The 144,179-nt window shown below is 37.9% G+C and overlaps 2 protein-coding genes across 3 annotated transcripts in view; one reads left to right on the forward strand and one right to left on the reverse strand.

Moving 5' to 3' along the window:
• Positions 1-477: 477 nt before the first annotated feature.
• On the forward strand, positions 478-88,448 carry LOC118597767 (probable ATP-dependent RNA helicase DDX60). Its single transcript, XM_036209438.1, has 37 exons — positions 478-515; positions 856-1,045; positions 2,518-2,859; positions 4,801-4,917; positions 7,685-7,790; positions 8,428-8,435; positions 9,337-9,495; positions 12,759-12,900; positions 13,807-13,962; positions 19,387-19,492; positions 19,920-20,035; positions 21,360-21,520; positions 24,948-25,200; positions 27,580-27,763; positions 28,272-28,404; positions 30,439-30,588; positions 33,386-33,505; positions 34,783-34,878; positions 41,536-41,651; positions 43,432-43,574; positions 43,694-43,803; positions 46,377-46,481; positions 46,989-47,117; positions 48,422-48,546; positions 53,272-53,430; positions 57,347-57,515; positions 58,723-58,875; positions 61,516-61,620; positions 63,126-63,326; positions 72,368-72,472; positions 73,015-73,156; positions 75,304-75,425; positions 77,233-77,380; positions 79,805-79,947; positions 82,593-82,744; positions 84,275-84,337; positions 87,916-88,448. Exons 1-37 carry the CDS (start codon positions 478-480, stop codon positions 88,013-88,015), a joined length of 5,067 nt encoding a protein of 1,688 aa, XP_036065331.1. The 3' UTR covers positions 88,016-88,448.
• Positions 88,449-91,902: 3,454 nt separating this feature from the next.
• Anxa10 (annexin A10) overlaps positions 91,903-144,179 on the reverse strand; it is a 70,013-nt gene continuing 17,736 nt past the window's right edge. The window contains exons 2-12 of one of the 2 annotated variants that reach the window (XM_036166927.1): positions 130,910-130,991; positions 126,628-126,722; positions 113,976-114,089; positions 112,598-112,688; positions 110,881-110,960; positions 99,129-99,182; positions 98,940-99,033; positions 97,609-97,704; positions 95,326-95,384; positions 93,150-93,272; positions 91,903-92,305 (exon numbers count right to left, since the gene is read on the reverse strand). In XM_036166927.1, the coding sequence (XP_036022820.1) occupies positions 92,237-92,305; positions 93,150-93,272; positions 95,326-95,384; positions 97,609-97,704; positions 98,940-99,033; positions 99,129-99,182; positions 110,881-110,960; positions 112,598-112,688; positions 113,976-114,089; positions 126,628-126,722; positions 130,910-130,991 (957 nt within the window). In that variant the 3' untranslated portion in view covers positions 91,903-92,236. Of the gene's footprint in view, positions 92,306-93,149; positions 93,273-95,325; positions 95,385-97,608; positions 97,705-98,939; positions 99,034-99,128; positions 99,183-110,880; positions 110,961-112,577; positions 112,689-113,975; positions 114,090-126,627; positions 126,723-130,909; positions 130,992-144,179 lie in introns of both variants that reach the window. The other variant, XM_036166928.1, reaches the window with a different exon arrangement.

A 144,179-nucleotide genomic window follows, 5' to 3' on the forward strand; every position in this document is an offset into this window, starting at 1 on the left:
TTGTGATTTTTTTGTTGTATGTGCGATCATATAGTTCTTTTCTTGACTTTTGTTCTTTGAAAACAGACCACACACTGATTGTGTTCATTCATGTATGCCCGCCACCAAGCTTCTGTTGAAAAGATAGTCATTGAGGGCATTTCTGCTGAGAGGAAAGTTGATCAGTTTTTCTCTTTCTTTGCAGATTTGACATCTCACGAATTATGACCGTTTAGAGGAAACAGAGTAAAGGATATTTACATTTTTAATATTTCCCAATTCAGGTTGGAGGCACAGATAGCAGTGACAATGGGTAATTTTCAATAAAAATAATATTTATAGCATTACAATATATATGCTTCACAGATTGAACAGTAAAAGTAACTGCATTACTGTTGCTTGTTTCTCAAATAATAACCCTGAGCTCCCTAAAAGACAAGTAAAAAATTCCTCTTCTTTCTTTTTTTAGAAGAACATTGCACAGTGATTTTAGAGACAATGTCACAATTAATCCTAGAAAATATGCCAAAGGCTGAGTAAGTACTTTTGTGGCAATCAAGATTTCTAAAACCATGTGTAATATTCTCCTCTCTGCTAGAGCTGTTTGACCTTATATGGTAATATTGATCTGTACCTGCATCTGTTTCTGTGTGTGTGTGTGTGTGTGTGTGTGTGTGTGTGTGTGTGTGTGTGAATGTACAATACATACATGATATAAGTATATGTAATTATTTTCAACTGTGTGTTCATCAATTTATTAATTACAGTGAAATAATAACAACACTACTGTTTTGGGGTATTATGCCATCCACATGAATTTTGTTTTAATACTTCGCTCTTTTTGTTTGTTTGTTTGTTTTTTTTTTTTTTTTTTAGCTATTCCAGCTTATTCAATGATTTTGTTGAATCTGAGTTTTTCCTGATTGATGGAGACTCCCTACTTGTCACATGTGTGTGTGAGAAGTCACTTAAGCCAGGACAGAGTCTCCATTTCTTCTACCTGGTTGAGCGCTACCTGCTGGATGTTATTAGCAAAGGAGGACAATTTGCCATAGTTTTCTTCAAGGTAACACAGACCAGCTGAGTTTTCTCGTCTCTGAAGAGACTAGAATTCAAAAAATAATTGATTAGAGACAAGGACTCTCATAGCAGAAGAGGCCTCGGACTCATGACCCTCTTGCCTCTGCCTCCCAAGTAAAAGGATTTCAGGTGTGCACTACCACACCTGGCTGTGAATAAGATGGTTTTTATAAACAGTTCATCCCTGACTGCAAAGTAAAATGCATTTTGAAAAGTTTAGAAGAGGAGATGGAGGATAAGGCATGGAGGATTGAGGTTTGAAGCCCATTGGGGCTGCCACAGTGAGTTGATGAGTAGTCTAGCCAACCTGGAAAGAACTTCTTAAAGAAATAAAGATCTAGAAATTCAACTTAGTGGTGGAAGACTTGCCTAGTGCATGCAAGGCTGTGAGTTCTATCTCCAGGACAAACAAAACAAAACAAAACAAAAACGCACAAAATAAATAAAATTTCAAGGGAAGAAGAGAAGAAAACATTTACCCAGCATTGCAGTGTTCAGGAATAAACACAGTTAAATTATTTTGAAATGTGTAATGTTGGAATTCTACTAGACAGTAAGAGTCACAAGAGTTGGTGAAATTCTCAACAGTGACCAGCCCTCTGACCTCACTTCTAGTCCTGTAACCCTGAGAACTTCTCTGCCTTTAAAACTCAGCAGGCAATTTATTTGAGTACATTGTTAGGCATATCTGAGCCCACATGAACTGACTGACCCCATTTTGTGTGCTCTGTTATAAATATCAATGAGAGAATACCATATTTGGTGCAATTAATAAATTTTGACAATTTCAAATACAGGTATATGTACCTGCTACCATATCTTCCTGTTCCTATACTCAGGGCAGCTAACGCTCTACTCAGGGATTCTGGTGTGGATTTTTGTTCAATCAGTTTGCAACTCATGTTACTGTATATTTCTGAGCATTGATAGCCCCCAGAATTTTGTGCAAGGAGCCAGGGTTCTGCCCTATGTTTGCAATTTGTTATACCAATTTTGGTGTACTGAGAAAAACATATGCCATTTAAGAAATGTCAGTGCACTCTAGAATAATTCTCTAGAATGACATGTTCCCCTTCAGTTCCCAATTCCAGAAAGTTTATAATTACTAATTACAATTTTCATAGTTTTTTCTATTCTTTGTCTTTTTGAGGTGAGGTTGGACAGGAGAATGACTAGAAAATAGAAAGGCAAAGTATGATGAACTCTTAAGTCCAAAGTGTAATTAACTCTGGGTACTATGGACTTGCTTACTCTTAGATCCAAAGTATGATTTATAGCATATATTTGTGATACAACACAATTGCAGGGTCAATTTACTGACTAAAAGGGCAGACAAAGCAAAACAAAACCCTGCTATATTATATTTCAAATGACCTTAATGATAGATATTAACTGCCTGAACTAATAAAATACTAAATGAATATTTTCAAATAATGTCCTTTACCTCCTTCTGCATAGGATGCTGAATATGCGTACTTCAATGTCCCTGAACTTCTTACACTTAGAACTGCCTTAATTCTGCACCTTCAGAAGAATACCACCATTGATGTTTGGACTAAATTTTCTGGATGCTTGTCAGAAGAGTGGAATAATTCCTTGGGTCAGAGTTGCCCATATTTCTTGATTATTGCTGATGAAGGCCTGAACAACCAGCAGACACACCTTTTCAACTTCGTAGTCATTCAGTCTTGGGCAGTGAAGGTCAACATTGTGCTCTTTTCAGGGCAAACATCTGACATCCTCCGTCTTTATGCATATTTTATGCAAAGCTCACATTTAAAGCAGAAGTTTTTCAAGAAGGTAATGTATATCTAAAAGATGTTGTTCTGAAATGTTATAAGCATTTCTAAATTAATTCAGGAGATAAGGCTCAGTGGTTAATTAAGAGTGCAGACTATTCTTGCACCCATGTCTTGGGTACTTCATAACTGCCCATAACTCCAGCTCCAAAGGGATTTGACACCTCTGGCCCCTGTGTATACTGCACTTACATGTACATACCTACCTACTTACCTACCTACCTACATACATATATACATACAAAACTTAAAATGAAATAAATCTTTAAAAAATAACTATCTTGATGCAATATTGACTCTACCCACAATATAGAAACTATGATAGATTTAGTAGGATGATATATAGGTTAAGAATAATGAAATAATGATAGTGAATTAATAGGAATGACATATAGTAATTTCCTAAGGACTTCTTGTCATACAATACTTCTTAATGCTTATGAATTATTTATAATTATGATTCACTAAAGTCCCATGAGTCAGGCATAAGAATCAACGTATTTGAAAATGATGAAATAGATACTTGAATAGTAGCCTGTTAAAAACACTACCAAATGAGTAATATAAAAGGATGCAGAATTTATGAGATGCAGTCCTCTATGTTATCAAACACTGTGTGGTGTGTGAAATCCAAGTTAATGAAGGCCATGAAATCAGAGGCAAAGGTATGTTTCCGTTGCTAAGATCTACTAGTCAAATGATAGATTATGTGTTTGCGTTTAGTCAGAACATCCCAGAGCAGGTTAAAGAAAGAAAAGAAAGTGATTTACTTCTTCATGAATAGCTTCAGTGAATAATTCATTGGCTTTTCCAACAATCAGAATTCAAATTCAAATTTTATATATATATATATATATATATATATATATATATATATATATATATATATTTGAAAACAAGTTTGTTGAAATTTTCAGCATAAAGCATGTGTACTAACTTTATAAATAAATATAGTTTGCTTATTTTTCACAAGTTAAGGTGAGTTCTGCATATGAATATCATTCCATAGCTCATCAAAGTAGGTTTAAAACCAGTTATCTTGTGTCCCTCTTTGAGAATTACATCATGCCCATCATTGCACATAGAATATGTGCAAATAGTTGTTATGACATGACAGGGTAGTTTATTCTGCTTTTATTAGGATTCCTATCATTAAAGTATTCCTAACTCTGACTGCCATTTGTGAGCAGAAATAGGCCTAGGCTTTATTTTATACCTGGAGCAAATATTAAATACTGAGTTTATGTAGTGGTTATTTTTTCTTTTCATAGACTATGTCTCACTGTGTCCATAGGCAGGCATGGAACTCACAAAGCTACACTTTCCTCTGCATCTCTGGATGCTGGGATTAAAGGCATGTGCCATCATACCTAGCCTGAGTTTGTAGTATTCCGTTGATAGGAGACTCTGAATCTGAGTTCTGAGAAATCTTGCAATATTTTAATGGATAATTTTATTTATAAATTAATTTATGCATAATTCATTAAAATCACCTTAAAGAGGTTTTTTTTTATTTACATTGATCAATTTGAGGGCTACTTGGAATTTAAAGCACAATGAATACATCTTACAACTCCATGTGTATACTAGTCAATGCCCTTGAGACTGCTGGCAATGACTGTTCCCAGCACCATATGCCCATGGGGAGGTGAGTCTGGTCTCTTCTTAGGTGCTTGGTTGAAATGTGTCATAGTGAAACACACTGAACTTATATTATTTGTAACTGTGTGAAAGTGCTAGGATAAGGTGCTAAATTGCCAGATGAGATAAACAAGTATTACCTTGGAAGGATTTCTAAACATTGCTGACCATCCTCAATTACATTAGTGTAGATTTTAAACTGAGGACTCTATTGCAATATGACTGTTTCTTAAATTTCTGAGTTTTATAGCTGGGAAATAATAATTGTATTAATGGCAGTTTATCATACTTTGTTTTGCAGTTTCAGACAGAGATTATGATTGCTTACAAAACCCTGATTCAACAGTTGGAAAAATATAGAGACCTGGGTTTAACAACTCTGTTTGGAGATTTAAAGTTCAATAATATGGTGGGAAAGGTAAAAGAACATGAAAAACTGCTTTTCAGTTGAGCTATCTTTTTAAAAGTGTGTGTGTGTGTGTGTGTGTGTGTGTGTGTGTGTGTGTGTGTGTGTGTAGGTGAGAGTATAACATTGTGTTTCACTCCCAGTGTTTTACCTTGAGACCAGCAAGATTCCAGGATTTCTCTGGTCTGATGGATTAACAACAGGCTTATTGTAGCAGTGGAGAGTGGGGGAGATACTAGCCTTCTTCCCCCGTTCCTGGTCTGAGTAGAAATGTCTCTATGTCCCCTTGTAATAGGACTAAGATATAGATGTGTCTAGACGCTGATGTAAAGATGAGCCCGAGCTTCTCCTACTGTGTATACCATGAACGTGGTCGTGTAAGAGACCTCAGTACTGTTGGTTTCCCCTAGTTTCATTGATGTCGTGTTGCAGTCACACGTTTTCTAAGGCTGCAGGCCTGGTGTACATCTGCTCCCTCATGGTGTACTGTTCCCTTAATACGGTCTTGGTTCTGTTTGCTGTCTTTCCTGTTGAATTTCTGCCTTGGTTGGAATCCATGATACTGTAATATAATTTTCAGTTTTTGTCTTCTCTTAAATGTATGTGTAAGGTCTTATGTGTTTCATAGAAAAGATCAGAATAGTCACACTTTCTTTTTATTATTCTGAAATACTGTCTAGATCAGTGGGACCATGCAGTCTTTGAAAATTTGGTAGAATTCTCTTGTTGAAGATGAGGCCTATTTGTTGGCAAGATTCCTTAGTCATTTTACCTACATCATGGATCTTGGTGTACTTAGGGCTACTAACACCAAGAGAATCAATTCTGTAATTTGTTCTAGGAAATTAGGAGTTTCAGTCTTTCAAGTTCATTTCCATAGAAGTTTCTAAAGTAGACCTTTGAAATGGTTTTCTCTCTCGGTGTCATTCTCTCTTATTTTTATTTCATACACTTGTGGTTTCTCTTTTTTGTTTAATGAGGTTTATTGAATTCCAGCTTGAGTTTGCAACTTTTAACGAGATATACGGACTTCTATTGTCTTAGTTTATGATTTCATCTTATATTTTCTTTGCACTTTCTTGTTTTTTTCTATTTTTTTTTTTTTGAGCAGAACATTTAATTGATCTATTTTCTCACTTTTGGTGTTAAACGTTGTTTAGGGCGATGCATTTTTCCCTGAACACTGCTTTCATTACATGACATAGATTTTGGTATAGAGACAACAATCTTCATTATATTCCATAGATTATCATATTTAATGTTTTTTTATAATTTTAAAGAAATTATATAGCTTCAGTCTGTATTTCTTTTTTCATATGAATGGCTTAGTAGAAAATTTAAAAGTTTGGACAGGAATGATGGGATGGTGAGTTAGGTGCTCTTGCAAAGGACTTGGATTTTAATCCCAGCACTCACATGGTGTTTTACAACCATCCATAACTACGTATAGGGCATTTGATGCCTGACATCTCTGAGCACCAAACATATATTAGGTATGATTGTATGTGCAGGCAATACACTCATACCTAAAGTAATATGAACAAATCTAAAAAATAAAGAAAATTAAAAATTTCAGATTAAAAGATTACTTTTAAAAATGGTATTTGCATATCTAGGGCCATTCAGTATTTCTTATGATTGTTCTAATTCACTCTTTAATGATTTCAATGCTTTGTGTTTCTCATAAGGTTGTAGGATCTCTTTAGTCCCTACAAAGTCTTGAGGTGTTGCAAGTATGATTGGGAACTGGATATGTTCTCCAGATGGAATATATTATTTCTCCTTTATTTATTTCATCATTGTTGTTTTCTGAGACTACTATTTTCTTTTTTAACTGATGCAAAAGAGGAGATTTGGTGCAAAGTATCTATAAAAGTACCCAATACATTCAGAAAGTTGATTGCAATGATATGTGTTGCTTCTAGTCATGTGGATTACCCACAAAATTATATATGCATATATTTTAAGAAAATACAGGGTGGGTGCTGGAGAGTTGGCTCAGTGATTAAGAGATCTTCCTCTTGCATATATACATACAGGCAAAACTATTCATACTCATAAAATAATAAATAATAAACCCTTTCATTACTTTTCAAAATTGTCGCATACATATTTTATGATTTCATTAATATTCTTACAAGTAATATTTTTATGGACACATGGTATTTCTTGAATGCTGAACACTTAAAATATTTGAAGATTCACTTATACAAATCATTCTGTGATGAACACCTTGGTGTACATACATGTCTTTAAGCAGTTTGGATTGTTCCTCTAGGTTAGGTCTCTAGAACTTGAATGAAATGTATCAATATATTGAATGGCAATTAAATGTGTTGTCATATGCCTTTGCTTGTTCATAACTTCATTATCAGAGTGTAAGGAGTGACAAACCATGATTTCTGGTGCTGTCTGTTATTAAAGTAGTAAAAGATGCAAAAGTACTTTGATAGCATGAAAGTTAAACATGCAATTTTTATATTACTCAAGAATATAAGCTGTTTTATTATTTTTCTTATTATTTGAGATTCATTAGAGAATTAGCATTTAAAGAGTCATGCATTTCCTTGATGATTTACAGGTGTTATGTTTCATGCATGTATTTGTTAACAGTTATTTGAAATAGTTTTACCAATCAAAATTTTTGTTCATATTTTTTTAGTGAAAATATCTATATCCTATCTATATGGTCATAGCCACCCATTTCTTACTATATGATCACTTAAGAATAAATACAGTTTTCTAATTATCCTAATGTTATAATTTTCTGCTGTGACAGGCTTGCGAGACTCTATCTCTGCTGAAGCAGCTCTGGCCAGAAGGATCAGACATCCGACGAGTCCTCTCTGTCACTTCGTGCTCCCTCTCCTTGGAAATGTACCACTGTTTTTTAGAAAACAGAGAGAAGAAAGCATCCAAGCAGACATGCCAAGTCAAAAAGGTGCAGTTGTCACACTGGGATACATTACTGTTTCTCTGTTTTGTTATTTTTCACCTACCATTTCCCCAAAGTGGCACTGGTATTTTCTCTTGTTTATATGAACTGTAGAAATAGGAAAATCCCTACAATTCATGTTATAAAGAAGTATGTTGCTCCATGATTTAGTGTGATACCTACAGGTGTTTCATGTCAGATATATTCAGCCTCTGTAACCCACAGGCAGGCAAAAGGAGAAACCACCTACCATGCTACTGTGCTTTGGGCTTTTCTGTGTGCAGTGCATGGAATGCTAAGGAAGCTTTGCAAGACTAGCTGGGAAGAGACTGCTATTCTTAGGCTTCTTTATTGCAGAAAAGGTCAAGAATCTCTTTTGCTTTGCAGTATCTCCTTAAATATAATTTTCAATGAAACATTTCTACATGATTAGACATCCAATTTTAAATCATCCCTAAATCATGATAGTAAGTCAAACTTTTTCTCTCTGGAACTTCTAACCATTAGACCCTTCCTGGGATCTTAGAAGTGTCCCAGTGAAGTCTTCTTGCTCCCCCAACAAGTCAAAATGTTTGACAATAGCAAAGATGTCCTTGTATCACAATGCTAATATAGTGATATTTTATTTGTATTGAAATGTGATTTTATTTGTATGTTAATAAAGAGCAGAAGCTGGGTGGTGGTGGTACACGACTTTAATCCCAGCACTTGGGAGGCAGAGCTAGGTAGATCTCTGTGTGTTCAAGGACACAGCCAGCATGGCAGACACACACCTTTAATCTCAATACCAACCAGAGAAGACCTAGAGGACTGTACAGACAGGCAGTTGCAAGGAGGTCATGTGGCTGGGTTTACAACCAATGAGAAATCAGAACAGAAAGTCTATAAAAAAGACAGGACACACAGAAGTAGCTCTCTTGCAGAGAGGAAAGACAGCAGAAGCAGTGAAGGGTAAGGCTCTCAGCTATTGCTCTGATCTCTTGGTTTTTAACTCTGCAACTGGCTCTGTGTTTCTTATTTAACAAGACAGTTACATCTACATGCTAAATATATCTAGCAACTTATTCCTCTTGTCATTGTGAACTCACATCTTTTAGCTACATTGCTACCCTGTTGTCCTCATGCAGGCTGTTCACAATATTGCCTTCAGAGTAGGTTTCTTAGACAGAAGAGGTATTTAGCAGGTAGCTCCACCCACCCAAGGTCCTGTGAAACCTCCCCTTTATCACCTGGTTTATTAGCTTAAACCTGGAGTCTCTGAAAATACTGAATCATGCCATATACCAACATCTGCAAAGCTAGAAGCTTCCTTTCCCTGCTATCTCAAACATGTTTAAACACAGCCTAGTTTTTGGGTAAGTGCTGCCTCCGAAATGGAGAATGTATAAATGTGGAATTCCCAAATAGAGAGCTTGGCTACAGAGTTGCACTTCCTCAAATTAAGTGTGTAGTCTCCAAGTCTGCTCTTCTCTACTCACTTTCTTTATTTTGCTCAGGAAAATGGTAATTTTTTAACCCTGAAGGACATGGAAGACTTCTGTAAGCTACATTGCCTCAGTGTGGCTATTCAACTCCGTCTACCTCTTTCCCAGAGAGCTCGCTCAAGATTCATCACTTCTGGTTGGATTCAGGACCTCAAGATTGTCTTTAAAATGGTAAATATACTCTCCTTTCACTTATACTTTTGTTTTAACTATTGGGAGAAGAAACATTATGAGTGATTGTCCTAAAGGTAGCATGACCAAGGAACTGGGGTCCATCCAGTGTATCAAGGACAGAGAGTCTATGGGGTGAGTGATGAAGCTGATGTAGTGGGTGAGAGACAAATCAGGTAGACAAGGGTAGATCAGGGTAGAGAAGTTCATTCTAAATTCATTGGGTGCCTACTAAATGGTTTTAAGCAGGCTAATGGAACTTCTATTTTTTAAAAAGTGTTTTTGACTTGCAATGTAGACCACACAGTGTAGGCATAGGGTAGGGGAAATTAGGGGGTTATTTAGCCACATACTTACCGATGGTATAGAGACCAAGGAAGTGACTTTTGAGCACTCTAGACTTAAGGCTCTGAGTATGTGTCTTCTGTAGCATTCTGAAGAGTGACTTAAGTATAACTCGAGGCATCTGAACTGCATGGAGAGTGTCCCTTTCTTACTCAAGGAGGAACATTTGTATAAATGCCCCTGTCAAAGTACAGCATGGGAGATGTGGGGGAAATTCATGAAGGGTATTGAGTTGAATGTGACTAAAGAGGCAATTAAGTTACATTAATTTTACTTGATAGTGCTTGTGTTACATTTACTACTGCTATATACACACTAGTATATTAGCATAGTGTGACCTGGGGTTGGAAATTGAAGGTCAGGTATAGGGCACAAGATTGATGGTTCAGTTGATAAAGCTCATGCCTCACCTGAGAACCTAACTTTAACTCCAATGTAGAACCATATATGAAATCAAATAAGCTGCAGCAATATACACTTGTAATCCCAAGGATAAGCAGATGGAAAGATCACTTGTTGCCCATCTAGCCCACTTGGTCAGGTCCAGGCCAATGAGAGACCATTGTCACATACATCAATTCCTGATGTGATCCCACATGCACACTCCTCCTTCACACGTTGGCAAGTCACTTACACTACACCCATATCCATACAAAAGACTGGCAGGATATATTGCATATCTGCATTGGTGAACATTCATAGCTGTTATAATGGCATTTTTTTTTTTTTGAGCTGAGGATCAAACCCAGGGCCTTGTGCTTGCTATGCAAGTGCTCTACCACTGAGCTAAATCCCCAACCCTTATAATGGCATTTAAAAAAAAGATTTAGTTAATTATTATGTATGCAGCATGTATCCCTACAGGCCAGAAGAGGGCACTAGATCTCATTACAGATGGTTGTGAGCTACCATGTGAGTGCTGGGAATTGATCTCAGGACTTCTGAAAGAGCAGTCAGTGCTCTTAACCACTGAGCCATCTCTCCAGCCTTATAATGGCATTTTGAAAGAGGTCTGTGGTGTTGTAAATACTAACGAACTAAATAATGACGAAGATGGCTCTATGTAGGTTCTACTGATTCATGAGAGAAAATTCTGTATCCTAAATCCCATAGAAGGACATTCTTCTAGGTGCTTAGTTAGTCCCTCGAGGGCAGCAGACTATGTGTTATTAATGAAATGGATATTAACAGATCCACTTCTGGATCCTATTTTCATTTAAACATTTAAATATAGGTCACTTCAGGTTAATATAATAAATCTACTGATGTCTGAAATTTAATTAAGCATTGTGTCACCAGAAATGTGCTGTGGATTTTGTTATAAAATTTATTCCTTAGTTCTATTAAATTTTTTGTCACCTTCATGTACTTGAAGCCTGGAACTCAAATGGGCGCTGGTGTGAATTCAATATGTATGATACAGACTTGAATGGCTTCAATGTACAACAGTTAATTGTGAATAACTTTGGACTTTTTTTAAAAAATACACAAGGAAGTGCTTTAGGTTAAAAGACATTACAAAAAGTCATTCAATGTTTGATGACATTCTAAGATGGCCTGGCAGGATGTACCTGGAAATTTTAGCTGATTGTGAACAGCAGCGTCATTCTCCTCCTTTTGTTGGGAAGCATTAAGTTTTAACACCAAGGGAGAGTGTATCACAAATTGTTAGAAGGTCTTATTAATAAAATCAAACCTGAGGCCAGGTATTGGGGTGAAAGCTGGATGATCAGAGAAACATAACAAGCCACAGCTTCCTCACCTTGCCAGTTCCTCAGCTGATTCTGTTTTCTCAGACTGGAAGCCTCTGATTCCTCATTGGAATGGGTCTCAGCCGAACTGCTGCTAGAAGCCTATAGCTTAACCACCCAAAAGCTTCTAGTTTCTGGTCCTCACACCTCATATACCTTTCTGTTTTCTACCAACACTTCCTGGAATTAAAGGCTTGCTTTCTAGGATTAAAGGCATGAGTTACCATGCTTGGCTGTATCCTTGAGCAGATGGATTTCTGCCTCTGGAATGCTGGGATTAAAGGCGTGTGCTACCACTGCCTATCCTCTATGTTTAATATTGTGGCTGTTCTGTCTCTGACCCCAAATAAGTTTATTAGGGTACACAATATTTTGGGGAAAACAGTACCACCACAGGAGAGTGGGTGAAGAAACCTCACTCAGGAGGTTCTCACTTTAGCACTGTAAACCAAACCATTGAAGAAGACTCATGGCTACTGTGGCCAGAAGTAAGTGCTGCTAGTACAGACACTCTGCTGGTGTTAAGATGGAGATACCTGCACAGCCTAAAGTTGGTGGAGACCTAACAGCTCAGGTGGATGGGAAACATTTTGCTGTTTCTAGAACCCTTAGCAGCCCAACACTTGGCAATCCAAAAGTAAACAAGGAAACTCAAAGAACAGAGGTGTATTCAAAAGCTGAGGAAATGTGTAAAACAAGGAAACCTAAGTAAGAAACAGAGGCATATTCAAAAGCTGAAGAAATAAATAGTTTTTGGGATTTTGGATAACAATGAGAGGAAACTATCAATAGTAGTTATAGATATTTCTTTAACTCATGTAAAAAGATATTTTTTGAGACAAGGTCTCACTGTGTAGCCAGGTTTGTCTGAGACTGACTGTGTAATGGAGACAGGTCTCAGACTCTCAGCATCTCCTGCTATAGCCTCCCAGTGCTAGGATGACATTCAGTTTAAGTGCAGTTTTGAGCCAGATTTTCATTTTATGTAATGCTTCAGTTTTTGAGGGACAACATAATCTGTATTCAGCATAAATGGGTTTACATGCTACTGAGAATTGGGACAGTCCTGCTATTTGCCTTTCACTTGGATTGTAGATGTATTTCTATGTATTACTGTGGACATGAAAACTGTCAATAACATTGTTTTTTAAACTTTTTTATTTTCAGAAAAAATGGTGCGAGTATTTCATCCTAAGCAATGTACATATGTTTGAATTTGAGAGTCTGAATTTGCTTCACCTCTCTGATTTAAGTGATATGCCTTTGTTGAAGAATGTTGCTTTTTACTATGAAAATGAAAATGCAGAAGGTATCAGATTACTGTATACTGCACTTCACCTTCCTTTAGAGAGCAAGCTCATGAAGAATTTTAAACTTCAGAACCATTTCTTAAATGTCTATTGTTCAAATAAGAATTATTTTCCAGTTTCCCAGTCTTTGTTTTTCTGATTTTTATTTGTGGCAACCAGGATTAATACAGCAATTCAAAATATTTTTCAACTTAATATTACTCCATGAGTATTTTTTCTTAAAAGCACGAGTCTAGGACATTTCAGAACAGTTAGTTTTCATGCATGGTATGTAATTATAAAATTGTTCTCATGAATAAAAACATTTCACTGTTAATAGATATTTAGGGATTTTAAGTTTTTCCAAGAGTTAATCTCTATACTTCTTTGTTTAATTTGTTTTTTTGTTGTTGTTATAATAACTTTTTTTGTGTTTTTATAGTCAAAGGAACAGAAAACACATTTTGAGAAACTTTGATTGAGAGCTTAATTGAGTAGTATTGAAATGTCTTTGACATCAAGATTTTGTCTCTTTATATTGTAGGCATTGGGATAAATTAGTTACTTATAAAGTAATAATTCTTCCTTAATTTTTATTTTAGTTTTATTCAGTGTTAGTGGTTACAAAGTTGTATGTGGTATAATATTTTTATTACCTTAGGAATAATTAAATCTCCACTGTTGGTTATCATTAGTTCAGACATTAATTTTTAATATTATGTTGTCAAACAGAAAAGCATGATCAGTTTTAAGATGTGTCATGGCATTTTCCACAGCCATGATCATTTTCATTTACCTTCAGTGGGAAGCTCACTGAAAATCCCACTGCTTGCCTCATATTTCAGAACCTGGTGATTATAGTGGAGATGGGTGTTTTATGCATTTTTGGTGCTTCTTAATACAGAGTATTTTTAATTATGATCCAGGCCTGGATTTGGATGTAGGAGATGTCATCATGAAGGAATATGTACATCTCTGGGACACAGTGTCGAAGTTGGTCAGAAACTTTGATGTGGGAAAACCATTTCCTTTGAGAACAACAAAATGTCATTTTCTTAAAAAGACCCCATTGCCAATCAAAGGTAATTTATTCCTAACTTAAATTAAGGGGAAAAAAAGTTTGAAAACTCCAAGCAGAAATCATTTTCTAGCACTTGTGTGTTTAAATAATTGTCATGTTCATGTGGTGGTATGCTTTGTCCAATATTAAAAATGTTTATGTAGTTTGTAATTAATGTTACCAATTTAAAAAATCAAAAACAATTGTGTGTGAATTCTATTTCTAACAATGTGACCTCTATCAACTGAAAATTTTGATATTGTATTACATAATGATAGTTCATCTCCAAACAGTAGAATGGGAGAAGCCTGTAAGGTAATTGGGGTAGCCAAGAACCATCTAAGCCAGCATAGAGACTAGCAGGGGACCATAATCAGCATCTGTCTTATATAGTAACAAAACTATCAGTAGGCACATGTTGGGCAGACTAGGAGATGTCAAAGAATAAAAAGGAGCCAGCAGCCCCTTTAGAAAGCCTTCTCTGTGCTGCAGATGTGCAGAGGGTCTCTGGTGACAGGCACAGGAGGTGAGGCCAGAACCAGGAAGTGGTGGAACAGTCTTCACAAAGACCAGGTCCATAGGAGCAAACTTCAAAGGTTAGCTCCTCCCAGACCTGCCTTTCAATGAACAGAAGTAACAAAGAGTCACACTGGTTCTGGAACTTGATAGCTGGCTCTTGAGAATTTGGAATTTAAGCTGAGGCCACAAGGCCACTCTAATCCAGTAAATGAAAATGATCAGTGAAAACTGGCAAATTATTATGCGGAACAAATCACAAACACTTGTTTTATAGGATTATGTATCAAAGATGGGTGCTGAATTTATGAAAGAGTTGAGGAGTAATTAAGAACACAGTTAGCTGTGGACTTAAAACTGATAACTTCTGTTTTTAAATGATCACAATTATTATATACCTTCTGAATCTAATTTGAAAACATTTAAGAGAGATTAAATATAAAATTAGAAATGAGAAAATAATAGAAACTCTAAAACAATATTCATTCTCATAAGCAAACTTGTAGAAATCAAAATACTGAGTGGGTTTAAAAGCTGATTGGATATTAATAACGGGGGAGTTTGAGCACCGTAAACCAATAGAAAAAAGAGTCACACTTAGGGTTGGAGACATCCCTCACTGGTAGTGTGTCATAGCATGCATGAGGCTATGGGCTCAGCTTCCAACACAAGAAAATGAAACACGTTAATAATAGCATTATGAGAAATGACTCAAGCTAGTTACAGGTCAAAGCTAGAATGGCTACTCACTACATCTCCCCCTTTTGTGTAAATAAGAAGGTTCTAACCTAATACAAGACTATATACAAAGGGATGGTTATCAAATATTGTCCAGGAGTATGAGGGATAATGACCTAGATAAGATGGAACTAGAATCAATGTGAACAATATCAAGCTAGAAACACATACTAAAATCCAGAGAAGTCTAGAGCATGGGTAAATGGCATGTTACAAAGATTATTCCAAAAGGTGTCCTATCCTAAAGAACCAGAATCTAATACTTAATATGGTTTCTCTAAGATATTATATACATATACTAAGTTGTAACTATAACTTCTGGTCTTCATTCTAAGCAAAGACCTGAGAAGGAATATAATAATACCTGAGAAATGGGAGAAGGATGCAAGCAACTTTCAGGAGTCTTGCAAGAGTAGACAGAGACAGCTGGCAGCCTAGACAGTCACCTAATGTTTCTCAGCATTGTTGGTGCGTTCAAATCTAGAGTATCTGACAGACCACTTTCAGAGGTAGGAATTCTGTAAGACCATCTTACCCTGTCTTGGCAGAGTACAGTGGTCACTTTCCTTGTGTCCTGCTTGTCTAGAAAGGACAGCATTTGTATTGTCAGCAGTTGAGGCAAGGGCAGTTCTTTGCTCAGTAGGCCATTTTGTGCCAATAAGACAAACTTCCAAATGGACATGTCTTAGAAGCCCAACATTCTCTTGGGATCAAATTGGTGCTGCCAGGAGCCATTGTGTCCTACTTCAACAGAATATCCAGGCTAGCTCAGTCGGTAGAGCATGGGACTCTTAATCCCAGGGTCGTGGATTCAAGTCCCACATTGGGCGCTAGATATTGGTGAAATTATTAAGGTCACTCCACATAGTTAAAAGGGAGGTTTATATAGTGGCATAACTTACAAATGAAGGGATAGGTAGGTTTCAGGGTCTGGGAAAGGTATGGCACAGTCTGGCCAGAACTCTGCTCAGTCTACCTCCAGCGTCCACGTTCCTGGAATCAAGAGAGCCCCGGCATCTGGAACTCAGGTCTTCAATGTCCTCTCTCAGCCCCACCTTGTAGGCATGACCATTACAAAAGCCTCAATGGGGGTTGGAACTTCCAGGTCAAAGCTAGAATAGCTACCCACTACAGCTACCCAGCCACCTACTTATTTAATCTATATATCTATTTGCTTGGTTATTATTTGTCTATTTATTTTCTATTATGTTCCTAAAGACTCATCTGGGGAAATAACTTTATCAGTAGGGTTGGTATTAAAATATAATTGAAGTGAATACAAAATACTTTTAAATGTGAAATTTTGGAAAACAATGTATTGTCTTCCTATCTGTAATTAGAGTTTTCCTGCCTAGCCCACAGTCAGGAAAAATCTCTCTCACCCGCCAAGCCCATAGACACTCAGAACCAACCAAGTAAACACACAGAAACTTACATTGTTTACAAACTGTATGGCCATAGCAGGCTTCTTGTTATCTACTTCTTCCATCTTAAATTAACCCATTTCTATTAATCTATACTTTGCCACATGGCTTGTGGCTTACTGGTGTCTTTACATGTTTCTTGTCATGGAGCCGGCTGGCAGTGTCTCTCCCCCCAGCCTTCCACTTCCCAGAATTCTCTTCTCTCTTGTCCCACCTATACTTCCTGCCTGGTCTCTGGCCAAACAGCATTTTATTTATACAGAACGATATCCACAGAACTTCCCCTTTTCTTTTTTTTTTTTAAGGAAGATTTTAACTTTTTTTATAGTAAAATTACATATAACAAAACAATTAGCAAGCAAGAATTATAGCTACAATATCTAGTCTATTTGTTTTGGCAAAATTAAACAAAATATTCTATCTATCCTATATTTGTGAGTCTAAGGTTTTTATATCTAACTTATCTTTTATCATAACTGAGGAAATTATAACTATCCAGTCTTCAACCTCATCAAAGACCTCAGAAGGATATATTATTACCTGAGAAATGGGAGAAGGATGCAAGTAACTTTCGGGAGTCTTGCAGGGTAGACAGAGACAGCTGGCAGTCTGGACAGTCACCTAATGTTCCTTTGTAAATTTGGGGCAATTGTCTTCAGCCCATAGGGCTAGAATCTCTTGGTCACTTTTCTTAGTGTTCTATAGAATGTCTGGCAGTTTTCTCTGTGAAGCAGGAACCTGAAGAACCATTTTGTCAAGCAATGTTCAGTGGTCACCTTTCTATGGGTCCTGCATGTTCAGTTGATCAAGCAGTCCAGGCAAGAACAGTTTCTTGCCCAAATGGCTATTTTTGCCAAGGAAAGAAAAACTCCATATGAGGTGTTTTTGATGCCCATCCTCCTCTCTGAAGTAAATCAGTGCTGCCAGGAGCAGACATGTCTCACTGTCCAGAAAGTTGAAATTTTAAAAATGTTTTAAATGCCATATTCTGTAGGTCTTTGAAGTATTTGAAGGTTGCCTATCTATCTGAAATATCTCTATACCTAGAAGACTTACCTAACATGGCTACAAGTATGATTATCATAGATGACTAATTATTAACCTATTTTTAATTATCCATTACAATTTTAAAGGAGCTGTGCAAACATAATACCTTAAACAGCAGTAGAAATATGCACCCAGTATAACAAAATTAACTTTATGTTTGTATCAATAGACTAAAATCTATACCAATGTAAAACATTTTAAACAAGTTGTTGCTCTTTAAAAGTAAGTTCATCAATCTACCCTTTCATCCTATTATATGTATATCATATCCCTTTTTCTTCTTTAGAAAGAGATCACATTTATAATCAACCTGATTTAAATGAAAATATTGATTTTTCTCTGTCCCATACCAGAGGTCTCTTCTGATTTGGCACACAAGAATCTCTTAACCTTTTCTTTTAGCAATATGTCTGGGTTTAGAGAAGGAGTGAACCAATTCCATCTCCAAAGCCAGCTTGATTATTTTGGGAATGTAGGCATAGTTTCTCTTACTACTTCCTGCTGGAGGGGGGCGCTGGATCTTATGGGGACACAAAGAAAATTTTAGGATTATGGAGTAGTCTGTGAGGGTAAACCTCTGAGCCAGTTGCCTTGAAACCATTCTGGATGTTGGATCATCTGGGCCATGGTGTCATCGGAGACCTTTCAGGTGGTCTTGGCTGATCAAACCTGATGTATCTTCATCTGGAACAAATCCACAGCCTCTGGCTTTCTGTGGAAACAAAAGCAGAGACTCTTTTCCAAAGCAACATATCCTTATATCCAAATTTTGAAGTCAAGATACCTTTAAAATTTACATATTTGTTTAACTCAACAGCTTTTACCATCAAATGTTTTTCTGCAGTTAAAAATCCCAAAGACAACATAAACCAGATTCTCCGTGTAATATCCATGGTTGTAAGACTGAAATACCTCTGTGTCTGCTGGCTCCACTCACCTCAGCTTCCCAACATGGCGGTGGTACAGTTTACCACCAGCTCTGGGTCTGGAGCCATGTGTACCATCAACTATCAGAAGCAGTTCTATCAAAGCAGTGCATAGCCCAGAAACTTTTTTTTTAATTTTTTTAACTAGCAAAAGCTAAATCCACCATGCAGCAGAGTAAAGTGCCACTTGTAGATTCCTCATTCCTGCCACACTGCAGGTCAGAGGAACACCCCAGGAACCTGCCATAGTAGCTCAAACTGGCAGGCTGCTACTAACTTGAGAGAGACAACTAGGAAGCTGTTTTTAGCTCCGTTTTAGAATCTTTTTTGTCAGGTTTTATGTGGAAACTCTTGCCAACACATTGGGCACCATTTGTAGTTGGAGATATTCTCTCCAGGTGCCAATAAGGCACCCCACAACCCTTGTATAAAATAATCACTCAGACGCTTATATTACTTGTAAACTGTATGGCCGTGGCAGGCTTATTGTTATCTAGTTCTTTTATCTTAAATGAATCTGTTTCTATTAGTCTATACTTTGCCACTTGGCTCATAGCTTACCTGTATAAATAAAGTGCTAATTGGCCAGTAGCCAGGCAGGAAGGATAGGGTAGGTGGGACAAGGAGGAGGAGAATGGTAGGAAATGGAAGGCTAAGAAAGAGAAGCTGCCAGCCACCACCATGACAAGAAAGATTTAAGATACAGGTGGCACCTGGAGAGAAGATCTCCAACTACACCTAACTGAAAGTTTCACATTTAACTTGATCATTTTTTGTTTGTTTGTTTGTTTATAGAAAGTTCCCAAGAGAAGATGCCAAATCTGGGTTTTATTCCAATGTCATGTAATTTGGTTGATGAATTTACTGGAGACATTTTGAAAGACTTGCCTTTCCTAAAGTGGTAAGGCCTCCATATTTTTTAATAAATACTTGTTTGGAATGGATAATAGTTAATTATTAAATATTCTTTGAGAAAGCCTTTTCTGAATAAACTCCAGAATCAAGACACTTTTAAGACAGTAAATTACTCATAATATATATTTGCAAGATTTTGCCCATTGACCATCTTTATCATATCTGTATGATTTTAATTGGAGAACAAAGCACTCTCCCACTACTATTAAATAAAAAGAACAAGGAATGTTTGAGAGTGTTGGAGACATGAATGGTCTTGGCTTCTGAAGCTTTTAATAGAATGTCTTTGCATTGTACCAAACATGCTGTGTCCCAGGAAGAGGAGAAGGAACTATGATTATCAAAGTTACAAAATGTGTTGGAGTTGGAGGCATGAAATTTGAAATATTCTTGTATTTCTTTTTGTCTCACAGTGATGACCCCATTGTCACCTCACTGGTTAAGCATAAGGAGTTTGATGAACTTGTGCACTGGCATTCCCACCGACCCCTTAGTGATGATTATGACAGGACAAAGGCCAATTTTAATGGTGAGCTTGTTGGTTCTGCTAAACCAATTTAAATCAACTATACTCTGCCCTTTATTTCAAAGTAAAAAACACATTATGAATACCAATCAGAAGTTTGAGGGAAGAACAGTCAACAAGACATTCAGATGGACACCAAGAAGGATATTAACAGAGTCCTCCCTTTGTTTCCTGGTGGTTATCCATATGGAGGTTGTAGGTGTCTTAGGAAGAGGAGTGCATATTTGAACTTTGTCTCATGAGCTTGACACTGTGTTAAGGAAAGATGGTTTGTAGTTTAATATATGTATATATATATATAATATTAATAATATATATAATAGTTAAGCAGTCTGCTCTATGGCTGTGGCCCAGGATGAGGGCTTTGTTTTTTCCTATCCAATAATTCAAGGAACCAGAATGTCTCAGATACTTTTCTTCTTGATTTTGCCTACTGAGCTCATTCACAGGACACATGACAGGTAAAGCTTAGAGTCTGTCTCTAAAACAAAACACCCCACCCCCAAACACCCTGGAAGGGTACTCATGGGTCCCAACTCCTTACTGCTAATACAGATGGATTCTGGAAGAGAGATTGCCATTATCTTTAGTTGTGTACTCAATGATGTGCTCACAGGGCTCCATTGACAGTAGTTCAAACCTGTGGCCAAACCCACAGTCCTGTTTAAAATTAGTGGGTCAGGAATCAAAGCAAAAATAGATGAGTTTGGGGAAAAGACTTGTAGGGAAATGACAGGTTCAAAATGATATAAAGGAGAATGGGTGTAATTAATTAGAATGCATTATATTCATTGTCAAAGAACATATTTAATCAATAAGATTAAATAACATTATTAGTATTCACTTTTAGAAGTAGACTGTGAAAAACTGTTGTTTTTTTTTTTTGTTTGTTTGTTTTTTTTTTTTTTAGTCGAGAATTGAACCCAGGGCCTTGCTCTTGAAAGGCAAGTGCTCTACCACTGAGCTCAATCCTCAACCCGGAAAAACTGTCTTTGAGCTGCTGGCAGTTGTTGGCCAGTGGTAGAACCTTTGACCTGCATGAATGAAATCCTAGGCTTATAGCTATATAGCCTATGAAATTAAATGTATTTATATTCAAATATACATATTTGAAAAGTTGCCACCTTTGTAGATATGTTGAAAGTTATTCTATGGATGAGATAACCTTATTTAAGGCACTTTAAGATACCTTCTTTGGCCAACCTGATCAGAAATATTGCTATTTTATAACAGAGAGAAGAGTACCTGTATATGGAATACTGGGAAGAGTTAGGTGCATCTAAGATATCATAATCATTTTACATTTTAAGTTTTTCTCTTTTTTCAGAGCATTCAAAAGACCCCCGTCAGCTTAGAAATTTGCAGAAGTATCATGTTTTTCAACGATTTTATGGGAACTCATTAGAATCAGTCTCTTCCAAGATCATCACTACTCAAAGTGTTAAGCCAAAGAAGGATTGTAATAAGTCCAGGAGCTCAAAGACACATGTAAGTTTCTGTAAATTCTATAATAATAAAAAGGTCTTCTTGCTGCTGTTCTTTATTAAAGTGGTGTTTGCTCATCCCATTGATGGCTTCTTTCCATGAGATAACTTCCTTTTTTTATATGGGTCTAGTAGTTTGAATGAGATGTCTCCCATAGTCTCAGGTGTTTGAATGCATGACTCCCAGTTAGCAGCACTGTTTGGGGAGGCTCAGGAGGTTAGTCTTGCTGGAGGAAGTGTGTCACAAGAGGCTGGCTTTGAGAGTTTAAAGCCTTGCCATTCCTGCTTGCAGTTTAAGATGCAAACTTTCAGTTTCTAACACCGGGTGCCATGCTTCTGCACTGCCATCATGGATTCCTATCCCTCTGGAATCATAAGACCAAATAAAGACTTTCTTCTATAAATCGTCTTGATCATGGTGTTTTACTACACAGAAAAGTAACATACACAAAGAGTAATCACATTTATTATGATAATCACTAAGACAGTCTAACATATATAAATTATTGCATATGATTCTCTCTATGCAGTAACATATACTTATTTAGAGAAACAAATAGAGCATTAAGTAACTAAAGGCATGGCTTCAAATTTTGCAGTAATATTAAAATGTAGGTTATTAGCTAATAAAAAACAAAATGTTTTTCACAAATGGAGCATAAATAAATATGAAACACATGGGGTTTCTTTGCTTGACTTGTATAGATTTTCTGCACTTTCCTCAAAGTATTTAAATAATTAATGTAGCCACCATTTTTTCAAGTACAATTCTAAAGCTGTTCATTTCCTCTTTCTGTACAGATTACTTGCCCTTAATTTTACTATTTATCCTACTGGTATTGTTATTTTCTATCAATTCCTATCCAAAGGCCATAACTGAGGATAAAACACAGGTGATCAAAACTCAATTTATTTCTAGAGTAAAATACTAAGATGTGAGAATTAAATGTTAGCATTTCTGATAATATTACCATGCAAGTAGAGATTACATTTGAAAACTGGACTTACTCATTTGATGAAGGTGAAGGCCATAGTTTAAAGGTTTGGCAATTCGGTAGCATTCAGTGCACTCCAGAGCTGAGGATCTGAAGAAGGCACTTATTTCATGGAAACTCTCTGAATGGCAACTGTTTTAATATCTGTAGAGAGAAGAACTTAGCACATCCAGCTGACAGGAATTGTGACAGGTCAGCTTTGTCAAAGGCAGTCACTGTGACAAAGTTATCAGAAGTGAAGTCTATGAAGATCCCCCACAAAACACAAAAACATCTTTAAACTATCATTTCTGGATACTTATGGTTGGGAAAAGTTTAGCAAAAACAAAAAACAAAAACAAAAACAAAAAAAAGCAAAAAACAAAAAACAAGTGCTATTTCTTTGCCAGGTAGCTAGTTAACAAGCAGGGAGTTCAAGTTCTACAGCTCTTAGGGACACTTACCAGTTGGGTGATTAACAAAGAGCTCTCTAGTATAATGGCTAAAATAACTCAAACCATCACTGAGTACTTGATGCTCATGCTGTGGGTTCTCTCTCCTTGACCAGCTTCACAGGTTCGCTAAGCAGTGGTGACTGGCTCAGGTGTTTTTTTTTTTTTGTTTGTTTGTTTGTTTTTGTTTTTGTTTTTGTTTTTTTTGTTTTTTGAGACAGGGTTTCTCTGTGTAGCTTTGTGCATTTCCTGGAACTCACTTGGTAGTCCAGGCTGGCCTTTAACTCACAGAGATCCACCTGGCTCTGCCTCCAGAGTGCAGGGATTAAAGGTGTGTGCCACCACCACAGCCCGGTTGGTCAGCTTTTGCCTGACTCATCAAATAAAACCTCATAAGCTTCCATTTGCCATCACTGCCTCTTTATTAGGAGGTCAGGACCTGTTCAGTTTTATACCCAAATTGGTCAAACCTTTGCCTCTTCATTTAGGAACATAAACAGGAGGAGGGAGAGGAGGAACAGTCTTCCTTTCTTCCTCTTCCACTTCCCTTCTTCCTCTTCCTCCTCCTCCTCTCTCTGGCAATCTCCTTCCCTGTTACAAAATAACAAACTGGCAAAAATTCTCACCATACAACACAAGTAGACTGAAAAGAAGTATGAGCTTCACCATTCCCAATCTCAAAAATGAAATGAGTCATCAAGGAAATGCAACATCATGAGTACTTTATAAATGTACTCTGTGACCAACAGTGTAATAAATCTTCACATTTGAGATAAAGGGAGCATCGTACTTGACCAAAGTCTGAGACTTCTCCTGCTCTGTGTACAAACAATGGCAAAGGGTCAATAGGGGACACTTATTGAAAGTTTAAATGTTCAGAAACCTCAAATGTTATTGATTGGAATTAAGTAGTTTGAGAATGTGACAGCTAAATGTGCCCTTAGTATAGGTTAATGTTTAGATACTGATCCCATGACTAACCTAAATAATGGAAATTTTTTGTCAGAATTCTTTGGCTGACATAATTCTACGATTTGTCTGTTAAAAGTTATTTATTTTTCTCTGTGTGTTTGTATGATGAGTTTATGTGGCGGGTGCCATGGTGTATATTGGCGGTCAGTGGGGGTTGCCATGCTATGTATATTGAAGGCCGAAAAAGCTCTGTGGTGTCCTCTCCTTGTGCCTTTCCATGGATTCTGGGGACTGGACTCGAGCTTCAGGCTTGCAAGACTAGCACCTTTACCTGAGGAACCATTCATTGGTCCTCTAATTTGACCATGTAAAATCAAATAAATAGAGTTGGTAAAACCACAGTAAAAGAGGGTCCATATGATATTAAAATCATTTGAAAACACTTATTAAGGCCAGGAAAATCATTTGTGTATATGATGATCCCTCTCCACTCCTTGCTTTCAGCTCCTGTTTCTTATTCATTCCATCAATATTAGGGACCAAATGTTTTGGCTTGGGGATTCCAGGCAACTTCAGTGCACTTTGTCTCCAAGATCTCAGTTCAGGGAGGAAGAATGGTGCATGTAGTACAGATAGAGTAAACCTGGTGAGTAATTTGCCAGAAGAGTGATACAGTATCATCAAGCATGAGATTCAGAGAGATTCATGATAGGAACACCATGATCATGCAGGGAGTAGGAAGGTGACTTGGAAGAGAAGGCAGCAGAAATGTGGTCCCAGAGAGGATAGCAGATATCACTGCATGGAGACATGAAGGAAACTTTGCAAGGCCTCTTGGACATTAATTACATTTACCCTTTTATATTTGACACTACATAGACATTTAGGAGATTCTACAGCAAGTCTTTATATTCACCGAGTTGAATTATTATGTTTTCCATCAATAGAGTCTTAATTAAATATTTTTATGACTACTCAAGTAGGCAATGATGGTCAAAATCATCAGTGCAGACTTCAAATACCATTTCAGCCATGAAATGTCAATCTGGAATAGTTCTATCTTGTCACAAAATGTTTCTTTCCATTTTGGCAGGAGACCAAGGCTGACATAATTGCTAGAGAGAATAAGAAGAGGTTAATTGCCAAGGAAGAACAAAAAGAAGAGGAAAAGTGGAGCACCCTGTCGTTTTCCATTGAGAAGGAGATGAAAAGGAATTTAAACTCTGGGATGAAGAAGCTGGAGGAGTTTTTGAAATCGTGTAAAAGTAATTCAGTGAAAGCTCAGGCTGAAAAAGTTGGGTTAATGGCTGGCTTGAAGGCATGGAAGGAGCACTGCAGAGCTGAAGGTGAGTGGCGATTAGTTCTGCTGGCTTACCTCGATGAACTAGAGAGATCACAGGGATGTGATGATGGTGGTTCATCACCTGCTAACCAGAAATTTGGACAGTAGGACCCATACAGGATTTTTGCCTGTTTCCATCAATTAGCAATGACATATCAGAGAGGTGGCCAACAGCAAAGACATAGCACGTTCATCAGCCCAATTAATGATAGGTTTAAACTAACTGCTGACCAGGAAGAGAGAGCACTGTTAGCAGAACCAATAACAATGCAGCACAGAGCAAGAACCCGTCATCCACCTTTGAGTTCCTGAGGTATTAATATTTTCTTTCTGGAGATGTTGGTGCTTTAGTTTGTCTCTTAAGTTAGTTTCCTGTTGGTTGTTGTGATAAAATACTTTGACAAAAGCAACTTAATGGAGAAAAGGTTTATTCTATCTAACAGCTCAAGGGTACAGTTGATTGTTGGGGAGGGCATATCAAAGGAGCAGGAGTTTGAAGCAGCTGGTTACATCACATTCCACTAACAGTTAAGATGGGTTTTCTTGCATCAATTATCCTAATAAAGATAATCCCTTACAAACATGTTTAGAGGCCTGCCCTCCAGGTGATTGTAAAATGTACAATCAACACCAACCATACAGACTTCCACATTGATCACCCCTACCACACAGACTACTTCTTACAAAGTGACCGAGGTAATTCCATGTACTCTCCTTTACATATCCATGGAGGGGAATAAGATAAAATATAGAAAGAGGATGATAAGGATAAAGTAGGGCTGCCTAGGTAGAGATGTGTAAACTGGTTAGAGGTATATGATTTACCTTAGCATATATTTATCTTTTTTTCCAACCAAGACACTGAATCAGGAGTTCAGAGATCAGCATTTAGAGTGGCTTAAAGAATATAGTGCTTTATTTCATTTGAGTGCTTTTAGGTACTGTAGACTGATAGCAGAGTCCCAGCTGGGATTTCCAGGTTCTTCTGTCCAGCAAAATGGGCAGGACCCATGGTTAGTGGTAGAAGCAGAGACAGTCTTTTAAGGAACTAAGTACATCTAGGAAAGGTAAGAAGTTCAATATCCTAGTGACTATGCCCAGATATGTGACCTTTTATAAGTCATTTACTCTCCATCTGCACACTGAAGTATCTTCAGATTTATTTTTTATTTCTGTGTGTGTATGTGTGTGTGTGTGTGTGTGTGTGTGTGTGTGTGTGTGTGTGTGTAAGGTGTCCACAGTTGCAGGAGAAGACATCAGATTCTCTGAAGCTGGAGTTTCCAGGTGGTTGTGAGGCTTCTGACATCATTGTTGGGAACCCAACTCCATAAGAGTGGCAACTACCCTCACCACTGACCCATCTCTCCAACACCCTCTTTCTCTTTTAATGAACTTTTCTGGCCACCAAAATCCTATACTCAGATATCCTTATTCAGAATTTAGTCATAGGGCACTTTAACCACAAGGAGGACCAGGAAACACATACTTTTACCTAGGTATGTAGAATTCCCAGTACCACAGAGACATAAATAAGGAATCTTTGGAACTACATGGTAGATAGAGAAATTAAGATTAGTAACTGCCAGAGATGCTCTTGTTTTTGCTTTTCATACAACCATGTTTTACCTATCCTCCACATACAGTTCATGAACTGTCTTTCCATAAAGATTTCCTTGGGAATCAGCCCCATGTAACATCTGTAGTTTCTAATGCTTGGTGTGAACCAATCTCATATCATATACTGTACTGTGTAAGTGAACTGAATGCTCCTGGAGTGTAAGGCCTCCATTTCCTTCACTTGGCTTCCTCTTGTATAATAGCTTTCAATATGGCATTGGTAGTGCTTGATTAATAGGTGAGAGTGGGCACCAACTCAAGGAAAGGTGGAACCAAAACAGGTGTGCGAATAAAGAGTTTAGCAGAGGGGAGAAATAAACAGTGTGTGTGATGCCAGAGAAGTGGACAGGTTGTCAGAGTCTGGTTGTGGTAGCTGGAAGAGATGCATTGCACTGAGCAGATGGATTTAGGGCTCACAGCCAGTATTTCTCTGTGGAAAATGGGGCTAAATTAATGTTGCCAAGATTATAATCATATTTAAAATCATGCAATTTTTTTAACAGAGGAAACATGGTAAAAAGAGACAGAAAATCTTTATAATTCACCATAAAATCCTACAAACTTCAATTTTAACAATATTTAATTGCAAACAGTAAGATTTTTATCTAGTCCTTTCCATTCTCAAGCATCCATTGATGGTGAGTAAGACAGTGAGTTTCAATAAGTGTAGTGAAGATTGATAGGCTAGGTAATTGATCTTTATTAATAAACATTTGTTATTCTGAGGGCTTTTACAACAATTTTATTATTTATATTTTGTGCCAAGGTGAAACCACAAAAGACTTAAGCATAGCTGTCCACATGATGAAGAGAATCCATTCCTTGTTGGACAAATACTCTGAACTTCTGCAAGAACCAGATCGGAAGTTCATAGCCAGGTGTCTTATGTACTTAGGTTTTGAGGAACTAGCAAATTCTTTGTATCCAACCCAGGTAACATATTATGATAGATTTATTTTAACTCAGCCATTATTTGCTATACATAAAGCTCATATCGAATAGAGTCACCTCTTTTATGTTTATTTTTAATAGAAAATATCATCTTAGTTAATTCAACTGCCAAAAGTTAAATGAATCAAGAATTAGAATTTTTTTTTTATACAACTTGGCTATCACACTAAATGTCAGATGATTTCTGCAGACTTTTAAAACTAACCTGATACTTAATTCTAACAAAATAGCTGAAATCTATAATGGTGTTGACTTATTTTAAATATGTCAGGTTGTAGCTACAAATTATTAGAGTAAACATTTGAAAATGTTGACATCTACTGATTAATTTGTATTTCAGAAAAGTCATAATGTCTTCATGATGTTTGAAGAATGATTAAAATTGTTTTCATATAGAAGAAGCTCAGTCATAAACATTTCAAATATTTTAATGATGCTGTAACTTAAATTGCTTTCAAAATAATCTTTAAAAATAAAACAGGATGAAGCAGATGACTTAAAAATGACAAAAAAGAATAAATATTCCATTGGAATTGGACCAGCTCGGTTCCAACTACAACATATGGGTCACTATTTGATCAGAGAAGAAAGAAAAGATCCAGACCCAAGGGTCCAAGATTTTATTCCTGATACATGGCAGGTAAAAATATGAATAAAATAATTCTTATTTTTTTAATCTTGTATGCATCATGGAATTTCTTATTGGTACAGCTCTCTCTCTCTCTCTCTCTCTCTCTCTCTCTCTCTCTCTCTCTCTTTCTCTCTCTGTCTATTTATCTCTTTCTGTATGTGTGTGTATGTTAATATATGTATTTTCATGTATTTCATAATATCGAATTATTTCATTTAAAAGTTATTTCACTTAAAATTTATTTTTATTTAAAATGTCTCATTTGGACTAATTCTTCCATTTAAGGAAATTAAAATTTTCATTTACTATGCAGACCAATTCCTTGGTGAGGTATTGGATGAATTCACACACATAGATTCAAAGGTTAAAGATGTCGGTGCTCTCCAGTTTTTCTCACTCTGTACCAGGCTCCGGGTTTTCTCTCTGTCCATAGGATTTCATATGTAAACAATATAAATACTCTTGAAGAAATTCAGGTAATTTAGACAGTGGAAAATTTGTTTATGGATTTACAGACTGCATACACTACTATTCTAGCTATATTTCTGTAAACACATATAAGATAAATATTGATAGCTACACAATTTGGAAGTAACTACTTCTGCACACAATTAAATATATACATTTATGTATGATAAATTGAACATTATTTACTTATACAGATGCAATTTTTTATGTTTAGTCTGACTAGTTGTCCCATTCAGTTCAGGTTTTGTAAGCCATTTTTCACTTATGTAATGAAAAACCTGAGGCAGCCTAGCTTTAATGTAAAGGTGCTCATTTACCTTCCATTTCTGGAGTTTCCACACCAGAGATTGGATGGCTCCATTGGTCTGGCTTCCCGTGCTAGCTTGACAACAGAATGGCATCATATTATGGTGGGGCAGCTTGTGTGAGAAAGCATAACACTGTAAAAGCAAGAATCAGAGAGAGCTAGTTGAGCTGAGGCTTTCTAGAACAAACTTTTTAGAAAGGATTTTCATCACAATTATTTCCCATGGCTGGAAAAAAATCTATGGACCTCTAGGATTACTCCACTTCTTAAACTTTCCAATGCCTCCAAATAGCTTCACCTTGGGGGACAAGATTCCAGGATTCCTGGGGAACATGAAGCCCCATGCAAACCGGAGCATGGGCCTTTTCTTAGGCTGTTAATGTTGGGGTTCCTTTACAAAATGCTGATTTCCATGAATAGGGGATCAAGTACTTATTTCAGGGTAGGCTACAGAGCAGTCACATTTACTCCTACTTTTCATGCACCTTCTAATTCTTTCACGACCCTTTCATTCTGAAGTGTGGCATGTGGGGAGGAGTGGATTCACGGGGTGGACAGGCTGGGATTTTAGCATACTTCCTGTCTTCTGTACTTCACGTAGGTTTTCCAGTCTTTTGATCACTCATCTTCTTAATGAACAAATTCATAGGATGCGAAGAGAATGCTCCCATATACTTGCCCCTCGAGGGTAAGCAGGAAAATGATGAATTTGTTATTGCTGCACTTCAACCATTTGCTGACTACCATAAAAAATATGGGTTGGCTGGTGCCAACAATTGTATGTCCCAAAGACACTGTGTACTCCTAACTATTAAAAACAGCCTTCCTAATAATAAGTCCTTCTTCTGACTTTGCTTTTGAATGATTTTTCTTTGTCATTATTATAAACTATACAAAAGAACATGTTTTATTATGGTCGTTTCATCCATGCATGTTGTGTACTTTGATCACATATCCATCCATCCACACACTTGCTTCACTGCCCTCCTCATGGGCTCCTTCTTTTTCATCTCCCTTTTCTGTGCAGCGCCTTTTAGAATTGTTGACTCCATTGCTGCACATGAGACTCATCTCTCGGCTGCTCAAAAGCAAGCCAATTGCATCATTTGAGAGAATGAGTACTATGTTGGAGCATCCTTTTAATTTTTTCTGTGTGTCTGCAGCACTCCATCCCTGAGGTTCAGGAAAATCATGATGGAAAAAGACTTATCTCTGTGGGTAGCTTAGGGCTGGTTTGATTGACACACATCATGATCTGACCCCTGCAGCGAGAGCTCCTGGATGTGGTGGATAACTATGAGTCTGCAGTGATTGTTGCCCCAACGTCCTCTGGGAAGACCTATGCTTCCTACTACTGCATGGAGAAGGTGCTGAAGGAGAGTGATGAAGGCATGGTTGTGTATGTTGCACCAACAAAGGTGGGGATCCAGGGCATGTAATACTTTTCTTCATTCCAGAACTTACCCAGACATATTAGACATTGGTTATGTGGTAGATCTAGTTCCCTTTATTTGTTTTCTCCAGTTAAAAATTAGCATGCAGGGTTGGTGATTTAGCTCAATGGTAGAGCGCTTGCCTAGCAAGTGCAAGGCCCTGGGTTTGATCCTTAGTTCAAAAAAAAATATTAGCATGCAAATTAATGGGCTTCATAATAGAATGTTTGTATATAGTTTTTTTTTTAACTTTTTTTAACCCTCTTTCACCACTGCCCTCTCCTATGATGTAATCCCCCTCCACTGTTCCCCTTCATTCTCATGTAGCCCCCATTCCACTTTCAAGTCACACATATTCTTGTAGATGAATATTAAATGGTCTTAATAATAAACATAAACCCAGGAGCCAGGTATTAGGGTGAACAGTGGAAGATCAGAGAGACAGAACAAGCCACAGGCAACCTCACTTTGCTAACTTCTCAGCTGATCCTATTTCCTCAGACTGGAAGCCTTGTGTTCTCATCCAAATGGATCTCAGCTGAACTGCTGCTAAAAGCCTAAAAGCTTAACAAGCCTCTAGTTCCTGGTCCTCATGCCTTATATACCTGTCTGGTTCCTGCCATCACTTCGTGGGATTAAAGTCGTGTGTCCCCATGCTTGGCTGTTTCCAGTGTGGCTTTGAACTCACAGAGATCCATCTGGAATGCTAGGATTAAAGGCATGTGCTACCACTGCCTATGTTTAATATAGTGGCTGTTCTATTCTCTTCCCCCCAAATAAGTTTATTGGGGTGCACAATATATCTACTACATATTCTATTATTTTATTTCCATCTCCCCTTATGACCTATTTTGCCATCTCATAATTCCCTTTCTAGTTTCATGACCTATACCCACTCTCACCCACATTATACATATACTAAAAACTAAATTTTATTATCCAAATATAAGAGAAAACATGTAGTATTTGTCTTCTGAGTCTTTGTTATTTTGCTTAATATAATATTTCCCATTTTTCTGTGAACAACACTGTCTCACTTTTGTTTATATTTGAATAGAATTGTGTTTTTGTACATATCCTTTTTCTGTTAATTTGTTCATGGACATCAAGGCTGCTTCCATTTCCTAGCTATTGGAGTAGTAGAAATAGGAACATGGATGTGCACGTATCTCTGTAGTAAGACTTGAAGATCTTTGGGTATATTCACAGGAAGGAATGTTGTAGCTAGTCCATGAAGTAGTTTTATATTTTATGCTTTGTGACACCTCAACACTGATTTCTATAAAGGGTATAGCAGTTGATACTTTTCCCATGGTGATTAAGGGTCCCCCTTCTCATATATTTTCCCCCAACTGTTAACACTTGTTTTCTAGATTTAACCATTCTACTTGGAGTAAGATGGAATCTCAACTCTTTCTCAAGGTTCCTGTTATTATTCAATGAGCTTCTGCTACACTCAGAGGCAATAGAACTTTTAGATGTGCATTTAGTTGAACATTTTTTATATTTGCATATTTAGATGTGTATTTTTTTCTGACTAGTGATTTGGGTGATTTATTATGCATAACTTTTGGTACTTCTTTATTCATGATGTTCTTGAGGATACATTTTCCTACTTTTCATAATGGAAGAGTTTGCCTCTTTACTAATTCATCAAATTTTTCTGAACCACAATGAAATGCACATTCATGGATCAACCTTTTATCTTATATTGTGAATAACCAGAGTTATCCATTCCAGTGATAATATTAAAATTATTGTATAATTGGCACTATTGACATTTTCATTTGGAGGCTGGTCTTCTTTCTTGTTCTTATTGCTGTGATAAAACCAGAAGAAGCTTGCAGAGGAAAGACTTAATTTCAGCTTACACTTCCACAGCACAGTCCATCACTGAGAGAATCAAGGTAGGAAGTCAAACTGGGTTGGAACCTGGATGCAGGGATTGATGGAGGCCATGGAGGAGTGCTTGGTATTGGCTCCCTCCCTCATGGCTTGCTCATTGGTTTTGTTTATAGCAGCCAGGATGACGAACCCAGGAGTGACACTGTTCACAGTGAACTGGGCCCTCCCACATCAATCATTAATCAAGAGAGTTAGTCACAGGGCAATCTGGGGGAGCATTTTCTCAGCTGAGCTTTCCTACGCCCAAATGATGACACAAGCTTGGGTCAAATTGACATAAAACTAGCTGGCACCAGGGGATTGTGTGTTCAGATACATTAAAATAACTGGCATGTCACTTTTAAATATATTTGTGGATATATTATACATTTTACACTTTCATCTATATGGTGTGTACATTTGGGAGTATAAAGCATGTAACAGATATTTTAAGGTTTATGGATTCCACTGGCCATGCTGTCTGCTTCATCCTAAGGAGAATATACAGATTTGTGCATGTAGTCAAGCTTCTGACATCTGGGGAGGTTCTGAAATATGAGATACTAATCTATTTGTGCTCTTCCTGCGATTGACTCAGATTGTAAGTGGTTATCATTCAATTGTTGTGCTATGCGTGTTAATTCTTCTGCTATAAATGATACATTTGCCATTTTACTTTCAAATACTTTCTGAAATCAGTAATCAAAGAAGTTCAGATATTTAGTCCAACAGCTCAAAAGGAGAGCTTTTTAGTATAGTGTAGGGAGAGGAAAGGGTTTATCAAGTTTCCTGCATTCATAGCAGAACATAGTTTTGGACATCTCCATTACTCCATTATTAAATCTTGCTGATCTACACTTTATTATGTAGCTAATACATCTGTTTTCCTGTCAACCAGGCTCTTGTTAATCAAGTGGCAGCAACTGTTGAAAACCGTTACACCAAAATTCTGCCAGCAGGTGAAGCTATGTGTGGTGTTTTTACTAGGGATTATCGTCATGATGCCCTCAACTGTCAGGTTGGACATACTATTTAATAAACTTGATATCAAGTTATATAACAATGTTATATCCTTTTGACTAGAAATCTAACATCTTCACAAGGCCTTTGGAAATAATTTCCTTGAATTTGTGAAGGACAAAACTGCTTCAGAGAAAATAGAAATTTGTTACAGTCTAAAGAATGTGAAAAATAGAACTCATTTTCTCTAAAGATGTTTTCGTTTTGATTTAAACTTTTAGTTTATAGCTCATTCATCCTGTTGCTTTACAATGGGATTCAAAATGATCCAAAAATCTTTACAAGCTACCAAAACTTGGTGGACAGCAACGTAATATCATAATTACTTTCTCTTGTTAAAGATATTCATTTTAGTTTAAAAAATGTTGTGTTGTGTTTTAGTTAATGAATGTGTTGTAGTGTTAATGAATTTATGGTTTTCTTTCTTATTGAATTTTCAGCTAAATAATTACGATAAAATGAAAAACAAAACATGCTTGTAGAGCATTATAGTGTAGAATTGGCAATATGCTGGCTTGATTGCCTTTCATAGTAACATTTTATAACACAAATTCTCTGTTACTGATAGATTTGAAAGAATCAAAATAGTTAAAAATAATGACTTTATGTTTATATATTTTCTTTCTAAAATATTTAGTTATAATATTTTTATTTATTCTTTGAGAATTTATACCTGTTTAAGGTGCATTATGATCATATCCACCCACCCTCATTTTCTCCCTCCAACCCACACCTCTCCCAGTATCATGTCTCTTTCCCAGCAGCCACTAAGTGGCAATAACTCCTCTGTGGGGGTGTGGCCTTGTGAGCTGCTTCCTCATTCATGCTGGAAATCAACTGGTTTGATTTTCTGCAGGTCTTGTACAGATAACCCCTGTTGCTGTGAGGTCATGACTGCCATCACTTGTGCAGAAGATCGCTGTCCACAATACTCTACCCCTTCCCCTGGTGCTCTTGTTCTTTCCACCTCCTTCCTGATCATTTCTGGGCTTGGGGAAGAGGTCAATATTGGTGTCCCATTTAAGGCTAGACACAGTTGGAAGGCTCAGAAACAAGAATCTGCCTTCAAATTTGATATTTTACTATTTTGTTTAATAAACTGAAGTTTCATGTGGTTTAAACTAATACATCACAAGTGTAATGAATCTAATTCCTAGAAGCACTATCAGATTTCTACTCTTAGAAGATAGATTCAGGACTCATAAGCTTTACCTCATGTAGTTTTATAACTATGCACATTCTAAGTGTTACTTCACATGATACTGTTGTTTTTAGGTGCTTATCACCGTGCCTGCCTGCTTTGAAATTCTGCTACTTGCTCCTCATCGCCAAAACTGGGTGAAGAGGATCAGATACGTTATATTTGATGAGGTAGGTTTGATTTCGCTTCTCATGCTAACTTCCCAGTGTTGTTAAATACTGCATGTCTTTGCTGCTTTGGGTCATCGGCCCCTTGGATGGAGTTCAGTTTTGGAGTCAATTTCCTTCTGAACATTTCCCCAGTTGAATTACCCTTTTAGCTCACCTCTTCTGCTGTGACTCAATAGTGTATATTGGTGAGAGTTCTACATGTGTGAGAAACCAGTCTTCGTTGGGGATGCTGTTGTGGAAGAAACAGAATTAAACTCATGACATAAGTTTCCCTTGATAGAAATCCAAAATCAAGTCTGGCTTTCAAAGGAAAAGTTTTTCATGTTCCAGCAAGTGATGCGGATGATACGAACAATTCTGTATATTATGACTGTTGTATTTTAAAAACAGTGAGAAGATCATGTGGTTTTTTCTTTTCTTTGAGTTTGTTTATGTGGTGTATTACATTGACGGACTTTCATATGTTGAAGCACCCTTGCATCCCTGGGATGAAGCCTACTTGATCATGGTGGATAATTGTTTTGATGTGTTCTTGGAGTCTGTTTGCCAGTATTTTATTGAGTATTTTTGCATCGATGTTCATGATGGAGATTGTCTGTAGTTCTCTTTCTTTGTTGCATCTTTGTTTGGTTTAGGAATCATGGTAATTGTAGCCTCATAGAAGGAGTTTGGTAATATACCTTCTGCTTCTATTGTGTGGAACAATTTTTAGAGTATTGGTATTTAAGTCTTCTTTGAAGATCTGGTAGAATTCTGCAGTGAAACCATCTGGTCCTGTGCTTTTTTTGGTTGGGAGGCTTTTAATGATTGATTCTATTTCCTTAGGGGTTATTGGACTGTTTAAATGGTTTATCTGGTCTTGATTTAACTTAGGTATGTGGTACCTATCCAGAAAATTATCCATTTCTTTTAGATTTTCCAGTTTTGTGGAGCAGATGTTTTTGAAGTATGACCTGATGATTCTCTGCATTTCCTCATTGTCTGTTGTTATGTCCCTCTTTTCATTTCTGATTTTGTTAATTTGGATGCTCTCTCTCTGTCTTTTGGTTAGTTTGGATAAGGGCTTGCCTATCTTGTTGCTCTTCTCAAAGAATCAACTCTTTGTTTCATTAATCCTTTGTATTGTTCTCTTTATTTCTATTTTATTGATTTCAGCCCTCAATTGATAATTTCCTGGCATCTGTTCCTCCTGAGGGACTTTGCTTCTTCCTGTTCAAGGGCTTTCAGGTGTGCTGTCAAGTCACTAGCATGAGATTTCTCCAGCTTCTTTATGTGGGCATTTAGTGCTATGAATTTTCCTCTTATCACTGCTTTCATAGTGTCCCATAAGTTTGGGTATGTGGTGTATTCATTTTCATTGATCTCTAGGAAGTCTTTAATTTCTTTCTTCATTTCTTTCTTAACCCATTGGTGATTCAGTTGAGCATTATTCAGTTCCCATGAGATTGTAGGATTTCTGTAGTTTTTTCTGTTGTTGAAATCTAACTTTAAACCATGGTGGTCCGATAGAACACAGGAGGTTATTCCAATTGTTTTGTATCTATTGAGATTTGCTTTGTGGCCAAGTATGTGGTCGATTTCAGAGAAGGTCCATGGGGTGTTGGGAAGAAGGTATATTCTTTTTTGTTTGGGTGGAATGTTCTGTAGATATTGATTAAGTCCATTTGAGCCATAACATCAGTTAAGACCATTATGTCTCTGTAAAGTTTCAATTTGGCCGATCTGTCCAGAGGTGAAAGTGGGGTGTTGAAGTATTCCAGTATTAATGTGTGGGGTTTTATATGTGATTTAAGCTTTAGTAATGTTTCTTTTACATATGTGGGTGCCCTTGTGTTTGGGGCATAAATGTTCAGAATTGAAACTTCATCTTGGTGGATCTTTCCTGGGATGAGTATGTAATGTCCTTCATCATCTCTTTTGATTGATTTTTGTTTGAAGTCTATTTTGCTGGATATTAAGATGGCTACACCAGCTTGCTTCTTAAAACCATTTGATTGGAAAGTCTTTTCCCAGCCTTTTATTCTTAGGAGGTGTCTGTCTTTGAATTTGAGGTGTGTTTCTTGTATGCAGCAGAAAGATGGGTCCTGTTTTCATATCCATTCTGTTAGTCTGTGTCTTTTTATAGGTGAATTAAGTCCATTTATATTAAAGGATATTAATGACCAGTGATTGTTTGTTCCTGTTATTATTTTTATTTTTTGCTGGTAGTGTGTGTGTACTTCTCTTCTTTGGGGTTTACTGCTGTGGTGTTATCTATTGCCTGTGTTTTCATGGGTGTATCTGCCTTCCTTAGGTTGGAATTTTTCTTCTATGGCTTTCTGTAGGGCTGGGTTTGTGGATAAGTATTGTTTAAACCTGATTTTGTCTTGGAAGGTCTTGTTCACTCCATCTATGATGATTGAAAGTTTTGCTGGTTATATTAGTCTAGGCTAGCATCAAAAATAATCCTTTGAGACTACACCACAGGACTGTGGAAAGCCACAGCAGACACAATAGAGGAAGTTCAAATGGCTGAAAGGCATTTAAGAGATTGCTTAACATCCCTAATTATCTGGGAAATACAAATCAAAACGACTCTGAGATACCACCTTACAACTGTCAGAGTGGCCAAGATCAAAAACACAGAAAACAGCTTATGCTGGAGGGGATGTGGAGCAAGGGGAACTCTCCTCCACTGCTCGTGGGAATGCAAGCTTATACAGCCACTTTGGAAATCAATATGGCGCTTTCTTAGAAAATTGGGAATCTATCTCCCCCAAGACCCAGCTGTAGCACTCTTGGGCATATACCCAAGGAATGCTCAATCATACCACAAGGGCATTTGCTCAGCTATGTTCATATCAGAATTGTTTGTAACAGCCAGAACCTGGAAACAACCTAGATGCCCTTCAACTGAAGAATGGATAAAGAAAATATGGTACATATACACAGAGAAAAACAATGACATCATGAGGTTTGCAGGCAAATGGATGGATCTAGAAAAAATCATCCTGAGTGAGGTAACTCAGACTCAGAAGGACAAGCATGGTATGTACTCACTCATAGGAGTGATACTAGATGTAAAACAAAGATGACTAGACTGCTACACAACTCCAGGGTGGCTACCTAGAAAACGGGACCCTAGGAAAGACACAGGGATCACCCAATGACAGAGAAATGGATGTGATCTACATGAACAACCTGGATGACAATGGGAGTAATGAAGGGCAAGGGTTAAGGGAAAGAAAACTTAGGGGAGCAGGAGATCCCAGCTGGATCAAGAACAGAAAGGGAGAATGAGGAATAACAGACCATGATAAATGAAGACCACATGAGAACAGGAATAGGCAGAGTGCTGGAGAGGTCCCCAGAAATCCACAATGATACATCCTCTGTAGACTGCTGGCAATGGTCGAGAGAAGCCTGATCTCACCTAGTCTGGTGATTAGATGGCCAAACACCCAACAGTCGAGCTGGAACTCTCATCCAATAACTGATGGAAGTGGATGCAAAGATCCTCAGCCAAGCCCCAGGTGGAGCTCCAGATGTCCAATTGTCGAGAAAGAGGAGGGACTGTAAGAGCGTGAATTGTTGAGACCAAGATTGGAAAAAGTACAGAGACAAATAGCCAAACGAATGGAAGCGCATGAATTATGATCCAAAGGCTGTGGAGCCCCCAGCTGGATCAGGCCCTCTGGATAAGTGAGACATTTGAATAGCTTGAACTGTTTTGGAGGCATCCAGGCTGTGGGACCGGGACCTATCCTTAGTGCATGAGCTGGCTGTTTGGAACCTTGGGCTTACACAGGAACACTTTGCTTAGCCTGGAAGGAGGGGACTGGACCTCCCTGTACTGTATCCACAAGGTTTAAATGAATCCCCAGGGGAGCCTTGGCCCTGGAGGAGATGGGAATGGAGGGGAGGGGATGGGGTGAAGGTGGTGGCGGGGGCGGGAGGTGGGAGGACAGGAGAACTCATGGCTGATGTGTAAAATGAAAACACATATATAATAATAATAATAATAATAATAATAATAATAATAAATAAAAAAGAAAAAAAAACAGTGAGAAGGAGTCACACCATGCAACAGGGCTCACATGGGAGGTTTATTGAGGGTAAGGGAGAAAAGGGACAGAGATCTGGGGAACAGAGCAAAAAAAAGAAAGAGAAAGAGATGGGAGGTGAGCAAGGCCTGTCTTTTTTAAGGAAGGGTAGAGAATACACACTGTGTGTGCTCTTATTGGCTGCAGCTGAGGATTTATCCTGTCAACACTATAATTTTTTTTCAAGACTGTTTTGTGTGTGTGTGTGTGTGTGTGTGTGTTTGTGTTTGTTTGTGTGTGTGTGTGTGTGTGTGTGTGTGTGTGTGTGTGTGTGTGTTAAACAGTCCTGGATAGCCTGGAATTTAGTCTATGGTTCAGGCTGGCCTTGAACTCAAGAGATCTGCCTGCCTCTATCTCCCCAGTGCTGGGATTAAAGACTTGTGCCACCACTGCCCACCTAACAATGACCCTTTAGGAAAACATATAGCCTATTCAAAATATGGTTTTAAAAGAATGTTTTTAAAAAGACCTTTTTGAGGAAATCCAGAGTGATGAACTTATTGCTAGACCTAAAGGGACAAGGGAAGGAAGTATTTGCTTCAGGTTCCAAGAGATTCTGAGCGAATGGGCTACGTTTCAAGGCTTGTTCCCTTGCTGAGATACACAGCTGGATCAGGCAACCTGGGAAGTGGCCACTGGCAAACAATTCTCTGCTCACTCCCTCAGTAACCACAGCTCAGAAGTTGGTCAAAGCGAGAGATTCAGAGAACACGGGAATCCCATTGAAGTAGTATTTCTAATCAGTTTCCCAGGGCAGAGAGCATGGGGTGAAAACCAGTGTAGAAGTAGAAGTTCTGATGGAAGCTACAGAGTGAAGTTACTTATTCACAGAGACCTAGAGCGTCCTAGGAAAATACATTCTTTTATTCCTGGATTTTAAACTGAGAAGAGAAAAAGAAGCAGATATTTAGTTAATCTTTACTTTGTTTCAGTTTTAACAACAACAACAACAACAATAAATACCTTGCAGTCCTGGAGACTAAATGCAGGTCTCTGAATTAGTCCACCACTGACCCAAATTCCCAGCCCCCTCCTTTATGTTGTAAACTTGAAATTACCAAACAAACTGTGCTTTCATTTTTTTTTTTTGATACTGACTTGTTATGTTTATTTTTAGTTAACCTACATATTTCTTGTCCTGGGGACTTTGGATAGTTTTATTTACATAATAGAAGGCCATACATGCATGTAGATCAAGCACACATATGTACAAAATTTTAAAATATTAAAATTACAAGAGGGTTTAGAACACCTAGTTGTATCTTGGGTTCCAAACTCTGAAATGATGTAACATTGGACACTTCAGATCTTCCAGTTTTATATGTAGGCAACCCTTAAAGGCTTTGAAGGCTACTGTCTATTCTGTCAGAGTCAGGGAAAATTGGTAAATATTGCAAAGCTTAAAGTTAATATTTAGCAGAATGGTATGTCATCTGACCAAGACAAAGTCAAGCAGGTGGTAGAAAATATGAATATATGTAGAAAATATGTATATATGCATTACTACATCTATATGTAAAACTGCTTGACTGAGAGTAAGCATTTTAAAGTTTGTTTCCAAGTGTAAAATGTAACTTGTTTATTTAAGACCATGTTCAAAAAAATCTCTTGTCTGTCTAATTGAGTTTGGTCATGCATTCATTTACTCAGCTTCATTTGAGAAATGCCTCCCTAGAGGCAGGCACTGTGTCAATGCTAGAATTATCCAGATTTGAAGATAAAGATTAAGTGAGAAAGATAAGTTAAACCAGGGAATGCAAATATTTGCAAGCTGCCAGTAGTGCTACTGTGAAGATCAGGAGTGTCAATCACAATAGCAACAATGACAGAAGGCAGGCTGGAGGACCACTCTGGAATGGATGGATGGTTAGCAAAATCTTTTTAAGCTAGTGACACCAAGATGAACTTCACAGATTAAGAGGCTGTGGTTATATTTGTTGGCTTCTTACTTTATTGATAAGACTATTTTATACATGGAGATAGCAATGTGAAAGTTCTGGGTGTCAAATGTATGCTGAGAAACAAAGAAATGGCTGATGTGTCTGGGTCACAGGAAGACTGGGCATGAGTGACTTCAGATGATGCTGGAACAGCAGCAGTGGGCCAAATATGCCAATCACTATGTATCTGTTAAATGCTTAAATTTGTTCCATAACAAGTGGAAAAACATTAACTAGTGACATGACTAGATACGGCTTCTCTTTGAAGCATATCATTTTGTCTGTGATGCCAAGAATGTAGGTATCCTATTAGGGCAATAGTCACAAAGGTACTATATCATGACTGAGATATGGTGGTGCTTTGATTGTCAATAGATGTGGCAAGAAATACATAGGCCCGAAAGAAAGTTTTGGAAGCAAAATAAAAAGGAATCACAGATGGATTGGATAAAAATATTAAGGAAAATTCAAGTGCCAAGATGTCCCACATCTGGGTTTTTCTACCACTTTTTTAAACTTCACATGGCTCAATAAAGGTGATAGGAAACACTTATGACCAACTTAAAATTCCACATATTATTTTAATTTGCCACGCTTGAAGCTAACCTGCCAACTGAAAACCTTTTCTTTTATAGGTACATTGTCTTGGTGGAGAAATTGGAGCAGAAATCTGGGAGCATCTCCTTGTCATGATCCGATGCCCTTTTTTGGCCCTTTCAGCTACCATAAGCAACCCTCAGCATCTTACTGAGTAAGGATTAGGTTCTATTTTGGACAGAATGTTTATTTGTTTCTGTTAAGAATTACTTATTTATTATGTGTACAGTGTGATACTCAGTCAGTAGAGCATGAGACTCTTAATCTCAGGGTTGTGGGTACGAGCACCATGTTGGGCACCATTTGTAGCTGAAAGTTTTCCTGTATCCAGACCAGTCAGCAGCTACTCAGACCCAAGTAAACACATAGAGCCTTATAGTAAATTAAAATTGCTTGGCCATTAGGTCAGGCTTACTACTGGCTAGCTCTTGCACTTAAATCTAGCCCATTTCTGTTAATCTATATGTCATCACGTTTTCCGTGGCTTTACCTGTATGTCATTACATGCTGCTCCCTGGATGGCGGGCTGGTGTCTTCTGCCTCAGCCTTCCTCTTCCCAGAATTTTCTTTGTCTGTTTGTCCCGCCTATACTTCCTGCCTGGCTAGTGGATAATCAGTATTTTATTAAACCAGTGTACAAAAGCATTATCCAACAGCATCAGTATTCTGCCTGCACACCAGAAGAGGGCACCAGATCTCATTATAGATGGTTGTGAGCCAACATGTAGTTGCTGGGAATTGAACTCAGGACTTCCAGAAGAGCAGCCAGTGTTCTTAACCTCTGAGCCATTTCTCCAGCCCCTGTTTATCTGTTTTGAGAGTTTAAATTTTATATATCTTTTATATAGTAAAAGTATATAGTAATACTCATAGTAATCATAAATTTTCAAGCTACTCTCTGTTTAGTTCTTTCTGATAAGTCTTGGCTACTCTCTACAAAGAAGTACCCAGCACCCCTTGGGTCAGATCTGCAGTTGAATTGAAAGTATCATATCATAGCTCAAAAATAAAATGATAGCTACATTTTCTTTTTCTTTTTCCCCACCCCCTTTACTAGGAAACAAAAATCAGGTGATAGACTGATACATTCAGCCATTGACTCCAAGATCATCTCATTTTGTAGATATATTTGTTTAGAAAGGGAGCAAACCTGTATTAGTTGAAAGCCACACATCTTGTCATTGGACTTGAAAGGTTGACTACTGATAACAATGTATCCCATAGCATCTCCCATGTGTCACATTCCTTGCTAAATATTAATGTTTGATGTACTACTATTTCCATTGTTATTATTAGATAACAGTACTTTTACTATTCTATTGGTTTTTAAACATGAAAGACTGTCACAGAAGTACTAAATGATTCATGCAGGATTCAGAATTAATAGTAAGGAAACTATAATTTTACTTCAGGTTATATGGCTCTAGAACTAATTCCCTTTTGTGAAAATTTTAAGACACATGAACTTTTTGTAATTAATTATTTCATTTCATGTAAGTTGTTTCTATTTTCTGCTTAAATAATGTATGAGTTGCATTTGTGTTGATGTGATCAAAAATACCTTAAAAGAGGTAAGCCTTTATTTAGACTCATGGTTTTAGAAAGATTTCAGCCCATCACAGTGGGAAAGGCAGGGAGAAGAGGCTTCAAAGATCCATGGAAATGGAAGCCTGAGGTGGCTGCTTATTCACATGGCAACAGCCAGGAAGCAGAGACAGCTAGATAAGAACCAGTGGCTAGTCTAACCTTTGTGACGGCTAATATTGGTTGTCAATTAGTCTTCAAAGTCTCACTGCTAGTGACTGGGTTCTGTTATGCAGCTCCCACCTTCTAATGACTCCACAGCTTTCAAAATAATACCAAAGACATTCGAAACATGAACCATTGGGCACATTACTGATTACAATCTTAAGTAATATGTCTATGTTTCAAAGGTGGCTCCAGTCAGTAAAGAGGTACTGGAAACAAGTAGACAGTGCAATGGGAAAAGGAACTTTTTCCAAAAGAAATGCTGGCTCCCACGGCAGTCATCACAAAGACCACGGGCGGGTCAGACAGTCATACAAAGTTAGACTTGGTACGTATGCTCTGTGTATGTGTATGATCTTGTTTTTGTTTGGTTTGGCTGATGATTTAAAATTCTTCCACTCATTACATTTCTGAGCATTTGGAAAAATCTCCCTCTTCCCCTTTCAGTTCTCTATGGAGAGAGATACAATGATCTAGAGAAGTATCTGTGTTCTGTGAGACAAGACGAGGTTTGCTTTGATCATTTTCATCCTTGTGCTTCACTAACCACTGATCATGTAAGTAACAGCCTTTGTTTGCCACAGTGTTCCCACAGAACATCACTGTCTGGCTAATAACTGAAGATACAATACTGTGCAGATGGTAACGGAAGCGCAGCCTGATGCTAGCATACAGAGGAAACACTATGACTTTGATTTAAAAAAGAACAGCAGTGTTCCAGTCTCCCCAGTTTCTCAATGTTATGATGCTATCAGGATCCTTGATGTTCAAAAACTACTAAATCCATTAACTTGATGATTTTTTGAGTTTGGGCGCACTATTTCTCCCCACTTTCCTCTTTGTTAGGCACCCATGTATGCCTGTCTCTCTTCACAAGCTCACGACTGCACCTCTAATGAAATGTTGAAGATTTAACCTCTCCTTTCAGTGCAGCTATGGCTACACTAAGCGACAGTAGCGGCCCAGTTCAAACTCCAATTTCAACTGAAATATGGAAGAAATCCTGTGTCTTCACTTATACTAAGAATACAGATGTTAAGCCAGCCATCAATAATAAAGAAATCCTTTTGTTCCCTCCCTCTCTTCCTTTTCCCCTTTTCCTTTCTTGTCCCCCCACTCCCTTTCTGATATCTACAGATTTTCAGACATTTGCAACATTATCCAGTGTCTTTAAAAGTAGCATAGTGCTTTAAAAATTGTTTGTTTTGTGTAAAGTGGTTAAGACATGTTATTTTTAAGCAGCCTCAAGTATACTGGTTCAATGCTTGCTCCAAGTGCCTTCCCCCTCCACTTGGTAGCTATTAATGGAGTAGCTGGAAAGCAGTAGAGTAGATGCAATGTGGTCTGACCCTATGTGACTTCTGCAAAGGACATGCTGTTGTATGAGCCTTAAGAGTTTTAAAACTTGGTAGCAAGAATACAGAGTAAATGCTAGGCTTAGGCATTGTTAAATAAATTTTAACAACCACTTGCATCATATGTACTTACATAGGCCATTTCCTATTGAAGAAAAATAGAAATGAGTATAAATTCCAAATGTGTAAATAATTCTGAACATTTTTATTACACTTAGATTAAATGAATGAACTGAGTGGGTTAAAAATACCCCAAATGTGATAAATTGCAACAACATAAAGAGAAGAATCATCTACCTCTCTGCTTCCTTTATGGCTATGCCAGAAAAATGATTTCCAAAAGCTAGAGATAGGAGCGTACAAATGAGCTGGACTTAACCCAACAGAAGCAAGGGATCGCCAGTGAGGGATTGCCCCTGGCCATGTATGTCTTGTTTCTGGGGAACTGTAGCCTTGTTTGACCTTTGCCCTCAATTATCATGCCATCCAGGTGCAGCTGCTGCTCTATGGAGAGCTGTTGGCCCGGGAAACACTTGAAAGCACTATCATCTCTTGCTCAATATGGAGTGATCATTAAGATCACTTGTGGTACTAGGGACACTTGCATTTACAAAATAATGGAAGGACAGAGTCTCACTGCATGGTGATTCACTGTTACTTCTCTTTGCTCTCTGCTTAAATTGGTTCAGTTTTGCCTCTTTGCTGGTTTGTAGTGGGAAACAACTAGATTGAAGACCAGCTTTAAAAATTATGAAATACGAACTTATTAAGTGATAAAACATTTCAATGGATGGTGAGCCAATCATGTGCCAGAACCATATCTATTGTCAAGTTTATTTCCCACAATTTAGTGACACAGACAAAAGTAATGTTTTATTTTAGAAATGAGGAAACCATAGTGTAGCTGGGATTTTCTCTGGTCCTTCCCGGCCCTATGGTTCTTTAGCCACTTATAAAATAATCTCTCAGAGGCTTACTATTATTTTCAAACTGTATGGCCTATGGCACACTTCTCGCTAGCTAGCTCTTATATCTTAAATTAACCCATTTCTATTAATCTGTGTTTTGCCACCTCTTTTGTGGCTTTACAGGTCTGCTGGTTCTGCTGCTTCTTGGGTGGCAGGCTGGCTTCTTTCCAGACTCCACCTTTCTCTTTCCTGCCTCTCTCCTTGGATTCCTGCCTGCCTTTAAGCTGCTTTGCCACAGACCAAAACAGCTTATTTATTAACCAGTGGGAACAACATACATTCACAGCCTACAGAAAGACATCCCCCAGGACTGAAGCCCATGTGAAAGTATGAGAAAATTGAGAAATCTCAAGCCCGTGACCCAACAGAAGATTTGTATTTTAAAATTTACAAGGATTCTTAGACTAATTTTCGTTTCATTTTGGTCTGGCTAAAGAAGTCACCACTCTCAAGTGACAATTGAAAAGAGAACACAAGGCTAACAGTGGCTGTGGGGTGGATGGATGTCTCTGCAGTTAAGAGAACCCTGCAGAAGACCTGAGTTTGTGTTCTAGTACCCACACTGGGTGATTTACCACAGCCTATAAATCTAGCTCCAGGGGATCTGTCGCCCTCTTTTGGCCTGGAGGGAGGGGACAGAACCCCTCCCACACATAATTTATAAAAATTATTTTTTAAAGGCAATATGCTCAATGCAGTCTTCACCATTTTTCCAGCTCTTAATGCTCAAATAAGTATTCCTTGTAAATGTTTGCATCTTGTAGGTAAAATAAATTATTAATGAATTTGATTTAATTTTAATCATAGATTGAGAAGTATGGATTCCCTTCTGACCTTGCCTTTTCACCTCGAGAAAGCATCCAGCTCTATGACACTATGCTTCAGGTCTGGAAGAGTTGGCCTCAGGCCCAGGTAAACAATCTTCATGGAATCCATGCTGTTATGGTAGAACTCACCATTACTGTTCAGAAACACATGGTCACCATTTCTACCACTTACATTTGGTGATTTAAAACCATTGGCAGACCTTTTCCTAGAGGAAATGGCCTCCTTATGCCTTCCCAGCTAAATGGGCTAGAAATGGTATTTTATGTCAACTCCTGAAAATGTCTCTTCTTTTCCTTCCCAGACACTGGTGCTGGGTCTCCTTTCCCACTCTGGGTTTCTAGTCTTCAGATTCTTTTCGCCTCATTTTGTTCTGTGTCCTAAGTTGCTTTCCCCAGAGACCTGTTTGCTCTGTCTTCTTGCCTTCGAAGAGTTCATACATAGTTCTATATATTAGAAGGAATGGGGAGGTAAGAGAAGCCCACTGCCTCTAACCTAAGAGATCATACAACTGTCAATGAAAAACATCATTGAGAAATATCTTGAAGTTTTCTCGCATTATTTTTATAGAATTTTATGTTCTTCCTTTCCCAGAACCTGTGTCCAGAGAACTTCACTCATTTTAAGAACAAAATAGTCATTAAAAAGTTGGACGCTAGAAAATATGAGGAGAGCTTAAAGGAAGAATTCACGAATTGGATTAAAAATGGGAACGAGGAGCAGGTAATTTCACACATTTTGGGCAAAGCATTCTGTTTTGTTTTTCAATGTTTATTTAGAATTTTAAGTTTGATTTGATGTGTGGTGATTCTGAGCTGGAACAAAAAAAAGAGAAAGGAATTAAAAAAAAAAATCCATTGTCTCCTAAACTTGGCAAGACACCATGGGTTCCTCATGGATTTGATGGCAGACAAGAGAGAATACAGGGCTCATGGTTGGGATAATTGATGTTTTTGCAGCATAGAGATGGGACTCAAGGAACTGAAACACATTTTCACCTTTCTTCCTTTCTTAGTTTTGGAGTTGTATTCTCTTTAAGAATTTATCATTTGAGAATTTCATGTGCATATGTTTTCAGATCCACTCCCCAATCCTCCTCCACTAAGTCCTCCTGTATGCCTCCTGCCATTCCCTTCCAACTTCACGTGCTCCTTTCAAACTCACTGAGTCCACTCAGTGTTGCCTGTGTGTGCGTGGCTGTGGGGCCATCTGCTGGGATATGGGCAGCCTATCAGCATATGAGAAGAACACTGGCAGTCTCCCTCCCATGGATGACATCATTTGTCAGTTGTTCCTCAGCGAGGGTTTGGGAGCCCCTACCCACTCATGCTGAAATCATTTCGTATATGTTCCATGTCCCTGTCGTGTCCAGAGACACAAGTTTGCAGCTGTTTTGGGGGTTTTATTCCTCATGATCTTTATTTTAAATTGTAAGAACTCTTTAAGTAATGAAGCCTTACTCTGGAACTAGATGCTTACTCACTTACTGTGTTTAAACTTATCAGTAAAAATTGAGATTTCTGATTTTTTTTTTTTTTTTTTAGGAATAGTGTACATGATATCTTTTTCATGTAATCCTGTCCCCACTCCTGTGTCTTGATTTGTTTTTTCTTTCATTTGGAAACATAATCTAGTTAAGTTACATTTTCCTTTGGTTATCTTGTCATTCAAAACCTCTCAGTCAGGTTCAGGTATGTTTACCTATGCAGCATGGAGAGTGCTCCTTTCTTCTGCTACAGTGGAAACATGCTGACTGAGCAGAGGTTTTCTGCCTGCTGGATTTGTGTTGTCTCAAACAACTGCAGGTGTGTGCGTACAGTACAGCGGAAGTTTGTTATCAAGTCTGCGGTTTGCATGTGTCTGCTATGGCTTTCCACAGTCCTGTGGTGTCGTCTCATAGGATCATTTTGGAGAATGACAGAAACAAAGATTAAACAACTATGAAAATAGTTTAGTCAGAGAGGCCATTCCTTTCTTTGCTGTGCACAGTTTTAATAAAAATACTTTCCATTCACTCACCATTACAGGCCAGGATGGTGCTGCAGGAACTGAGTCCCGATTTCCATGACTACTCAGGGGAGATGCTGGACTTCTTTCCACATCTTGTTGAGAAGCTCAGGGAAATGGAGAAGTTGCCTGCACTGTTCTTTTTGTAAGTTATTTAACATTGTGACATAATTTGTGTTAAAGGCTCCTTTCTTTAAGGTACAGGAAATCATATACATATTACCACTGTTGTCTAGTACTTATTATTACTTGGGGTGTTTGTTCACTTATTAAAATCATGACTTATTTAAAGTCATAAAATTGTCCAGATCCACTTTTTGTTGTTTTGGTTCTGTTTGTTTGTTTGTTTTTGTATGTTTATTTGATATCTTGATATGTGCCCAGGCTGGCCTTCCTGCCTTAGCCTCCAGATCTCTGCTGGGATTAAAGACATGCATGCAGCATTATGCCCAGTTTTAGTTATGTTCCTAAAAATATTTTTAGTTAGCCAGGCTGTGGTGGTGCATGCCTTTAATCCCAGCACTTTTGAGGCAGAGTCAGGCAGATCTCTGTGAGTTTGAGGCCAGCCTTGTCTACAGAGCAAGATCTAGGACAGGCACCAAAACTACCCAGAAAAACTCTATCTTGAAAAAACAAATATATATATATATGTGTGTGTGTGTGTGTGTGTGTGTGTGTGTGTGTGTGTATGGTGTTCTATTATTTTTTATATTAAGTTTGATACCTCATTTTTGCTTTACTATAAAGTATTGTTTTTGTTTGTCTTAGGTATTACTAATAATTTTCAGTACAGATCTTGGTTCTTTGCAAAGCGCATTGAACATAGCCATCATTGTTACTATCCTACACAAAATGTAAGTTTTTATAATATGGTACAATATATATTGGTAAACTATTAAGCAATTTCAAACTAATTGTAATGAGAATTATAACCTAGAGCCAGTGATATCTTGTTAAATTTCATGTTACAGAATGTAGTAGCTTAAAATTGAGTATACTAGTTTAATGGATCTAGTTCTGATAAAATGGCACCAAGGACAATTGTTTATAGATTAACCTTGTTAGCCTTGTTACCTATGTGACAAGAAGAGAATATGTAGACATTTTCAAACTACTCTCAAGCCACAGGATCATCAAATAAATAAAACCATTGTATTATAAAGTTTAGTACTTATGCACATGCACAGAAACATATAGTAATGAATCATAACTAGTGATAGAAACTCAAAACAATGGTAGTAGGTGAGGCATGGTCCTACTTGATTATTTTTTGAGATTCTAGTAAAGTTGTTCCTTTTGCCTGTGTATGTAGAACAGGAGAAAAACTCTTTCCTGTGCCATGAAAAATGCATAGTTATCTGCTTCCCTTCCAAGTACAGCCATGGGTATTAGAAGCAAGAGCCATTCTCTGTGTCTGAGATACGTATGCAAGCTTAACCACAGTGTTGAAATCACAGAACAACTCTTTATTATTTATATATTCATATGCATAGGGATTTGAGCATATGCAATTTTTCTTCTATCCCATTGAAAGAATTAAATTGGAAAATAGGGGAAAAGCATTCTCACTGGTGTAGAATAAATAGTACGTGGCATGGGAGCTTCATAATGACATTGGGAATGGACACTTCAGCCTGAACTGAACAGAGCTGCACGTTGTACAAGTGTGACACAGGAAATGGATAAGTGCCATTGTAGTTAATGGAGGGGAGAAAGAGATGCCCAGGGAGAAAATCCTTGGACATACTTCTCTCACTCTGAACTTCTCACTCTTACTAAATGAAGGGCCATTCTCCTTCTGGTTGGTATAAGGGTGGCATGTTCTGAACTGTGCATTCATAAGGTATCTGAAAAGGCTAATAGTCACAAAATATGACAGGTAAAATTCTGTGTGTGGAGTTCCAGCTGGGACCTTTTAAAGACAACCCGTGAAAATCCTTTCTTACATGCAGTGTGAGTGTTAGTCTTCAGTGTCTTATCACATAGTGACAGCCCCAACTTTCTGTACCCTGATGTTTGGGAAAAATGTGTGGAACATGTTTAGCGGTTTGGGGGTTGGAAATGTTGATCAGTGCTTAAGGGCATACATTTCAAGGCCAGGGCTAAGTTTAAATTCCACTTCTCTTCCCTTTAGCTGTGTCACTGATTGCCAGGCACTCAGTGATGGTAATCACACAGAGAATTTTGGTGAGACCAAAATCCAACGGTCATGGATGTGTATTCCAGTGGTATAAAATATTAATTGCTGATGTGCCATTTCTAGGTCATTTTTATTCTGTGTAATTCTGTGCCAGAGAGACTTGGGAGGCACAGTTATTTTCAAGTGATGTAGTAGATTTTTGTTTGTTTGTTTTTGTTTTTGTTTTTGTTTTTTGTTATTTAAAGACAGGGTTTCTCTGTATAGCTTTGTGTCTTTCCTGGATCTCACTCTGTAGCCCAGGCTGGCCTCAAACTCACAGAGATCTGCCTACCTCTGCCTTCTGAGTGCTGGGGTTAAAGGTGAGTGCCACCACCACCTGGCAATGATGTAGTAGATTTTTGAAAAGAGGTACACTATGGTGAAAATGACTGGAACTTTAGGGACAAAAGTATCACAGCTGTACATTCAGAAACGTGGATTAGAAGACCCACTCTGTTATATACAAGCTGTGTATACTCATGGGTAGGCCCTTTAATCTATTTATGTCTTCATTTTCTCATCTGTAGTATGGGAATGATAGAGTTGGCATAATACTTGGTATAATGGTTGTTGTATCAAATGAGCTATTACATTCAAAGCACTTGGAATTGCTCCCGACAACAGTAACTATAATACATATTCCTCTCTTAGTGTGTTACCTGATTTGGTCAAGTAGCATTGACTGCCATTTCTTAGTTCCCACTTCACCAGGGTAACTCCCGCCATCTCTGTGGATTGTTTTTTCCTAATTCATTTTTGTGACACTGACTGGGAATCGATCCCAGGGCCTCACACACTAGAAAATCATTCTACCACTGAGCAATAGCCTCAGGCAGTTTTCCCCTTTTTTTTCTGATAAGATCTCACCAAGTTACCCAGGCTGGTTTTGAACCCATTCATATCTTAGGCTAACCTTCAACTTGTGATCCTCTTGCCTCAGCCTTCCTACTAGCTGGGATTGTAGACAGGCCTGTGACAAAAGGCTCAGTCTCACAATTTTTAAAATACTGGGCTTGCAAAGTTTTGCTTTTTTTTAAAAAAGAAAATCTTTTGTCCCACACTTTAAGCTTAACTTTATTATAAAATTCCAACCTGTCATGTGCTATAATATAATACAGTGATGTTGCCCAGTGGCTACTTCAGACACACTATTTGGCTCCTAGCCACAGTGTTGAAATGAAATGATTTTTCTCATAGCCTGCTTTTCATCAGAATCTCTACATTCTAAATATTGTGAAATTCAAGTGATGCAAAGGAGGCGTGTTTGCTTTTACTTTTCTGGAGAGATAATTCAACCAGCAATGTTTGTTGCTCAGATCTGAGAAGTCTAAATGGTTAAGATGCAGACAAGGTCCACAGGGTGAGCCCCAATGTGCCAAGAATTCTGCCCCTTTAGAGTCCTAGGTATTTATATTTTCGAGGTATTAAAGCCATGTCTAGGAGACCTTCTGGCTTGTAAAAGCTATGACCTTCAGGGCTTCCCCTCTTCTAGAAAAAGGTGATGATGTGATAGTGAGAAACTATGTCTTTCGGGGTTGACTAAAAACCCTTCTCATCTTTCAGGAAGGTGTGAAAAGTGGGGGTGATTTTCTCTTTTTTCTGTTTACAAATCACTGCTTCCCTTGTTCCCTGGCATGTCTGTCCTGTGGAGAGTTTCCATGAGCTCACATTGTGGTGGAACAGGAATATGGTATTGGGGAAACTTAAGTTTCACCTCACGGTCGCTAACTTGGAGTATGTTGACCCAGAATACCCAGAATTCAGAATAAAATTCACAAAGGTGGGCTTCAAAAACCCACAGGTATATGTCACTGTTGTGGTTTTCATGTGCCGTGCTTTCCATTGGCATGTTTTTGGACAGTTGGTACTAGCTGGTGGTGCTGTTTTGGAAGGTTTTGTAAAGTTATGAGGTGCTACCTTACTCATGGACCTGGTCTGGGTTGTCATCATTTATACTTATCAGAACAGAGCTACAAATTAAACAACAGACTGCAGATTATCTTTGTGCAGGTATGTAAGCCTTTCTAGGTACCTTAATGCTTTTCTATTGCCATGAAGAAACATCATGGTCAAGACAACTTGTAGAGAAAACAATTTACTGGGGTTCACAGTTCTAGAGAGTTATAGTCCTTGACCATTATGGCAGGTGGATGTGACAGCAGGCACGGTGCTGGAGCAGTAACTGAGAGAGTATATCATTATGAGAAAGTAGGGTTCAGGGAGAGATAGCTAACTGGGAATGGCATGGGCATTTGATACCTCAAAAGCTGATCCCAGTTGCACACCTCCACCAGCAGGGCTACACCTCCTAATCCTTCACGAACAGTTCTACCAACTATAGACTGTATTCAAATACATGAGCCTATTGGGGACCATTCTTAGTCAAACTACCATCCTGGGCCACTGGGGTCAAGTCTTGAAGTCTTATAGCCAGCCCCACTTTCTGTTTGTGTTCTGCTTCCTGATGATAGACACAAAGTGACTGGCCACATTTTGTTGCTATGCTTACCCTTATCCCAGCATAAGTAACTGTGTCCTTTCAAACTGTAAACCAGTTTAAACCCTTTCGTAATTGCTTCTTGTCAGCCATTTACTCATAGCCATGAGAAATATAACACACAACCAGAAAAGATAGAGAGACCTAATCTTATGACAATATGATATTTTAAATAAACATTTGTTTGCTTCCAGATTTAGATTAGGTTCTGTAGAAGGATGTGCTGGGGCTACCCGTGAATTCCTGGAGAAGAAACAGGAGGAGAAAAGGCCTCCCAAAGCTGATAAAGAAGCTCATGACATGGCTATCAAACTTCGAAAAGTTAAAAAATCTTTGGAGAAACAAAAGATAATGTAAGTATTTCACTAAACAAATTGGCCACATAAAGGTTTGTAGAACCCTAATGTCCTATTAGGAAATGCTTATTGAAATGCTTTATAATGAAATTCTAATTATGGCGTGGATTGTTTTTGTTTTTAAATTTCAGAGGGAGAATTGGGTGAAGATAAGTGACCAGCAGCACATATTCCTTAGTTGCATAAATCAATTTAATTTACATTTGTTTGAAACAGGTCTAGATTCTCTCAGTCTATGTGTTTTACAGAACTTGACAACATCATCCCACATTGCCCATGTGACTCTGTCTTGACTCATGATACATTACCACTGTGTGAGCCATAGAGTGAGTTTTGGGCTGGACTACAATGCCAATTTTATACTTGGAAGGCCATTGCTCTCAGGGTATATCTACAATGTGTCCTCCTCATGGTCCTCTCCACCTTTAGTGACTGTGTGGATTGGAAACTTCATATTTCTGTTCTCTGAATCCTATGCTCATTCCGCGACTTAGATCTATGCTTCCTTGTATGTTCTGCTTTGTTTAGTTAGGAGATAAATTATTGTGTATTTTTAAAATATACACCTTGACCATCCTTAAAATGAAAAATATAAAACCCCAATTCCTTCAAAATCTGAAACTCTAACTGCTCAGGTAATACTGTATGTGGGAACTTTTACATGATAAAACTTTGCTTTATGTACACATTTATTTAAAATATGTATAAAATTGCCTCCAGGCTATATGTAGGAGTAGTATAGATGAAATCTAAATAAATTTTCTTGTTTAGACTTGGGTGCCATCCCAAGATATGCTTTTATTTATTGGCCAATATTTCAAAATCTAAAAACCTAAAATTCAGTTCCCAAGCTCTTTGTATATGGGATATTAAATCTTTATTTTTTTTCCCTAAATCCTAAGCTTCTTTTCAACAGGAGGCATACATTTCCCTCTTCGCATCTCCATAGCCTGGCAGATAATAGTTGTTCCAAGGATTTTTAATTTAGAATTATTAAAGAACATATTATTACTACTGAGAATTTTAGCATGAGTATTGTATTTATATCATCCCTTCCCACACTCTCCCCGCTCCAGCTCCTCTCCTGTCCCTTCCCTTTCAAATTCATAATCTCTTCTTTTGTAATTTGTACACACACACACACACACACACACACACACACACACACACACACAAATAGAGCCTATTGATTCCATTTAGTGTGCATATATGATTACATGTTTAGTGATGACTACTTGGGATTGGATAAGTTATCAGGAGGCTAATAACTAGAGAGGACTGATTCTCCCTCTTTTGCTAGACAATTAATTGCCTATAGCTTTTCATCCAGGGGTGGGTCCTCCAGCGATTTCCCACATTTGTGTATGTCATTGACTAGTATTGTCACTGTTCAGGTCTAGTTTGGGTGACCATATGTGGTGGTATTTTGTTCCCCAAAATATTGTGCACCCTAATAAATTTATCTGGCGTTAGAGAACAGACAGCCACTAGATACAGAGGCTAGAAAATGATGGCATTCATGCCTTTAATCCTAGCATTTTAGAGGCAGAAATCCATCTGTTCAAGGATACAGACAAGCATGGTGACTCATGCCTCAGTCCCAGGGAGTGATGGCAGAAAAAGAAAGATATATAAGGTGTGAAGACCAGAAACTAGAAGCACTTGGCTGGTTAAGCTTTTAGGCTTTGGCACAGCACAGTTCAGCTTAGATTCATTCTGGATGAGGACTCAGAAGCTTCCAGTCAGAGGAAACAGGATCAGCTGAGGAATTGGTAAGGTGTGATAGCTGTGGCTTGTTCTGTTTCTCTGATCTTCCAGCATTCACCCCAATAACTGGCCTCAGGTTTGATTTTATTAATAAGAACTTTTAAGATTCCTGCTACAACCATATAGTTCAGATTTTGTGGACACAGCTTCTCTGTCACTGACAGAGGCATTATCTGATAGCAGATGTCATGATCCTCTGATGCTTACAGCCTTTATGTCCCCATTTCCTCAGTGTTCCCTGAGCCTTAGGTGTAGGAGTTGTGCTGTAGATGTATCAAGTCGAGATAGGCACCCCATGGTCAGTTGTTCTCTGCATTTTTTACCAGCTGATAATATCTATGGTGGGCTTTGTCTTCTGTAAACAGAATCTTCTTTGATGAGGGTGAGTGCTACACTTATCTGTGTCTGTAAGAACAAGTATTTAGAATGTTGTTCATGTTGTACTGGTTTAGGGATGTGGTAGCAATAAGTTCCCATCTATGGTCCATTATTTCTCCAGCAACATGTACTTGGTTAGGTTTATTGTACCAGGCATGAATATCCCACTACTGAGTGAGGCCTTAAGTCCTTAGTTACCCTGGAGATATAAGTGTCACTGTTGAAGCACTGGAGATATACTGTCATACTATTGTTGCACTTTGTAGGCTTTACAGCTGGGTAAGACTTTTCATTGTTTTGTTCCCTTGGCAGCTTGTATAGTACCTTTAAAGCTAGTTCTTAGGGAGGTCTAGAGATATTTTTTTTAAGTAAAGAGCTAGGACTCACTTGGAAGTTGAAACAAAATTTTAGAGTATCTCTGATTCAAATATTCCAGATTTTAGAGCAAGCTAGAGTTTGCTCTGGGTCCTTTCATGTACGGTGCCTCTTCATGTTTTGCTGTTTCCTGGGTAGTATATTTCCTGAGTAATATAGAGGAAGTGGACTCCCAGGAGAATGTACGTAGGAAGTGTAAGGTTTCTTGGGAAATGATCCTCCTTAGGATACCTCTGCTTCAGGGTTTCAGGAGCCATGTGGGCATGGTGGGTTGGTGACCATCACCTCAAGCTGTCAAAATGAAAGGTGTTTGATGTATTCAGCACTCTCATTGTAAGGAGAATGGGGACCCTACTTCATGCCCTATGCATTGGAGGGCAAAATTCTAGCCCTTCTCTATCTTCATCTGTTTCTGTAATGCAGAAACCCCTAAAGAAACACACACACCAAGAGCTCACTCTTACAGGGTCCTGTGTGTTAAGCTAGAAGGACATTTTGTCTGTTTTCTTTAGCAGTTTTTAATTTATTAACAGTGTTTAATAGTTCAAAAAATTGAGTTAGACAACATTCTATGTTCCTCTGTGAGTGCATTAGCATGTGTTTTGAAAACACACAGCTGGGCATAATCATGACATTGCTTTCCTCCTCATTAAGGTTAATGCTACTTGGAGGTGATGCATTCTGGATATGTGTTGTAGACCACTACATGGTAGAATGCAAGTGACCTCATCTCCCTATATTCAGAAATATCATATTTGCATAGTGAAGAGACAAAAATGTGAAGGAAGTGTACATGACCCTGGTGACTGTAAAAGCCTGGTACATTTCAGGGTCCTGGAGAATACAAAGTGATTACCTAAGGGTAATCACAGAGAAGGGCTGTCAGTGTGAGTACATACCTTAGTGAAAGGTGGGCACATAAGGAAATCATGAGGAAGAACAGGAGGGAAGCAAAGTTAAGAAGGTGTGGCTTCCACTAGATGATAGCCTGGACTTGGCCCCTGCTTGCAGTGTCCACCACAAGGAGGAAGGAGAATACCCTGGGCTGGCAAAGAAGAGAGAGGAGAGCACATAACTCCCACCTGAGTGTGAGAAAGGCTGAGGGGTAGGAAATGGTCATCATATGAACAAGATGAAACAGGGTCATTTGGGGAATGGGAAATAATGGAGGAGAACACTATAGAAAAATGTCACATCCACAGTGGTTTTATCTTGATGGATCATAGGCTCCAGAGGCTGATGAGTAAACAAATTAAGCTCAAGGAACCAAGTCATGATAATATAAATGCAAGAAACAATGATTCTGGCTGATAAGCATGACTTAAGTTACTCTGGGCTTCTGTGGTGAATGGATATAAGTACTGATTTTTTTTGAAATTTTATTCTTACAAAGAGATGAAAAAAGCCAGAAACCCTCCAGAAGATTGGATCAAAGCATCATTCATGAAGCTGAACACAATTACCTCCTGAAGAGTCTGGAAAAGAATCTGGCAATTCCCCAGGACTGCACGTATGCTGATCAGAAAGCAATAGATGATGAGGTTAGCACCCAGAAGGGACCAGTGCTCCCAGAGAGTAGGTTGTTCCTCAGAAAAGCCTCTTCTACGCAGACAGTATTGGCCATACAGCATGAAATTGCTCCCATGTGGGAAGTCTCTATGAAGTGGAGATGTAGCAGACAGGAACTTTGCTGCACAGAACATTCAAGGACCTTGCAGTGCACACTTAAGATAGGCTCAAAATTTGTAGATGATTTTGTCTTGATGACAAGTTACCCAAGTGGCTGTTTTTGCACCATGTCTTCTGTAAAAGTCTGTTTATTAGGGTCAGAATTTGTAACTAGATAGACTAATATATTTAGATACTGACAGCATTTCTTAAAATTAGAGTCTTTCTATATTGTAGCTAAAAAATGTCACCAAAGAGTCATTGGCATATCTAAAATTGGGCTACCCCATCAACTTTAAACTTTTGTCCTTCAAACTATTCCTGTTTGAGACAACATATTTAACAATAAATGCAATGTCATCACACACACACACACACACACACACACACACACACACACACACACACATTCACATATACAATTGCATGTTTTCATTGTATCATGATTCTTCTTTTGTCAGTTTCTTGGTCTGTCTAGTTTTCATGACCATTTATGGGCACCATTGTTTTAATTGATCCTTGACACTCTGTCTTATAGATAGTTAAATAATCAAATTAGCTAGGTACTAGTTTTTTACTTTTGGAGATGTAAACTTGTCCCTTCTCTCCAAGTGTTGATCTTTTTATATATTATTACACTGGACACAACTGGATTTTCTCCTTATTATGTGGGTATTCTTGAGGCCATTAGTACGTCATTTGCAGTGGCAAGTTGGCATTTCTTGACCTTACGGTATAAAGGTTTTGCTTTACATTCTGGGGAGAACTTTAGAAAATATTTCATAGTCACTTGATCCTGTTTAAATGGAAGTGAGCCACAGTTGTGTATTTCCCTTGGGGCTGTCTCCTACACTGGCAGAGTTTTCTGTCTCACAGCTAAAGTGAGATTGCCAGGAACTGAGAAGACTTTTCTTGTGGTGACTGTTTTGCCATAAAACATTGTTTTGTTGTTGTTGTTGTTGATGATGATGATGCGTAGAACAAAGGCCAAACAGTGACATCATTTGGCCAACATATTATGTAACATGTATGTTAGTTTCATTAAACATTTTTGTTTGATTGAGAATTAGATAAATACTCTAAATCTCTTGTTTCTTTTAGTCGTTGCAGATGGTGTTTAGTCGAGTGAAATTTGAAAGAAAAGGTGCCACACTGAAGAATTTGGCAAGAAGGGGAATTGGCTATCATCACAGCTCCATGAGTGCCAAAGAAAAGCAGCTAGTCGAAATTCTCTTTAGGAAAGGATTCATTAGGGTGGGTCAATTTTTCACTGTAAAATTTGAAATTGTGAATATATGAAGCAGAATGTTCATGAAATGAGGAAATATAGCCACCCCTTTACTTTTCTACCCTCGTGTAGCTATGCCTCTTTGTTTACTGACTGTAGCATCTTTTCATATGTGCCATGTCATTTAACTGGGGAAGAAGGTTTGACTGGTGTTACTCACTCCATACCCTTATACAAGGAAACGAAACATGTCTATGCTGATCAGGGTGATGTATCTTTCTCTTTTGTTATTCTATGTAGGGTTTGTTGATGTGGTTTTGCTACAAATATTACCTCTAAGAATTTAGAGGGTATTTATATTTGAAGTTGGAACAGATCTTTTTCTAGTGTGATAGCTGGAATAAGAGCACAGATATCTGCTTCCTCAGGAATTCAGCTTATCTCAACAGAGCTTGTAGATATGTCTATACTGAATGTCGTTTCTCCTGTTACTGATGGGGGACAAGAGGAAGATTGCCACAAATAACTTTCAGGCCACATCCTTATCATATTTTCTTTAGTGCATCCTGGGAAGGTTCATGGCAATAATCCAGACAAGTATGCAGAGGTTGCTTAGATAATTACTAAGTATTTCTGAATCTTGAGGAATCTTTAAAAATTGACCCTGACTACTAAAAATTATCAACCTTAAATTTTGTGTGGTATAGGCTAAAAGAAAAAGGATGCAAGGAAGAGAAAGAGAAAATAGAAAGAGAAGTGAGTAAAATAGTATCTGACAGTAATTTCTTTGTCACTAATAAAGTGATAAATAGCTTGGCTGATAACAGAACAGCCACAAGGGAAACAGTAATAGTTTCATCAGAGAATACATTTTAGGAAGGCATTTGTCCTGTTCATTTTCTGAATGTAAAGCTCCTACCCTCTCAATATTTGTGCTTGTTAAAGAGATTTGAATTAAAAGCATTTACTAAGTAGCATGTTTCATTTTGACAGAAGCATAAGCCTCAGTTACAAAACAATTAGAAAGCATTACTATACATCCTTAAACATCATCATAAACCATAGCACAAACAGCCATCAATCTGAAGAAATAGTGTAGATGGATTTTTCTTCAAGCTACCAGCTCACACACAAAAATGACATAGAGACTTATAGTCATGAAAGCTCGCCTATAGCTTAGGCTTGTCTCAACTAGCTCATAACTTAAATTAACCCATTCATATTAATCTCTGTTCTGCTATGTGGTGTTACCTCTCTTCTCTCTTGTGCCTCCTGTTTCTTCTCCATGTCTGGATGGTGACTCTGATCTGTACTTTTCTAGAGTCCTTTCCCCAGATGTCCCTCCTAATCTCTTCCTCTCTAGCTATTGGCCATTGAGCTCTTTATTAAACCAATCAGAAGGCACCTTGGAAAAGACACATCTTCACAGTATACAAAAAGATGATTCCACAACAAGATAGGACAAGACAACATATAGTAACCATATCAGGAAAAAATGAACAAGAAGTTAGATTATGTAAATACACTTTACATTCTTTTCTGTTTCTGATTACTGATCACACAAATTCATGACAGAAAAAGAAAATGTACTTTGTTCTTATGTCATCTCTCAATGAACTTTACTAGATCAAATAATTACCAGGAAGTAGCCTTGTAAAAGATTTATTGCCTTTTCACAGAGAAATTCCTCTCCTAATATTTTACTTACCATGTTTATTATAATACTTAATACCATGCCAGATGTTCTACTTGGCTCTGGGGATACAACAGTGAATGATGCTTTGACGTTAGTATTTGAAGAGAAAACAAAATCACAATGATATTGAGGGACATTGAGGGAATAATACAAAGAAGAGAGAGATAGATGGTGTTGACAGAAGGTAAGTATTTTAGATGTGGCCTCAAACTTCCTCTGTGACATTTGCACCACACATTTGAGGTTAAAGTATATATTCCTGTGGTGATATTGTATTCTCCAAAATATTGTATACCCTAATAAACTTATCTGGGATCAGAGAATAGAACAGCCACTAGATAGACATAGAGGCCAGAAAACGGTGGCACACACACCTTTAATCCTATCACTTGGGAGGCAGAGATCCATCTGGATCTCTGTGAGTTTAAAGCCACACTGGAAACAGCCAGCCATGGTGACTCATGCCTTTAATCCCAAGAACTGAGCCTTTAATCCCAGGAAGTGATGGCAGAAGCAGAAAGGTATTTAAGACATGAGGACAAGGAACTAAGCTTTCGGGCTTTCAAGAAGCAGTTCAGCTGTGATCCTTTTGGATAAGGACACAGAGGATTCCAGTCTGAGGAAACAGGAACACCTGAGGAATTGGTGAGGTGAGGAAGCTGTGGCTTATTCTGCTCCTCTAATCTTCCAGCATTCACCCCAATACCTGGCTCCAGGTTAATTTTTATTAATAAGAGTCTTCAAGATTCATGCTTCATATTCCTTGCAAAGTGATGAATATTATAATGATTCCATTAGAGAATGTGCTGTCTGTGTTTGTAAAATAGGAAGAAACATTATGTGTCCCATCTCCTTAGTTTACCTGCTGCAGTTTTATTGTGATTTCAATACAGTTTTTAGCAAATTCATGGAAATATTTGTATTCTACCAAAATGCCAGTTTGTAGAATCACTGTTTTGTTCCTTTCTAGGTGGTGACAGCTACTGGAACACTTGCTTTAGGAATCAACATGCCTTGTAAATCTGTGGTTTTTGCTCAAAACTCAGTCTATCTGGATGCTTTAAATTTCAGACAGGTATTACAATATACATTAACTTAATGTAGTAATACTATACAACCCTGAATTAGTGAAAAATTACTTTAACTACTGATTTAGTAACATGCTCCAGTTCACTGTACGTGAGTAAGCATAGGACTATGAGATTATGTGTATGATCTTGGATAAGACATCCAATCTCCTCTCTTATCTGCAGAATATGGGTAACCATTAATAACCCATGACATGCACACAAACTAAATAAAGAAATTTGCAAAAAAAGGATCAATATCAAAGGTTTTTGGGAAACATTTACTTTCTCATTTACTGAGCATGGCTTTTTCTGCTCTGGAGTCATTTTCAATACTTTTCTTGACTCTCGGTACACAGTCTGACTCCAAACCAACTTCTGTACTCTCCTGTGGTGTTATTTCATTGCTTCCCCACAATCTACGTATTCATTATTTCCATGCTCTACTTAGCTCCAGACACTGAACTAACTGGGGTTGCAAGGTAGTAAGAAAAAGACAAAAACACAGACATACAGAAAAGCTGGGAACAGGTGGACTTGGCTCTCTGATTAAGAAATTATATCACTTGGAAGCTCAGTGTGTTTATTATACAAAGAAGTTTAGCTAATCTTAGGAGCAGTGTCTATAGGGGAGAAGTCTTCAGACACAAATATCTGGAAAGAGAAAGCACAATGGACAGTTTCTGTGTACACTATTAACATCCAAACATGGATTAGAGAAAGGATTTTCAATCCCTTTGAGGGAATAAAGGTACTTTTCCATTCCTATGGGACTGAGGCATTGGGTGCTTGACATACCCATTCCTATGTCAATGATATACATTGCAATGATATACATAGAATGTCATTCATTTCTCCCAGGGCTTCCTCAGCTCCCCACACATTTGTCTTTCACCACAAAGTCTTGACCTTGTATATTAAAGCATTTTCCTTGCTTTTGATTCTCCTTGTTCTATTATTGTTCTGTAGGCAACAGAGTTTGTCTTCATAGAGTTTACCTTCTCAGAAATGTTTGGTTACTATTTCTGCACACAGCATCAAATGTAGCCATATCCACTGACATTCAAATCATGTGGAGCATGTATAATTAATATTAATAAAAATTATCATGTAGTGTTATATTTTATATCATACATTATGTAATATTATATATCATAGATAGAATATTTTATCAAGTCAGTAATTGCCAGAAGTGACAATTATATAATTATACAGCACATAATATATTCATAGAATTAGATATATGATTTTATAAATAGATGTAGTTCTGAACAGCATTATAAAAATACTTAGTATGATTAATGATACATGGGAATGACAGATATATTATTTAAAATAGCTCTGCTTCAGTTACGATAAATGTTTTAGATTTTTCAATAGAAGCCTATTCATTTTAGTTAACCACTAGGCACAACATACTTGCTCAAAAGCAGTGTAAAAGGCTTAGCTCTTTAAATTCTCTTAGGAAAAACACTCAGGTGATTCTCACAGAATGATTCTGCTCTGTTTCCAGATGTCTGGTCGGGCTGGAAGGAGAGGGCAGGACCTGCTAGGTGACGTCTACTTTTTTGATATCCCGCTGCCCAAAATAGGAAAACTCATAAAATCCAAAGTACCTGAGCTGAGAGGACAGTTTCCTCTCAGTATCTCACTCATCCTAAGACTCATGCTGCTGGCCTCTAAGGCAGATGACCCAGAGGATGGCAAGGCAAAGGTGCTGTGTCCCCGTGATTGGACCTCTGTCTTCACCAGTGACTTGGCTAAGTCAGCTCTCCTGTGCTGTTATCGGGATTTGGATGCTTCTCAATGTTCTCTAGGGAGGGGTGGAGGAAGCTGGGGAAAATGATGATAAGTTTTGTTTGTTTCCAAATCAGACAGAATTTGTGACTGAGTGGGCACTAAGGTACTCCCATGATCACTGTCTTCTAGCATGATAGATAGATAATCTTGTCTTGTATTGAAGGGTGCCAGCAACCATGTTTCTACCATTCAGAAACAAGAAGAATTTATTTATAATTATAAAGTAATAGTTTATTTTTCATAAGACAAAAGTCGTTAAATTCTTTAAAAATGTTTAGAAAATGTAGAAAGTTGAAAAACAAACAAAACAACAACAAAAGCCAAACCCAAACCAAACCAAAACAAGACTCATGCCTTTGCCTAGTTCTACCAAAATGATCTCATTAATATTTTGGCCTTTGCTTTTCAGACTTTTTTTGAGGTATGATTACACACTTTATAAGGGTGTAAATAAGTAGACATGGAGACCTAATCAGAACATTGTCTTGATGCTTTAGGGTCAGATAAAACTGAGTCTGAGACCATGAATTTGAAACTCACACTTAGGTGATTTGATTTCCATTTTTGTGACAATACACTGTTAAAAGAACTTGTGTTCATTTTCTGTTGGCTGTAACATAATACCACAGGTGGAGTGAATTATGAAGAAAAGAGGTTTGTTTTGACTCATGATTCTGAGGTTCAACGCTGAAGGGTATTGTCAAGTGAAAGACTTTCTTTGAAGTGTTCCACGTCACAGGACATCGCATGGTAATCAGGATGCATGCAGGCCTGTCTGGCATCTCCCACTTGTTCCTCTTGTAAAATCAATGAGGATTCCCCCATAGGAGCCTTCTACTATTAGGACTCCCTCTGGTTCTAGTCACTTTCCTAAGTCCCAGCCCTCAATACAATAGACAGCATGGAGATTGGATTTCAGCATGATCTAGGGACCACATTAAGAACACAGCAGGACCTATTGTTTCCTAATTCTGTGTATTAATTATTATTGAAGTGAGAATTCTGGGATTTCCCTAATGGGTTTGCTGGCTTTACAAACCATTGTTTCAGACCAAAGTTTCTTCATTTTTGAATTCTTTTAAAATGACTTCTCTCTCCCTCACTCTCTGCCTCCTTCTGTCCCTCTGTCCCTCCCCTCATCCATCTGTCCCTCTCTTTCATTCTTTCTGTGTGTGCATATGTCATGGCACACATGTGGTGACCATAGAACAAATTAGGACAATTTTCAGGAGCCTGTTTCCCTCCTTCCCTGTTCTGGTTCCAGGGTCCTGGGTATCCAACTTTGGTTCTATGTACTGGTGACAAGTGCCTTTACCCATTGAGCCATTGTATTGGCCTATTTTTCAGTTCTTAATTTTTACTTCTCTATAGAGACAAGTACATCTTCTAATAAGACATGTTTTATTATTATTTTAATAATAATTTAACATAAAATATTTTATTTTACTTATCATTGTGTATGATGTGCATGATGTAAGCGTGTGTATATGTGTGTATATATGTATGCATGCAAATGTCAGAGAGCACATGTGGAGTTCAGAAGACAACTTTGTGGGTTCTGTTTTCTTCTTCTACATTTACATGGGTTCAAAGGATGGAACTCTAGTCTCCAGGCTTGTACACAAGCACCTTTATCCACTGAGCTATCTCTCTGACTCATTATTTTTTCAAAGAGTTAATTGGGGAATTCATTTTCTTGTGTTTTGGCATATTTGAGAAGAGTGATATGATGCCTTTGCTTACTATGTCCACTTTCAAGTGTGGGCAGAAAATCTTCAGGGTGTGCTTTTGTAAACTATGTATTCTTCATTCAAAATGATGGGTTTTGTCATGACCCTTCATGAGTGTACATTATATGCTTTACATATCTCCTCAATGTCTCTGATGTACTTCTCCATCCCAACCATGGGTCTCCTTCCTCATCCCAGACACTCTCTCTTTTACTTTCATAGACATATATGTTATCTAGAGATTTAATGAGAGAAAGCATCCATTGTCCATGTTCTGGCTGCCACTTAGCCTTCAGAACTGGGTCTTTCATATTTTTCCATCTTCTAGCTATGGCAAACAGGCTAATCTCTATTGGCAGTCTTTGGGAGAGCCTGCCTCCAGGGTTTGCAAAAAAATCCAAGAACGTGGTGAGGGCTAGATGTTTTCTATCTGAGGGGAAAGTAAGGAAACCCCCTCTATCTGATGGTAACTTTGTCTTTTACTTCATCTCTTTCTGAAAATCTCTCTGTCTCCACACAGCTACATGTCTTTCCCCTCAGTTCACACATTCTCCACACCTTCTTCACACAGCTACATACCTTCATACTTCTTTGCACAGCCACATCTCTATTCACACATTTCTTTACTCTGCTACATTCCTTCACACACTACTGCATCGTTCACTCACTCTTTACTCACACCCTCTGCTTCTTACATCTCTCTCACTTTTCCCTCTGCATACTCAGCTACATCTCCTTTTCAGTGTTCATGCACATGTACACACACACACACACACACACACACACACACACACACCTCAACAGCTGAACTCTGAACAATTACATTTTCAGTGTCTGACCCAATCTCATAACACATAAGTCACACAGTTTCTTTCAGGCTAGGGAGGTCACGCTGACTGGCTAGTGAGTAACACTTGGCTGTGCGCATAACTCTAGGTGGTTAGGGTTCCCAGATATAAAGTGACATTGAAATTCAGGACTTAAACAACCAATAGTTAGTTGGATGAACCTTGAGGTAGGAAGTACATGCAGAAAGCCAACTGCTGAGAAGACCTGTACAGGGAGCCATGTCTCAATGTTATTAGCCTGACTTTGGTTTAGCAGATACTTGGGAACTTGTCCTTACATATTTTATTTGCAGGGGCAGATAGTCTGTTTTGAATTTGTTCTGAAGTCTAAAATTAGCTGTCTTTGTGACTGACAATACTGTTACCTTCCTATGTCAGTTATGAAAAATACCCTACTATTATTTCTATTTATCAAAATTACACAGCTTGGCCAGGCGGTGGTGGCACACACCTTTAATCCCAGCACTCAGGAGGCAGAGCCAGGCAGATCTCTGTGAGTTCAAGGCCAGCCTGGTCTCCAAAGCAGGTTCCAGGAAAGGCACAAAACTACACAGAGAAACCCTGTCTCAAAAAACCAAAAAAAAAAAAAAAATTTACACAGCTTAAGCAGAATTCTTCTTCCTGAATACCCTCCACGACTGTATATGCTGTATGCATGCCCAAAGCTGGAATATATACACGAGATAAACACACAAGCAGTGGAAAAAATACCCATAACTATCTTTAGGGAATAAATGTGGTGGCACATGAGAAAAATTAGGGACAGAAGCAACAATGTTCAGAGCTAGTGGTCCTGTAAACCTTTCTTGATGGAATTCCTCCACTAGGGAATTATTTCTCTGGTGGTGGGTTGACACCTGAACTATCAATTGCCATCTGTTGTATTTTCTTGTGGCCTCTGGTAAAGCCATTGCTATCATCAGGTTTCAGCAAATCTCTTTCCTCATCCAGTAAATTTGACATTTTTCTGCCTTCATAGAAATATGAGTCTTTATGCTTTTTATTTCAAATTATTTCCCTAAGCTCTATTTTCTGAAAGTGATTATTACTTTTAGTTTATTATTATTTTTTCATTTTATACTTTAATTTAATTTTACATATCAGCCATGGATTCCCCTGTTCTCTCTCCTCCTGCCCCCCCACCTCCTCCCAGCCCACCCCCATTCCCATCTCCTCCAGGGCAAGTTTTAAGAAAGGTTTTTCTCTGTGTAATAGCCCTGGCTGTCCTGGAATTCACTTTGTAAGCCAGGCTAGCCTTGAACTCACAGAGATCCACTTGCCTCTGCCTCCTCAGAGCTGGGATTAAAGATGTGTGCCTCCACTGCCAGACTTGAAGTGTATTTGAAAGGTGACTCTTTTGTTGCAAATGATACTGTCCTATCTCGCTATACATTTTGTTTTTATGGTGAGGAGCTTACATATGTTCTCTACTTTGGCCATATTATACGTACAGCTCCGTGTGTTAAGCATATCCACCATTACCCTGCTACGTTCAAGTACTTTTTGAACTAAAAACTCTGAAGTTATAATTTTGGCAATTGCTTCTTTTATTGTTTCTTCTTCAATAACAGTCTTTTTTTTTTTTTTTAGAATTGCAAGTACCATTTCCCCCTTTTGTCAATTACTGCTTTTGATTATGAAGGAACATAACATGTGTCTTTTGCATTACTGATTCAGATCTTCAGATTGTTGATCATACTTACTTCGTTGTTGTTGGAGACAGGGCCTCATGGAGTCCAGGTTGATCTTGAACTGACTACACAGCTGAGGATGATCTTGAACTCCTTTATCTCCTGAGTCCTGGATCACAAGCATGTGCCACTGTGTCTGGTTCAACTCCATTCTTTAGTTAACACTAGGGTAGATTTTAATTTTACTTTATTTCTGGTAGCATCTGTGGAACCCTCTCTAGAGAAAATCTGTCCATGGGACAGCAATGTCCCCAAATGAAGGTGGTATTATCCAGTATGCTGAGGTCCTTGATAGAACAGGAGTGGATGTCTTTTAGTACAGGCTGGCTGGGAGGTGAGCAGCTTCATTGTTATGGAGCCAGGCAATTATGGATTGAAGCTACTTTAAAAAACATGTGCTAAAAATAAATTGTTCCTCATTTAAGTTGCTCTTCTCAGGTATTTTGTTATAGCAGTGAAAATATTAATCTATCAGGCTAGTATGCCTTTCATCATAATGTCTGTACTTCCAGGACACAGTGAACCACTGTTAGTTCCTCTCCCCCAAATCCCCTTACTACTTGGCTGCTTTCCAAATGCTGCCTTCTCTGATTCCAGCACACAAGGAAAATGGGGTTGTAGGAAAGGCACCTTTTGGTTCCCTTTGCAACCCACTGGAGAGGAGATGGGGAGTTCACCCCTTTTATTTTTCCTCCTGTTCCACTGTTAGGTATATTGGACTTAAATACAGTAGTAGCTGGAGATATGTCTCAGGTGTTAGGAGCATGCAAGTTTGTTGCAGAGGACCTGAGTTCAATTCCAAGCACCCTTATTGGGTGTCTCACACCATCCTGTAACTCTAGGAGGTGTGACACCTTCTTCTAGATTTTATGAGTACTTGCATGTCCTGCCTCCCCCCCCCACCCCATCATGTATATACATAATAAAAACCAAAATAATTCTGTCTGGTTTTTGTTACTTTTTTAAAGGACAGTGGAGCATTTTCCTGCTTTCTATAATCTCTCCACCTTAATGGTAGACAAGTTGACATTGAGTAGTGCTAAGAAAGTTCCCTTTTATTGTGAGTTCATAGATATTTTAGTAGGAAGTTGAATACTACACACACAGCTGTTTGACACTAGAGATGAAGGAGTATTTTAACTCCTTTGGTTTCAGCCAACCTCCTTCTAACCTTTTTTCAATAATATTATAGACACAGAATAGTATATCTACTCCCCTCCACACAATATACACTCTCCAAATAACTTATGTGCTGCAAGCTCTGAAACTGATAGTCTTTTATGCTCAGACTGTTGGGAGACAATTTTGTTTCTTCCAATTTGGTTTTCTATGCTTATCTTAGGCACTTTTCTGTTGATGTGATAAGACCAAGGAAAACTTATAGAAGAAAGGGTCTACTGGAGACTTTTGAGTTCATGACCATCAAGACAGGAGCAGGGCAGCAAGAAGGCAGGCAGGGGATTGGAGTAGTGGCTGAGGCTTTGCATCTTGAGACAGGACCACCAAGTAGGGACAGAGAGCTAACTGGGAATGGCATGGGCTTTTGAAACCTCAAAGCCTACACTTGATATTCCTTCCCAAACAGTTCCACAAGCCAGGGGGCCCCTTTTTTTGTTTTATAAAAAGAAAATGTGTAAATGACTCGTAGGGCAGCAAGTAATGTGGATAAATTAAAAATATGAAGATGATTGCAAGCAATATTTTAATGATTTTGAAATTAATAATAATTAATAATCTATTAACATCTCATCAATATTCATACCAATAATCAATATTTATAATTTCTAATCAAGAAGTATAATTAATTATCAATCATGTATATTTATGGAAAGCTGAGAACTAGTCTAAACACCTTGTAGGTGTAGTTGCATATGATTTTAGCACATCTCTGATCCAATAAAGAGCAGAGGAGTAACATAAAAATCTATTATAAGTTAATATGACATGATGTTGTAGAGTGTGTCTAAGTGTTTTGAATCCGAGTTATCATAAAAATAATAGCTTGTTTAGAACATTAATTTATCTATTAATCTTTGATAAGTTTATTTTTGAGTGACCAGTTGCAATGAAACCTTTTTAGATAAAGAGTATACCTGAATAGCAGTGTGTGTTTGCTAAACCAAGGCCGTAGCTGAAGCTAACAAGTATCTTTAAACTTGTAATAACAGCAGTTACTAAACCATTTTGGATATGAGAGGGCACTAGTAATCTGTCTCAATATATACATAGCAAGATTTTCATACCAGAACAATTATCAGAAGTATATAAGGAGGCTGTCTGATAAAATGTACATCTCAAGATCATGGGCAAAAATTATACAATCAACAATAGAACATTTTTAAAACGCAATCCGGAGTTCAGTACAGAAAGAAGGAGGAGTGACAGAGGGGTGTAGACATTTATCATGATTTCTTTCTGCTGACATGGGGGCAAAGCTGGGGGTCCTGAAAGTTGGAATGCAGTGGTATCCAGGCTCTGTGAGATGTGTCGGTAGCCTTGATGCAGTTTGTGTTAGGAGAGAGCAGGCAGCGATTAGATCAGTCTGTGTTATGAGATGGCCATAGAGTGCAGTGGAGTGGGGGAGCTGTAGTGTGAGCTGGAGGGAAGGGCACAGGGCTGTAGCAAGACGATATCTAAGAAGATGGTAGGGGAGCCTGTCCCCTCTTTAATGATTAGAAGTCTGCTGGAACAAATATACATTAAGGGGCAGAATATGAAGTCTAAGGAATTTTAAAGAGATTTTTTTCCTTAGGTGTACCTTCGGAATTTCCCATATTTAGAAAGAGAGAAAAAGAGGTGCCCATTTAAGAAAATAGGCTGATGGAGAAACAAACTGCAGTTTTGTAGTATTTTTCTTAAGTTCATCCCGACCCATCTTTTCCTGATGCTCGAGACCAGGGGATCTGCAGAATCCATGATCAAGGTCTATCTGAGGCTAACTATTAGGGAGTGTCTATCTCCAGCACTCCTAGAAGGTGCTACTTGGGGCTCTCCTTCGTGAAAATTTCTTCTTCTCCCATGGAAAAATTTTCTAACCATCTATTTACAGGTCCCTGTTCCAGTGCCAAATAAAGTATGCCATGGAGTCCAGCTCCAAGGCTATACAAACAGGGTTCAGAGAAAAGATATACAACAAAGTGAAATGAAACTTGTGACTATTTTATCTGAAGGGTATTTCTAGAGCATCAAGCTTTTTTATCTGAGGGCCTTAGGAATGAGTTTTTATCTGTCTGAGGGAAAAAGACGCACACACATTCTGAGGGTCATTTTCTCTCATTGTTCTTCAGCTCTAATTCTACCACTTCTTTTAAGCTCTAATTTTATAGCTCTTCTCCTCCACATGGCTATGAACATTTCTAACAGCAGACACTTTGCAATGCTAAGAAAAGTTATAAGACTACCTTTCAAGGTCATAACATTCCTTGAGAGATGGTAAGAAGCAAAGCTATTTACCTGGCAACGGATAGGTGGTGACATGGTGCTTGACACTTTCCTGACCAGGGGCATCTGCATCTAGCTGGGCATAAAATTATTTATCTCAGGAACTGGCTAATTGTTTAGTTGTTATTTGGAACCTAAATAATAAATAGTTAGTTGAAGCTTGAGTTTTATATCATAAACTCAGGTTAGAATGTTCATACAAAGTGTTAATTGCTAAAGGGTCAGAGCAGGTGAATGTTGTGAGTCTTGTTATCAGCTGCCATTGGGGGAAGCTCAGGGCCATTTAGGTCTCCTTTATTCTTTGAGGGACTTTGATTCAATAAAGCCAGACACTTCATAATTTTGTCCTTGAATATAATCTGTGAAAGTCCTGCTTGTGATCTATCCACAGAGACACTTCATCTGGTCAAATTGCCATGTCAATAAGCTAATTATGGAGAACAGGCTTCTAAGTATCTTACAGTTCATGTGAAACAATAGATCTAGTAGTGAAGCATACTTTTAAATATTTCTATTCATCAAAACTGTACAGCTTAATGAGAAGTTATCTTTCTGACCATCCACAGCTATATGTGCCTGTATGTGAAAATGCATGGTAATGGGGAGATACCAAGCTGTTTTTGCACATGTGAAATTACAGACAGGAGAAACAGTTTCCAGAGTCTGTGGCTTTGCAAGCCTTGCCTGACAGGGTTCCTCCATCAGAAAATATTTCGTCTGGTGGGTTGACATCTGGATTATCGATTGCTATCTGCTGTAACTGTGTCATGGCCTGTGACCAGGGAGCAAGCATCCAAACACATGAGCCTATGAGGCTATTTCTATTCCAACTGCCACAGTGCTCTTTTGTGTGTTAAAGGATATATGCACTATGTTCAATGATGTCATATATGATGAAGGAAATGGTATTGTATTCAATCTAATTGAACTTTGTATATTGTTGCTGTATTTTATAATACTAGTCACCTCCTATACAGTGGGTGACCAAGAACACCCCTTTTCCTTGTGTGCCATAGTCAGAGGAGACAGAGTTTGGAAAGGAGTAAAGTGGGAAAGGGGGGAACCCACATGGTTCACTGAGCTCTAGAGGTATGGTGCTTGTATTTCATATTATAGATGCATAAGGTATGTGATATATATATATATATATATATATATATATTATATGTAATTTAGCCTGTGTTATCTCTTTCAAAGACATTTCATTCACTTAATGTTGCTAAATCAAAACACTTTTCTTTGTAGGCACTGTCAGTGCTGAAGCACTCATTGCTGTCCTTCAAACATCCCCGAGTCACAGACATGTTAAAGCTCTACTTCTTATATTCTTTGCAGTTCCTAGTGAAAGAGGTAGGATCCAACTCTTCCCTCTCTTCCCCTCTCACTGTTTTGTGTGTGTGTATGTGTGTGTGTGTGTAATAGATTTGCTCTCTAGATTTTCTAAAAGTAGCAGACTTGATTTTTTTTTTAATTTTTAAAATTTTTTATCTACATATGTGTATGAATGAGTAGTTGTCATGTGTGTAGGTGCCCATGGAGAGACAAGAAGAGGGCATGAGAAAGCCTGGAACTGGAGTTGTAGCCAGCTGTGAGACACTCAATGTGGATTCTGGGAAACAGCTCAGGTCCCCTGGAAGAGCAGGAAGAGCTGCTGACTGCTGAGCCATCTCTCCAGCCCTAGATTGTTGTTTTTAACCATATTACACTATTGCAGTCCTTAGAAGACAACACCCAATGAGTACTACTACTTGTTATTCATGTAATTATTAAAATTGGGCCAGTTAATAGTTGCCATCTTGGTGATATGTACTATTTTAAACTGATAATGAATAACCTACTTGTTACTAACTGTGTGAGTGGAGCCAAACTAACCAATGACTTTTGTTCTTTAGGGATATATAGATCAAGAAGGTAATCCTACAGGGTTTGCCGGCCTGGTGTCACATTTACATTACCATGAACCATCTAATCTTGTTTTTGTCAGTTTTCTTGTCAGAGGTCTTTTCCATAATCTTTGTCAGCCAACTTATAAAGGTAAGTTTGAGGGCTGTGTTGTCTGTGTGTGTGTGTGCACCATTGAAATAATATTATCATATCATATGGTGTATAAATAATATATCATTATTAGTATATAGGCATATATAAATAACATATGGTATAATGTGATATATATTATATACATGTAAAATTATGTGTGTGTGTGTGTGTGTGTGTGTGTGTTTGTGTGTGTGTGTTTGTGTCTGTGTGTGTCTGTGTCTGTATGTAAAAATCTTCCCATGGTGGGAAAAAAATCTGATACATTTATAGAAAACTAAAACTTGAGGAATACCTTTACACAATAATCACTTGAGAGAGTATCAGTTAAGTTTAATAATGTATGTATGAAAATCTTATTATTGTTCATTTTAACTAAAAGGTTAATAATGAAAATGATAATGTTAATTATATAGACAAATTATAGGTTTACAAATAAGATAAAGTTAAATAAGTACTAATAGAGGTTCTATTTACAAAACATTTCCTTGTAATTAAATATAAATATATGGTCAGTTTTGAAGAACAGCTCAGGAAAGCATTGTTAAAATATAAAACCCAAAATTCTACCCACAGATAATTACTACTAATGTCTATGAATATGGCCTGCAACACTATTTTCTTTGAATATAAGTGTATAGTATACATCAATAACTGATATTGCATTAGTTATGTGTTTGAAGTGAGTTTTATATATATATATTAAATTTTTGCCCATATTGGGCAAAGTCTTTAAAAATAAATTCCATACAGCAGGGAGTGGCACTATTTGAAAAGATTAGGAAGTTTGATCTTTTTGGAGAAAGTGTGTCACTAGAGAGTGGGCTTTGAGGTTTCAAAAGGCACTGGTGAGTCCAGAATATCACTAATAATTTGAATCTTAAGAAATATATGGGCACAGGGAATAAGAAAAAAGAAGGGAGAATGTTTCGAAGCAGGAAGGTGAGAGGAATTATGGTCCTTCATTTTCCATATTACCAAATCATCTCTTTCTGATTATCAAGGAAGGATGTTTAAATTACTTGGAATGGTTGAGCCCATGATATGGTTATGATTCTGTTGATCTTTTTTACCTTTTTCTTTTTTAAACATCAATGCTTTGTTTAAATCCAGTAGGAAAAGGGGCTAGATTGATATAATGTAATAAATGAAAAAGTTTGTCACTAAGAATAAAAGGTTAAAAAACATTCATATTAGAGAATTGATTTCAAATTCATTCCCTAATGTTTGAAAATTATTTAAAACATAATACATTTTAATTGCATTTTGAATAACTTTGGAAGTTCCTGTGTAGTTATCTTTACTAGAACAGTGGTAAGGATTTAAAATTATTACTGAAGAACATTACAGAAATTTTACTCACCTATATCCATAAGCACACAGGAAAAACATTACAGTGATGAGCAGGTAGTCAAGCCACTGATGGATCTGACACAGCTCCTCACTAGGTTGGCAATGAGCAGTTACTCTAGCAGGATATCTGTGGTGGTTTGATTAGGAATGGTCCCCACAGGCTAATATGTTTGAATGCTTGGGCATTTGGGAGTGGTGCTAATTGACAGGGATTAGGAGGTGTGGCCTTGTTCCAGGAAGTGTGTCACTGAGGATGAGCTTTGGGGTTTTGAAAGCTCAAGCCAGGCCCAGTGTCACGCCACTCACTATCATCTTGAAAAACACCTATTAGATTTCGTGTTACATGCAGATATAGAATGCTCAACTGCTTCTCCAACACAATGGCTGCCTGTGTGCCACCATGCTCCCTGACATGTGGATAATGCACAAAACCTCTGAAACTGTAAACAAGCTTTAGTCATAAGAGTTGCCATGGTCATTGTGTCTCCTTACAGCCACAGAGCACTGACAAAGACAGTCATAATAAATAAAGACACTGTCATAAATTTGGTCATCCACTGGGAGATGGGTCAAAGTCAGCACAGTCTAGATCAGAGCAGAAGGCAATCTGTAGTAGGTAAGATAAGGATGTTAATGAAGGTAAAAGCAAGAATACAAAAGGCTCAGGTGAGAAGCATACGCAGCTCAAGATAATCTACAGTTGCTGTGAAATGAACATGACATTTATTTTAAACATGAAAAAACTGATATAACAATTTTCTATATATATAACATGGAGCTTTTGTTTTGTAAAGGCTCAAAACATTTTTCTGAAGATGTAATGGAAAAGCTGGTTTTAGTATTGGCAAATCTTTTTGGAAGGATATATATTCCAGCCAAGTTTCAAGATGCTAACGTCAAGTTTTATCAATCAAAGGTAAAAATCTTCTGATAAAATTAGTTAATAATAATGTACAAATTCTGCCAGAAATGATTCAGTAGCAATAGGACTTTATGAATATGGGCTAATTAATGTATTTTATGTACTAATTTGTTTCTTTTGGAAATAGTGTGAAAGTTATCTCTAATTCAAATGTCACTCTGTGAATGTTCAAAGGTTACATGCCTTAAGGATAAATAGGGTGAAAGTATATTCATGTTTTTAATTGATTGCATCAAAATACAGCATTAATGAAAAGGTGTACAGGGGCTGGGAAGATGACTTTCTACCATGCTTGCCATGCAAGCATAGGGATCTGAGTGTGGACTCCCAGTACCCACACGAAAATATGTACATGGTGACACAGCTTGTAATCCCAAAGCTGAAAAGGCGGAGAAGTCTGGACCCCTGGACCTGGCTGGGGCAGGTTAGCCTAATTGGAGAGAACTCTAGGAATGGTGAGAGACCTTGCTTCAAAAAATACAGTGGAGAGCACCCACACACATATTCATGTGCATACACATAGAAAATGTAGATAACCATGCATTTAATCCCCCAAAACATCCTCATTGTTGAATGTGTGTTTTGAGATGTGGCTGTATATCATAGTGTCATCTCTGGGAAAGTTTTACAAAGTTATCTGGGAAATTGTCCTTTGATTCCTACAGTCTAAAATTTAGAAATGGTTTTTCATCTTGCTTGGTCATTTCTGAAAAGGTGCATTTGTCCATTTAATTAAAACAATTGTATTTATTTCCATGACATCATTCATAGCACCCTTTCTGTTATTTTTGGTGCTTTGAGTTGATTCTTTTAGGATGTAGCAACAATGGCATGGCTGACAAAGGCAGAATTCTTTTCTTCACAGTTGCCCAAATCCAGAAATCTTAAATGAAGATGCTTTGTGAGGGCATACTTTCTAGGTTGTAGTTTACTATCACAAAGTTACAAAAAAAAAAAAAAAAAAAAGGAAAGGAAGAAACTTAGAGATACAGCACTTTCTTGTGTACAGATTGAAAATGATTTACAGTGTTAGCATAATGAATACAGTGAGAGTTTGAAAACCTCTCAACAAGGTGGTGGAGTTGATTCCGAGCCTGAAAATAATGCATTCTCTTATTTGCTCTACAAATGTGTTTCTAGATTCTTTGAAATTACTCATGAGTCTAGTGGCAATTGAGGACATGCTTCTACTTCAACAAAAGTCATTTTGATTAAGTAGCAGCTGAGTAAACGTTATGAGTAGAATAGCTATTTTTGCTTTATTTTATAATTTAATTTAATTTTACATATCAGCCACGGATTCCCCTGTCCTCCCTCCTCCCGCCATTCTCCCTGCCATCCCCCTAGCCCACCCTCCATTCCCATCTCCTCCAGGGCAAGGACTCCCCTGGGGATTCAGCTCAATCTGGTAGATTCAGTCCAGGCAGGACCAGTCCCCTCCTCCCAGGCTGAGCAAAGTGTCCCTGCATAAGCCCCAGGTTCCAAATAGCCAGCTCATTCACTAAGGCCATGTCCAGATCCCACTGCCTGGGGGCCTCCAAACAGTTCAAGATAATCAACTGTCTCACTTATCTAGAGGGCCTAATCCATTTGGGGGCTCCTCAGCTATTGGAATATCTATTTTTACAAGTGCAAATAAGAACAAAAAACATTTAACCCCAGTTTAACCAAGAAAAGAAGAAAAAAATGGCTTTATTGAAAACAATTGAGTTATACCATGTGATCTTTTTCCTTCACTGCTCCAACTATTCAGTTTTTAAGTCAGGTATTTCCCTCTCTCTAAAAAACCTTTGGCTTTTAGGTGTTCCTTGATGACCTCCCTGAGGACTTCAGTGCTGCCCTGCATGAGTACAACATGCAAGTGACAGAGGACTTTGCTTTCTTTCTGCTAATTGTGTCCCGACTGGCTGATATGAAACAGGAATATCAACTCCCCCTGTCAAAAATTGGTAAGTGTGTCTTAGTTCCACTGTGAAGTGATTTAGTAATGTTCTTGCCCAAGGACATGTAATATGGATGTTAGGGATGAGGTCAGTGGTAGGGCTCCAACTCTCTCATTTTTATCTCAGAATGCACTCTAGAAAATTCAGCTTTCCTTAGAACAGTTGGGTTTTTTTCTGCTTAAAAAAATACCAAAAGCAAGTTGGAGATAGGCAGTTAAAAGGGTAGTGGAGAATGAAACTAATACTAAATTGAATGATTTATAAACTGTTTTGATGGGGGTTGCCTTTGGGTCATTCCTAGAAAATAGAGCAAGTATACATCTGAGACAAGAGAAACAGGAGGAATTCTATGAGCACTTTTCGGAGAGGCTTGATGTTGAAGGTCAATGACTTTGGGCAGATTCCCTGACTCTGCTACTTGTTACTTTGGAAATTCAGGCAAGCAATGCCATAATCATGTCCTTGATTTATCAATGGACATGAAGTAGAGAATAGTATTTTTTTATAGTATTATTGAGCTTCAAATGATTAGGGCATGTGGATACCTTGAAGTAGGGCTTAGTATATGGGGAAATGGTTCAGTTTTGTTGTTCTTATTTATAACCCACATACAGAAGTCTTTTAAGAAACCATAAATGGAAAAGGGTGACAGGTATAAAGCTCTGATTGGGGAGAATTATCTGTGGCTCACTATACCCTAACATCTTCAGTTGGGGAAAATCAAGGGAGTGCAGTGTGTACCCTCTTAGACCCTATAAATGGAGGGGCAGCATGCACAGGAACAGATAGTGATGGGGGCACACACCTCTCTGGCAGGTAAGATGGGAACAGGCAGATATTCTGCCTCAGTGGCACACCAGAGCCTACTCTGATGATATGAACTGGAACTTTCTAAAAAGAGGGATGGATAGTGTACATATTCTCATAACCATTCCCAAGCTTACTTATAGTGGACATGAGAATACCATATTTAGCCTATTCCTATACCACTCTGAACATGCCCAATCTTGTCAGATCTGGAAAGCAAAGCAGAGTTGGGCATCTTTAATACCTGGAGAGAAAACTGCCTGGAAAGATGCTAAGGCAAAGTCTTAATTCAGTGTAGAAGTTTCTAAAGGTGAGAGTTTAATTTAGAGAACTTTCTAGTTTAATTAACTTTTGACTGATCAAAAGCAGAGTACATATTTTGCAATAGTGATACCAACACTAAAGGCTAACATTTAATGAATGTATCTGTTGCTTGAATATTAAATGGTCTTTTTAATTAAAAAAAAATCAAACCACAGCCAGATATTGGGGTAAATGCTGAAAGATCAGAGAGACAAAGGAACAAGCCACAGCCATGTCTCACCTCTCAAACTCCATGAATCCTCTGACTGAATGTCTCTGCGTCTTCAGCTGAAAGCTCTCCAGCTGAACAGGTCTCAGCCAAAAAGCTGGCTCAGCTGAAAAAGCTTTAGTTTCTGTCTCCTCATGCCTTCTATACTTTTCTCCATCCAGCCATCTTACTTCCTTTCTGTACTGGGATTAAAGGGCGTGTGTTTCCCAAATACTGGTAGCAGAGGCATGAGATCTCAAGTGCTAGGATTAAAGGTGTGTGCCACCATTGCCTGGCTCTGTTTCTCTCCTTGTCTGAATCAATCTCATACAATCCAAAGTGGCTTTGAATTCACAGAGATTCAAACAGATCTCTGCCTCCTGAATACTAGGATTAAAGATATATGTAGTGGGTAGCTGTTCCAGCTTTGACCTGGAAGTACTACACCAAGGGAGGCTTCTGGTAACTGTCATGCCGACCTATGACCTGCCCCTGAGGTGGAGTCAAGATGTGAGCCCTTAAGACCTGAGATCTGGATTGCCAGCTCTCTTGTCTCCAGAGAACCCACCTGGACTGCACCTCAACTCTCCTGGATCCTATAACCAATGCCTTTACTAGCTGTAAGTTACCCCCTAAAATAAACCTTTTTTAACTACTTGGAGTTGTCTTAATAAAACCACAATAGGTTTATGCCACCACTGCCTGGCCTCTGTGATTAATTTAGTGACTAGTTCTGTTCTCTGATCTTCAGGCAAATTTTATTAGGGCACAACAAAATATCACCACATGTATCCCGTCACAAACTGGATTGGCTGTTCAGTATGTGTTATACCAATTTGTTGTCATTGTGATGTGGTCCCTGTTAGGTACAATGACTTCCCTTTTTAGCTTGGTTTAGGTCTTATACAAGGAATTGAATCTTCCCGGCATGGTGGTGCCTGCCTTTACTTCTAGCACTCAGAGGCAGGGGAATCTCTAGATGGCAGGGGGATCTCTATGATCAGTCTGGCTTACACAGACATTCTAGTCCTGCTGGAGATACATAGGGACAAACAAACAAGCAAAAACTAAAAGGTCAACAAAAGGGCTCTATCTGAACTTTTTCTGGCCAGATTTCACAGGTGAAGAATGTGAAGATTCACCACTTGTGTCCCACTTGATGAGCTGCGGGGAAGGCCGGGTGGCAGTTTCACCATTTGTCTGTCTGTCTGGAAACTTTGATGTGGATTTGCTCTGTCCGGGAGTTCCAAATAACGTAAGTGAAGAGTGATGTGTATTAGTTAGTCTCTGGGGGCTTCTGCTCCAGTCCAAGTGGTATATTGTAACAGACAGCTGTCAAAGCTGTGGAATGTAAGCATGCAGATGATAAATATATATACTTTCTAGTCTAAGAAAAATATTTTTTATTATTTAATTAATTTTCCCAGCATGATTACAGATCACAGTTTTCCCTCCCTCCATCCTCTCCTCCCACTCCCTCCCCTGACCTCCCGTCTGCCCCTGCCAGCCATCCATTCCTTCTCCTTTCTTGTCAGAAAAGTGTAGGCCTCCCATGTAGACCAGCCAGTCATGGCATATCAAGACAAATAATTTTTAAGAAAAATGTTTTAGGAGTTTTGATTTTTTGTTTTATATGGATGACTATAAATAACTAGTTGGATATGTAAGAGACTGGTAGTTAAGTACATTGAAAAACCAATATTATTTTTTAAGCAGTACAGTTTTCCTTTCCGAAGATGGATGTGATGGCTCATGCCCATAAGTCCAACACAGGGCATGCTGAGACAGGAGGACTGCTACAAACTGGACTATTACAAAATGAGTTTCAGGCAGGGCTAGAGTGTGTTTCTGTTTCACGATAGAAGGGAGTGGAAGAGAGAAGGAGGGGGAGGAGGCTATCAAAATAATTCCCCTTTCCATTTGTTATGTAATGAACTCAATTTATGAAATGTAACCATCACTTTTACTTCCTTTTTACATGAGGAATCTCCATGGCAATCAGGGGTGCTGATAGAATAAACTAGAAAGTCTGTGTCTTGTTGCTGCAAAATCAGCATTAGAAGAGACATAGTTACATGCATGAACTCATTCCCACTCACCCTTGCTGCCCATGGAGTTCTAGAAAACAATTTCTGTTTCTCTTTCCCTCATTTTGAAGCATCAGACATAGGTATTTAGATTCATGTTATTTGATCATACCCTGCTTTTTGCTTGACCCAATTCACTTTATATAATTTTTTATTAGAGTATATTGTAATATCTTGAAATTTCACTTACTTGTATTATGTATTACAATTTGATGGTATATTCTATAGCTTCTGGATGGCTTATGAAGAGAGGAATACACATAGTGGGTACCCATGAACCTAGAACTCATGCCTCACTTTTATTTCATTTCGTTGTGTTCCACTACAGTTACTGAAATTTCCAAATTCTTCTGAAAATAATTTATTTTACAAATGAGCATTTATTTATGCTTGTGTTTTGTTTTAGAAGAGTGAAGGAATGGTTAAGTGTATTCTCCTGAAAGTATCTTTTGCTGTCTTTAGTTTTATGTCTGTAAGATTCATACCTGTTTTGCCATGAAGCTCTAGTTTATTTTCAATACACCATAATACTTCATAATATAAAACTATGCATGACTCTGTCTTCTGTCAATGTTTGATCAGTTTATAGTTCTCTGTTGCTACAAACAGGTTGGTATTAATGTCTGGTGCATGCATACAACTTTCTCTTGGGTGGACATTTTCTGGGTCATAACAAAATAAAAATATTAAAACATTCATGTCTACTACCCAGGACTCCCAAACCACTCTAGTGTTATAGAATATTAGTTAAAGATGTGTTACATTTGTTATGCTGTAGAACATTTGTTTAATGATGCAAAGATGTGTTGCATTCTTTTGTGTTGCATTTGCTTAACTCTGTGAGGCAGTGTTACTCTGTCTGTATAAAACACCTGATTGGTCTACTAATAAGGATTGGCCAATAGCTAGGCAGGAGAAATGATAGAAGGGGCTGGTAGGCAGAGAGAATAAATAGGAGAAGAAATCTGGGAAGAGAGATTGAAGAGGAGGATAAGGAGAGAGACTCCAGGGTCCCTGCACTCAGCTATGCAGCAAGCCATGGAGTAAAAAGTAAAAAAAGTTATAAAGAAAAAGAGAAAGATAAAGGCCCAGAGGCAAAAGATAGATGGGATAATTTAAGTTAAGAAAAGCTGGCTAGAAATAAATCAAGCTAAGGCTGGGCATTCATAAGTAAGAATAAGTCTCTGTGTGAGTTATTTGGGTGCTGGGTGGCAGGCTCCCAAGGAGCAAAGAATAAAGAGTAAGGAAAAAACAAACAAACAAACAAATAACTACACTCTAGAATGTAGTTGGGCCAGTTTACAGCATCACTAGCCCTTTATCAGAATTCCTGTTGGTCATATGAGGTAAAGTTTGCAAAACAAATAGGCACAGAAAAACTACTTATTTGCTTTCTTCCTTTTTTTAAATTGTTTTTTGTTCTATCCTCTCTCTACTCTTTATTCTGGTTGTTGATTCTGAAGACCATTATACTTGTTCAGTTGAATAGTCTCTTGTGACATGCAGGCCTCCAGTTCTCTGAAACTACATTTGCAATGGTATTCTCTGAATTGTTAAGGAGACAAAATTTTTCAATTAACTTTTCTTTCCTAGTCTGGTGGACTTGCCATCAGCAGGCTGTGGGGATAATCCTCTTCACAGGTGGAGCTAAGCCATGCTCTAGGATGCACCATCTCAGTGTGTGCAAAAGGCACCTGCTCTTCTACCAACAGAGTGTTCTTGAAAATCGTTGATGAATATGAAATGACTACAAGTTATAAATCACAATGCTTCTCTCCTTGTGAATAACCATTTAAAAAATCTATTTCTTTAGGTCATTCTGCACACAATTGGTATCAATCACAATCAAGCCCCAGTGCTGTGGCCACACAGATTTGATAGTAGAGGAAGAAAAATGCCACTTAATGCATATGCACTTGACTTCTATAAGCATGGATCCCTTGTGGGATTAGACCAGGACAATAGGTATGTTCTTTCCTGAAATCTCCAAGAAATGTTTAGCCCTGCCAAGCATTTTAGATTTTCATTCCCAGACTGATGACAAAGGTGATGACATACTCTATACTCTTTTTATTTCTAGTTTATCAGCAAAAATTTGGCCTTTAGGCCAACTCACTTGTCCTAAATATGTCTTCTAAATGTATCTTTGTGAATATTTAATATATTTTATATTACAGTTCTACTTAGGCATCATTTGGTATTTTAAACATATGACAATTAGCCATCTGGTATTGCTTAATGCCTGAGAGAATATAAAGTATCTAGTTTACATATCTGGTTCTGAGACAGTTATTTTAGCTTGTTGCCAGGGAAGCCATTTATATAAGTGTAAGCAGGACCAAGTATTATTTAGGTCTCTCTGCACACAATTTTGTGGACACAGTGTTTTAGCCACAAAAGTTGGACAGACAAGGATGAAACTGCTGTTTAGCACATATGCACTTGACTGCTGTCAGCATGGATCCCTTGTGAGGTTTGACCAGGTCAGTAGGTATCTTCTCTCTTGATAATTTCAAGAAATAATTAGCAATGCTAAGCATATTAGATATTCACTTCCAGGGAAATATCTCTGAGCAAGGGAGATATCAGTCTAAGTGCTAAACACATACATCTAGAGGCAAATACACTAAGGAATTAAAAATACAGCTGACATAAAAATTTAGTAATTCTTATTAAGTTAAGGAATAAACTGTTTTGATCATCCTCAGAAACCTGGAACACTCCTGTTTATTAAATTGTTATTCACTATTTCTTATTGTGAGTAAAGTGGCTGTTGCATTAGCAGACAATGTTTTTTGTTTGTTATTAAACCTTATTCACTGATAATTCATAATTGTATTAAACTATTATGACTAAACTCCCTCCCACATTCTTGTATTTCTTCCCAATTGTACTGCTTAACTCCAGAAAATCAGCCTTCCATTTTTGAGCCTTTGAGTTTCATTTTGCTTTCATTTTGGGACCCACTGAGTTTTACCAGGGCTGCCTGCATGAGTGTGGAGCACAGGGGCCTTCACCAGTGACTACAATACCGAAGAGAAATGATTCCCCCTTCTTCAGCACATAGGGCCCTGGGCCTCCCTTGGGAAGCTAGTTGTCCTATGAACCTCTCATGCATGACTGAAAGTTAATGGTCCCAATCGTGTGCAGACCTTGTGCAGACTACCTTAGTTACTCTAAGTTCATGAGTAACACCATGCCCCAAAGAGAGCACGTCACAACACTCCTCTCAGATCTAGCTCTTAGTTCTTTTTGTGTCCTCTTCTGTGATGCCCTGCCTTGGTGGGGTGACATAGATGTTCCAAATAGGTAATAGTGCTCAGCTGTCACTTATTCTCAACACTGTGACCAATTGTGAGCCATCCATTGTAAAACAAAACAAAACAACAATAAAAACCCAGCTTTTGTGATCATGGCCAAGATAGCCCTAATTTATGGATATAAAAATACTAGTAAATAATTTTGAGTCATTAATTTGTTTTTCCTGGTGTTTAGGTTACATCAAGGGGCAGCTTACCACTTGTTGAAAGATTTTTCCCTTACCATTAAATCTATCAGGTATGTTACATGTTGAAATATTACTTTCCTATTTTTCAAAAATTTAACTGTAATTTGAAAATGTCGAGATGTTTTTTATGAGCCAAGTACATAAAAGTATCATCGAGCCTGTTACATAGCATGTATTTCAACTTTCCAGAGGGTCTACAGAATTCCCCATCCCTACAACCTATTGGTTATGTTTTGCAATATAATTAATTCCATACTATTTTGGTGAATAAGGTCCATCCACATAAAATCTCAGGCTCAGGCACTACACAGAAAATTATTCAGGAGCATTACTGACCCCAGATCCTAGTATTCTTAATGATTTCAATTGTAAAATCATGTCAAATATACGATGTTTCTGAGGTGCCATCAGGTCTCCAGGTTATAGCATGTGCTTGCTCTTGAATCTCTTGCTACAACCTATATTTTTCTTCAGGGATTGTCTGAATGTCAATGTATAGTCACTTCCTGTTTTGATCTGCAACGAAGTGCGGTTAATCACAGGCATTATCAAACTTTATGTGAGCACTCCATCCTTAGGCTCCATTGACCATATAATGTCAGCTAGGATGACCATCATAGTAACTCTCTTGAATCTAAATGCATTCCTGTAGTTAGATTTTTCCTGCCTGGCCCAGTCAGGACAAATCTCTCTTACCCACCAGTCCCACAGTCACTCAGACCCAACCAAGAAAGCACACAGAAACTTACATTGTTTACAAACTGTATGGCTGTGGCAGGCTGTTTGTTATCTGCTTCTTCTATCTTAAATTAACCCATTTCTGCTTATCTATACTTTGCCACATGGCTTGTGGCTTACTGGTGTCTTTACATGTTGCTTCTCATGGCGGCGGCTGGCAGTGTCTCTCCAGCCTTCTACTTCCCAGAATCCTCTTCTCTCTTGTCCCGCCTATACTTTCTGCCTGGCCACTGGCCAATCAGCACTTTATTTACACAGAGCAATATCCACAGCACATTCCAGCACTTTAACAGTGGTTATTTATTTTGCCACCGGTATATTCAAGTGACCATAAATCTCAACATTTTTGCATCATTAATAAGCAATTCTTTGTTTTATTTCATTGATCAGAACTGAATTAGGCCTATATGAATTTTTTTGTATACACAGAGTGAATTTGAAGCATACAAGAACATAAGGGAAAAGCTTTGTCTATCTATAGCAGTGGTTCTCAACCTTCCTAATGCTGCAACCCTTTAATACAATTCAATTATTGACACTTTATAACTGAAATTAAATATCTGATATGCAGGATATCTGATATGTGACCCTCAAAGGGGTCATGATAAACAGGTTGAGAACCACTGGTTTGTAGTATCTCTAGGCAAGGTGCCTCATAGTTACCCAAGGTATAATCTTAAAAGCAATCCAGAAGCCTCCAGAGATACTAGAGCTGTGTCCAAAGCCAGGCTGAAAAATAAACATTCATTCATTTACCTAACCAGTTATTATTGGTTTGAGACATTTCTAAACATTTCAGGGTTTTTTTTTTGTTTTGTTTTGTTTTGTTTGTTTTTTTGGTTTTTCGAGACAGGGTTTTTCTGTGCAGCTTTGTGCCTTTCCTGGAACTCACTTGGTAGCCCAGGCTGGGCTTGAACTCACAGAGATCCGCCTGGCTCTGCCTCCCAAGGGTTGGGTATTTAGCTCAGTGGTAGAGCGCTTGCCTAGCAAGCACAAGGCCCTGGGTTCGATCCTCAGCTCAAAAGAAAAAAAAAAGAAGAAAAAAAAAACATTTGAGGTACAAGGATTGATAAATCTATTCCCACCCTTTTGGACTATAGTCCTTGTAGTAGTTACTTTTCTGTTGTTGTGATAAAACACCATGAACAAGACAACTTGTAGAAGAAATTTCTTTTGGCTTATGGTTCCAGAGAAGTTTGAGTCTGTTTCAGGAAGATAATTCAGTGTTACAGTTTAGAATTTTGCTTGCATATTTTGAGCATTGTGGAAACAGGGCAATAAGAGTGAGTGTGGCATAGATCTACAGTTTGAATATGTGGTAGAGATGTGTCAGATTGTCTCAAAGTCTGTAACAGTAAGGGTGATGAGAAATGAATGAAGGTCTGAATTAAGGAAACAGGAAGAATAATTCAGAATATTAATTTGACAAATATTTATAATTTGAGACATTAATCCTGAAGTTCATATAGTGGGTTAAGATGACCAAGGTTTAAATTGTTGTTAATGAATCTCTCTCTCGCTCTCTCTCACTCTCACTCTCGCTCTCTCTCTCTTACACACACACACACACACACACACACACACACACACACTACAGAGTGAAAATGACATTTGTGAGGAAGTACAAAAATAGTGAGTTAGAGCTTATATATGTTATGGATATCAGAGGACAACCTTCTGCTCTATATCTGTGGATATCAGAAGACATCATCACAATGATAAGTCTGTAACTCAGGAAAAGTTAGTTAACATTGCAGATAGACATTTCATTTTTGTGGTAGATCACTAATGACAACGGGGAAGATTGATCTCTAGTAGGGATAAAACACTAAACAATGAAAGGCAAATAAGATGTTAAACTGTTCTTGATTTCATTCAAGGCTACTTGCTATGAACTGTTCAGTTTATGTTTCTTCTCCATATCTTCATGTCTGTGCACCAGTTTCTTAATGATGATGGGACAAGTTGTTGTCACTTAATGATATAAACCTCTGTGTGTGTGTGTGTGTGTGTGTGTGTGTGTGTGTGTGTGTGTGAGAGAGAGAGAGAGAGAGAGAGAGAGAGAGAGAGAGAGAGAGAGAGAGAGAGAGAGAGAGAGAGAGAGATCTTACAATTCTGGTGCTCAAAGGTCAAGTGTGTGACATTAGGTAAAATTAGGCATCTGAACACTCTAAGGGAAATCCTTGGCTCTCTCCCAAATTTAGAGGCTGCCTGCATCTTTGGCTCACCATTTCCTTCTGTCTTTGAGGCCAGGGATGCTCAGCAGAGAGAGCTGAGATTGTGTAACAAGTGTCCACATTTCACTCCTTTGATGTCAGTTCTCTCCTTCCTCACACCCATGAGCACCTTTGAGAATTCCATCAGTTCTACATAGAGAATCCAGTGTTGATGATTAACTGTCATCTGTGATGGTAATTCCCCTTTGCCATGGAATCTAACGTAACTTATAGGTTTCTGGGTTTTAGGTGAGGACCTCTGAATTAGATGAGGACCATTATTCTACTGACCACATTCCACTTTCATTTTTTTCTTACCTACAGAAAGAAAGGAAGCTTTTCTTCTCCATAGTCAATTACAGTATATTCTGGACACCATAGCACAAAAAATATGCCCATGAGATATGCAGAGAAAAGAAAAGAAATTAGTGTTGTACTACCTAAGGGACAAGGATCAAATGTCATAGAGTTTGGTAGCTTTTCAATTACCCTTCCTATTTATTTCCTTTTTTGTGTGTATACATTATTTGGTGAATAAATTTGTTTCTTATCAGTATTCCTTATAATTTGGTAATCCTACCTCATCATTTTACAGGACAGTCTTTAATTTTTATAATACTCAATGTCACTTAGTTGACTAATAGTATATGTATATTTGTGTTCTTCTATTGTAGTGTCTCCTTGCGTGAACTCTGTGAAAATGAAGAAGATAACGTTGTTCTAGCATTTGAACAATTGTCTAAGTCCTTTCAGGAAAAGTTCGAAAAAGTGTGAAAAGAAAAACAATGTCAACCACTTAAAATATCACCATAGAAGCTTTGCCAGTTATATATCTTTTATTCTTACGTCTTGATCAGAAAATCATGCACAATGAAATGGGATGAGGAAGCAGTTTGGAGTTAAAGAGTTGCCACCAAACTTGCCGGGCTTGGCTTTGAACACCCTTGGCCATACTACTAGGTGTGCCTAAGTCTTGGTTTCTTTAAATGATTGACTTAAAATGCTTATGTCTCCAAATTATTGAGGATTGAATGAGAAAATGCAGAATTTTGATTATATATGTTTGAAGGCATTTTTTCACTCTGTGGGAAAATGTTATATATATAATTGAAATTAGAAAAGAAATGATTATAGTATCTTGAAAGTGTAATATATTCTTCCCATTCAACATAAACGGATTGCACTGCTTAGATTGCTAGCTATTGAAATAGCGCACCTTAGTAAATAAGCTACTTATTAAAAAAATGAATGTTTTCATCCAATTTTTAAAAGGAAACACATAGCTAATGTTTTGCTTCATTTTAATTGTATATACATGACTGCTGAAATAAAGACTTCATTGGTTTCGTTTGTGTGAAATATACTCATCTATTCATGTGCACACTACCATTCATTCTGTGTGGTCATTTACATAGGATCATTCTGTGATCGGGGCTTTGTCCTCCTTCTCAGCTCTAGAATCTATTTGAAACCCTCAACTCAAACTTACATCACTGAATCCTCAAAACAGAGGGACAGTCTTTTCTGCCACTCGGGTATCTCGCTGAACAATGCTCTTTTTGGTGTCACTGTAAGTAGACTGCAGTGCCTTTAAAAATCTGTTATGGTTCATTTATTTCTGAAGCAGAGCATTTCTAATTATTGGAAATGATGTACCATTTCATGAGTGATGTTAGAAATCTCTACCTTGGTGGTGGTGGTGGGGATGCAGTTTAAACTGTTTTCATTCTTTAAATGCTACACAGTGCTGTAAACCAGGACACTTAGAAAACAGGATCCTGCCTAGCACCTCCTAATTGCCACTTAGTGGAATGTTACATGATGTGAAATGTATCGTTATGTTAGCTTTGACTTAAAGATTACACTTAGGAGTCCAGCTGGCAAATGAAGATTTCCTCCATCCCTATATGTATAAGGTAATCTGGCTTCTAGATTTTTAGAAGAGTGAGGTCATTTTTGCCTGCAACCTGGAATCTTCTTAAAAGTGTGGAATTATATACAACATCTTTGAGGTGGGTCCCCTGTGAGTGAGAGAGGACTGCCTCTTTAGTCTTTAGCTAAATCTGAAGAGTAAGCAGGAACAATTGTTCAAGAGTGAGTTCAGGAAAGTTATGTCAGCAAAAAGATGGAGCTCAGAAAACCTACAAAAATTATGAACTGGCAAGATACTTTCCTAGAATACTTTAGAACTAGGTAGAGCATATGAAGATTCCCTGGACCCCAGAGAAGAGAAAAACCAGGCAATAAAAGAAATGGGTATCCTGAGCTGTGATGCTTGTCCATCCAAGTTGGTAGTTTTCTCACATGGAATAGAGTCCCACATTTAAGTAGGTTCTTCAATGGAGAAAGTGAGTTCAAGGTAGACATGATTTACCCTGTCTCCTGGGTCTCTTTGCATGGAGTTCACTCCTCTCACTGTTCACAGAAGTACTGCTTATATTTCTTCTAGTGGTTTCAGGTTTCACATTTACGTCTTTGAGCCACTTGAAATCAGTTTCATGCGATGTGATAGATACAGGTCTAATTTTGTTCTGCCACATATGGACATCCAGTTTGCCCAGAACCATTTGTTGACGATGCTGCCTTGTCTTTAGTATATGTTTTTGGCATCTTTGTTGAATATTAGATGTCTATAGTTATATGTACCCATGTTTGGGTCTGTGATTTTATTCCATTGGCCTTCATGTCTGGTTTTGTGTCTGCACCATATTTGTTTTCATTTCTATGGCTCTAGTCTTGAAGTCTAGAATGTTAGTCCCTCCAACATTGTTCTTTTTGTTAAGGGATGTTTTAGGTATCAGGGGTTCATTGTGATTCCATGTGAATTGTAGGATAGTTTTTGTATTACTGTGAAGAATGAGATTCCGATTTTCTCTGGAATTGCGTTGGCTCTGCAAAAGACTTTTGGTAGAATGGTCATTTCCATAGTATCAATTCTACCCATCAATAAGTATGGAATGTCTTTTTATTTTCTAGCCTTCTCTCCTTCTTCCTTCAGAAATTTAAAGTTTTAACTGTATAAGTCTTTAACCTATTTAGTTAGGTGTATTTCTAGGCATTTCTTTTTTTTGAGGCTGTTGCCAATGGAGGGGTGTTCGTGATCTCTTTATTGGTATGTTTGTTTCGTGTGTATCGAAAATCTGTCTGTATAGAGCTATGAAAACTGCTAGAAGAAAACACAGGCAGAACCATATAGGATATGGGTGTCGGAGATGACTTTCTGAGAAGAACCTCATTTGCCCAGGAATTGAGACCAACAATCCACAAGGGGGACTTCATAAGCCTAAAACAATTCTGCACAGCTAAAGAACACTATCAACTGAGTGAAGAGGAAGGCCAAGTTGATTGCAAACTGGTCCAGCCACCCTAGAAATCATTTTGAGGAACCCCAAAAGCTAAAAATAAATCTCCATCTGACCTAAGGATACGACTTCTCAGTATAAGCCCAAAGGACTCAACGGTGTCCTCCAGTGACTTGCTTAGCCATGTTCGCTGCTTCACTGTTCACAATAGCAAGGAAATGGAAACAACAGAAATGCCTTCCAACAGATGTGTGGACAATGAGGAATCTGTATGTATTTATTGTGAAATACTATTCAACTGCACCAAAATTGAAATTATGACATTTACAGGTAAATAGATGAAATTAGGAAAGATCATATTAAGTGAGATAACCCAGGCCCAGAAAGACTGAGGTCATCTGTTGTTCCTACCTTCAAATCTTCATATACAAGTGTGGATATGACCCTTGCCAAAGAAATGTCTCTTTGCCACAGAGACTACTACAGAAAACCACAACCAATTGAAATGCAGGGAATAAGTGATCATGTGGTACACAGCCCCAACTGATACATCTACAACACAACTCCTGCATCTACGGCTCTGGGATCATTACAGAAGATGAGCAGAAGACTATAAGAGCCAGAGGATCAGGAAGTTTGCTGTGAGATTGTGTTTCTTAAAAATGTCAGAAGCTATGATCATAAAGTTCCATCAAGATGCCTGCCTAAAATGATCAGAGAAAGGACATTAATGGAATGCTAACATGAAAAGGGAAAATCTCATGAGGCCACAGACCTAGAAAAAGACTGTAGGCAGCTAATAAATGTTGAGAGCAGTAAAAACAGGCCTCCCCTGGGAAAAGACCTCTAACTGGACATCCAATGCTGAGTGGCCAGGCCTCATCTCATATATCTGCAAGTAGCATTATATGGAATGAGCAGATTGTATACATATATTGAGGAATACACACACACACACACACACACACACACACACACACACACACACACACCAGCAATTAAAGAGTTAAAGAGGCCATGAATTTGAAAGAGAGCAAGGTGAGCACATGTGCCATGGTAATATGTGTTGAGACTTCCTCCAAAAATTAAAGATAGAACTTTTTAAAAAGTATCTTAATTATCTTAATTGTGACATTAACACAATCAAGGTATACACCCAGATTCATGTGAACCCTTACTCTTCCTTCTAAATATCTTGTACAACTAAATAATCTAGTAAGTATATCTGTTGGTACAATTTCCTTTTGACTACTTTCATTCACAGGCTATTCTAGGGCCTCATTTCAGCTTTATTGTGTTTGTTCAAGGGTGCAGGCAATTCTCATGAGGGTGGGCACACACTTAGGGTGATCACATACTTCAATGCTATAGATTTCAGGCTGATAACAGAGACAGTCATGATCAGACTTTCTTGTAGGTACTAATAGTTCACATTTAAATAAAATCAATTCCAATGCAATGTTTTTCTTATTTCATCACATGCAATTTATTTAATTTCTAATTGAGGAAGGGGTGCAAAACCAGTATTACATATTTTCAAGAGTAGATTTTTTTTGTCTTAGAATAATTTTAGAGATAGAAGAAAAATATGATTTTATAGTTTTGTGTCAGTGTCAGTAACAGCACAAGTTCAACAGTTTGTATCTGAGGTGTCTGTAAAGAGAGTTTCAAGACCTTCAAATCTTTACTTATTTTAGTAGTCTTCCACATCACCAGCACAGATGGCAAGCAGTGCTTTCTCATAGTGCCCTGAAGCAAAATTCTAAAAAGAAAAAAACAGAGGCTCTTGAAATCAAATCTCTCCATGCTTGTAAAAATCAGCTGTAATTCTAACTGCAATATGAAAGATTTGTGGTCTGTTAGTCTTCACAAACATCGGTTTGCTTATTTTTTAATTATTATTTTCTTGTTCTTTGCTTTAAAAATGTATTGTAATCGTAGAGAATAGTCACTCCCTATGACTGTGCTTCAGGTTTTTACACATCCAGTAATAACTTTCTCCAAATTAGCAGCTACTGACGTTCTTGCCTTCTGTGATGCTATGAAGAGTGCTGCAGTGAGGTAGGAATCCTTCTCACAGTTAATTCACTCTTGTGGCAAAATGCAGTTTCCCTGATCCTCAATATTGTTTTTGTTTTTCGTTTGCTTGTGTTTTGAGACAAGGTTTCAAGTAGCCTGTCCTAGTCTCTAGTTGCTTTTCAGCTGAGAGTTGACACTGAAATCTTGATTCTCCTGCCTCAACCTCTGTAGTTTTAGTGTGAAGGTTGCAGGTATAATTACAGGTGAACTCCCACATCCAAGTAGTCCTGTGCTTTCCATGTGAGAACTGAACCCTTGAAGCACAGTCATAAGGAGTGACTATTTCCTATGATTACAACACATTTTTTTTAAAGCAAAGAACAAAAGTTTTTATTTTCATGATGTAATGACTTCCCAGTTTAACTTCGTTAATGTGCTGAAAGCGGTGTGAATTCTTAAAGTCAATCATCCTTGACAGATAGGTAGCTTTCTAGATCCCAACATCAAGTTGTTTACTTTAAAGCTTTTATTTACGGCCCAGAAAGAATGAAATTTGAGTTAAAGTAAATCATGAAGAGAAGGCTTACTTTGATATCATGAAACAGGGATTTCCCAAATCTCTCTTTGTAGCGTTTCCTTATGGTCATTAGGTCTATCTCACTTCTGGCGATCAGAATCCTGATGACAGTTTTATTATGGAAGCCAAAGTCCTAAAAGATGTAGAAAGGTGGGTAGAGAAAACAGGACTTTAAAGGTCTGTCCGACTTCGACTGACTTCCCTTTCAGAAGCAATTTTCTTGCAGGTCCACATGCCTCCAGTACCACTACGGTGTGATGTCTGAGGCCTACTGGCAGGGATAGTGCAAATGTCTATGAAATGGAATAATGGTGACATCTGGTGGCCAGTTAGTGTAATCTAACTTGATTTCAGAAGGTTTTGAGTGTCAATCTACTAACGGACTTTACGATTTGAGTTGATTAAAACAAATGATCTGACCACGTTTTTATTTTTAAAATGTAGGTCATTTTGAGTTACTTTATGGAAAACAAAGGCTTGGTTTTTATGGAGGGGGAGGGGTGGTAAAAACAGCTTTTTGACAATTGTTTGATATTTCAGCTCTTCATGTATGAACTTTGGGATTACTTATATGTAATCTCGATGAACTGCAAACTACTTGTCAATACAAGAACATTTTTTCTTCCTTGAATACATAGAGTTATGATTTAATGTATAAGTTTTTAGAATGAGTTTCCCTGAATCAGGGCATAGCTGGATTCAGAATAACAACTGTGTTTCTTTGCCCAGGGTAATTCGCAGGGGAAACTTTAGTCTCTTGTTGCAGTCATGGCTCCTTGGGGAGGAACTGCTGAGTTCTCTTACAGCTTTTCTCAGGATGCTACTTTGCACAAAGCAAAGAGCTATGAGTGATGATTTTTCTCTTGAGTTCGGAGGCCATGTAGATTCTTATGCATAAGTTAAGAAAACTCCGAAGAAAAAAGTTTTTGACTGTTAGCATGCGTCCCCAACATGCTGGCAAACATCAAGAAGTTGGTCTGTAAAATGTCTTTGGTAATACTTTATTTACATGTATAAAAATGTCATAATGAAGCCTGTTATTTTGTACAAATAATATATACTAAGTGAAATAAATTGCTTTAAGAATAACATAGTCTGGTTATCAAAATTCTATACTCTGTTCAAATTACTATACTATTGCATTTAGTGAAATTTTATTTCAAGGTTATGTTATATGTACAACAGCCTATGTGAGATATTTTCTTTAAAATTTTATTACATGTATTGTATGTGTGCATGTGTGTCTGTGTGTGAGTGTGTGTCTGTGTTGGTGTGGGTGTGTCTGTATGTGTGTATGTGTGTTGGTTTGTGTGTATGTATGTGTGTGTACATGTTTGTATGTGTGTGTTTATGTGGTGTGTGTGTGTGTGTGTGTGTGTGTGTGTGTGTGTGTATGTGTGTTGTACCACAGTGTACCTGTGAATGTCAGAGGACAACTTGTTGGAGATGTTCCTTCCACCATGTGGGTGCCAAGAATTGAACTCAGGTTGTTAGGCTTGGAGGCACTGAGATGGAACCATTTCACTAGTCCAATCTTTATTCTTTAAGACAATTTCAGAACATAATGGGGAAAGTGTCTATCCATTATCTGATGAGCATAAGTGTTTGTGTCCTTAATATGGACTGCTACAGGGTGTGCAATTGAATATCACACCAGAGCATCAACAGCTACAGTGTTCTATTGAACATCACACCAAGACATGGACAGAATTATCTTTTAGTTACAGAAAAATAGCTCTAGAATTTATTGTTATTTAGTTATATTTTATAGTATTTTTGACATATAGTACTTGTACACTAAAAATAACAAGTATCAATATTTTGTTTTCAAACTTGAAAAAATATAGCTATGTTTTGGCTGAGAGTTTAAAATGTTTTGGCATTTTCTGTCCCATATTTTGTGCTTGTGTATATGTGATGTAGGATCTTGGAATACATCCAAATGTGTTTGGATTATCAGTTGATATAAGTGCTCAGACTCTGCATGAAAGAGATATACCCTGAAGTCCACATGTTTTATGTACCCATGCTGTATATCTTATGTCACGTATGACTTATGTGTCTTATCTGCATTTGATAAATTTTGCTTTGGTATTTAACTTGTTTCTTTTTACTTGAACACAATTTCTTTGAAATAAAAAATAATATTAATTTTAGATGAATTTTAAAACATGTGTTATACTTACATGGATTGCCCTGTATAATTTATAAGCGAAATAGGTTGCTTTGTCCTGGACACAGCGAACTAGAGAGGTAAAGAGCAAGGAAGATATATAATGATAAGATGTAATTCTTCAGAAGTTTAGAAACAAATGGAACATTTTCACATTCTGCCAAAATTATCATATTGCATTATAATTTCAAACCTCAGAATAATGATAACATGCCCAGGCAGTGGAGCCGGGACCTGTCCTTAGTACATGAGCTGGCTTTTTGGAGCCTGGGGCCTACACTGGGATACTTTGCTCAGCTTTGGTATAGGGAGGAGGGGACTGCACCTGCCTCAGCTGAGTCTACCAGGCTGGACTGACTCCCCAGGGGAGACCTTGACTTGAAGGAGGTGGGAATGGGGGGTGGGTTGGGGGGAGGATTGAGGGTGGGAGGAGGGAGGACGGGGGAATCCGTGGCTGGTATGTGAAATTAAGTCAATTATAAAATTAAAAAAACAAAATATGAACTGTCAGCATTATATTTTAAAATGACAAATTATGTAAGGTGAGCATATGACCATTTTCACTAAATGTTTAGAAACATGGTGCTTAAATATAAAAGCCCACACATACAATCTGCTCATCTTCCTGAATGTTACCTATTCACATAGTCTCTAAAACTGGTCTAGCCTAGTTGTTCTTTGGGTAGCATGGGATCCTTGATAGATTTGTAACTAGACTGGAGATCCTTTAAGCAGAAGCTGTAACAAATATAAAGTGTCTCCTCCAGCAATGGATAGTATTTGACTAAACTTGCCATGGCTTTGAATCCCCTGGGGCCTTCCCAATAGTGGTGCCTGTTAATATCTGTTGAGACTGTGGACCATCAAATAGTCACATTTGAAAAAGGAAACAGATGAATTACTTAAATGAGCAATAAATGAGGAGCTATACTGTTTCTTCAAAATAAAAGCATATTAGTTTCTCTTCAATTCAAGTAAATATTTTAGGTAGTGATCTAATTTTTTACATTTATCTTCACGTTTATCTTATTTTTCATGACAGAGAGAAGTAAACCTTGAGTTGCTTCTAAAAGGCGAGCTCCCAGAGGGCAGAGGCTTTTGTTGATATTTTTGGTTTTGTTGCTTTGGTATTCTATTTGCAGTACCCAAATCAGAGACACAGTAGGGCTCATTCTATACTGATTAATGATATGAACCAGATGCGAGTTTCCCGGTGTTCCTAATGTCCACTATCTGTTCCATCAAACCCACTGTTTTGTGGCCATAGTTTGGACTGCCTTGAGAATTGGTGACTTGAGCTCTATTCTGACTCTGTTGCTAGTTAGCTGACATGTGATGTATGCCTAATAAATTTATTAGAAATTTGATGGAATATACATATATTTTTTCTCAGAAGCATTCATAGACAAAAGTCACTTTATCACTTATCTTTAGGGGTTTCATAAAACCCATCAAATCATTTTCTTAGGATGCTTGCTTACTAAATAATTCATAAAAATGCTGTAACTCCTTAGCTCCATATCAAGACATACTTGGAATGGAAAACTCAATGACTGTTTATTCAGAACATATCAAAGTATTCATTTGATGAACCTATGATGGGACATTTTACAATGACTCTTCATGTAACTTTCCTGAAGTCTGTGCTGCCAAACCAGAATACATGGTAAGCCATGGTAAGTACATGGAATAGTCTCTATGAATAAGAGTGATGGCCTTTCCTACAATGGGCATGTCATTTTGAAGAACATTCAAGAGGCATGCCTGTAGAATTCACTACTATTTAACAATTTAGTGTCTTTGGATAATACAATTTATCCCTAAAAGCAAATTTATTAAAGATAGTAAAATAAAAAAAAAACATCAAAAGCAAATTTTTAAAATTCCCTTTCTTCTTGGAGAAACAAAACAAAACAAAATGAAACAGTCACACTGTTTCTTTATGCTCCTGAAAAGCGTAGTGAACGTCAATGGTGCTGGCATAGATTTAAAGCTGTGAGAAGTTGATTCCTGAGGCAGGGCATTTGAGACTTCTCTTTTCTCATACAAAAGTTGAGCCTATTCTTAAAGAATGATGCCAGTTTATCTATGTCTCCAGGTGGCCAGTTCATTGGTCAAACCACTAGCTGATAGACTTTTTTGGAGTTTATGGATCTTTCAAATAATTTCATTGAAAGAAGAAAATGCTTCAGCCAAATTCTACTTGTGCACATTTAATCCAGTCAGAACCAGTCAGACGTGACTGTGGAAGGCGAGGTCTGTTGTTCATCACACAAGATTCATTGTACAGCCTTACCAATTGCAACCAGCAGCTCCTGGAAGTAGCCATCGTAACAGTCATTGATGGCATTCACCAGGTCTTGGCCAGAAATATTTTGAAATTCCTGGAAAACTTCAAGAAATTTATGTAATTCAAAAGAGATTTTCATAATATCATAAACTTAAAGCACACACCCTGGCTGTTTTACTGTACATGTAAAGTTAAGTGCCTTCTCTGAAGTATTTCCTAATACTACTACCCATTGTGTTGAAGAATCTACTCTTTGCAACAAGTATAGATCCTATGAGATGCTAAAACTTGCATGAATCCTGGACTCCCAGGACCTGCTCTTGCTGGACTGGAGAGCAGTGGTTACCCCCAGTTGGGCCTCTCAGACTCAAGTGCTGATTTAGATAGAGGGAAAGCACAGCATGAGCTATTGTCTATGAGACATTTCCAGAGGACAGACATAAGAGACAGTTTAAATTTATTTGTCAAGAGGAAACTTTCTGCTAGACCTTAGATATGAAAGCTAAAAACAAAAATCCTCTGAGTGATGTTTAGGAATAGAGTTTTTTTGTTTGATTGACTGTTTGTTTGATTTACCTGAGCTGAGGACCAAACCCAGGGCCTTGTGCTTGCTAAGCAAGCACTCAACCACTAAGCTAAATCCAGAGCGATTTTGAGAAATAGGAGATTACCATTGGCAGCTTAATTTAGTAACATAAAATAATGTTCAACTAAACTTCCCTTTTAAAGGACTTACTTGGTTGGCTCTATCCTTGGCAATGTTTAGTTCACAGCCATTTCAACTTAGATGTGAACAAGTATTGTTATTGTTAGTATTAATCTTAAACTGACAAAGTAAAAGAGGTGTAGTTGAATTAGAGTAGGCTGTTACTAAGATAATTGATAAGACTTTACCTTTCTCTTAATTGTATTTAATTTATTTTTCTAATACAGGGAAGAAAAGGTGCAGAGTTTGAAGAAAGTCAAGTGTAGGTTAATGTGAACATATCTCAAAGACCAATAGGTAGTATGGATATTTCATAAATCACAATATCTATAACAAAGACTTTGACTCATGTGCTGGCCACTCTAAGCTCACTGAAGATTATTCAATACACACTATAAAGTATCTGGTAAGAAATGGCTAATAAATCTAAACAGGTAATTTCTAAGAGTCATTATTTGAAAGCTATGGCAGAGCTTTATCCTTTAGCAGTGCCATTAGATGAGGCATACTGTATAGACATAATTCAGGACACTAACTGGCTTTTCTCTATTTCTGGGTGACATTCCATCTTTTATCTTAGTTACTTGTACTCAATTGGTTAAAGAGCTGTAAAGAGCCTGTTTCTTGTTACCCAGCCAGAGCTGTGGGTAGCTCTTGTTGCATAAGATCATCTGTAGCATGGTTTTATGTTCCCCAGTCTTCTGCTGACAGGCTTCCCACAGGACCTGTAACATCACACAGTCAGGAAGATTTATCAGAACCAGCGCCGCTCACGGCATCAAAAGCATTGTTAGTCAGGAGGAGAGTCAAGCTTAGTTACCATAGCATCCTGTGCAGCCATCACAGGATCTGCATATCCTTCCTCCCTGGTTCCCTGTGAAATAAGCAGGGGTTTCTTTTAGATGGTCTCAGTACACAGAACACATAGTGAAGGCCTTATCTAACTATTATTTATCAATAAAAGTTGGGAGTCAGATATCAGGATAAGAATCTAAATGATCAGAGAAAGGGTGGAGCAGCTACCAGTGACTTCTATGTCTTCATTCTTCCTTCCAAATGGGTCAAGACCCTCTCTAAGTACCGCCCTACTACTTCCTGTATCTCTATCTGTCCTCAGTCATCTAAAAACTCTATGATTAATTTTGGTCAACTAGTAGCTAGCTCTGCTTGGGATTCAAAACAAACTTTATTGTCAGGCTTGGGAGCATCAGAATGCAATCAATATATCACAAATAAATATATAGGATTATTGGAACAAAAATCCCTGAACCCCCCAACACTGACGATTCCTTAGCAATTTCCGTTGTTAATTTGGATACTTCGGCACATGAGGAATTGGTGTGTAGTCTTGTACGGAGTTGCATTTTTTTTTAGCTTTTCTTCGCAACAGAGGAACTTTGTGAAAAATGTTGAGATTCTTTATGTTTTTCATTTCTCTGTGAGGTATTTTGCTCCATCAAGATGAGCATCCATTCCTTGTCAGAGGTGGTAGTGATAAAGCTTAGCACTGTTAGTGCAAAGGTGCAGACATAGTAGTGTCTGGCTTGTAGAACAGAAATAACATAACAACCAAATAGGCTTTGCAAATGAGAACTTTTCTTTTTTTATTTTTCTTCATCAGCCATGGGTTCTCCTGTCCTCCCCCATCCTGCCCCTGCCCTCACCTTCCCTCCATCCCCTCCCCTCCATTCCCATCTCCTCTAGGGCCAAGACTCCCCTGGGGATTCATTTAAACCTGGTGGATTCAGCACAGGCAGGTCCAGTCCCCTCCTTCCAGGCTGAGCAAAGTGTCCCTGTGTAAGCCCAAGGTTCCAAACAGCCAGCTCATGCACTAAGGACAGGACCCGGTCCCACAGTCTGGATGCCTCCCAAACAGAACAAGCTATTTAAATGTCTCACTTATCCAGAGGGCCTGATCCAGCTGGGGGCTGCACAGCCTTTGGGTCATAATTCATGTGCTTCCATTTGTTTGGCTATTTGTCCCTGTGCCTCTCCAATCTTGGTCTCAATAATTCACGCTCTTACAGTCCCTCCTCTTTCTCGACAATTGGACTCCTGGAGCTCCACCTGGGGCCTGGCTGAGGATCTCTGCATCCACTTCCATCAGTTATTGGATGAGAGTTCCAGCACGACTGTTAGGGTGTTTGGCCATGTGATCACCAGACTAGGTCAGATCAGGCTTTCTCTTGAACTTTTTGTAAAATCTTTTAACCCCTACTCCTTATCATATAAACAGTGGAGAGTCCATTTGATCTTCCAAATATAAGGAAGGAGTACTAAACAACACAAGATCCAATAGTCTCCAGGGTCAAGCAAGAGAGGAGAGAGATGGTAGAGGTTTGTGATTAGAATTTCTTTCTTTCTTTCTTTCTTTCTTTCTTTCTTTGTTTCTTTCTTTCTTTCTTTGTTTCTTTCTTTCTTTGTTTCTCTCTCTCTCTCTTTTACTTTCTTTCTTTTTTCCTTTCTTTCTTTTTTTTTTTTTGAGCTGAAGTATGGAGAGGGAGATTACTAATTATGAGAGGACACTAAGGATACAGTGCCTTTCTCTGTCATGAGATGGCTCATGCAAGTGAAGTCAGTGAGATTCAAAGATGGACAATTACAACATTATGTCTTCTGTGAATGTGTACTCATTATTTGAGACCCTCATCCCAGTAACTGTTAGCTTTCATCTTATCTGATGTTTCTGGCAGGCTTCGGTACCATTTCTCTTTTTTCCTCTTGGTGCCTCCATTACTGGGCTCACGTCGTCTCTGTTTCTTTGCTTCTATTTCAATGGAAACGTCCCAGTCTTGGGGAAGTGGTTCCTCTGAAAAGTCAGTCTCTTAACCTGGTGAATCTCCTGCACCATGCTGCCCATGTCTTCTTGTCTGTCTTTACTCTCCCTTTGCTCGAGTCTCAGCTATTGATATGGGTTCAGCTTCAGTTTATATTATAGTAACACTCAAATTCTCCAGGTGGAGTCTATTCCCGAACTTTGCATTATGCATGTCTATCCCATTGGACAACTCCATGTCTCTCCTTGACCTTTTTCTATGTATAAAATTCAAGACAATCAACAACCAATTTCTGTTACCTCTTTCTCAGTGACCCTTTCTATGTTATCCACATCTCAGTGGCTGACCACTTCATGCTTATTGCTCAGAATGAAAACCTGAGCTGTATTTTATTCTTTTTATTTTCTTTCGTGTCTCACATGAAATTTCCCAGAAGCTAACATGAGCACTGCTCCCCCCTACAAACACACTCATGAGCACTCTTGATCCTTATGATGCCACCCTGGTTTCTGCTGTGACCAGCTTCCTTCAGGCTTTTTGGTTCTATGCTTGTTTCCATAGTCTCTTATTAAAAATAGAATTTATTGTGAATTTCATAAAGTGTAACATCACATTTGTCATCTATTCAAAATCTAGAAAATGCTTAGCTAACCCCCATGCCACTTGAAGTAAACTCCAGTCTTCATAATGATGAGGGATTTGTCAGAACCTTAGCCCTTGTTGCATTTTTGGCCTCATCTGGTTCTTTTCTTGCCTTAGACATTTTCTCTGCTTTTATATTTTTACTGTATACCCAACTACATCTACCTGTGGCTTGATTCACTCTTTAATTTGTATTTTTTGTGTGTTAATTAAGTTTTCATTTATTAGGAGTAAATTGGATAAAAATTTTACTTTATAAAATACTATCAAATTGTTCCTTATAAAAAAATATTTTTGGGATAGGGGAAACTAATCAGAATAAATCTCCTATGTTTAATGAGATCTACTCTGACAACCTATACAACAATTCATCTTACTGACTTTGTCCAGCCCTATAATTCCTGTCTCCCACATCCTGATTGGATACATTTTGTCATCACTTTCAAAAGTTCTTAGTAATGTCTTTATTCATCATTGCCTAATATTTTAATTTGCTTTGATAGATGTGAAATTCACCAGACCTAAGGACTTTGACTCCTGTGTTTATTGAAGATTCCCAATTGTCAGAAATCATATTTGATACATTGTAAGAGACAAAGAACTCATCATAGGGAAGGCAAAGAATGCTTTTTGGATTGTAGCCTTTTAAATTTGCCTTCTAGATTTTTTTTTGTTTCATGAAGACATAAATTTTATTTGGTAATGAGATAAAATATAATAGCTACAGAAGCCTGAAATTTCAAAACATCTGACAAATGAATTACTGTTTTCATGACAAAAATCTCCAAGGTGACAAGAACGAAACTGAGTATTTAACAACTTTAATAAAACAGTCTGCATACAGTAAGATAAAAAAACTTAAGATTAGAATGTATGCTTTCTAGTGCTTGTTTCTAAATTGACTACTTATAATCAACCTATGTACTTGATATTCACTAAAATATAGCCTGTAAATATTAACCCACTAGGTTGTTTATAATTTTTAGATATTGACTTAGTTTTACTGTCAAAAGCACACACTTAGTTTCTAATCATTCTATAAAAGTTTCTACAATTGAACCCTCCCTACTATATTTGTGTACCAATTAATTAATTCATTAGGTAGGTAATACTACCTTAGAGAAGAAATTCAAGTATGTGATATAATTGGATGAATATGAAGTAATGACCACTTGTTCTTGATATTTTATTTCAGACAGAGAAAGAGTGAGATAATTAAAAAATCAAGAACAAGCTTTCTGGATTTTTGAAATGTGATCTTTATGCACCTAAGTAAACTCTATCACTTGCAAAGACTGGGAGAACCATTTAGAGATTTTCTGCAGTTCTATTTATCTGAGTTTTTGCTTAGAAAGGTGATAATCTTGCATCTTTAACTCACAATAGTGGCCATCTGTATGTGAGTATAGGGTTGGGGCAAGGGGAAAGATAAAAAGGGAAGAAATTAAAATACTTGAGCAGAAAAACTGACTATAGATGATTACAGAAGGATTATGATAGTAATGCCCTGGATGTCTCACTGTACAGATTTCAGAAAGGGCCCTCAAGAGAATCCAGAAAGCCAAGATGAGGAGTGAGGCTGACCTATTTAATCCGGTTGCTTCCCATCTTTTTGAGAAGGTACTTATCCACAATGTAATTTGCACATGTTGATTAATTAATTTCCAAGAGACTAATCCTTCTTTATTTGACAGATAATTAGACCCTCTGCAAATCTAGTGCATTAAAAGCATGCAGGAAGTGTTGTGGGCCAGCTTAATTACTGGCATCAGTGTTTTCAAGGGGAGTGTGTTCCCCTTCAGTTGTTTCTTGGCAGAAAACCCTGGGTAGACTAAGGACAAGATTTCCTCCCAGAAATCATAGCAGTGATTTCTACCTTTGCAGCTCACAAACACCTTCAAGCTCCTATGTCCTAACTTCATTCATATGCCCAAATGGGTGTGTCTGAGTCTTAATAATGTTTGAAGAATGAAATCTATGAATTGTCTTTCCTTTGATTCTGAGGGTGCACGCAGGATGAGATACTGTGATTGCTACAAGTAAAGAATGACAGAACATTTGTGTTGTGCAAGAACTGAGAAAAAAATTACCTTGTATTCATGAATTTGGTGAGCAGCAGTCTGAATCTCAAAAGAGACAAGTGATAAACCCAAGGATATACAACTGAATTATAATAGAGCAAGATGAAAAGATAATCTATCCATCTGTCAGTCTTCCTGTCTATCTATCTATCTATCTATCTATCTATCTATCTATCTATCTATCTATCTATCTATCTATCTTTCAGTCTGTTTATCTATCAATCAATCATCTATCTACCTATCTATCTACCTATCTATCTGTCTGTCTGTCTATCTATCTATCTATCTATATATCTATCTAATCTGTCATCTATCCATCTTCTTTGGTGTGCGTGTGTGTGTGTGTGTGTGTGTGTGTGTGCATGTGTGTAATAGAGAGAAAGAGAAAGAAACAGAGGCAGAGAGAGCATGGATATTAACTTGGGTGTGGTAGAGAAAAGGGTAGGGGAGGTTAATCTAAATTGTAGTATTCCAAAACTGTCAGGTTAGAGGCTATCAGCTCACAATGTAGTCTCTCAGAAGAAATGTGCTCCACAAACATTGGTTCAGAGACCTGACCGACTCTCAACTTTCCAAATCACTTTATAGAAATTATAAATTCTAAATCAGGGGCTCCAAGAAAAATAGTCACTAAGTGTAGAAATCAAAAGTCAATCAAAATATTTAAAAGCTTAAGGAAAATCATATAGTAAGCACTCTGAATCATCATAGAACATCTATGTTTCAAAAGCACTATAAATAAATGAGACTATTTTAATTCTATACTTGTGGAATTTGTTATCTCAATTTTCTGAGTTCACTAATCCCCATGAATTATGCATTGCTTTATTCTTGTGTTTAGCATTTTGAGAATAATTTACTATGAAACTATGTAAGCATATAATACTAAGTGAATATTGTTTGTATGTACAGGCTGCTAAGATAAGGAAGCAAGTAAGATGAAAAGTAAAAAGGAGCAAGAACAATTCAGGAAAGTGGTAAGTTAAATAAATAAAATTTTTCTTGCTGCCTGTGAAATCTAAGTTTCAATTCACCCTCACTTTCTTCTGTTGAAAGTTTTACTGTATTTCATGCTGCTCCAAGGTCACACACACACACACACACACACACACACACACACACACACACACAAAGAGAGAGAGACAGACAGACAGACACACACACACAGAATGTTTATGTTCATACTCCAGATATAAAATTTAAAAATCAATACTTAATCTTATCAATTTATAATCATATTAGGTGGAATTCAGTGTCAAAGCAAACTCTTACACCTTACACATACACAAAACAAAGATTAGATAGACAGATAAGATGGATAGATCTTAGATAGATAGAAAAAGAAGATGATAAATAGATGAAAGATAGATAGATGATAGAAATTCGATAGGTATATGATAGATAGGTAGATAGATAGATAGATAGATAGATAGATGATAGAAATTTGATAGGTATATGATAGATTGATAGGTATATGATAGATAGATAGATAGATAGATAGATAGATAGATAGATGATAGACAGACAGACTGATAGATTATCTTTTACTCTTGCTTAGCTATAAGTCTGTTATACAGAAGACTCTGATTGAAACAGTTGTTTTAATTTACAGTACCTAGCATCATTACCTCAAAGTAAACAAAAAACAAACAAACAAACAAAAAAACCCATGACCCTCCTTCTAAATTTAGAGAATTTTTTCATTAAAATTAGCCCCATGAGGGCCAGCAAGATAGTTCAGGGGGCTAAAGGTGCTACCATCCTACCATGCTTGATAACCCAAATTTGATCTTTAGACTCTGCATGGTAGAAGGAGACAATTTACTTCCATGAGTAGGTCTCCTGTTTCTCACATGTGTGTTATGGCACACAGGACTGAAATATATAAACCAAAAAAGTAGTAAAAATTTACCTTATGAAATGTAAAGTTTGAAAATGAGCTATTGATATAGTACTGAGGAATTATGTTAAAAGATTGAATTATCTTTTGATAAAAGACTAACTTCTATTTCATATTATTCTTCTAAGTCATATTATTACTGTGTGGCTTTATTCAGAAGTCTTCATTTGGAGGGTGATAAACTGAGGTCCATTCTTTATTTATATGTAACTACATCTTAAGATTCTCACTCCAGATGTTGATTAATGTTGGTGATAGAGGCAGCTTCATGAACTATGTAGTCACAAAAAGCACCCCAAACCAAACCCAGCCAAACAAATACCAAGCTTGATAAAACAAGTTCTTGATTTTGGTTACAATAATTTTATATAAAATGAAAAATTTAGTTTAACTAATGGGTCAATAGAGTTGCTTGGTAATATGCCTCACTTTTAAAAACATTTAAACTTTTTATTGAAAATAGATTCTTCTCTCGACCACAGTTCTCTCTACCCCCTCTCCCTCCACCCTCCTTTCCCCCCAAATCCACTCCTCCTCCATTTCCTCTTCAGAAAAGAACAGGCCTCCAAGAGAAGACAGCCATACTGAACAAAACAACACACAAGACAAGGCAAAAGCCCTCATATTGAGGCTGGACAATATGCCTCACTTTTTTAAACTGAGAAATTTAAAAGACTCAAATTGGTCACCAACAGTCTTCCTCAGTGTTAAGTTACTAATATTGGGCTTCTTTGTCAGTCTACAAAATTTTGAAATGAAACATTTTAGGTTAGTATATGAAGTAAGGAAATCATCATGGCATATTCATGCACATGCATCTTTATACTTTGTTTTCATTAACTTCTGCTGTTACCCCTTCTCAAACTGTCATTATTCTTAACTGGAAATTGACAATAACTTAGAAAAAAAAGTGCACACCAAAAGGGATATAAAAAAGTCAAGACCCTTGCTTATTATTAATGAATAGAATTATTGATTTTTTTCTTATGTATGTATTCTATATTTATTCAGCCTTCAATTGAACAATAAAATCCGTAGGAAGTACAGTATGAAGTTTAATTATAATAAACATTCACTAAAGGAAACCACATCTGCTGTTTTGGGCATTCTAACACATCCATGGAGTTGTAGAGCTGAATAACAGTGGAAGAGAAGGGAGAAGATGAAGTTGTAGTTTACAGACACAGTAGGCTGTATTTAGGGATGTATGTGTATGAACATGTACATACACATACACACAGAAACATGTAACAACAACTAATGAAAAAAGAGGTCACATATATGGAAGAGTGAGGAGGGGTATATGGAAGGGTTTGGAGGGAGGAAGGAAAAGGGGAAATGATGGTGTCAGAATCTCAAAAGTAAAAGAGGTAATTAAGAGAAAACAAAAACCATCATGAATAAAAACTTGCACATTGCCATTGTTTCAAGGGAAGAATAAATTAATAAAAGCTAGTTTTCACTTGGGCTACTTTTTGGCATATAGATCATGCTTGACAAGGTAGAAATAATTCTTAGTGCTAAAATTTTTGCTCGCAAAACCAAACTAACCTGAAAAATTTATAAAGCCAGCTTGTGTGCATGTGTGCGTGTGCGTGTGTGTGTGCGTGTGCGTGTGCGTGTGTGTGTGTGTGTGTGTGTGTGTGTGTGAGGGAGAGAGAGAGAGAGAGAGAGAGAGAGAGAGAGAGAGAGAGAGAGAGAGAGAGAGAGAGAGAGAGAGAATATATGTGACATGAAACTAGAAAGGGAAACTAGAGAGAAAAAATGGTCTTCAGGAATAGAGGCTGTGAAACATAATCATGGAATACTCTTGCCATGAAAGTGGACCAGAGGGGTCCAAAGACTGCTCAGTGGGCAAAATCACTTGCCCTGCAGGCCTGGTGCCCTGAATTCAGTACCTGGAATCCAAGTAAAGGTGGAAGGAGAGAAATAACCGCACAAAGTTGTCTTTTGGCCTCCGTACAAGCACCATGGTGCATGTACCCTTCATCTCACACACAACAATAATGAGGAGGAGGAGGAGGAGGAGGAGGAGGAGGAGGAGGAGGAGGAGGAGGAGGAGGAGGAGGAATAGAAAATTAGATGTTCTTTGAATTTTTTATGCTCACTTTATATGATCACTAACCTTTTACTGACCTCCTAAAAGACAGAACCAATAGGAAACTTGTTCAGCTATTCTAAATACTAAATAGGACTGGTTTGACTTAGATTTTACCAATGAAATTTGAGGGAAAAATTATACTCACTATTACCAAGCCCCGAATCTCCCACAAACAACCCTCTACCATGCTGTTGATTCTGGAGTGATTTAATGAACGTGTAGATAAAAAAGCAGGACTGAGCCTGTGGGAGAGAAGCTCTCATCAGAAGCAGCAGTCCTGATCTTCATGTGCCCCTGAGAAATGGAATTGGTCCTTCGCTTCAAAGCACATGTTCGAAGCAGGAACTGAACTCAATAAGGAATTAGTTGTTTTGCAAACAGAAGTTAAAGAGGAGAGAGAAAGTTTAAAAATCTGATTCTTTTAAGTGTTGGAAGGGGAAAATCCTTGTAGATGCCCAACTATGTGACTTGGGAGTTGCAGAGTACTTGAAAGGGAAGATGTAGTATAACTTAGACTTGTAGTAGTAACATGTTAACTTTATTGTTTGAGAGCCTTGCAGTTATGAAATAAAGAGACATAATGAGGATGCAAGAATGCAAAAAATAAGTCATTTAAAGCATACACCTGAAAAAGTTTGGTGTGTGGGTAATGGTGCATGAATCTGATTGTGAGCGGGTAGGTCGTCATTCTTCCAAGTTTTCAGGATTATTAATTTTCAAAGACTTCAGAAACCTGTGCTCAAAAAAAGCTGGGTATGCAGTTTTGAGTAAGCTATTGGCCCGTGTAAGTTTGCCAACATTGAACTCTCAAGGAGAGTCGACTCCATGGCAGTGCACAGGAAGCCAAGAGTAATAAAGGGCAAGGGGAAACAGCCCCAGAAATGTGCAGGTTAAAAACAATTCGGGGAGCTGGTGAAATGTCTCCGTGGATAAAGGGACTTGGTGCTAAATGTGATGACCTGATTTTGATCTCTGGGACTGACATGGTGGAAGTTTTACTCTGACCTTCATACTGGTACTGTGGTATGCATGTGCTACCCCCATAAATAAATTTTAATTTAAAAAAATCTAGGAAGGCACAGTAATCAACAGAAGAGCTTCACACATAAGAGAAAGAATATATGAAGTATCACACTGTATTTTCATCTGGTGATTCTATGGGAAGAATGTGGGTCTGGGTAGCCAGTTGGTGTGTTCTTACCTAGTTCTCCAGCTCCATTCTGAGCAGGTTGTATATTAAGAATACACACACACACACACACGCACGCACGCACGCACGCACGCACGCACGCACGCACGCACACACCAACTATTAGTGAGAAAGAGGCCAAGAATCTGAATACAAACAAGGAGGGTATGTTGGAGGTACTTAGAGAGAAGAAAGGGAAAGTGGAAATGTTGTAATTATATTAATCTCAAAATATAAAAGAATAATTAAACAAAAAGAATGTGTGTCCCCAGCACTCCCCTCCTTAGTTTTTTGTGAAGGGCACTCCTTTGCACTTCCTTCTTCAAAGGCGGTAGATTATTTTCTCCATTTCACACTGTCATGTATGGAATTCTATAACTTTCAGTGCATTTTTTTGTTTCTATGGTTAACAAATTTGTTTGGCTATTAATTAAGCTATGATTTGATTTATAAAAAAAGGTTTATAGATTTAGAAATGATTACTTTACTTTAGACACATACCATGAAACACACACACACACACACACACACACATACACACACACACACAAACCAGAACACACACAACTTAGCATACATACCAAGGCATTCACACCAGAACACACACTTCATAAAATGAAAGAAATTCCCACAGTCCTCAAGACATTTTCTGAATCTGAAAGGTTTTGTACTTTCTTTTACTATTTTAGTGTGAACACTGACTCCACTTGAATTCCTGAACACCTTTCCTGAATAGGATGACTAGAACATTCAAAAGCAGACATTAACTAAAAGGAAATTATACTTTAAAATAATATTACAATTAATATGTGGAATGTTTTTGAGAAATGCTAATTGGATCAAAATAATTACATACCATTTAGTCATTATAGAAAAGATAAATGACAAAATATAATTTTAATTAGAAATAAGGTTCCTCTTTGGTAATGTATAGTATAATGAAATTTAAACAGATTACATTGAGATCTTTTGCTTACAGTAAAATACAATAGGAACAAATTCAATTCTGAATTTCAATGTATTGACTTCTTGGACAATCAGTGCATACACACACACACACACACACACACACACACACACACACACATTTTTGTGGTGCTGGACATGAAACCTCGGAGATTGCTCAGGTTAGGAAAGCACTTTGTTGCTAAACTATGTATATCTCAACTCCCATACCTTACTTTTTTTGAGTCTTTGCTTCTTTATTTGAGAAGCACGTCTAAGAATAGTTTGTATTATACTATTTTGTTGTATTAGATGAGAAATTAATTCACTTACCACATAACACTAAGTACAGAATGTCAGCCCAGGAAATTTAGTATGTATCCAACCCATCTATTAGTTAAGAAATGTGGAATACAGGGTCGGATAGATAGTTCAGTTGTTAAGATTCAATTCCCAGCATCCACATGGCAGCTCACAATCATTGTAACCTCAGTTTCAGGGACTCTTAAGACTTCTTTTGGCCCCTGTTGGCACCATGCATGCATGTGCTGCATAGATATATGTAGACAAAACACCCATACACATAAATTTTTTAGTTGCAAAACATCAAAGCTGAAGTAGATTTCTAATTGAAGTTATAAATTAAAAAGTAATATTTTAAGTTTTCTAAATAATCATTTATGTGTGTATATGTGTTTATAACAATTTGAAATACAGTAGATTTACAATGTTTTAAGCAGAACTGGTACACATTCATGCTCATAACAGTGTAAGTCAAGTTTTAGATTAAGTGACTCATACTTGGCTGATGGTAAATATTATTACATAGGATGTATGGGTGAACTGTAATATACTGGACTGTCTGTCATATTTCATGAGGATGAAATGTATCTATTTTTTTAAGGAGTTTAAAGTGTTATGGTTTTCAATGTCATACCTGAACCAAGTTCATGAGAGTATCTCTGAAGTGTCCAGAGGTCTCTGAATAAATGTCCTCTTGAAGGTTATTGCTGTATTCTGGGCAATAAAATACGCACATTAAAAGCATGACTTACTACAGAACCACAGGCCCATGGGCTTTACATAGCTAATGCTACTGCATGTTAATGATGAGGAAGCCATCAGTCATTTTGCTGTTTTTGTTTGTTTGTTTGTTTATATCATAAACTATGTCAAAGATACCTGTATCCTAACGGTAGTATCAACCTAGGTCTGTTTTACTGAAAAGATAATTTTGAGCCAACATTGAAAAAGAGTGTTGGAAGTCACTTCACAGTCTCTCATTCTGTAGGTCAGGGTTGTTTAACCATGCTGTAGACTGTTGGCTAGGCAAACCATTCTCCAAAGTGCTCCATCTCATTTTAATACTTCAAGTGAAAGTTCTTATTTCATAACACTTGGGAAAGTCTTGATTTTCTTGGGAGCATGAGGGTTGACTGTGAGGAATGCTTGATGTTCTCAATGCACATTGGGTCAGAAATCAAAGCATTATACATTTTTGATATAAAAATTATCATCTTTTTTATTTAAAATGTGCAAAGGTTTAATTTTGAGGTAATTTGTTGGGATGGTGACATTTAGGTAAATTAAAAAGTTGTATTTGGTGAGCAATGGCCACCTCTGTATTTTGTGTATCTTGGGTAAAGAATAACACACCTCTGAATTGAGGTGCTGGGTACTTCCTGGCATACTAAAGCATTTACCTCGTAGATATTTGTAATCACATTTACAAAACTAAGGAAAATTTGCTAAATTTCCTAGGGAATTATTTCATTTTCAGAATGATGGCCATCATTTTTATTTAAAGAGGAAATTGGTTATGAGTGTCATATTTATTATATTTATTGGCTTCCATATTTTATCTTTTCATTGATTTATAATTGTTGTATATATTTATATGGTATATTGTGTAATGTTACCCACCAGTTATTATTATTTGATACAAACACTCCTCTCTGTTGGCTGCATTTGAGGTATAAAATACATTATTATTATTGTTCTTCACTATCCTGTTCAGCAGGCTGTCAGAACTTATTCCTCCAATATATGACAGTGTACCATTTGATCAACCTCCCTATTCTCTCTCCCACTTATGGCAGGGCTCCCAGAAACCCCCATTCTACTCCAGTGAGTCATATTTCAGACATCATAGGGCCTGTCCTGACTAATCTTGGTTGTCATCTTCATACATCTGAGAAGAGGAATCTTCATTTAAAGAACTGATTCCTTCAGACTGGTGTGTGAGTGTGTTTGTAGTGGAATTTTTCCCATGGCTAATTGAGGTAGGAGGGCACAGCCTATTGTGGATGGCACCGTCTCTGCACAGGTAGGTCTGGGCTGGACAAGATAGGTAATTGAGGAAGGCAGGGGAAGAAAGCCAGCAAGCAGTGATTATCCATAATCTCTGCTTCAGTTCCTGCCTCCAGGTTCTTGTTTGAACTACCCCACTCTGACTCCTATCAGAGACGAACTGTGTGTGACCTGTAGATCACATAAATGGCCTCCTTTCTACTTGCTTTTTGGTCAGTGTTTTATCAGAGCAACAGATAAGTAAATCAGAATGGAATAAACATAAAATGGAATAATTTTATATGTTACTTGAGAAGTGTGGTTGTACATGTGTCCAATATATACATGTTTATGTATTTCCTTACGTAAGCAGTAGGCTTCTCGCATCTGGAAAATCTCCCCATTTGTTCTTGAAGCTAATATTTCAATGAGGCAATTCTCATCAGTGCCTGCACCCTAAAAATCAGATAGAAACAGGAAGACACTTTTATTTAGAACAATAGACTACTTTCTGTACAATAAAAGAACAAAGCATTCATGGTGTTCTTAGAGGTGGCAGAGGGGGAAGAAAGTGCATTCAGGATCAAAGTCAGTTCGCTTTCAGGTCTGTGTCAACTCTCCACTGTTTGATGTGCCTGGAAAGATGATGTTGTCTGCAGGAATTTTGTCCCTTTATTTAGAACAACAGTATGGGCACTGCTAATCAACATGGAAAACACACTTTCCCTGGAGTGGAATTTAAGGCTCCACATTCTGGGTATGTTCTGCAGGATCTTTTAGCATCCAAGGTACTGATCTGTGGTCATGGTCTTGAAGGTAGCACATCTCTTTCAGAAAGTCCTTGGGACACTTTACCATTTTGTGAAGCGCTGAGAAAGCCTGCTGACTCCTTCTCAACAGTCACATATGACCTCATTCTTACAGATTTCTTCCACATAGTTTCATAAGAAATGGAGGATTGTCATGTGAAATTCTGAGAAAGTGTGATTGGTTGGAATTCCTCTGGATCTTATAAAATCACTATTCTGATCAGGAAATATTATGGCTAAAATCCATGTATCTTTAACTTTTTGTCTCTTGTCTCATCTCTGTCATACATTGTGGTGATATGGTCTTTGGCAAGCACATTATAAATTTTTGAACAGTCTACAGGAGTTTAATGGCAGCATTCAAAAGAAATCAAAGGTCCCTTGCCCCCATGTCCTCATACAATAAAATCTGCACTAAATCTAATTTATTTCATGAAAATGACTTTTTTGTAAGATTTCAATTCTTTAGAAGTAAAATTAATTGCATGTGAGCAATACTTTCTGTGTGTGTTTAATTTAAGATCATAAAATGATAATGTCATTGATATTTTGTCTCTGATTCAGTATTTTATTTTGCTCTTGAGCTAAATGTTTATAAATAAATTTGGAAGATTTTTGTGATTTTAAACACATCTTTCTCAACTTGAAAACACATATGGAAGAAAGACATTGTAAGCAGCATCAAGGCTAACTTACTCATTCCTGCTGGAGCTGAGCTTGGAGATGACTGAGTATGTTTGAGTCCCTACACCTCTTGACTCAGAGGCTCCCTTTTCTAAGAAAGCCTCTTTTACCAAAGTATTTTCATGGTTGCATATTAGATATTCTTCTTTGACTCCCCAATCATATAAACTGCAGGAGCATCAGAGGGAAGTCTCTCTGTTGAAATCTGAGCCTGTCCCTGTCGTAGGTGTATTATTGGGTCAATCACTACCTTCATGGCATGCCAGAGTTCATGAGCATCATAAGATGGTGGTGGGTACATCAGGCCCACCATCACTTCTTTGAAGTGAGATGAAAGTTGCTCCTTCAGATCTGTAATCAGGTCCTATGGAGAAAAAGTAAACATAAAAATTGCAACACTCACCAGATACACATGAGAACTATGACTGTGAGGCATCTTCTATGAAAATGTCCTTTCTCTATCATCACATGATAAATGTGGTTTTGACACACATACGCCCTTGGGTTATACCAGATAATAGATTCAAGCGATTGCAGTGAAATGACTGCTTTAATCACATCTATGAATGACCAAGCATGTGGAAATTTTGGGCACATCAGCTATTTCTTTTTATACTCCTCAACCCTTGTGCCTCTTTTTGTTTCCTTATGAAAATAAACATTGAACCTGACAACATTTCAGCTTGGAGTCTTTGGTTTTTCTGTATAGAACTAATTGAACCATCAATTGTAAAATTATTTCCTCATTATAGGAGTCCCTTTTAGCAGGGTGTACTTGGTTATTTAATGAACTAAAAGCTGACAGAAATTGATTTCATCATATACATTTCTCAAACAACAGCCACATTATTTAAGATACTAAATGGTAAATACTTAAGAGAAAATAATGCTATGTTTTAGATCTTGGAAGGCAAGCATAAAAATTAAATGGATACTTTAGATTTTTGCTTTCTATATTTTAGGTATACTAAAAAATTAAAAACTGCTAAAATCCATTTCTTAATGTTTTCAGGACAATTGAAAGATATTTAAAGTTTATTGTGTTTTGGTAAAACCTGCCAAGTGTATCTACGTCTATTGAAAACTGTGCAATTGTATTTAGTATTTTACACTATTACTAAGGCATAATAAACTCTACTAGAATAAATTCAAACTGGTCAGACTTTATTTACAAGGCTAAGAGGATATCAGAAGAGATAAACTTGTAGGACGGTGAAGACATTGGCCAGGGTAAAGTAGAATGTATGAATGAAGTCCTCAAGCTAACTGTAAGTCAATATCAAGTTGGTTTGAAATCTAAATGTATATGGAGACTCAGACATTGTTTATTCCAACATGCTTTCAAGTGCACAGAAGCATGTTCCTGGAAAAATGGGGATCTGATCAAAGTAGATGGGAGAGTGTGAGGGTCTAAATCACCATCATTTATTGCTGCTATCTTCCAGAATGGACCTTTAGGATGTGAAAAGAATTTTGATTCACTGCATCAGTCCTATAATTAGCTACAAGTAGTGCACTGTGTACATGAGAAATGAGAGACAGTGCCTGGATGTTATCTCTTTGTAGTTTTTTGAAACAGTCTTGCTGTATAGCCTAGGTTAGCTTTGGATTCACTATCCTCCTAGATGCTGTGATTACAGGTGAGCGCTACCATGCCTAGGCAGTCTGTTTTGTAATGGTATGCAGGGTCTGGGACCCTAGATGGTGAATACAGCATATATATTTGAACGAGGAGCTTGTGATCTATGAGATATAATACAGTGCGTTGAAAATGGGATTGCAAATGGACAAATTCAAAATGCCATTTGGAAGAGATAAGGACCCTCAGGCAGGTGATGCAATGTTGTAACACTTGAATTGGCTCCTGGCCCCCCAGCCTTCCGCTAAACCTCAGTTGATTCCTTATTTGACACTCAAATAATTTTGAATTTATTGTATTTTATTATAATCATCTGGGTATTTGATAAAACTTTATATGCATATATTTCCAGTGTCTATCAACACACGGATTGTCTCAAAAGACATTTAAACTAGCATTTAGCTATATGACAGTGTTGTGTATACAACATATAGATAGAACATATGTAATATGTAAATTAATCCATAAAATAAAAGAATAAACAAATACATGAATGAATAAATGCGGAAAAAGAAATAGCTTTTAATTATGTGCAGAGAATAAATGTACTATTTAAGTTGAAGATAATGTGAGCATTCCAAGTCTTTGATTTACCCTTTAAGCACATTTGTTTGTTCTCTGAGATCTCTGTTCTGTTCTCATCCCATATGTATATAACAGCATCTTTTTTATTTCAGTTCTTACTTTTGGGTTCCCCTTCTGATCATCCCAAGAAGAATCACAAGATCTGAGAGAGGCAATCATACACTTTTTATGGGGAAAAAAAGGAATACAGCTTGATGACTGCAAATCAAGGCACCCTGCATGTCAGGAAGCTTAGCCCCTGGTGACTAAGGTATCTTCAAAAATTACCCTGACTCCCTGTAAACATTTGGGTCTTTGGGTCTCTTCTGTCAACCAAAGAAACTCTGGAATTAAGTGATGGCTCAGCCATTAAAGGCTAGGCTCACCACCAAAAATTATAACAGCATCTTTAATTTATACATTATACATATTCTGGACAAATATCGAATATGGTATTTCACTGCAAACTGAGGTTAGGATTGCCACTAGATGGCAATATATCTATATTTTTCAGTGTGTGTGTAAGAGAGAGAGACAGAGACAGAGACAAAGACAGAGACAGAGAGAACTATAGTAAGTTAGTTTTTAAAAAATTCAGTTGCATAACAGTTTAGTGAAAGAAACCATATTAGACACCCTTTACTGTTTCTAATCTTTTTTAGATTATTGGCAGGAGGATAAAAGAATATTACTAAATTTCTTTGTATTTTTATCCCTCTGAGTAAAGAAAACAGCAGCCCTCCTCACAGGATTAGTCTAAGCATTATAAGACTTTAGTCAAATTGTTAAAAAAATATTTTTAACACTCCAAAATGTACTTAAAATGTCATTCCCTCCAAAATATTCAACGATGCTTGCAAGTCAGTAATCTTTAGCTATAAACAATGGCAACTCAGCATGGCTTCCATCTTCTTGTCTTCCTCGTCTCTGTCTCTTACTGTCTCCCTGCTCAGAGCTTTGCCATTATCTTTAATTTCTTCTCCTTTTACCGTATCCCGTTGTCAGCACAGTCTGTGGTCTCCAACTTGGAAATGCAGTCATGTTCTGTGGGCTGCACATATGGCGATTCTATAAGAATACAGCGGAGATGAGACGTTCCCATCACTTAGTGACTCTTGGCTTCCTCACTTGTGGGAGTACATTCAGTCTGAAAAGTTCATGCAATGACTTCCTCTAATGCCTTGCTCGGCCCCTGCGCTTATTAAGCAGCACGTGCTTACAATCCTAGAGCTGGCCAACCATTGCTGCTACCACTTCTGTAAGCCTTGGCCGGGCCATCATCGTCTCTCTTCTCCAATAACAGAGCAGCCATCAATTGAGCTTTCCTTCTGTGCTTACTTTCTCTATTCTCTTTAAAAATCTGACAATAATGTTCTGAAAAAACACAATTCAGAAAGATCATGCTTCTGCCTGAAAGGTTCCCCCATGGGGAAATAAACATCATCATTCTACATGGCTTACGGTTTGTCTCTGAAGAAACTGGGCACTGGATATGTTTATTGCACATAATTAGAAGTGTAAATTCTTTCCAGGGTTTACAAGATTCATGGTGCATTGTGATCACTCCTTGGCCCTCACTGTTCTTCTCCCTGCTCCCAAGTGGTCTACTCTAGCTATGATGGTCTCCTCCCTGCTTCTGGAACAGCAGATCTGCTCTGGCATCTGACTTTGACCTTCATTCCTCCTTTCCTGTTCTTTCCCAGTGTATCCTCAGCCCCCAGCCTCCTCTGAAAAACCCATATAGCCACTTAGTCAGGCAGGCCTCCAGCACTCCGCACATTTCTCATCTGGCTTTGTCTTTATTCCACAGTACCTACTGTCTTCAAACTGACTCATTTTACCAAGTCATGGTCTTTCTCAACAAGGCATGGCATGGCTCCGTCATGGCAGAGATTTGACCTGCTCTATACATGGCTGTTTCATCAGCCCATGGAGCTGTGCCTGCTAACTACTAAGTATTTATAAAATAAGAACAAAGAGAGCAAATGGATAGGGCAACATGTAATTCCACAACGAGTTGTTTGTAGTCATTCTTGGCAGTTTGAAAATAAACAAGGAAAGCAATCTCTGCTCCCAGCAGCCTCTCTTGAGTAGAGGGTGCAGTAATAACCAGGGCACAGTGCACAGCAGGGTGAGGCCTATCGAGGTGGGAAAAGCATGCTATTATCAGGGCACCAGGAAGGAGACTGTGCCTTCAGCTGTGAAGATAAATATTGAATTGTATGTTTAAATAAGTATACTTTGAAAGTTCAAAGAGGAACATTCAAATCAGCTTCCTAATTAGAGCCTTAAATTCTCACTTGGAGTTATATAAATAACTCCTCAGGTGCAACCTTTGGAGTGTGACTTTCTCCAGCTTCCTTGCCTCTGATTTCCTCTTTTCTCAAGCCTTGCCCCGAAGCAGGCTCTGTCAGAATCACAGTTTGGCCTTCCATTAAGCTAATGAGTACTTGCTTTTCAAATTGAGCTGTTCTGTGCCACCTCCGAACCCGTTCTGACCACTCTGATTAAACTGAAAGTAAAACAACAGTTTCTCATCCATGATTTATTTCTCTTAGTCTCTTCTTCTAACGGGTGGAATGGGGTCAGAGGTGGGAATATGACATCTTCCTTGTTTGGATAGACTCAGGGGAACTCTTTAATATGCTTTCCATAATATAAGGCCTGCTATTGAAATACTCAAAAGGCAAGCACATAGAGTGAAAATCAGAATCTGTCTTAATTCTGCTCACTGTGTAACCCCTGTGCAAACACACAATTGTGTTTCATTACAGAGACGCTTTCGAAAGTTGTTGTGCTACTTTGCTGCGGTAAGAGAATGTTCTTCCAAACAGCTGCTCTCCACAGATACTGTCACATTTTATTTAAGGCCTTGATTTTTAGTGGAGGCATGGGCTGCCATTTTTGTCTGATGAAAATGATCGCTGTTCTTCTAGAGTAACACAGCACACTGGGGTTGGAACAGTTTGGATCTTGAATATTTCTTGGAGGCTCACACATTAAATGCTTGGTCCCCAGTGTACCTCTGTTGGAAGGTGATGGAATCTTTGTGAGGTGAGACCTATGGGAGTTTCTTAAGTCATTGGTGGCACGAGGGTGGAGAGAAACCAGTCCTTTCCCTTCCCTTCCCCTCCCTTCCCTTCCCTTCCTTCCCTTCTTCTTTCCCTCCCCCTCTCCCTTTCCTCCCAAGCTGAGAGATGAGCAGTTCTGCTCTGCCATATTCTTTCATCACGATGCTGTGGCAGCTCACCAAAGGTCCAAAATCAACAGGTTCACTTGCTAATGCATTAGAACTTTCAAAAGTATGAGCCACTATAAATATTTTCTCTTTATGTGTCTTAGACACCTTGTTATAGTGACAGAAAACTGACTAATCCAAAAGGTGCCCCTCTCAATACAAATATAAACTGTAACAAGCATTCTTTAGAAAGAATTTCCCAGCAATGGAGAGAGGAACACTTGAAGAAAAAAAACAACTCGTGGAAGAATGGAAAGTGGAAAATAAGGAAATAGGCTGACTTTCAAGATGACCTTGAAAATGCCTGAGGGAAAGCAGGTATTATTCTTAAAATCATCTGTTTTGGATATTAATGTGAAATGTTGGGCAGTACATGAAAATAGGAAAATACTTATTGGGTCATTTGACATAGGTAGCTAAGTCATGTAGAAGTGGACTATCGTTATCCAGGAGTATAACCAATGCTGTCCTCATAGTTCTGGTGACTGGGTTTGCCCCTTTGATGAATTAACCTTGCTACTCACATTTGAGCTGGTAGGCTGATTGATTTGGCTTAATGCTTGAAAATCAGAAAGTGTGTGCTTCATTGGGTCTGTAACTGTTGAAGTTACTGTGACTTCTGCTAGTACCCTTGATGTTGTTATTGCAGCCATCTGGAGTCTAGCCTGTAATTTAGACGGCGTCCCCCACCTTAAACCATCGTCCCTGAGGTCTGTCAGCACACTGTATATCATAAAACACACCTCATCATCAACTAGGCATCTAGTGAGGTACTCAGAGTCTCCTATGCCAAGGTTCCTGTCACTTGCCGATCTTGTGACTTCTGTTAAATTGACATGGTTTTTCTGCAGAGAGGAAGTCAGCTCACAGGACATTGCCCTGCGCTCCTGGCCAACTCTATTGCTTTTTGGAGCTACCCACAGTTGCACATTTCCACGTCACAGTGCTGCTATTTTAGGTCTGTTTCCAGTCACACACTAATCTGGTCCTTGAGGCTAATCCAGGTTGTATTTTAGGTTTTCTGGACTGACCATGTTATGTACTTGTTTGTAGTTTTGTTGTTGTTGTTTTTAATTTGTTTTGTTTTGTTTTTATAAAAGCATGCCCCAAATAGAGTAGAATCCAAATATTTCATAGACCTACAGTGTTCTCCACCAGCTATGTGCTCTTAATTGATCAACCTAGTAAGAATTCTGACTCTGTTTCCCTTCTTTCCGTTTGATGTGCTCAGCTCAGTAGGACATTTGGTCCCCAGCTACAGTAGTGCAAGGGAAAAGTATCATCTTCCAGCCTCCCTTGACAATGCTCATAACAAGAGGGAGCAAGTTTATGCAGATTTGCACTTCTTATTAGATATCCTAACGGTACCATTCCAGAGCCTGATGTTCATTTTTTTTTTCTCCTTGCTGATCCCAGGGCACAATGTTTGGTCTACACTTTTATTCTTATTGGTAGCCTAATGTGATTCTGCTTAACCTACTTGCACTCTGTCAAGATTCCTGTAGTCCTGGACTATGTAAGAATAATTTCTATTCTGTTGAATATACTCTCTCTTTGTAGGACATATTGGCTTTATGGACTATTCTAAAATGACCTTGTCCCTCCCACATTTAACAATTCCAAATAATAGTCCTCATTACATGTTGGAGATAATACAATGAAAGATAAAGTTAAAGCTACTGAAATGGAAGTTGACAGGTATCTGTTGGTAAAGCAGGAACAATAGCCTTACCACCTTGGGCAGGGTTGTACTGCTTAATTACAGTATCTTGACCTTGAAAAGCATTCACAGTGGCAATAGCTAAGATGATTACAGACGATAGACCCACCTTAGATGTTTTTCTTATGGCCAAGTTGAAAACAATTTCATATCTAATATGCCACACTGAATGACCCTGATTAAAATTTCAAGCCAAATAGAGAGTCTGTGTTAAATTTGAAAAGAAGAACACTTGGAATTTTCAGATTTATCCCCGATGACATGTGGAATTGTTAGCTCATTGACTCTAGGACTCAGTGAAGGAACTGTTAGGTATAATATGCTGTCTTACTTTCTGTGTTGTGGAAAGTCCTGTTTATAGGAGCTTTAATGAAGATTAAGACAAATTGATAATCTGGCAGATTGTGTTGTTCAGAGTAGTCAGAAGGGATTATATTTGGTATAGTCATAACATGCATCAGTTGTTGTCATAGTTGCATAGAAATTGGGGTTAAAGCAGGCAGGTGGCAGTTCTCTCACAGTCTCATATTTATAAATATTATGAACATTGAGGCACTGGCAGCCCTTCCTTTTGTCCTGTTTCTCTAAGGATGTTTACATAATGCTGTGAAGACAGTAAGGTCTCACTAAAGAGTAAAGGTCGTCCTGCATTCTGCCCATTTTAAAGACTTTTGTTTTCTAAATTCCTTTGTTTCTTGGCTACAAGGCAGCCCACCACATGAGGACATCTTCATATAATAATTCAAGGAACTACTGCAAACAGATGAGACATGTATAGTGGGTAGCCATTCCAGCCTTGATCTGGAAGTTCCAACCCCCACTGAGGCTTTGGTAACTGTCAGGCCTACAAGGCAGGGCCGAGAGAGGACCCTGAAGACCTGAGATCCAGTTGGGCCAGCTCTCTTGGTTCCTGGACCCTGGACACTGGAGGTAGACCAAGCAGAATTCTCAAGAGAACACCGTTGGACTGTGCTACACCTTTCCCAGACCCTGTTACCTATTCCTTCACTTGTAAGTACCCCACAAAATAAACCTCCCTTTTAACTACATGGAGTGGCCTTAATAATTTCACCAATAGACATGTTTGACCATTACTAATGATAGCACTGAAATTTCTTTTGTCTTTCACTCAAGAGTCTTCTGTACCAACATCCATATCATCTTGGTTGATTAATTTGCTGTCTTGTAAATAAGTTAAAATATTACACCTTTTGTAGTCCTTAGTGCATATCTCTAAAATATATAGATATATAATTTAATTATATACATCTGTATATAATTACAGATATAAAATAATCATCTTATATAAAATATAACCATGTATTTAAATAAAACATTTTAAATCTATTAGCATAATCTCAATAAATAACTAGTATAAATATTGAAATGCCTACATATCAATATAAAAGTGCAAAATGCTGAAAGAAAAACACATAAAGGATGCAAACTGCTAACTGCAAAGAGGCAACATCTTCTCTATAGAAGAAACATGGAAAGATAGCCACCATTACACTTGATCAGGGAAAAAAGGTAAGTTAAAACTGCAGTGAGCTCTCGGTTCCACCTGTACCATGGACTGGCTAAAACAGCAGTGAGCTTTCAGTTACATCTGTATTATGAAATGATTAAAACTGCAGTGAGCTTTCAGTTACACCTGTATGACAGAATGGTTAACACTGCAGTGAGATTTCAGTTACACCCTTATGATGAACTGGTTATACTGCAGAAGCTTCACATCATCCAGTGCTGCTGATAACTTAAGAACAACAGGAATCATAATGCACGTGGGTAGAAGTGCGAATTTACAGAATGCCTTACATAGAGATCAACTTGAAGCACAGTGGGGCCTTTACTTTTAACACAGGAATGACTCTATGGTCACTTTTCCATTCCTTCTTCCACTCTCCTCTTGTTCCTCTGTCCTGCCTTGCAGACACTGTTTAAGTCATCCCAAAGAGAGATATTTCAATAAGAAAACTGCAGAAGTGATTTTCTGAATTTGTGGAACTTTGATTCTTTAGAAAATTTTTAGAAGTTAGGAATTATTTTTCTTATCTGTTAACTTTTTAGTTTTATCAGAAGACTTATTTAACTCATCTTAATTACTAGTTATTTATAAAATATTTATGTAAATAAACTATATAATGAAGCTCAGTCTTTGGGCTAAAACTATATCTATTGCCCCTTTTCAAACTAGAAGTGAGGTCTCAAGGAGAAAGAACTCTTCTTATAGGAAGGAGGACCATGTATAAAGTAGATAAGATAATTTGTAGAAAATACTTCCTAGCTATATCACTCTGTAGGTATTGATATTTTTAACCGCGGAGCTCAGATTCAAAAGGGGAAAGTGTATTTGAGAACAAGGTGCGTTTGAAGAAATGAACTCCTCATAATTCACATCTATATATGTAGTACCAGTGGAACTACACAGCTTGGGCTGCCATAGCAGAATACTAAATATTAGAGGCTCTGTCTCAGGATGTGGAGGGCATAAAGTACAAAGTCTTGGTGTGCAGGTTTGGTTTCTACTAAAGTCCATTTCCCTGGCATGTAACCAACTACCTCCTTTTCCATCAAACATACAATCTTGGTCTCTCTGTTATGAAACAAGTCCTATTGGACTAAGGATCTACCTTTTAAAAAAAATCTCAAAATCCTTAGAAGTCTATTTCCTGATATAATCACACTGGGAGGTAGGGTGCTGACATATGCATTTTAGGGACCATGACAGTCAGTACTGTCAACCATTTTAATGAGACTGGGGTGGGTGATCTGGATAGACTGGAATAAAATATTCTTTCCTTTCTGGAGATTGTATTTTAGAGGGAGGTGACATGTCATGAATAGGAATGGGCTGATATATTAAGATGGTAATTGTTGTGGACACACACATACAAGAACAGAAGAGGGAGTTATGGTTACTAGTACACGCCTTGGTGTGGGTGACTCTGTCAAATATATTAAACTTGCTGGAGTAGTTGACATTGAACAAAGTGGTGAAGAAAGTGGGGTATTCACTGTCTTTGACAATTCTGGTGCATTCTTAATTGAGAACAAAGGGCATTAAGGAGAGGCTGTGGAGGGCACAATTTAGTCACGTGATTTTGTTCTGGGTATGCACAAAATTACACAACCAATGCTGTGATTAAATGATCGATGGAAGTCAACACATTTCAGAGCTGACCATTCCTGTTACAGCTGAAAACTGGGAACAGGAATTGCTTTAATGCTCCAGTTGAACTCCTTGAGGAAACATTGTCTGGTTGTCACATTTGTCATGGATGAGCAAACTTCTCCCCATGTCTTAGATCTGTTGCATTGTTAACAGCCCAACAGTTTCTTTGGTGGGAAAGACCAGTGGATAATCTTATTATTTATACTGACAACTATGCCAAACATAATTTTCTAGGCTGGCTTATACTCTAAATGAAGAACTTCTTCCATATTAGACCTTGAACTGAGTTCTAAGGGGAAGGTACAAAATAAGCCAGTCTCTATTGTTTAGATGTTACAGTGAACTTGGTAAGGTATAAACACAAAGCAATATCCAGTATCTTTATATAATGTGAAGAGATACCAGGGACTCAAGCAGGAAGCACCTAGTTAGAGCAGAGAGCACATGGTGAGATGCAGAGCTTTTCAAGAGCACCCAATGTCTGATTGCAACTTATTGGAGGCGCTTAGCTATGAGATCACTGTCATCCAACAGACATCAATCAAACACTCTTGGTGTTAAGCAAGTGTTATCCTAAGTTCTGGCAGAACAAGTTAGCACACTGGTAATGAGGAATAGATACAAACAAGCTTATGGGTTAGGCTCTACTGGATTTGAGGAGTGGGTGTCTGGTGTCGTCTGGAATTTTTACAGGTACGGTTATGAGTTCAGTCAATAGAATGAAAGCTGAGGCTCCTGAAGACAGATGAAGCAGCATGATGAAAGATGAGGAGTCCAGCAGGAGTGCTTGTGAAACTACAGATGTTTCCTGGAGGATACATCAATGGTGTGTAAGAAAGAGAAAAGGAGAGGGAGTGGAAGAGGAAGGGAGACCTGGAGGAAGGGAAAGAATAACGAAGATGCAAAATAAAAGTGAAGTAGGGAAGGCTTCCCATGCCACGAGAAAGGATTCAAGCTCGTGCCATGCACACATTAGTAGAATAATTGTTTAGAGCAATTCTAGGTTTTGCTTCATTTTGGATTTAGGTTGAATAGTGGACCTGTCTAGGCACAGAAGGGAGGTGGAAGAGAGACTAGAGGTCTGGTAGAAGGAACCAATTAAGATTAGTCTGGGCAGAAAACCATGATGATCTAAGTCAAGAATATGTAGAAGAGGGAAAGAGAAGAGTGCGAGGGGAAGATAAACGGCAGGGCTTGACAACTGACCGAATCACAGCGGTATTTCTGAGGCGACAGACAAGCCAGGATCTGTGTTGTCCTACCTCTTCAGCAAATGAGTGATCAACCATGACATGCCAATTGTCCAGCAAAAGAACAGGGTAAACAACTCTAAGATCTCAGTGAAAAGGGTTTCACACCAGTGCAAGTTATTTTTCAATGGGTTTTTAATTCCTTGCGTCTAAGGAACTCATATGTCTTACTTTAACCTGCTTTGTCATGATTTTGCAGTGCTTGATACACAGAAGTTCTTTGGCCTAAATTAACTTGTTATATGAAAAGCTAGGTTGTAGGTACACTTTTGGGTTAAAAAAAATATTCCCTAGAAATACCATCACTTACAGTCCTGTGCACATTTAGACCATCTTAGATTAACAACTGTACTATATTGATTATGTTTAAATTTTATTTGCAAGTAAGTTATTCCTGGGAGCATATGCTGAGGTAATAATTTCTTGTGGACAAAAGGTATACTGTCTCCTCCTTTGGCTGAATTCAACACACCTCACCACTCACAGAGCTTCCTGGATCATTACCCATTCTAAAACTCAGGGCTACCTTTTGCTGTGAGTGTTAGGGTTCTTCAAAGGCTGAGCTTTAGAGACAGAGTCAATTTATATGGACTAACTCTGCAGAGAAAGTTTTATGAGCGTGTTTCATCGATAATGTGCAGTTGACAAAGTAATTGCTATTTCAGGCCCTTTTGGCCTGAAGAGTTTTTGTTCTGAATCTGTGGTTTAAATGCATAACAAAAGCAAAGACTCCTTAATGGTGCTTGCTTTGAAATTAGAATGTGATTACTTTAAAACATGGATAGTTTTATCGCCTTCAACTATTTTTAAACCTGCCATTCGTTTTTTAATGGTCTCCATCACTGCATGCTGCAGAGAAGAAAAGATGGAAGAAAATTCATATTGGCTCAGAGCTGGATGAGGACCTGCAGAGAACTGGAGGAAAAGATACTATTTTTTGACCCTGGTGATCATTAGTTCTCTCTATGCCTCCCCTAAAGCTCCATATAGGCGTTCCCAGCTCAACACTTAGAGCCTAATTGGACCAAGTGGGATAAAAGGTTACCGAGCTCCTCATTTGGGGGAAGCTGTATGAATTGGAAAAGCACAGGTAGACACTGTGAGTGTGAATATACCTCATACATATATACGTTTCATGATATGCTGGTATTCCTTGAAACATGTAAGAACAAGACAGCCTGTTTTTTAAATTAACATGGAGTTCAGAAATGTTTACCCTCAGTGAGACTGATGAAAATAATAGGTCCGTTTCTCTGAGAAGGGTGTTGATGCTCAGGCACTTGCCCTAGTAATGGGTCAAGGTGAAGAAGTCTTACCCTGCCATACATGCTCTGGTAGGCCCCAGCTATCATCTGCCGCTGTGCATTGCTGCGTTGTGTTAGGATGTCGATCAGCATGTCCTTGTTGCAGTCTAGGAAGGAATAATAGCAGAAAATTCAGGAAGTTCTTTGATAGTAGCTAGGACGACTCCACCCTTTATGGATTAATCATAACTGACCAATGGGACAGTGTTATCTCTGTTAGTATTTTACCTTTAAATACAATTGGATATTATATAGCAATGCTTGCTGGATTCTTAATGCTTCTCTCTCTCTCTCTCTCTCTCTGCAATTAGTGCTACTTAATATACATTTCACTCCTTCCATCTAAAATCCCATAAGAAACATTGGAAGGTAAGGAAAATTTAGCTTTTCTTCATCTGTCTAGTCTACCCTCCTGAAAGAGAGCCTCCCTGACTTTCAGGCTCATTGGTAGTAATTGAGCGCCACATCCTTCCCATGGTGCAGTCAAGTACATGGTTCATAATGAACACATGTTCTTAAAACAGGGCTGCGTTTTTAGGACCTACAGAAGAATGGGTGATAACCTAGAAGGAAATCATGAAATCACAAGGTGTCTGCATACTTCAGTTGGGTGAAGTGAGACTATCAGACTTTGGATGGAATATGGTCTCTCACCAATCACCTAGGCCATCTTTCTGTGTTGTGTATCCTCTAATTATTCATATCACAGTATTACATTATCATATCATATCACAACATTCATAGCAGTCATATATCATAGCATTTTATTATGTTGCATTTCAGAGTCGAGTGATTAAAATAACTTTAACTTCTGCACCAGCTTGACTAAAATGTAAGCAGAGTAATTTCTATCTAAAGCCTCATGAACTCTTTTTTCTTAGGGTATTTATCTTAGAAAACTTAGAAGTGTAAATACCTTTGCTATTTGTCTATCTATCTATCTATCTATCTATCTATCTATCTTCTTCATCATCATCATCATCATCATCATCTATCAATCCATCCATCTTTTTCATAAGAGAATAGAAATATGGATGATTTAGAAAAGATACGAGACTGTAAAGATACTTATGAATAACAAATAGAAGATTTTTTTCACTCAGTTTCACTGTGTTCTTATAATCATAACATTTATTGAGTTACTATACTCATCTGTTTTTATTGCTGTTGAGATTACATACAAACTATCTCTCTGATTTACTTTGTGTTTATTAGTTTTTATAGCAGTTTTTGTTCACTTTTCATGAGATATTGTATAATAATTTTAAATAGATCTCAAAATTTTATTAAAGTGTGTTAATTAAAATACAGAAACAAAATACTGATAAGGAAATGAAAGAGAGCCCATTACTCAGTGACTTCATTAAAAGGATAATAAAGGGACATTATAAATAACTCTGTGTTACAAATTTTAATTGTCTAGATAAGTAGATCAGTTCCTTCAAAGATATTATGTACTCAAACTTATACAAGGAAACTGACAAGCTGAATAGATGTATAGCTATAAAAGAAATTGAATCAATGATTAATAGTCTGTCAGAATAAAAGTATTAATATTAGATGTTTTAATAATTAAATAATTAAATAATTAAATATTTTTAAAAGGAAATATCAGATGCCTACAATCTCTTCCACATACCTAATATGTTCTGAGGCCAAACAGAAGTTCTAATATTAGAACTAGAGACAGACATTACAGGTAAACTCCTGAACAAAATTTTTCATGAACAAAGATGCAATCCCTCCCCCCAAAATACCCTAGAAAATTGAATACAACAGTGTGTATGAAGAATTATTCATAGGTCTAACATTAGACAATCAGTAATCTATGTCATTAACAGTTTAAAAAAGCAAATTCATATGACTATAAGGAAAGATGTAGAAAAGTCACTTGACAAAATCCAATGTTGTGGGATATTTTGGTTGCACTCTGAAACTCCACAGACTGACAATAAAATTTAATTTGAATCAGAGGGTGGAGCTAGCTGCCAGCTGACCTAAATTGGCCATAGAGCTTTTAGAGGACCAAGGACGTATAGAGAGACATAGAAAGCATTATGGAGGGGCTTAGGAGAGTCTCGGATCTTTTCGGTGGAGAAAGGAGAGAGAGGAGGTGACTAGTCACCTCTTTGCCACTTGTCTAATCGATCAGGTATTTACTGACTATCTGATGTCTGAGATTTATTGATAAGGTAATAATTAGATAAACGCTTCAATGAAACAAAAGTTCTAATGAAAGTATGAATCAAAAGACGCTTCTTCAGTTTGAAAAAGGAGCTCTGCAAAATCTATTGATTATTGTTGTGATGAGAAAGGTCCTTCAGCTGAGTCAGAGTATTTCAAAGCAGATTACTTTTGACTTGTGTACCCCTTTGTTATGTTTGAAGGATCTAGGTAAATAATGGTTTCAGTTTTCTAGTATCACATGCAGATTTGGAAAGTATACATGCTTACGGATTATAAAAACAAAAACAAAAACCCAGAAAACAACAACTAAAACACCTTTCCTGAGAATGTAAATGCAGGTAAGTAGCTACTAATGGTGATGAGTTGAGAATCTGATGGTATTATCAGGAGATGCATGCCTAAGAAGTGCTTCCTTTTAGGTTGAATAAATAAGTATTTAAGCAACTTTCTACAATTTTTGCTAAAATTGCTTATTTTCATATGCTTTCGAGTCAATTTTTGTTTATTTTCAGAGTTATATACTTAAGAATATCTGGACAAAACATTGATATTTGTCTTTTCCAATTGCACTTGACCAAAGTCAGCAAAATTGCAGACCCTTAATACATTTGAGACTACATCCTTGCTCTGGAATGCTTCCCCAGATACTATGCCATCCAACTCCAAACACTCTGAAATCACAGCCTATATTTCACAAGCAAAGCATTATGACAGTCAAAATTAATCTGTGATAGGAAAGTTGAAACTGGAGAAAAGAGTGTATTCATTATTATTCTGTGTGTGTGTGTGTGTGTGTGTGTGTGTGTGTGTGTGTGTGTTTGTGCGTGTGTGTTTGTGTGTGTGTGTGTGTTTGTATGTGTGTGTATATGTGTGTTTGTGTGTGTGTGCGTCCAAATTGCTCTGCACTTCAGTTTTAAAGGAAAAAAATCACAGTTCAGAATTCTGAAGAAAACCTTATTTTGTCTCCGTAGTTTTTCTAGTGCCCATTGATGTTTTAAAAGTCATGAAATGATTGCCAACTCCTAAAGCCAAATTCAGGAAACATATTTAATAATCCAGTATTTTCCTATGTGTGATATACTATTCATGATTGAAAAATAAAGGTATGCAGATTTGTAGTGTGCATTCATATATATGATAGAGGGAGAGAGACAGAGACACAGAGAGACAGACAGAGATAGAGTCACAGAGAGAGACAGAGAGGAGAGAGGGAGAGATTCTGTAATGCTAGTAACCATGTTCTGAAGTTAAGAATTTGCTTTCTTATGCATAGGTTTAATTTTTTCTGTAACTATTTCTTTTATATTGTCTGTGTTTATCTTCCTGCTTATTTAGAAGTGTTTTAAAAATGGCTTTTGTCCATATTTAACAGTTTTACATCGAACCCTAAAGATTGAAGGATTAAAAACAAGCTAACTATTTTCCTCCCTTTTTCTTGTAAATTCCTTTCCTAAACTCTGATCTTATCAGATGAACATCAATTTCTTAAGCCAAATACCCCAAGCTAGGAACTCACAGGCCAGTCTGCAGGTGCAATGGACAGGCAGATGGCAAATGATTATCAAGGAGGAAAGGGCTAGGAAAAATGATGCCCAGGATGGCACAGTTGGTAGAGCCTGGGGTGCTCAGAAAAGGATGCAAAGAGGGTGTTCCCTGGGAGAATTTAGGTTAAAAACAGACCAGAGAAAGAATGGCAACCTAGGCAAGATGTACTCTGGGACAATTTATGAGCTGTGAACAAACAGAGCCATCTGGGAGAGGAGGATGCTAGAGTTGGCTGCAAGAGTAAGTAGCAACAGAAATAGAATATGAAGAAAACAAGTGCAGAGGGCAGGGGGATCTATCCCTTCCCATCACATTTACTGCTTTGGAATTGTACCCGACAGTTCACAGTGAGGCGTTTGAGGGCATGAGGACATGAGGACTTCATTTCAGGATTTCAGACTACACAAACTGCAATTTCTCTTTAGCATCCTAGTCTTCTATTACTTTCTTCTCCTTCTATGCCGTTGTGTCTGTCTTGTAGTTATTTTGCACTCTTGATATCATGTCTCACGTGGTAGAGAAGGACAGTACAATAACCAAAGCAGGAATTTCCCAAGCTTACCAAATCCTTGGAGTGCTCCTCCTAGCATTTGGGCATCCATCACAGGATTGAAATTTGGAGCTGGGAAGATAGTTCCTTGGACCTGGTGGGAAAAGTCAACACATAAGAGATTGTACTAATTTAATGAAAAGTTGCAACAAAAATTTTCAATATAAATGCCTACAGAAATGTATTCTACAAGTTTAAACTACTATACTACACTGACATTACTGCTGTAATTGTGTGTTAAATATAGAAAGCTAATTTGGTTGAGTGTGTTTTATTCAGTAGCTTCCACTATGTTGGCATTCGCCATCCAAATAAGAAGCTGAGATTTTAGAACTAATATTAAAAAGATATAAGAACCATATTAAAATATGCATTTTCTTAGGAATTCAAGACTACTTCATAGAAGCTGAAAAGAAAAACATATTAAAAGATTCATGCTGTTCATCTGAATTATAAGTGTCATTCACTATTATAGCTTTTTTTGGCACAAAAGAGAATCTATGTCATATGGGAAAAATTAAAATACTTAAACATAGATTATGGAAGACCTAAAAATTTGAGAAATATAGATAAGATTGAAGTTACTTACCTGAAGCACTCAACTGAAGAGAAAACATAAAAACTGACCCCCTCATCTCTGGACAATAATAAAATAGCAGAACACTTAGGGAAGGTTTCTGACTTCAGACAGAGCCAGCAAAAACTCCCTGCTCTATGCTCATCCTCAACACAAGAGAGCTGTCAATCAGATATTATCAAGAACAAGGTCAGATATCTACATTTGTTGTTGGTGTGTCTGGAACTCTGGAAAATGAAAATGCTAGTTCATAGTGAATGAGCCTGTGGGGATTTCAGAGCTCCTTCACTGAGCTGGGGCTTTGGGAATACAATGATAAGTGATTATATAGTTCTCTAGTAATCCTTGTCTAATGGAAGGTTAATCAGTTAAGCAGAACAAGACTGGCCATAGTTAATTGTTAGATGAGTGTTAATCCATTGATACCAAAATATTTATTAAATGATTTTGGAGCACTAAATGCTCTGTTTCCTTAAATTACATGTAGATTTAATTTTAAATGATGTTAGCAAACATGTAGCTGTGAATTTGAAGTAGATAGCCATATAGTAACTATAGTGTAAAACAGTCATATTTTATGCCAGAAGTACATTTATGATGGTTGACTGTGCTCCTTCAGCATTCCCATGGAGAGATGAATATCATTAAAATAACACCTGCCAGATACAGTGGTTCATGCTTATAATTCTACCAGTTGGGAAGCTGAGGCAAGAGGATTATGTGAGTTCAAGGCCAGCCTTATCCAAATAGCAAACTCCATATAGCCTGGGTTACAGAGTGAAACTCTCTCAAAACACCTCCGGCAGCCTTGAGGCAGGGGGAAGGGCTTGGACTTGCCTCTGCTGTATGTGCTTCTCCCCAAGAGGCCTTGCCTTCTTGTGGGGGAGGGAAATAGGAGATTGGGGGAAGGCTGGGGGCCAGGAGGAGGGAGGAGGGGAATCTCTGATTGGTGTGTAAAATAAAAAATTCTTAATAAAATAAATAAATGAAATAAAAAGAAACAAAGCATCTAGTACTACAAAATCCATTCTTCATCTACATTGCCTCAGTGCAATAATAAATTTCCAGTCAGTATCCAAAGCCTCAAGTTTATTGTACATGACCTCATGACCTCAAAAGAACATTCTCTTAGTCAATTCCCAGTTATAGAGGCTGTTTAGTAGGTGAAAACACAAATTTTAATGCGTATATCCACCAAACTGTCATGTGATGGGATTATGTTGGGAGAGAGACAGATATATCTTTCATTTACTAAATTAAACCCAAGTAGCAGATTTTAATGTAAATACTTAGACCTTCATTTATCAATCATTATTTATCTTATATTTTTGTGTATGTGCTTTGAATGTATGTATGTGCACCATGTGTGTACGAGTGACTTCAAAGGTTAGAAAAGATATTTGATCTCCAGAAGCTGGAGAGGGGTTATGGGATACCTGACATGGGTGCTGGGGAGAGAAACCAGTCTTTGCAAGATCAGCCAGTGTTCTTAATTGCTGATCAGTCTCTCTAGTTTCCAAATTTTCTTTCTAATGTTTCAACCCTAGATGAATTTAAGATTTAAATGTTAGAAGCTACAATCACTTTGCTTTAACTGTGAAATTATGCTGCTATCACTACATTTTATAAAATACATGTATGTATGTATGTATTTCAAAAAGAAAAGATTTTTTAACAGCGTTTTATTTCAGAGTAATATTAAGTTCATAACATATTTAGCAGAATGGATATTGATTTCCCATTTCTCCCTGCCTCCCACTCTCTCATTATCAATATCTATCAGATTGGTATATATGCACGTCCTCTCTCATTATCAATATATATTAGAATGGTATATTTGCTACATGGACCTACTTGATACATAATAATTTTCAGTCCATATTTTATATGATTGGTCACTTGTAGTGGTATCCATTGTTCAAGTTGAAACAAATTTATAGAGGCTTGTGCTTATCATTTTAAGCACTGCAATAATACCACATAGCTGCTTCAATGTCCTAAGAGTCCTGTACATTTTCATCTTTGATATATTAAAAAAAAAATGAGGAATAATTGAAAGCTTCCTTATCTTCTGCTATGGTAACAATTGAAAATGAACTTTCCACTGCAAATTACTGTTTACTCTTTTAAAGATCTTAAAATTGCTAAGTGTTATCAGCCAAATGAAAACTTACTTTGAGGTTTAAAAAGAGAAAACACAAAGCACTAAAAAAACAAACAAACAAACACAACCCAGAAACAAAGCAAGAATTTCCAGTATGTCCATTTATGTTCAGAATATTAAAGTCTCAGCTAGAGTAATAGGACAAGTGAAGGCTATAAAGGAGATATAAATAAGAAAGTAAGAAGTCAAAGTATTCTTTATTTGCAGATAACGTGATCCTATACACTAAACATCCTTAATACCGAATCATAAAACTTCTATAGCTGATAAACACTCTCAACAAAGGAGCAAGATGCAAAATTAATGTACACAGTTCTCTACCTTTCAATAAGCTAATAATATGTTAAGAAACAAATCAGGGAAACAATACTGGCTTATTTATTTTTCTATTGCTGTGGAGATAGTGTGGCCAAAGCAACATACAGAAGAAAGACTTGACTGGGGGTTTACAGTTTCAGAGGGTGAGTTCATGACTTATCATGGTGGGGAGCATTATAGCAGGAAGACAGGCAAGGCAATGGAGCAGTAGCTGAGAGCTTGCAATTTAAGATGACAACTGCCAGTTAACTGGGAATAGCTTGGGCTTTGAAGTCTCAAAGCCTAACCCCAGGAACACACCTTTTCCAACAGCGCCAAACCTCCTAATCCTTTCTAAGCAGCTTCACCATCTTGGGGCCAAATTTTCAAATATGTGAGCCTATGGAGGCTATTCTGATTTCAATTACTACAAATCCACCGCCAATAGTTTACAAAAAAAGTCTTAGGCAATGAAAGACTTGCACAATGGAAATTCTAAGATGATAAGGAGAGAAACTAAAGAAAATACGAAAATATGGAAGGCCAACCTACACCATGATCATGGATTGGTAGGATTCATACATGAAATGTCTGCCCTATAAAAAAACAATCTGCAGATTCAATGCAATCCTCATAACACTCCCAACACAGTTATTCACAGGAATTGAAAAGTGTAATCTTAAATTTCATATGGAATCACAAAGACCCATCATAGCCAAAACAACCTTGAATAACAACAACAACACTTTGGCCAATTGGCAGGACCTGTGGGAAGGCTCCCCTTTTCCCAAGACTGCAGGCAGACCTTGCAGTCTCCACAACCTGCCCCCACACCTATTTGTCCGAGACCCTAGCCACTTCCTGAGACTCAGAGACAAGCCCCCAGCTCCCATCTGCCCGGGACTCCCATCTGGGCCAGAGACCAGAGAGAACCTCCAGTGGACACTACAACCTCAACACCTTGCCCCCACACCCATCTGCTGGAGACCCCAGCTAGTTCTGGGGACTTAGAAACCAGTGTCCAGTATTCCATCCTGTCCCGGATCTCCCATGTGGACCAGAAAGCCCCCAGCTCCGATCTGCCCCGGAACTCCCATCTGGACCAGAGCTTCCATCCTGTCCCGAAACTCCCCTCTGGACAAGAGGAGCTCCCATCTGGACAAGATAAGGAGATCCCAGGGACTTCCTGAGACCTAGAGTCCAGCCCCCCACCCCCCAGCTCCTATCTGGCCAGCACTCTCATCTGGACCAGAGCTCCCATCCAGCCCAGAGCTTCCATCTGGACCAGAGAGAGGCTCCCTAAATCTGTCAGCTCTGTCTGGACCAAGTACACTGATAAGAACAAGAATGAACACACAAGGAGATGGGCAGCCACCAAGGCAGAAGTACATACAACAAAATAAAGAGCAATACAGCATCATCAGAACCTAGCCCTTCTCCAACAGCTAGACCTGAACATCACGGAATAGAAGAAAAAGAAGAAAACAACCTTATAAATAATATCATGAAGAGGCTAGACCCTTATATAGAAGAAATCAAAAATAAAGTGGAGGTACAGACAAAAAAAATGGGAAGAACGTTATAAAAAACTAGAGGAAAGGACAATTAAAGCAGAAGAAAACAATAAGTCCCTGAAAGAAAATTATGAAAAAGCAAGGGAAACAGTCCAGGACCTGAAGAGGGAAATAGAAAAAATGAAGAAGACACTAGCAGAAGGAATGTTGGAAATAGAAAATCTAAGTAAACAAACAGGAACTTCAGAGGCAAGTATAACCAACAGAATGCAAGAGATGGAAGAGAGGATCTCTGGTATTGAAGATACGGTAGAAGAAATAGATTCATCATTCAAAGAAAACGCTAAAACCAACAAAATCATGACCCAATATGTCCAAGAAATTTGGGACACCATGAAAAGACCAAACCTACGAATAATAGGGATAGAGGAAGGAGAAGAATACCAACTCAAAGGCACAGAAAATATATTTATCAAGATCATAGAAGAAAATTTTCCCAACTTAAAGAAGGAAATGCCTATGAAGATACAAGAAGCCTATAAAACACCAAACAGACTAGACCCCCCCAAAAAAGTCCCCTCGCCACATAATAATTAAACAACTAAACGTACAGAATAAAGAAAGAATATTAAGGGCAGCAAAGGAAAAAGGCCAAGTGACTTATAAAGGCAAACCATCAGAATAACACCCGATTTCTCTATGGAGACTTTGAAAGCCAGAAAGACCTGGACAGATATAATGCAGACACTAAGAGACCATGGACGCCAGCCTAGACTAATATACCAGGCAAAACTTTCAATCATCATGGATGGAGTGAACAAGACCTTCCAAGACAAAACCAGATTTAAACAATACTTATCCACAAACCCAGTCATACAGAAAGCACTAGAAGGAAAATTCCATCCTAAGAAATGAAAACATAGGCAATAGATAACACCACAGCAGTAAACCCCAAAGAAGAGAAGTACACACACACTACCACCAAATATAAAAATAATAACAGAAACAAACAATCACTGGTCATTAATATCCCTTAATATCAATGGACTTAATTCACCTATAAAAAGAGACAGACTAACAGAATGGATACGAAAACAGGATCCATCTTTCTGCTGCAAAGAATAAACACACCTCAAATTCAAAGACAGACAACTCCTAAGAATAAAAGGCTGGGAAATGACTTTCCAATCAAATGGTCTTAAGAAACAAGCTGGTGTAGCCATCTTAATATCCAGCAAAATAGACTTCAAACTAAAATCAATCAAAAGAGATGATGAAGAACATTACATACTCATCCCAGGAAAGATCCAACAAGATGAAGTCTCAATTCTGAACATTTATGCCCCAAACACAAGGGCACCCACATATGTAAAAGAAACATTACTAAAGCTTAAATCACATATAAAACCCCACACATTAATAGTGGGGGACTTCAACACCCCACTTTCACCTCTGGACAGATAGGCCAAATTTAAACTTAACAGAGAGATAATGATCTTAACTGATGTTATGGCACAAATGGACTTAATCGATATCTACAGAACACTGTAACTGAACAAAAAGAATATATCTTCTTCTCAGCACCCCATGGAACCCTCTCTGAAATTGACCACATACTTGGCCACAAAACAAATCTCAACAGATACAAAACAATTGGAATAACCTCCTGTGTTCTATTGGACCACCATGGTTTAAAGTTAGATTTCAACAACAGAAACACCTACAGAAATCCTACAATCTCATGGAAACTGAATAATGCTCAACTGAATCACCAACGGGTTAAGGAAGAAATAAAGAAAGAAATTAAAGACTTCCTAGAGATCAATGAAAAAGAATACACCACATACCCAAACTTATGGGACACTATGAAAGCAGTGCTAAGAGGGAAATTCATAGCACTAAATGCCCAGACAAAGAAGCTGGAGAAATCTCACACTAGTGACTTGACAGCACACCTGAAAGCCCTTGAACAGGAAGGAGCAAAGTCTCCCAGGAGGAACAGATGCCAGGAAATTATCAAATTGAGAGCTGAAATCAATAAAATAGAAATAAAGAGAACAATACAAAGGATTAATGAAACAAAGAATTGGTTCTTTGAGAAGATCAACAAGATAGACAAGCCCTTATCCAAACTAACCAAAAGACAGAGAGAGAGCATCCAAATTAACAAAATCAGAAATGAAAAGGGGACATAACAACAGTCAATGAGGAAATCCAGAGAATCATCAGGTCATACTTCAAAAACCTATACTCCACAAAACTGGAAAATCTAAAAGAAATTGATAATTTTCTGGATAGGTACCACATACCTAAGTTAAATTAAGACCAGATAAACCATTTTAATAGTCCAATAAACCTAAGGAAATAGAATCAGTCATTAAAAGTCTCCCAACCAAAAAAAGCCCAGGACCAGATGGTTTCACTGCAGAATTCTACCAGATCTTCAGAGAAGACTTAATACTAATATTCTTTAAATTGTTCCACACAATAGAAGCATAATGAATATTATCAAACTCCTTCTATGAGGCTACAATTACCCTGATTCCTAAACCAAACAAAGATGCAACAAAGAAAGAGAACTGCAGACCATTCTCCCTCATGAACATTGATGGAAAAATACTCAACAAAATACTGGCAAACAGACTCCAAGAACACATAAAAACAATTATCCACCATGATCAAGTAGGCTTCATCCCAGGGATGCAAGGGTGGTTCAACATATGAAAGTCCGTCAATGTAATACACCATATAAACAAACTCAAAGAAAAAAACCACATGATCATCTCACTAGATGCAGAAAAGTCATTTGACAAAATCCAACACCCCTTCATGATAAAGGTCTTGGAGCGATCAGGAATACAGGGAACATACCTAAACATAATAAAGGTAATCTACGGTAAGCCAACAGCCAACATCAAATTAAATGGAGAGAAACTCAAAGCAATACCACTAAAATCAGGAACAAGGCAAGGCTGTCCCCTCTTCCCATACTTATTCAATATAGTACTTGAAATTTTAGCCAGACAACGTAAGTAGATTAAGGGGATACAAATTGGAAAGGAAGAAGTCAAGCTTTCCCTATTTGCAGATGACATGATAGTATATATGAGTGACCCCAAAAATTCAACCAAGGAACTGATACAGCTAATAAAAACCTTCAGCAACATAGCAGGATACAAGATCAACTCAAAAAAATCAGTAGCCCTCCTATATACAATAGACAAACAGGCTGAGAAGGAAATCAGTGATACATCACCCTTTACAATAGCTACAAATGATATAAAATACCTTGGGGTTACTCTAACTAAGCATGTGAAGGACCTATATGACAAGAGCTTTAAGTCCCTGAAAAAAGAAATGGAAGATGTCAGAAAATGGAATCCATGCTCATGGATAGGCAGGATTAACATAGTAAAAATGGTGATCTTACCAAAAGTCATCTACAGATTCAACACAATCCTCATCAAATTACCAACACAATTCTTCACAGATCTGGAAAGAATAACACTCAACTTCATATGGAAAAACAAAAAACCCAGGATAGCCAAAAGAATCCTGTACAATAAAACAACCTCTGGAGGCACCACGATCCCTGACCTCAAGCTCTACTATAGAGCTACCATAATAAAAAACAGCTTGGTACTGGAATAAAAACTGATATGTTGACCAATGGAATCGATTTGAAGACCCTGACATTAACCTGCACACCTATGAACATATAGTTTTCGACAAAGAAGCCAAAAATATACAATGGAAAAAAGAAAGCATCTTCAACAAATGGTGCTGGCATAACTAGATGTCAATGTTTAGAAGGCTGCAAATAGATCCATATCTGTCACCGTGCACAAAACTTAAGTCCAAGTGGATCAAAGACACTGAGAGAAACAATCAATCAATGGGACCTGTTGAAACTGAGAAGCTTTTGTAGAGCAAAGGACATGGTCAACAAAACAAAGCGACAGCCTACAGAATGGGAAAAGGTCTTCACCAACCCCACATCTGACAGAGGGCTGATATCCAGAATATATAAAGAACTCAAGAAATTAGACATCGAATTGCCCAACAGTCCAATTAAGAAATGGGCTATAGAACTAAACAGAGAATTCTCCACAGAGGAAGTTCAAATGGCTGAAAGACATTTAAGGAATTGCTCAACATCCCTAATTATCTGGGAAATGCAAATCAAAACGACTCTGAGATACCACCTTACACCTATCAGAATGGCTAAGATCAAAAACACAGAAGACAGCTTATGCTGGAGAGGATGTGGAGCAAGGGGTACTCTCCTCCACTACTGGTGGGAATGCAAGCTTGTACAGCCACTTTCGAAATCAATATGGCGCTTCCTTAGAAAATTGGGAATCCATCTCCCCCAAGACCCAGCTGTAGCACTCTTGGGCATATACCCAAGGAATGCTCAATCATACCACAAGGCCATTTGCTCAGCTATGTTCATATCAGCATTGCTTATAATAGCCAGAACCTGGAAACAACCTAGATGTCCTTCAACTGAAGAATGGATAAAGAAAATATGGTACATATACACAATGGAGTATTACTCAGCAGAGAGAAACAATGACATCATGAGGTTTGCAGGCAAATGGATGGATCTAGAAAAAATCATCCTGAGTGAGGTAACCCAGACTCAGAAGGACAAACATGGTATGTACTCACTCATAGGAGGATACTAGATGTAAAACAAAGATGACTAGACTGCTACACATCTCCAGGGAGGCTACCTAGAAAATGGGGCCCTAGGAAAGACACAGGAATCACCCAATGACAGAGAAATGGATGAGATCTACATGAACAACTTGGACGATAGTGGTAGAAATGAAGGGCAAGGTTTGAGGGAAGGGAGGCTTGGAGGAGCAGGAGATCCCAGCTGGATCAGGAACAGAAAGGGAGAACATGGAATGGTAGACCATGATGGATGAGGACCACATGAGAACAGGAGTGGGCAGTGCTGGAGAGGTCCCCTGAGGTCCACAGTGATGCATCCTCTGTAGACTGCTGGCAGTGGTTGAGAGGAAGCCTGATCTGACCTAGTCTGGTGATCAGATATCCAAACACCCTGACGGTCGGGCTGGAACTCTCATCCAGTGACTGATGGAAGTGGATGCAGAGATCCTCAGCCAGGCCCCAGGTGGAGCTCCAGGTGTCCAGTTGTCAAGAAGGAGGAGGGACTGTGGAAACGTGAATTGTTGAGCCCAGGATTGGGAAAAGCACGGGGACGAAAGGCCAGATGAACGGAAGCACATGAATTGTGAACCAAAGGCTGTGGAGCCCCCAGCTGGATCAGGCCCTCTAGATAAGTGAGACAGTTGTGTGACTTGATCTGTTTGGGAGGCACCCAGGCTGTGGGACCTGGACCTGTCCTTAGTGCATGAGCTGGCTGTTTGGAACCTGGGGCTTACACAGGGACACTTCGCTCAGCCTGGAAGGAGGGGACTGGACCTGCCTGTACTGAATCTACCAGATTTAAATGAATCCCCAGGGGATTCTTGGCCCTGGGTGAGATGAATGGAGGGGAGAGGATGTGGAAAGGTGGGGGTTTGCGTGAGAGGGGGGAGGACAGGGGAACCCATGGCTGATGTATAAAATTAAAACACAAATATAATAAAAACAACAACAACAACAACAATAACAATAACAACAATGATGATAATAATAGAATGGCTGGAAGTTTGTCACGCCAGATTTCACCTCATATTACAGACTTATTTTGGTCCTTATTTCTATTTCTGATGAGAAAATACTGCTGGACAGGATATGATACTGGGGAAAAGGAGTTTATAATGTTGGCCCTACCTCAGGGAATAAGGTGGGCTCTCATCAGAAACTGGAGAAAGAAGACTTTAAAAATATGTAGCATACATCTACATAACTGTAAGCTGGCTATGACAGTGAATGGAGAAAACATGGATGTATGTGAGGTTGTCTTTAGCACTGTTTTCCACGGAGCAGGTTCTGACATACATCTGTATGGAATTGCATAATTAAGATTTTTCTGGAAATTTAATAGTTCTACAAAGCAACCATTCACATTTGTACTGCACAGAGTACACCATCTGTAGATTTACATCTAGGTTCAAAGGTTCACACTACACTTTGTGTTGGAACGAATGTATTTTGGTGAATATTGCACATAACTTTAGCTGAAGGTCTAGTGGCACCTGGTTAATGAATGAGCCAACTTTTGAAAATGTTACAGCTTTCAGACAATTCCCTGTGGTATACAAAACATGATTCCTGACAAGGAAAGCATATTGTTTGTTGTGGCCCCTAACAAATTTCTTACATAGTAAAATGTGGCTACAGTAAAGCTTATTCACATCAAAATAATTATTGCAAGGTATTAGGAGACTGTGTAAATATTTTGTCTTGGACCCCAAAGAGATTCAAATTTAAGTTTCTTCTGAGTCATTAAGCAATTGTATGTGCACAGAAGTTCCTTAAATTCAGGGTATCTCATTTTTCTTCAGTTATAAAATATGGATAATATGACCTTAATATTGCGAACTAGAACTTGGTGAGGTACTTAGCACTTTGAAAATGGCTATTACAGTAATTACAGAAATCCACAGAAGAAAACGTACTTAGAAGTGAGGACAGCAAAAGACCCATGAAGGAGACTAACACATTGTGGAAAAAAGTCTCCACAGAAAAAAATTCAGTAAAATTAATCTACTCCTAATAAAATTACAAACAAGCATGAAAAATATGGAGTGCATCCAAATATTAGAATTTCTATCATCTTTTATTGGTTATATAGATATTATTTTTATTACTTAGATATTGAGTATTAAGTTATAAAACATATAAGATAGAAAACATGAATAGTAATGTTTTTTTTTGAGTGCCTGTACTTTTTTTTATTGTGTGTTTTAATTTTATACATCAGCCATGGGTTCCCCTGTCCTCCCCCCTCCTGCCCCCACCCCCATCTTTCCCCCAGCCCCTCCCCTCCATTCCCATCTCCTCCAGGGCCAAGACTCCCCTGGGGATTCATTTAAACCTGGTGGATTCAGTACAGGCAGGTCCTGTCCCCTCCTTCCAGGCTGAGCATGTGTCCCTGTGTAAGCCCAAGGTTCCAAACAGAATTGTTGAATCCGAGATTGCAAAAAGCACAGGGACAAATAGCCAATCGAATAAATAGTAATTTTTACTCCAGGATATTATCTATTTCCACGTAAAGAATATCTTTTCATGTTAAGAGTTCAAATGGAACTCATCATAGAAGGAACATATCTCAACATGACAAAGGCTACCCATGAAAAATCTACTTTTGCTTTTGTGTGAAATTGGAAAAAATCTCAAAGCATTCCACTAAAATCAGGAACAGGCAAGGGTGACAGGGAGGTTGGGGCTGAGACTGGTGAGTGTGGGTGTCATCAACATGAGAAAGTTTCAAGTTTGGTGATCAGAAAATATGTACAGAAAATCAGGTTTGGTTGGGACACTGAACTGTACATTTTAGCACACAAAATTCACAGGGCAATCAAGATATGAAGGTCTAAGAACAAATTAAACTAAATTAAAGAATATACAATGTTTCTACTAATTCTTTGCAAATGTATTATTACATGTGTCTTAGTTTGACTTATGTTGCTATAGAAATGTAGTGACTAAATCTAACTTGGGGACGGAAGGGTTTATTTGACTTACAGGTTGTAGTCCATCATCGAAGCAGCAAGGCAAAAACTCAAGGTGGGAGTTCAATGCAGAAATTGTGGAAGAACATTGGTTATTGAATTGTTTTCCCTAGCCTGTTCAGTTATCTTTTTCTGCAGTTCATTTGCCTAGGGAAAGTATTATCCAAAGAGAGCTGGTCCCTCTCACATCATTGTCCCAGCTTCTCACTTATCGGTAGGAATTTGGGACATTTTTCTACTCCATGTTATAATGTTAACTGGCTTGATCTTGTGCAGGCAATCATGGATGACATGTATCCGTGAGTGTATTAGTCCTGTCATATCCAGAAGAGACTGTTTCACTACAGTCTTCCCTGACTTATGGTCTTTACAATCTTTCTGATCCTGATCCCTGGACCTTTAGAGATGAATGACATATACATATTCAGTTTGTGCCTGAGTACACACAGATATTTGTTTTATGAACTTTGTTATTTGTGACTTTCTGCATTAATCACTGTCCACTTCACAAAGAAACTCCTCTGAAAAGTCTGAAAGTTGCACTAATCTATAAGCACAGAGTTAGGATTTAGAGGGCATTTTGATAATTATATTATTTTATAATATTTTCATATTAATGCAGAATAACAGTATTAGGTTCACACCCAGGAACTATGAGCTTCCTAACCACAGATTCTTAGTCAGATTTTCATGTGTTTCCTCATGTGGAATGGGCTTTAAATTCAGTCAGAAAGTACTTGGTTACTCCCAGAACATCTATGCCACTATTGACCCCAGTAGTGTACACATCCTGGATGTGGTTCATAGGGTTCACAGCTGAGTGAGAGTGTGAATGATTCCCCCAACCCATCAGCCCCCTAAAAAGCACCTTCTGGTACTAAACAATCTGACCACCTTAGAGGAAGTTTTCTGGCCAGAACCCATTTGATTTCTTCAAGTCGTGTGACAAATATATGTAGCCTCTTCAGCCATATAGTCTTTCCATCAGTTTTGATAGGCAACCACAACAATGGCAATAACCAGTTTTATTTTGGGAGCCTAATTAAAATTTTTGAAAAAAATCACCAAAGAAACA

This window comes from Onychomys torridus, chromosome 17 (assembly GCF_903995425.1).
Source record: "Onychomys torridus chromosome 17, mOncTor1.1, whole genome shotgun sequence".
NCBI classification, from domain to species: domain Eukaryota; kingdom Metazoa; phylum Chordata; class Mammalia; order Rodentia; family Cricetidae; genus Onychomys; species Onychomys torridus.

Bases quoted from the DNA above. Each gene is read 5' to 3' on its own strand.
- LOC118597767 (XM_036209438.1), top strand. From the start codon at position 478: ATGTCACAATTAATCCTAGAAAATATGCCAAAGGCTGA. The intron at 43,804-46,376 runs GTAAGTAACAGC...TTTTAATCATAG, and splicing joins CTTCACTAACCACTGATCAT to ATTGAGAAGTATGGATTCCC. The intron at 82,745-84,274 runs GTATGTTCTTTC...CCTGGTGTTTAG, and splicing joins GGATTAGACCAGGACAATAG to GTTACATCAAGGGGCAGCTT.